The sequence below is a fragment of the Xiphophorus maculatus genome, chromosome 14 (assembly GCF_002775205.1).
Source record: "Xiphophorus maculatus strain JP 163 A chromosome 14, X_maculatus-5.0-male, whole genome shotgun sequence".
Taxonomy (NCBI): Eukaryota; Metazoa; Chordata; class Actinopteri; order Cyprinodontiformes; family Poeciliidae; genus Xiphophorus; species Xiphophorus maculatus.
The window spans coordinates 10,536,506-10,648,187 of NC_036456.1; the positions used below are offsets into that span (position 1 = coordinate 10,536,506).

At 37.7% G+C, this 111,682-nt stretch overlaps 11 protein-coding genes and 3 long non-coding RNA genes across 16 annotated transcripts; 7 read left to right on the forward strand and 7 right to left on the reverse strand.

The window, feature by feature from the left end:
• Nucleotides 1–909: 909 nt before the first annotated feature.
• On the reverse strand, nt 910–18,736 carry LOC102236856 (matrix metalloproteinase-14). The gene is made up of 10 exons (XM_014471825.2): nt 18,246–18,736; nt 6,675–6,823; nt 6,314–6,436; nt 5,834–6,141; nt 5,588–5,749; nt 4,866–5,005; nt 4,587–4,725; nt 4,348–4,498; nt 3,374–3,489; nt 910–3,222 (listed from the first exon to the last, which is right to left on the reverse strand). The coding sequence occupies exons 1-10, from the start codon at nt 18,321–18,323 to the stop codon at nt 2,915–2,917; spliced, it is 1,674 nt and encodes a 557-aa protein (XP_014327311.1). The 5' UTR covers nt 18,324–18,736; the 3' UTR covers nt 910–2,914.
• Nucleotides 18,737–20,724: 1,988 nt separating this feature from the next.
• Nucleotides 20,725–29,467, forward strand: lrp10 (LDL receptor related protein 10). The gene is made up of 10 exons (XM_005807249.3): nt 20,725–20,775; nt 21,730–21,915; nt 22,034–22,066; nt 22,481–22,625; nt 23,682–23,875; nt 23,958–24,508; nt 25,171–25,607; nt 25,981–26,175; nt 27,295–27,424; nt 27,624–29,467. The coding sequence occupies exons 2-10, from the start codon at nt 21,867–21,869 to the stop codon at nt 28,275–28,277; spliced, it is 2,388 nt and encodes a 795-aa protein (XP_005807306.2). The 5' UTR covers nt 20,725–20,775; nt 21,730–21,866; the 3' UTR covers nt 28,278–29,467.
• Nucleotides 29,468–29,650: 183 nt separating this feature from the next.
• LOC111611062 (leishmanolysin-like peptidase) lies at nt 29,651–35,799 on the forward strand. The gene is made up of 15 exons (XM_023346682.1): nt 29,651–29,686; nt 30,661–31,000; nt 31,063–31,156; nt 31,295–31,346; nt 31,439–31,588; nt 31,960–32,085; nt 32,191–32,272; nt 32,926–33,068; nt 33,136–33,319; nt 33,390–33,459; nt 33,537–33,633; nt 33,819–33,926; nt 34,324–34,455; nt 35,294–35,400; nt 35,488–35,799. The coding sequence occupies exons 1-15, from the start codon at nt 29,651–29,653 to the stop codon at nt 35,678–35,680; spliced, it is 1,914 nt and encodes a 637-aa protein (XP_023202450.1). The 3' UTR covers nt 35,681–35,799.
• A 91-nt stretch (nt 35,800–35,890) lies between these two features.
• LOC102227874 (uncharacterized protein DDB_G0292642-like) lies at nt 35,891–39,553 on the reverse strand. The gene is made up of 5 exons (XM_005807215.2): nt 39,465–39,553; nt 38,363–38,466; nt 38,065–38,159; nt 36,966–37,136; nt 35,891–36,879 (listed from the first exon to the last, which is right to left on the reverse strand). The coding sequence occupies exons 2-5, from the start codon at nt 38,457–38,459 to the stop codon at nt 36,427–36,429; spliced, it is 816 nt and encodes a 271-aa protein (XP_005807272.1). The 5' UTR covers nt 38,460–38,466; nt 39,465–39,553; the 3' UTR covers nt 35,891–36,426.
• A 79-nt stretch (nt 39,554–39,632) lies between these two features.
• Nucleotides 39,633–44,929, forward strand: LOC111610804 (ubiquitin carboxyl-terminal hydrolase 47-like). The gene is made up of 12 exons (XM_023345729.1): nt 39,633–39,715; nt 40,626–40,757; nt 40,839–40,935; nt 41,301–41,419; nt 41,501–41,571; nt 42,246–42,371; nt 42,466–42,561; nt 42,647–42,775; nt 42,855–42,983; nt 43,062–43,102; nt 43,207–43,241; nt 43,944–44,929. Exons 2-12 carry the CDS (start codon nt 40,661–40,663, stop codon nt 44,738–44,740), a joined length of 1,737 nt encoding a protein of 578 aa, XP_023201497.1. The 5' UTR covers nt 39,633–39,715; nt 40,626–40,660; the 3' UTR covers nt 44,741–44,929.
• A 10,009-nt stretch (nt 44,930–54,938) lies between these two features.
• LOC102227705 lies at nt 54,939–57,839 on the reverse strand. The gene is made up of 3 exons (XR_312786.2): nt 57,718–57,839; nt 56,745–56,992; nt 54,939–55,658 (listed from the first exon to the last, which is right to left on the reverse strand). It is a non-coding gene; the product is annotated as an uncharacterized LOC102227705 (long non-coding RNA).
• An 8,632-nt stretch (nt 57,840–66,471) lies between these two features.
• LOC111610899 lies at nt 66,472–69,092 on the forward strand. Its single transcript, XR_002753807.1, has 3 exons — nt 66,472–66,585; nt 66,791–67,029; nt 67,766–69,092. It is a non-coding gene; the product is annotated as an uncharacterized LOC111610899 (long non-coding RNA).
• A 2,763-nt stretch (nt 69,093–71,855) lies between these two features.
• Nucleotides 71,856–73,931, forward strand: LOC111611024. Of its 2 annotated transcripts, none has more exons than XR_002753863.1 (3): nt 71,856–72,383; nt 72,693–72,861; nt 73,208–73,931. It is a non-coding gene; the product is annotated as an uncharacterized LOC111611024 (long non-coding RNA). The 2 variants fall into 2 exon arrangements; XR_002753862.1 differs by having other exon boundaries at nt 71,859–72,387.
• Nucleotides 73,932–74,865: 934 nt separating this feature from the next.
• Nucleotides 74,866–80,119, reverse strand: LOC111610814 (ubiquitin carboxyl-terminal hydrolase 47-like). Its single transcript, XM_023345765.1, has 11 exons — nt 79,985–80,119; nt 79,795–79,897; nt 78,316–78,425; nt 78,034–78,104; nt 77,804–77,929; nt 77,535–77,630; nt 76,543–76,674; nt 76,035–76,163; nt 75,876–75,910; nt 75,759–75,796; nt 74,866–75,685 (listed from the first exon to the last, which is right to left on the reverse strand). Exons 1-11 carry the CDS (start codon nt 79,992–79,994, stop codon nt 75,441–75,443), a joined length of 1,095 nt encoding a protein of 364 aa, XP_023201533.1. The 5' UTR covers nt 79,995–80,119; the 3' UTR covers nt 74,866–75,440.
• A 2,653-nt stretch (nt 80,120–82,772) lies between these two features.
• Nucleotides 82,773–85,071, reverse strand: LOC111611023 (uncharacterized protein DDB_G0292642-like). The gene is made up of 4 exons (XM_023346602.1): nt 84,905–85,071; nt 84,671–84,771; nt 83,739–83,894; nt 82,773–83,640 (listed from the first exon to the last, which is right to left on the reverse strand). Exons 1-4 carry the CDS (start codon nt 84,978–84,980, stop codon nt 83,098–83,100), a joined length of 876 nt encoding a protein of 291 aa, XP_023202370.1. The 5' UTR covers nt 84,981–85,071; the 3' UTR covers nt 82,773–83,097.
• Nucleotides 85,072–89,588: 4,517 nt separating this feature from the next.
• LOC102236343 (putative E3 ubiquitin-protein ligase ARI6) lies at nt 89,589–91,882 on the reverse strand. The gene is made up of 4 exons (XM_005807248.2): nt 91,487–91,882; nt 91,228–91,331; nt 90,336–90,509; nt 89,589–90,262 (listed from the first exon to the last, which is right to left on the reverse strand). The coding sequence occupies exons 1-4, from the start codon at nt 91,575–91,577 to the stop codon at nt 89,807–89,809; spliced, it is 825 nt and encodes a 274-aa protein (XP_005807305.1). The 5' UTR covers nt 91,578–91,882; the 3' UTR covers nt 89,589–89,806.
• Nucleotides 91,883–92,760: 878 nt separating this feature from the next.
• Nucleotides 92,761–95,087, reverse strand: LOC102227447 (probable E3 ubiquitin-protein ligase ARI5). Its single transcript, XM_005807214.2, has 4 exons — nt 94,886–95,087; nt 94,584–94,684; nt 93,437–93,610; nt 92,761–93,335 (listed from the first exon to the last, which is right to left on the reverse strand). The coding sequence occupies exons 1-4, from the start codon at nt 94,974–94,976 to the stop codon at nt 92,880–92,882; spliced, it is 822 nt and encodes a 273-aa protein (XP_005807271.1). The 5' UTR covers nt 94,977–95,087; the 3' UTR covers nt 92,761–92,879.
• Nucleotides 95,088–98,691: 3,604 nt separating this feature from the next.
• Nucleotides 98,692–107,019, forward strand: LOC111611016 (probable ubiquitin carboxyl-terminal hydrolase creB). 2 transcript variants are annotated; one of them, XM_023346570.1, is made up of 13 exons: nt 98,692–98,784; nt 98,904–98,971; nt 100,891–100,990; nt 101,089–101,201; nt 101,411–101,481; nt 101,581–101,706; nt 103,365–103,460; nt 103,573–103,704; nt 103,803–103,934; nt 104,055–104,095; nt 104,856–104,893; nt 104,991–106,655; nt 106,740–107,019. In XM_023346570.1, coding segments are annotated over exons 2-13 (2,544 nt in total). In that variant the 5' UTR covers nt 98,692–98,784; nt 98,904–98,943; the 3' UTR covers nt 106,742–107,019. The 2 variants fall into 2 exon arrangements, with proteins under 2 accessions (XP_023202338.1, XP_023202337.1); XM_023346569.1 differs by having other exon boundaries at nt 104,991–107,019.
• Nucleotides 107,020–107,264: 245 nt separating this feature from the next.
• LOC111611017 (transcriptional regulator ATRX homolog) lies at nt 107,265–110,063 on the forward strand. Its single transcript, XM_023346571.1, has 2 exons — nt 107,265–108,964; nt 109,628–110,063. The coding sequence occupies exons 1-2, from the start codon at nt 108,213–108,215 to the stop codon at nt 109,923–109,925; spliced, it is 1,050 nt and encodes a 349-aa protein (XP_023202339.1). The 5' UTR covers nt 107,265–108,212; the 3' UTR covers nt 109,926–110,063.
• The last annotated feature ends 1,619 nt before the right edge of the window (nt 110,064–111,682 follow it).

The following is a 111,682-nucleotide window of genomic DNA, read 5'->3' on the forward strand; positions in this document are numbered from 1 at the left end:
ACAAAATAAACATGTACCATGGTTATTCTTTTAAACCATGTAGGAATAAATGATAAACTTTCTGGGAAGATTTTTCTAGGGTATTTACAGCTCTGGAAAATGTTCAGTTTCTCTGATTTTACTCTTTATAGGTTTATGTTTGAGTAAAATGATCATTGCTCCTTTATTCTGTGAACTACTGACAACATGTCTCCGAAATTCCAACCAATGATTTAGTATTTATTAGCAGAAAATGAGAAATGGTCGAAATAACAAAAAAGATGCAGTGCTTTCAGACCTCAAATGATGCAAAGAAAACAAGGTAATGTTCATTTATAAACAACAATACTAATGTTTTAACTCAGGAAGTGTTCAGAGATCAATGTTGGGAAGGAAACAAGGTTTCAGTGGGGTTCAGTGCAGTGGGCTCTTCATTGTTAAGTGGATAAAGTCACATTGAAAGTGAAATCTGCTGGTTTTCTGGAAATCTGCTCTTTTATTTCTCAGTCCTTTCATTGGCTTCATTTCCTTGGAATTAAAAAAAAGGAAGCTGGATAAAAATAAAATTGACCTTTTCTATGCAGCTTCCCGTTCTTTAAGCTGTTCATTATTTCTCTGACCGCAGCAGTCTGAAGCAGATAAATGATCCGGGCGCAGCGTGAAACGTCCCCCAGCTGGGAAAGAAGCTCAGAAAAACAGCAGATGTTGATCTCACACCGAGGAGGGAAGCGAATCAGGGATGATGTCATTCCCCAAACTTTGCTTTTTATTTGTTTTGTGCTTTTAAAAAGTAGCTTATTTTTATCTAACAAAAAAAAAACACAGACAAACCAGGGATGATGTCATTCTCCAAAGTTTGTTTATTTTGATCAGTTTTGTGCTATAAAAAGTAGTTTATTTTTGTCTAACAAAAAAGCAAAAACAGACAAATGAAAAATCTCATCCCGTTTTATTTAAAAGATCATCACAAATATCATTACCATAATCATTGTCATTGATCACTGATCACCATCGGCGTGGAAGTTCGTAACCAGGATGTTGGATCGTCTCTGAAATCTGCCTGAACTCACATTTCTCTGATCTGATTGGAAGCTGGGCTTCGTTTCCCTCATTGTCATGGTAACGCCTCTGTCCAGCAGGACTCCTAATGACAACACATAAAACCAAAACAAAAACCGGACTTTCCCAACACAACAACAACAACAACAACAATAATCATATTTATAATGACAATTTAAAATGAACAAAATAAAAAATAAAAATTGCACTGTATTGTGGAAACCATTATTAGCTCATGTTTAAGAATAAAGCACTGGATTTTCAAGTTAAAGCATCACATTTGAAAATCTATTTTCCATCCGACTGCTTGCACTGAGTTTGTTTTAATGCACATTTTAATGCCTGAAGTTTGAAATAAATGTCACAATTTACAGAAGTAAAGAAGGATTCCTGAACTGTTTTATTTTTATTTTTTTAAGGCATTTTGTTTTCTGGATTAGTTTCATTTTCTCCAGCATCTCATATGAAGTCTGACCGACTGATTACCAAAGTTCAAGTCTGCATAAGTTAATACCAATAAGTGATAAGCTGCTACACACAACTCCATCAAACCCATCAATCTTTACAAATAATATTTATCACAATGATAATAATAAATGAGCATTTTTATTCAGTAAAAAGAGAACAGAGTAATAAAAAAAAACACATCAGTACCAAAAAGCTAAAAAAAAAAAAAATTTAGTACCTTCTTTTTTTTCTAGTAAAGCTTCTTCTTTAAAACATTAATTGTTGGAAAACTTACACTTAAATTTTGCATCAGATACTTACAGTTGAAGCCAGATATTTATAACAGCCTTGAAAACGTTTAATTTTTATTGCCTGAAATAAAAACGTTCCTGTCTTAAGTCAGTTGAAATAAGCACTAATATTTATACTAAGTAGATAATAGAATAAAAAGAGATCTTGGTCGTCCACTCAGTGATGAAGAAGAAATATCTTTAGACGTCGGCCAGGAATTTAAACTTTGATGAAAGTTTTTGACTTCAAGTCTTAGCGCTAAGCTAGCTTCAAAGTGGCTTTAAGGAAAGTAAAGTCAGTGTTTTGAAATGTGATCAACCCGATTCTGCTGGACCGGGTCAGTCAAGAGGAATGGGACAAAGTTCCTGCAAACTATTGTGAGAAACTTGAGCAAGTCATTCATTTCGAATAACAATCCTACCAAATCCTAAGAAAATGCATTTAATCTTCTGAAATGTAACAAGTTAACAACAAAAAGCCATAAAGAAACAAAAAATTTCCCACTTTTGGTTTATATAGAGTATGTAAATATCTGGTTTCAGCTGTATTTCTGAATCTAATTGTATGAAGAATACTTGCTAACTAGCGTATTTTTTGTGCTAACTGTCTCATTTTAAGTCGTTTAGTATTAACTTTAAAGCAACAGTGTGAAGATAAAATGTTTTGTTGCAGAACCTAAAGGAAAACAATGTCAAGACGTTTAATCTCTGAGGAAAGTTGAACAGAAACAAAAGTAAATTGAAAGTTAGAAGAATCAGGCAGCAGTTCAGCTGGAGTCGTCGAGATAAAAATGAAGGAATGGGTCTTTGATCGTTTCACTTATTCATGCAGGTCTGAATTTTTCAACACAAACAGAACATGTAAATAGTTAAAATACAAATATACTTTTTCCTGATTTCAGTTTCATGGGCGTTTTTTTTTCTCCGTTTTTTTTTTTTTTTTTTGTGGCACTTACAAACCTCCCAACATGCCGTCTCCCTTCGATGCCCCCCGTCGGTCATTCTTTCCCCACAGTTGCATCGCTCTCCTCCTCGATCTTCGCTGCGCTCTCGGTTCCTTCAGACTCCTCCCGTTCTTTCGCTCTGTCCCTCTTTGTGCAGTCTGTCTGTCTGTCAGGCCCCCCGCCGCGCCGCGCCGCCTACACCTTGTCCAGCAGCGATCTCTTACAGTAGAGGAGGCGTCGGGGCGTGCCGTACTTCCTGAAGAACAAAAGCGCTCCCAGCGTGAGCAGCACCAGCACCAGCAGGAGGAGGGGGATGACCACGCCCGCCACCCAGGAGCCGCCCTCCGTCTCCTCGATGATGATCACCGTCCGGCCCTTCTTGGGCTCCTCGCTGTCGCAGCCCATCCAGTCGCGCAGCACCGACTTGGGGTAGCCGGACTCCACCTTCATGTGCTGGTTGTTGAACTTCCAGTACTTGTTGGCCTTGTAGAAGTAAGTGTAAGCTGAAGGAACAGATGATGCAGAAGAGGACAAATCTTAGTTTCCATACATTACTCAGTTGTGAAAAGAAGGAAATTGGTCAAATGAATTACAGTATCTTCACATTTGAAGGATATTTAGCTTATGCATTGACAGTAAAATGTCTGCACTCACATCCATCTTCACTCATGAATGTAGCTTTAATGTTATCTGGGGCTCCGCTCCACTTGCTGATGGGCTTTGGATAGTCGCTGTGCACTTTGTGAGTCTGTTCGTTGAACCGGTAGTACCTACATGTGATGGAAACAACATGCGATCAGTGTAAACAGAAACAGCCGCGACGATGTAAAGACATAACACATTGAAGAAACAACAGTTGTTTTTTTAAGGTTATATGAGTTTTAAAGGATTAATGGGACATCTAGTGGCAAAAATGTATATTGCAATCAACTAAATATCATCCCGAAGGTTAACTTTGTGTCTGGTGAGCTATTTTGGTCTGGATTTAGCCATGTGTTTTTGATCTTTATCATGCTAAATGACCAACACATTTTAATGGAGAGCCAGGTGATTTCTTTTTTAAATTTCTTTTAGAAAATATCTTTGTGTTTCAAAAGGTTTGTGATGAGTTTTGCCCTGATTGGGTCTTTGGGAAGGAAACAGACCCACAGCTTTTTGAATCCACCATGAAAAGCTCAAAAAGCCAAGTTTTTATTACATTAGGAATTAGTCATTTATGTTTGTGATGGTAGTAAATCTGATGGCTAGTATGAATACTTGCTAACTCCAACATGCCTTTCATTGCTGCGGTTTTCTAATAACCATTTTATTACTAAATCTGACCTGAAATATGGAATACCAATTCAATGCTCCTACCTAAAGAAAGGTCAAAATTATTTAGCTACAGTTAATTTTAAAGGGATTGTTAGGTGTGTCAATAATGTGTAGAGGGATTTTGTTGAAAAATTACATTTCAGGCTTTTGTCAGCGATTAAGCAGCTGTAAAAAAAAAGATCAATTCATCAACAACTTTATTAGGGAGGGCGATACATCTGTACCAATGTACAAAAAATATGTTGGAAAAGTGGAAATGAGGGATCCTGAGTTTAGTGAAACTTCATCTTAAGTTCAGCAGAAGCAAAACTCACTGAGTTCCCTTGAAGAAGTACGTCTGTCCTGTTGGTGTGTAGAAGAGAGCGGCGTCGATCTTGTCTTTGGGGAGACCGGTGCCCAGGTCTTTAATGCTCTTCGGATAACCCCTCTCCAAGCTGGACTCGCTGTAAACCCAGTATCTCTCACCTGGACACAAATATAATGACAACACAATTAATTAACCTACAATGAAAGCAGTAGAGGTAAACTTGTTCCGATCCCAGGAGGAACGTACCCTTGAAGAAGACAAACTTCCCATCACTCCTCTCGTACGCGGCGTTGATGTTTGAAGGAAGGCCCTTCCAGAACTGACCGGCTGGCCTGGGATAGCCAGGTAAGACCTTGTCATTACGCAGACGCCAAAACCACTTGTCCTGCAAACAAAGACACGAAGGTTCATTTCTCCCCTCTTCTAACCTCAAACATGATGCTACAGTTGTTTCAATGCCGATTAAAGTCTAAAAATACAACAGAGTAAATGAGCTGATGCAGGCAATGACTTCACTTCCTGTACCTTGAAGACAAACTTTTCCCCTCTGAGAATGGCGATGGTGTCAAAGTGTCCCTCGCATATGTCGGGGCCTTCGTCGGGTTTGTCAGGCTTGGACGGCTTTGTGGGACGAGGAGGAGGAGGGGGAACTCCAGATTTGGAGCCTGAAGGGAGATTTAGAAAGAAATGAGAAATAGTTAGTTTGACGGCAAGATATTTATACACAAAGCTGGTTTTATGTGAAACATGGCCGACAGGAAGAACTTAAGGAATGAAGTGAAGTAAGAAAGGAGACATGGAAGGAGTAAAGGAAGGAAAAATAAGGAAACAGAAAGAAAGGACAGTGACAGAAGGTTGGATCAATTTAAGGAGAGAATCACACTAGGAATGAAGGAAGAAATGTCAAGGAGGACACAGGGAACAAAGGACACAAGATAGGACCCAAGCAGATTGTTTACAGATTGTTAATAACACGAGGGAAGATGAAAACAAGGAAAGCAGAAGTTCAATAAATAACGAACAAATTAGAAAATGAGGAAGAATGGAAGTTAGAAAATTGTCTTTGTGATACAGTCTGCAAATACAAATATTTTCCATTCTCCCCTCCACCCCCCTTTTTCTCCAGACCAGGAAAATACTGAAATCAAACTCCAGACTGAACCCGGAAAGTGTTTTATTTCAATGCTTAATTTTTATATCCTCATCATCAACTCATCAGCAGATCATCCTGGAAGTAAACCACCAACCATAAATAGCCTGGATGCCGCGGCGGTCATCGTCCGGCAGCTGGAAGTTTTCTGTTTCGAACCACTGGTAGAAGGGGGCCATGATGGCTGAAGGCTCGTCGGAGTGCTCCAGACCCAGAGCGTGGCCCAGTTCATGGACCGCCACCAGGAAAACATCATTTCCTGCAGAAAGACAGAGAGACAAAAGGTGAGAAATGCATGGGTAGATTTAGCTTTTACAGCAGCAGATCATCGTTTTCCTCTTACCTCCCTGATCCACGGTGCCGGTGGTCCACGGTTCGGCCAGGTCAAAGTGCGTGTCCCCCCCGATGCCGTTACCAGGGAAGTAAGCGTGTGCCAGGAAGCCGCCCTCTCCGTCGAACGGGGTGCTGTCGCCGTGAAAGCCGTCGGCGAAGGACAGCATGATGTCGGCGTACTTGTCGACCTTCCCTCTGATCTGGCTGAAGGGAATCTCCCTGAAGGTGAGCGGGATGGCGCTCTCCCAAACCTTAAAGGCCTTTCGGATGGCGTCATACGTGGCTCTCTCGCCCACTTTGGGGGTGTAGTTCTCTATGCTGCCGGGGAGAACGGAGGAAAGACCGTTTGAGAACAAACCAGGCACAACTAACAGATCACAGACCTGAAAATGTTTAACTTGGTATTTTGTTGGGGCAAAAGCTGTTAAATCGTCTTCATTTGCACCAAAGGCAGTTAATAAAGGAGAAGGAAATGAGTGGGAATCCTGACCTGAAGGTGACCTCAGACTTGTCCCACTTCAGACCTTGCCTCGCGTATCTCTTCCTCCTCAGGTTGGTTTTCAGCTCTGGACCGAACTTGTCCGGGACGCCACACCGCGGCCGACTCATTGCTCTGGAAGCAGCGTAAATAAATGTTATATCTAGGTTTAAAAACAGGAGTAATATCTCTTTAACTATAAAGAAGAATAAAAACCTCTATAGTTAAATTTCTTGCTATTTGGAATGCAGAAAATAACTATTTATCATTTTTAGAAGAAAAGCAAAAAGCCCTAAAGTATAAAGAACTTAAAAAAAAAACAAACAAACTCAACATGTCTCTGAATGACTAAATGATCAGAGTCAGAACTCACTCTAGTGTGTTGGTGTCTATGGTTCCAGTGACGGTCAGTCCGTAAAACTTCTGCATGGCTGAGATCGCCGTCTCAATCGACTGCGGTGAGCGGATGGCCTGGGCTCTGACGTCACCCGGCGGCAGGTAGCCATACTTCTGCAGCCACGCCTAAGAAAGTGAGACATCAACAAAGAAGAGCAAAAGAAAGAGAAAGACTGATTAGACAAAATCTTGTGCACCTCCTCAGATTACAAATGTAAACTTATTTTATTGATCTCAGTGGGGAAATTCACTTGTTATGGCAGCGTACACCAAAGCAGGAACTGCAAGTGAATGACACACATGGGCAGAAAATAAATTGCCTTTCCTGTTTTCGTTGGCTGAACATAAATACCTCAACTTGTGCTTGAGTCCCTTGTTAAATCATGAATTAAATGTTTTTATTTTATTTTTTTAATTAAATCTTACTAGCCACACCCAGAATTAAGAAACCATCCATCCATCCGAAGCAGCTGCCTGTCTCCAGTGATCACTGGCAGGGTGAAAGGTCACCAGTCCGTCACAGAGACACACCGGACATGACTCAAGAAAGCACTTAAATAAAATCTGTCTGACAAAACGAAGGAGACAAAAAAGCCTCAAAAGGCAACACATTATATTTGACCTATAAATAATCAAGACAAGACATCGGTCTGTCTATCGGCGGTTATTATGTCATTTCTACAGCTTTGTGACGCAAAGCAGACAGATATACAGATGGAAACTTATCATACGTTAATATGAGCGACCAGCCTAACAGGAAAAACTCAATGCGCGTCCAGAAGGTTGAAAAAGCACCAAGAACAACATCTGAAGCGCTGCAGGCCCCACCAGCCTCAGTTACAGTCAGTGTTCATGTTTCACCAATAAGAAAGAGAGACGGAGCCAAAATGGCACACATGGGAGATTTCTGAGGCCAAAACCCCTGCTGACCAAAACAAACATAAAGGACATGTGGATCTTTTTGAAAAGTTTGTTTCTTCTCACGTCTCAAGTAAAAGTGACAGAGTTTCATGATAGTGAACGTGAAACAGAGCAGAAGTAGTGTGATGGTCTGTACTCTGTTTGCTGCTTCAGGATCTGAATGACTTTCTGCAACTAATGAAAGAACAAATTCTGCTTTTTGTCGGAGAATCCTGAAGGATAATATACTATAATCGGTTTGTGACCTTAAACTCAGTTTCTGTTTGGTTATGGAGAAGATTATCCAAAGCAAACCAACGAGTCTGCTTTAGAAAAGTCCCAGACAAAGAGCAACTTTTAATAGTGACCTAGTCAAAGTCTGGACTTAAATCTGATTGAGATGGTGTGGCATGACATTGAAAGGGCTGTTCACACTTAAATGAGGCTGAGGTTTACGATCTGAAACATTTCAGTGCGACATTAATGAAGAAAAATGGGAGAAAAAACTTAAGTTTGCACATTTATTTAAAGGCAACTCTTTATTCAATCTATGAAATTTTTATGTAGGTGTGAAAATGTTTCACAGATCACCTCTAGTAGGGATTTATACAATTAAATATGAAAACATCTTAAAGTGATAATAACACAGTACCTTTTACTGAAATGACATATTTAGGATCCAACTTAACATGACCTCTTTTACAAAATGTTGATATTCCCAACTTGAAGAAGTCTTTGCCTGTTTCATCTTAACATTGGGTATTTAACATGATAAATGGCTAATGTTGCCATACATATAGCGACGGCGTGATTGAATATTATGAGTCATGATTTTTAACTTTAAACAACTTCAAAACACAGATAATGGCAGAGAAAGCAGGAATGCCCCAGTCCTTTAAACATAGCAGAATCTGCAGAGTTTTAATTATTTCAAACTGTAAAAGCAAAACGTACGCTGGCGTGTGTCACTATAAATGTTCACATAAAACAAACACAATATAACATTTGGAAACTGAAGTCAAAAAGTGCTCCAAATAAGTTGATAACATCGATACAAACACAACACCAAGCAATAGTGTTTTTGAAATGCTTTGTTTGACTTTTTTTTGTGTCATATTTTGATTAATCGTCTTTTAAATGAAAACTCCTGAAACTCACAGAGCAATTATGTGATTTTGCTGAAAACAGAAAGGCTGGGCCTCATAAGGGAGAAGTGTGGGCCTTTGTCTGATCTCCCTCGGTTCTCAGAGTTTGTCTGGACCTGCTTCTCTCGGCTCAGACGAACAAAGTGTTTGTGTCTCTGTGTTGAAATAACTGGTTAACCAACGGCAGCATATTAACTATGCTAAATTCACAGTCTTTCTCCTTTCTTGTGATTCATTGCCCCGTTTACAAACTCTTTAAAGCGAAACCAGGTCCTAAAATGTCCCTGTGATGGAGGCTGAACTCGTTGAGGGAAACTTTATTGTGGGTTAGAACGAGACAGAAGAACTAGAGTCAAATTAGACACACACTCTGTAAACACTGATGTCATTTTAGTCGCGATGACCCAGAAATCTGTCTAGACAATCGTTGCCAAAGACAACTGGCCGCTCCGTCGATGGAAAAAGTAACATTTCAGCAACATTTGAGTTCTTCAAAGCTTGACCTGCAGCTCTACCAGCTACCATCTTGTCTGCTGTCCTCTGTCGACGTGTCAGCCAAAACCACAACTATGTGTGTTAGCACATTAAATGGTTAGCCCTCTCTTTCCATCGTTTACAGCTGGTGGTCTACCAACACACTGTCAAAGAAGAAGAGAGTTTAAGATTCAAAGACATGTAATTATCAAACTTCTGGATCAGTCAAGACACAGTTAGCTTAGCATGAGGGCAGGTCATGGGCAGCTAGGCTAATTCCCTTCCTTTTATCAAATGTTAAAGTCTCAGAGTGATATATTATATCCAACTTTCTCCTAAAAGTAAAACAAAGGGTTTAATGAGGGTTTTTTGAGAAAAAAGATTTCAGTAGGACATATTTAGCTAGGCTAAAGATGCTAACGACAATACAAGCTCTTTCAACATCCACAAGCTACAAACAGCAGACTTAGAAACTTACACTTTATTATCATCGCACAAAGACACGGCAGTGAATTTGACAACAAAATGTAGCTGCTTTGCTAACAGTTTAGCCATTCAGAAAAATACTGAAAAACTACAAGTGGCTACATACACACACGTTACTGGTGCAGGGAAAGAAAATGTCTGTCTGTGTGTCGATAGAAGATCTATATTCTAATATCTATGTAAGTATAGATATATACATATAGATGTAGAACTACCTTTTGCTCTAGTTACAGCTGCAAGTCTGTTGGGATAACTATCGGTTTTGAACGTCTAGAGAGAGAAATGCTTTGCTCGTTCTTTTTTGAAAAATATTACAATCTCAGTCAGATTGGATGGAGAATGTCTGTAAGGCATAAGTTTTAAAGTCTTGCCACAGATTATCAATACTTTGATTTTGACTAGGCCACTCTTCCAATATAGGCAGATTTTTCCGAGGAGTTAACGCACATTTGCGTCTCTCTACCACAAATTATCTAGTGCTATTCCAACGGATTCCTTCTTTAGCATCCTCTAAACCTCAGCTATCTCTCTTTTTCCACCATATGTGCTGCTTTTCTCTTCGGGCCCAGAAAACAAGGAAGGCGAAGCAGAAGGATGGAAATGTAGAAACCGACTCGGACTACCAGGCCATAGAGTACACAACCTGTGCACACACAGCCACTGTTAGTCATGTGGTGAACCAGAGAACAAGGTTCATTTATGACAGGCTGCAGAGGGGCACCTAATCCCCCTTCTCTCCATCTCTCCTCACTCAGTCTAACAAGTTCTCCGGGATTTCACAGGATTATTTAAGCACCTAGTAAATTTATTTCATCCACTGATTCGCACAAGTTTACTTTCTCTGTCTCCAGGCTGACTGCACCTAGTGTGCCCTGTGGCTCCAGTCTGATGACGTGTCTGCTTCTATAAAAACACCCTTCCCACAAACCATCAAGACCTCCACTTCTCTCCACTGCTCCCAAACTGCTCTGCACACCGCCGCCACCTCCGGCTGGCCTTCCAGGTATCCCAGCATGCCCCCTTTCCCCTGCTCTGGAACTCCCAGCAGCCTCCATCAAAGCTCCTATTTATCCAAGCTTCTACATGGCTGCCATTGTTGGCCAGATAGCTTACTACACAACCATGTGTGGTCAAAGGGCTGGCTGCTAGTTTGGTAAACACAACGCCGGGTCTTACTCTGACGTGTGGTCTAGATATATATAATGCACCAGCAGCGAAAGAAGACCAATCTGATGAGCTAGAAGTCAAACAGCTATGTTATGTATAGATCCTGTAGCGCCGCCATAATTCTAGGAAGAATAATTCAGAATCATCCTTTTCTTGTCGCTGAGCCAGAAAATCTGAATCACGGCTGCAACAATGCACAAAAAAATTAATCGTACAAAATAGACAATAGGAAAGAATTAATGGAAAGGTAGAGAATGTAATTTGGATTAAAATGTTAAGGAATGTGTGCATATTGTCTTGTAAGACAGAACATAAAAAACAAGCTGTAAGGTGTAAGAAAGTAAAATCTGGTGCCTTTTACAGGTTGTTTTTAATAAAAAGTCTATTTTTGATTTGTTTCATGCAAAACATGTTATGTTTGCTTCCTTACGCTTTTGCGAGATGAGTAATTCTTGGGTGTGGACCGACAACAGCAAAACTGTTAGTCTATTTTAGAAAGTGGTGTCCAGTACCAGTCCATCATGTTGGTGTCCCGTCTGTTTTATATGTTTATTTGGTGTAGCAGAACTAAATCAATCCAGTGGTTTATTACCAGGCAAGTTGAAGAACTTGTTGATGTGGTAAGGAGGTAGTTCAGTTGTGTGAACCAGCTGGATTGGAGCAGAATCATTTCTAAAACCTTCGAGAACTCGATTCAGAAACCCAACACTTAGGGTGTAGGTCAAACAATATACTTATATTTACACAAAAATCTGTCTCAGTTATAAATTCAATACAGGTGCTTTATTATTTAAATCACCGTTTTTTTTTTCTTTCATTTGCCTAAATATATCACAAGCAACCATAAACAGGTATTGGCCGGTTTCCACTATCGCTCCAAGGTTTTATAAAGTTCAGGTTTCAGAGCAAATGATGATGCAGAAAGAGAAGTCGCTCCTCCTTGCTGCCTCTCCCACCTGTCCATGCACACTGCCCAACAGTTGGTTAATGAAAGGTTTTTAGCTTGTTTCCCACAAAAGGTAGAATTTGTTTGGTTGAAAATATTTCTGGACTCAGATATAACGATCAGTCATTGCTTGGAAACTAAAGGAGAGCAAAGCATCACTCTAACCAAGGTAATATAGTTTTTAATCTACAGTTGGCAACCTAAGAAAGTTACTAAGCAGGGAAATATTAATTTGTTATTCTTCCAGAACTACTGCATATAAAATATGTCAAAGATTTCATTCAATAGCCACTTAAAGATTAATACTAAATTTAGGAGTTTGGTATCAGGGTTTGTTACAAAGTTAGTGAAAGCTTGCAGGAAACTATTGATTGTCACCACATGCTGATCAATCTAAAAGTAGATTGTTTTATAAAACTAGATTGTTTTATAAACAACCAGAGCTGTCAGCTCTGGAATCTAAGAATTGGACTTTTTCTGTGTGATTGATCTGAATTAAATATTTCTGTACATAAATTAGATGTTTTGTTAACTTTTGTTTTGTATAGTACCTTTACACATTTGTTGTGAGTATTTTAAAAATGTATCACACTTAAATAAAATGTGTTTGAATGGTTTTGCTTTAGTCTAAGTAACAAATGATACCATGGAAAGCATTATTAAAAACATAACAATCAATGTAAACAGAGAACAACTGTTGCTTTTCTGTTCTATATAATCATGTTACAGACTTTATATTATTTATATATCATTGTAATTCTGTTACTCAAAGTAATAAATCAATGGAAATCTGACACCGACTAGTGTTTCATTATTTTGGTTGTGATGCTACGTTTAGACGCTAACAGGCTAACTTCACTGCAAGTTCTCTATTGATCTATTATTAATTTATTCAGAGTACTTCAGCAACATTTTATGACAGAAAAAAATCAGAAGAGTTTTTGTCACAAAAGTAACAACAACAAATTTGCCCCCTGTGAAGCATTTTATCAGTGCAACAAACCAACGTCGGCACAAACAAGCTGGATGTTTCCAACAGGTCTACAATTAAAAAAATAAAAAAGTAAAAAATAACATCAACCCTGAACCACCAAATTGGTATTGTGACCATGATGTCGTGCATGACGAATGTTATTCCCCTGTTGGCTGTCAGCCATCACAGGACCTGTAGGCGGGTGCTATGCTGTTCTACGAAATTACTCGCATTCTTATGAGAACGGTTTGTTTTCCTGAATCAAAATAAAACGGAGTCGACCACAAGTTCCTGCAGGCTCTACGGACGTGATGAATCAAAAAAAATCCCAAGCACTTTTATAGGTATTGCTGAAAAAGGCGACACGTGGGAGGTCGCCGTTTGTGCAACAGGAACCATAAGAATACGACTGGAGATGAGATAGAGATTAGGTAAAGGCTTTTAAGGTTGCTTTTTTTTTTTTTTTTAATGTCGTTGAGAAAACATGCACAGATGAGGAGAAGCTGATCCAAAAAACAGATTAAAAGTGGAAAGAAGCAGAAGTAAAAGTATTTTAAGGAAGAGAGTGGACAGAGACAGAGGAGTCGGGATTAGTGTTTAAACTGAGTCAGTTGTTCCTCTCTCTCCATGCCAGTGGAAAAAAACCACAGAATTCAGCTCATGAGTGCCCGACTTTTATATTACCCTCGTTTCTTGGCACCGTTCGGCTAGTTAGCACTCACATCAACACTATCCAACATGGTTTCCAGTTTAAATATGTATATATATATCCTGTTCAAGTTGGTCAAACAGTTCAGTCCGTTTGATGACTCGTTCCACATAATGTGCAACTGGAAATATTAAAAATACCACAAGAAGTCAGTTTAATGAGCTGCATCCAGAAAACGGTTTCTGACCTTTACATGAAGAGATTTACCCTTTAATTCACTTTATGGAATACTTTTTTAAAAGAAATACAATTACTGATCTTTAATTTACTCTTTTATTTTTATATATAAAGCTATGATTAATGGAGTTTGCATGTTCTCCCTGTGCATGCCTGGGTTCTCTCTGGGTACTCTGGTTTCCACCAACAAAGACTGTAATTGTTACTCTCAGGTTTGTGTGCATGTTTATGTGTCTCTGTGTTGCCATGTGATGGAAAACCAATAATCAATATTACATCTATCAACAGTTATCACCGTTTGGAAACTTTCACTTAAACTACATTTAGAGTTTGTTGCAAGTCTCGTCTTTCTTTTGAGGCACAGAAAAGATTTCTGTCTGCAACTATTACGTCTTTATTCGATTATGATGATGTAGCTTTTCATAATGTCAAAGGTTTGGGATTCATCACAAGCCTAAAATGTCAATATTTTGTGTTCTAGCATTGGATGGTCTGCTTTGTTGGTGCCAATAATTGGCACATCCTCCTTTCTAAAGCGATCCTTCACGTCTTACATCTAATATCCAACATTCTTCAGTTTCACCATAAAAAAACTCTTCCTACTGACAAATATTCAAGAATATTCCAAAATCAGCAGCATTTAAAGTAGATTCAAAGTGATTCAATTTAAACAAATAGTCTTAGATTTGACCGCTAATTAATTAATTGCTCTGTTAACAAATTTCTGTACTTTTAAAGTTTTGCTTATAGTTTTAAACCATTTAACGATGTGTAACTTTACTCTTGTTTGTTGTGTTTCAATGTCGTTTTGAGCGGTTCTTTTTTTGATCGTGATTCCCTTGTAAATTTGATTTTACATTTCTCTCGGTCTTTCCTGGTTAAATCAAATTTTAAAAAAGACATACTAGGGAGAAATAAAAACAAGATGTCAGCTGTTAGGAGTTTCCCCTCAGTGTGATTCACCTCTACGGTGCTTTATGGCATTTCATCATCACAGAATAACTACAAATAACTAATATTGCATTATTACTGATACTGACAGCTAGAATGTTGCATATGTGTAATAAGCTTTTCGCTAATAAATTGCTGCCAATATGTATTTAAACACATGGAAGTGAGTATTTACAGTACATATTAGTATTGGTTTCATAAAACCTCATTTGAAATGATCAATGTTTGATTTCTAGGCTGTTTTTTTATGTTGTCGTATGAAAAATGCCAAAAATAGCACTTTCTATGATACCTCAGTGATTTCTTTTGGTCAGTAAAATCTTAATAAAGGACCAGAAAGAAGAAGTGAAAATATGACATAAATGTGTTCAGTTGACTTGATTGTTATTTAGCAAAGGGAAACCCTTCCTAACAAAAACCTTCCAATCTGCTTCTACAAGCTGTGATTTAAAGTCATTTTCTATAATTTACTCATGGTCTACTGCAAGTAAACACTGTTATATTTCTGCAATAAACAATATTTAACAGTATACGTTTGCTCAGAGTTATTTTAATTGGGTCAGGAGCAAACACACAATGAGTTCAGGACCACAATCTGTGGAAAGAGGAGGCAATATAAAGACTTTGGAAATTGATATATTGCTATTTAAATGTCTATGATTATTGAGAAATACATTTAAAAGCCGTGTTAACAAACGTTTATCGTTAAACCAGAGCACTCACTTTTTGACATGTTATTTATCTCTCTGTCCTTGTCAAACAGTGTGTTATTCTAGAAACCAAAGCAACTGATGGATCATTTTTATTTTCCAATTAGGACTCACTTACACTTAATTTGCTTTGCTTTCAGTTTTGCGCATTAAATTTTATCTGTGTGCATTTAGGCCAGATTCTGCGTCAGCACATCTGGACAACTGACGCAAACCTAACCAGCTGAAAACCTGAACCAGCTTTTGATCAAAAATCATCCAGGAATGAACTTCTAGAAATTTCTTTCATGTATCCTGTAACACCATGCTGGACCTTTTTTCACCCCCGCTAGCAGCTCAAAGATAGACGTCTCTTCCTTGAAGTGCATCGGTTTCCAATTAGACCAGCTCCAGATGATTATTTTCACAAAGTGACAGCAGCTGCCTGTCAAATCAGCAGGCATCAGGCCCTGAGCAAAGCTTTCCTTTCATGCTACATCACCAGTTGTGATAAAAGCAATCCAGTCCAGATGTGGTTTAAACAAATCTCTGATCCCAAGCTGGGGTCGTAACACGTGTCTCCAAATGCTAATAAGAAATCTCAAAACCTCTTTTTTTTTTAGCCAGAAAGTAAAGTTCCTGCCGTATAAGACGTGTTGTTTTCACGACTGACCACTTCCTTTGCTCACCAGCTCCAACTAAGCATTTTATTTAAGTCGAGAAAGCTTACAAAGGCAAAAGGGGTGAATGAAAACAGATGCTGGAGAAGCCTTTTTTTATTTTCTAAGAATCTTAAAAGTCTGCTCTCTCTCTCTCTCTTGGTGGGGCTCCTCCTTTCACTCGGCATGGATTAAGTGTGTCTGCTCGTCATAATGGAGTCAGAGAGGGAACGTCTGATGTTGAGAAACACGGATAAATCACGCATCTTTTCTGCCACTTCAGCTTTTTTCCCCCTTAAGTCTAAATTAAGAAATGTGTTCTTTCAAAAAACAGTTAAAAAAAAAAAAGAAGAGAGAGAGCATCACTTCCCCTCAGCTGAACATTTATTTTAGCTGAATTGTTATGTCGTTGTCGTTTGGTCCAACCCAAACAGGAACGCATCTAACTTTTGATTACAGGTTTTGTGCAATGATGTAATCCTAAAGCCATAATTATTCAAGCTTGTCTTCGTTCTGCATCAACGCTGAGCGAAGCAGCATCTGCAAACAACAAACTCCGTTTTTATCTGATACGTGCTTGAAAAAGAAAAAAAAAAAAAAACACATTCCCTGAAGCGTTATCGTTCCTCAGAGGAGCTGTGTTGGTGCAGGGCAGGCTCCAGGTGCCATCCTGCAGCCCTGAGCCCCGCTGTGTTTACAGATATTCATCAGTGTGTCAGTGTGCGTGCTGCAGGCCTTGTAAACCGGCTGACTTATCCACCTCGTCTGGCTTGACTCACACGCCAGCCGCTTGCGGTCAGTGACTAAAGTCTCTGTTGGCTTTTTCATGCATCCTGTGTCCAGTGGGAACTGCAAAACATCCTCTTGTAAACACGTCCAGTAACGCTGATTGTTTAATTTTTTTTTTTGGGGGGGAGGGGGGAGAGGAATTGGGGGATATCCAGCAAATTAAGTGTTTGGTTTGTGAGATAAATTGTTGTGACATGTTATTTCTACTTTGTGCTGAATGCTGCATATTTTAGCAGAAACAGCTGCCAAACAGTCCTCCACTGATGCTGACCCACTTTCACGTTTCCCCATCCATCCATCCATCCATCCATCCATCCATCCATCCATCCGTTTTGTGTTTAAAGCCTGTAGGCTGCATATTTACATTGAACTTTTGTATTTATGCATTAAAAAGGTAACACTTTCATGATGGTTATGACTGCTGTCATGAAGTGTCATTTGATAAATACTGACACTTTTTTTCCTTCCCTCCAGGGGGTTTTTTGTGGGCTCTAACGTCCCTTATATGAAAGTAGGCTGACAAGAAAGGGGGGAAGACATGCGGCAAATATCGCCAGGTCCAGGAATCGAACCCGCGATGGCCGCGTCGAGGACTCAAGGCCTCCAAATGTGGGTCGCGCTATCCCCTACGCCACCACAGCACGCCCAATACTGACACTTTTAATGCAAAGTTGTACTAAAAGTTGCATAAAAAGTCCATTAAAATGGCCAACTTTGCATTATTTTGTAAATAATGACACTTTCACTGCAAAGTTGACTTTTTAATTGAACGCCAATGCATGTTTTAGTACAACTTTGCATTAAAAGTGTCAGTATTTATCAAATGACACTTCATGACAGCAGTCATAACCATTCATGAAGACTCCTTCATGTCTTATGCACACCCCTTCAAATACAGTGTTAACAAAAAAAAAACCCAACTAATTGAAAAATCTGGATGTTTGAGTGGAAAAATACATATAATCACAACAACGTTAACATATTTTTGACTTTATTTCTACTTGTTGACGTTATGAACCTGGAATGGCAAAACAGAGACCCTGACGTTCGGGATGCCCATGGTCAGTCATTTGCAACATTGCACAAAAGATTGCAGATTAAAGATGTATTAAAGTAAATGTAATGTATTAAAGAGGAACCAAACTGTAGCCTATAGAGTCTCAATCCTGAATCCATATATTTTGACTGTTATCTTGTTGCGTTGTTGTGAATTCAGAGCAACTTCCAGGCCTCCAGTTTATACAGTCTGGCAGATGAAACCCATTACACCCCTCTCCTCACACACACACACACACACACACACACACACACGCACACACACACTTTTTCCCCCAGAACAAAGCAGCTCAGCAGAGACTTCCTAAGAGACATTCAAAACCATGAAACTCACTGAGTGCAAGATCCCAAAGTAAAACTCAGTACCTGTAAATATAACAATTCACAGTTTAAAGAGAATATATCACATCTTTCCCGCTTCGCTTACCTCAGCTTTCAGTACATTTGCGTTGACAGAGTGCAAGCAGAAGAGACAGCAGGCCAGGCTGAGCAGCTGCGGCAGCATTCTGAAGTCTGCAAACTACCTCCCAGAGATTCAAAGTTCTGGAAAGTGACGCCGAACTCCCCTCAAAACACAGCGACGGTAGTTGAAAAAGAAGATAAAATTAGGGGCGGAATAAAAGGACCGATGTTGCTTCAAAACGTGGCAGGAAACTTTTGTCGACTCCGGATGGACACTTGAAGCAACACCGCACAGCTTCCCTGCGCCAAAAGCCGCTCCGCTGGAGTCAAAAGCAGGAAAAAACGACCCACGGAGCGCGCTAAAAGCGTAAAGTAAGATGCTGGAAGTGCCGTGTGAACTGAAGCTTCGCAGTTTGGCCTCAGTTCTGCTCTCTACGGCTGCCCGCAGCATGTGTGGACGTCGTCCGTCCACAGAGAGAAGACGGACAGATGAGTTTTCCCTGAAGGTCCTCCTCCAGATGTGCGCACAACGTTTGCGCATTGCACGTTTTTATGGAATATTTCTGTTTTTCTTCATAACAACACCCAGCAATGAAATGCTGAGTACAACATGGCTTTTTTTAAAATATACATACGTGAGCAAATGTATTCATTATTAATAGCCCGAGTGACGTGTTTTCACTCTTATACTTTAATCAGTGGTGTTTAATTAGGTCAGCTGTGAAAAGACAAAATACTTTTGCTTTTATTTAGCAGTTTTAAAAAAAAATCAATTTTCTCATTGATTTATTAGCAATGATGAAGTAGTACAGGAAATAATGTAACATAATGTACATTATTTGCACATCATGTTTAAATAATGTTTTAATTTCACACTTTCTCAAAGTCATTATGTGTCTTTATCCATCAATAAATATTTATTTAGTTTATTAGACCTGGAAGAGCCGGTTGTGCTCAGCCTTTAACTGCTTGCCTGATGTCTTCACATGTTGCTTTATTATTTCCTCATGATATCATTTATTTTGTGAAGAGCACCTCACAGTTTGAATGCTGTTTTAAAACTTGCCAACTTCTCCCACATTTCCACTAAATAAGCTATTCGTCATTCTGGTTTCACACTTCAAATTTAGTTTGATCACATCACAGCACACATCTGCAAAGATTGAGGTGTTTTTTTTTTCTTTCAGTGCGTTTGCAGACTGTAATCTGGCTTTTTATGCTGATTTTGGAGTAATGGCCTCTTCCTCTCTGAGTGGTGTTTCAGCTCATATATGTACAGAACTTGTTTCACTTTGGATATTGAAGCTTTCTCACCCGCTTCAGACTGTAACGTTGCAAGGTCTCGGACTGATAGACACATTTTGCACCAAAACACTGGGGATTCTTGCTTCCTGAACAGCACAGTGGTTTGATTTCTTCTTGTTTTTTATGCTTGTGTGGACTTGTTTGAACAGGTAAACATGGCACATTCAGGCACCTTCAGGTATGAGGTTATCATTTCAAAGGATGAAGGAGATTCGTGGAGGTCCACAGATCTCTTTCTGACATCTTGATAGATTTCATTTATCAACCAGAATACAGTGCTTAACATTTTCTGCATGTTTTATTCAGTATAAATATCTACATAAAGTTGTATATAATATTTTGATGAGTAATAACGGTGTGAGATGGATGTGACCAATCAGGACGTCCCTCTATAATACATGAACAGTGACATCATGAGGGTATCAAAACATGGGAAAACTAACCAAGGTTTTGTTTCTCTTTGACGGTTTTATGTTACTGTTAGCTTAAAGCTAAAAAGAAGAAGATGAAACAACAACAACAAATTCCAATTTCTGTTTTGACCACAAAACAGCTTGTATTTCAATTTAATATCCTGCATTTCAAAAAGAAAAACCAAATAACTCCTGATTTTGTTTGTTTTGTTGTCACTACTGGTTTCTGATGGGAAAGAACGATTACCAAAACATGCCCAAACATTACTCACACATATACCTTTTCAACTGTTCTCTACACAGAATCTACCTGAAGATTTCTATTTCTGTGACACATAATAGAATAAGCCAAAAGGTCGTTAAAAAGCATAACAAAGAGTGAATATTTCTTTTAGCTGTAAGAAAACTAAAGTAAAGATGGATGTACTTCGAAAACCATATGAATTAATAGGGAAGTAAAATACTACTACAATACTTTGCTCATTGAAGTAGTATTTGTATTAAATTGTTTACAATTATTTCTATGAATGAAAAATGACAAGGCGTTTATCCGAGCTGACACTGACACCTGGTGGTGAAAATTCAACATTTCACCGTTCACATCCAATTTAACCAGTCAGTACCGTCCCATTAAATTAACGGATGAACTATAAGTGGTTGCAAATATGTAAAAATGAAGAACTAGCATTTAACTCTCATGAAAATGAGCCACATGCTTATTTTTTATGAATGAAAAGAGAGCCAGCTTGTGTGCGTCACAAGCCCCGCCCACCCTGTCGCGAGCCGCATCACACGGAAGTAGCTCAGAACTTGACAACAAGAGAGGCCCGCAGCACGGTAACGCTTTCGTTCTTTGTTTTTGATGCTTTTACTTCGTCCCTGCCGCTTGTAACCTACATTTTGTGGTTTCTGCGGGTACCAGAACGTTTCGTGTCGCGTTTTAAAGACCTGTCTTGTTGTTTTGTGTTTCATTAACGCGACAGAAAGGGCTGTAAAAATAAAAGCAGAGGATGTAAGCAGCTAGAAGCTAGCTCGCTGTTAATCCTTGAATCCGAAACTGTTTTGTTAATCTGGCCTCACGGGACAGAGTCTTATCAAATAACTCACAAATGTCTGTGGGAAATGACTCAAACGAGACTGAAATTAGTTATATTTTAGAATTAGCCATGTTGAATGTTTGTTACGGGAGGATTTGTTCACGGAAATTGTAGCGTTTGTCTTTTTTTTTTTTTTTTTTTTACCGACGTTGTTGAGTGGATTATGGGAAGGAAGTCTCTGTTTCTGGCGTGATAACCAGACAAAAATAACCTGTTCGTGTCGTGGGCGTGAAGAAAATATCGTCCTATTTTCATTTATTGCCTAAAGCTGTTAAATCACCCATCAAGAACAGCATTAGCTGAAGATTTGACATCTATTTATATTTATTTATGTATTATTAAAAGCGGGATGTTTACTATGTAAGAAACGCTGCTTATAAGATGTACTTCTGAAAAACTAATCTAGATGTATTACTATAACTAAATAATCAGCCGTTTTGAATTTTTATGAAGCAAAAAAAAAAAAGTCTTTTCCCCATAAAACCCAGTTCTGGAAAACAACATTTCAGTTTTCATTGGAAGAAACTTTGTGTCATGGCCCAGCAGGTGATATAGATAATCCTTATAATAATCCAAATATTCAGGGAGACCATTGGTGAATTTGTTATGATGAAAATGGTAGATTATTAAGGATATGGTGGGTTAGTTGACATTGTTGCAATATTTAACAAACTTTGTTTTTTCCTCTTTGCAGGTGAAGTCTTCCTGAACAGTGTGACCCCCACCCTCTAAAATGGAACTTCTCTGACATTTTTTTTTACACTTACTTTTAAACCTTCCAAGTTTTCACAGTTTTAATTAATTTTAAACACAGAGAGCAGATCTGCAGCGATGACAGTCAGTAACACGTTATCTGCGCTCGTTATAATTTCCATAACAGGTGAGTGACGTTATAAAAGTTATTTATATGCTTCTTCAAACTTCCTCATTTGATGCTCTGGTGTGTGTTTCCCATGTGTTTGTTTGACTGGTTCTGTTTTTGCTTCTTCCCCTCTCAGCATGCAGCCATTTTGAGCCTGCTTCCTGCTTTAGTAAGTACATGAACTACCTACAAGAAATTCATGGTTTTGGCTAAACTTTTAAAAATGTTTTTAGTGATTTTTTGTTGTTGATTGAACTAAATCTGTATTTTTAACGTAAGCGAGAACTTCAATTAAGCATAAAATGTTTTCTATTATTTTAATGGTATGAGAAAGCCATGTTTGTAAAGCTTCATAGCTGAGCAAGTAAAAAAATGAGTTAAAAATGGAAAAACATGGCAGTGATTCTTAGTAAATCCTGCCCCATTTCGCTCCTCCTATATACAGAATATTAGTGTGTTTTCATGGGTTACTATCCTTAACATAAATATAACTGTAAATCTCACTTACATTTCATTCTGGTAATGTTGCTGTCTGAAAATTGATGAGTGCATTAATTTAATATTCTGTTTTCCTGTTTGGCAGCCCAGTGCGGGCGCGGCTCTCAGGTCATCGACAGTAAGGTGGGAGAGATCCGGAGTTCTGCGTACCACAGCTGGTCCTACCACTTTGGAGTCATCTATGACTGCTGGATCATCAAGGGCTTGGAGGATGAGCCCATCGTTCTCAGGTACTGATGCTGACCAGGCTCAGTTTTCTTTCCGTTAATAAAAAACTTCAGCAGAGCTCAAAATTTCTACCTTATATACGGCTGCTTTATTAAGGCAAAAACAAAACGAAAATCATTGTTATTGATATTGGGATTATTTTAAAAAATGTTTTCTCATGACACAAGAAAATAAGAGTATATTTGTTAAAGAAAAGCAAGACACAGTCTTATAGGTTGCTTTTTTTTGTTGATTGTAATTTTTTTAATTTTGAATTTTAATTGAAATGTAGATTTGACGAACTGGACATCCCCGGTTTATTTTGGATGGAGGACAAGCCAGTATGAATATCTGAGTTTACTTGAAAAGTAAATAAGTAAATTAGATTATCGTTGACGTGTTTAAATATTTCAGTAAACTAATTCTAAACGTGAAGTGAAGAGTGATGCATTTCAAGTCTCTGTTTCTCTTTAATTTGATGATTATTTTACAGCGAATGCAAACCTCAAATTCAGATTCCCAGAACATTTGAACGTTACATAAGATCAATAAAAATTATTAATTTAATTAAAGCAGCGGCTATCTGTGTTTCTTGTGCAACTTTTTCCCACACCGCCTTTTCCTTCCACTAGACTTTCTTAGAATATACTCGGAAGCAGCACCTGAACAGCCAGGTCTTGTGGAGCTTCTCAATAATCATGCAGGCCACAACATGACATTTCTGTATCAAAAATATGGTTTTTGTTGGTCTTATGTATTATTAAAAATTTCAGAGAAACTGAACTAAGGATTCTCATTGGGTGTAAGACTCAAAATAATCAAAAACCAACTCTTTAAATATATCATCCTCTGTGTGATGAATATATTTAACGTTCACATTTTAAATTTCACCTGTAGGACTCGTTGAAATGTTTCTAATCTGTTTCAGTCACGTTTGTGAGCACCCCAAATAAAACCATATTTCCTGTTGCGTTTTGTTTATAAAATGTTTCTGTCCTGCCGGTTCAACGAGTTGAGCCGACAGATCAAGCTTTGTGTTTGGGTTTTTGCTAATTTGCTGTTTCCACATTCTCCCTCAGCTTTACTCAGTTCTCTGCTCAGTGTGAGAAAGAACGGCTGTCCATCAGATCCTCGTCCGGAGGAGAGCCGCATGTCCTCTGTGGCGACAAGCTGCCGCAGCCGATGGAGTTCCCGGGAGGAAATATTACCCTGATGCACCAGTTTTATCCCCACTCCTACCCCGTGTCGTCATTTATGCTAAACTTCGCCAGAGGTATGAAAGCGGGGCATTTAGGTTTTTTTTTTCTTGCTGAAATCTGTTGTTTTGTCTGAAATTCCTGTTTGCTTCTGTCCAGATTCGGGTTACTGTCCGTTGGAGACGTCGTTCCGATGTCCCGGCGGCCGCTGCCTGCCTCTCTCCTGGCGCTGCAACGGGCAGGTGGAGTGTCTCGATGACGACCTCCATTCAGATGAGGAGGACTGCGACGATTACGTCGACTACGCAGAGCCAAGACCTTTGACCTACACTGACAGGAACAAGGACCGGGACGCCGAGAAAAGCAGGACCGTCGACAAAAGCTGGGGGAAGTCGACGGAGCAGTACATCTTCCCCGACGACTGGTCGCTGCAGAGGGATCCGGGCCGGGCCAGTCCGGAGCAGCCCACCCAGAAGGAGCTTGTCGTCACTCCCACCCCCATTGAGTGGCCCTGTGGGGGGCTGCTTCAGACCTTTTATGGCACCTTTTCCTCTCCGTCGTCTGAGGGCGGCAGGATGTTGTGCATCTGGACACTGGACCCGCAGGACTCGCGGCCGCTCAGGCTGGACCTGCAGCAGATTGTGCTGGGCCCCTGGGACAGACTCACCGTCTACAACCGAGAGGGGGGCAAAGGAGACATCATCAAAAACGTGAGTTTACGTCACGGAAAAACTGCAACCAGATATTTCTAGTAACCCACACTATGTTTCTTTTTAATATCTTTGTTTATTCGTTAGGTTTCTTTGCTAGGGACTAGAGCTGTCGCAATAAATCAATGAATCAATTAATTGCAGAATAACTTAAAACAAAGCCAATCATTTCCATCTGCATATTTTAGTGTTTTTCTCCTTTCTCTCTCTATTTCTACCAAACATTAGATGATAAAAGTCGTCAGTCCGGTGCTTTGGTCTCAACTTTTATAAAGGACAATCTTGTTTACAGAGACTTCATAATTCATTTTATTTGTTGTTTTTGTTGTTTTAATTTATTTGGGATATTTAAAATGTCTTCCAGTGTTAAATGCTCATTATACTTTAAAGTTTATTGGTCTTTCAGAAAGTGTTAAATTATCATTATATGACTTGAAAATGGTCTCAATCTAACGTTCAGCAAAATTTGTTATTGTGAGCCTAATAGGGACAGACACACAATAACAGGCAAACTGAATAAATCAGCAGTCCCATGCCTGTATCATGGTGCGCATGGAGTTAGTTAATTTGCAGCAGAAGTAGTAATAACGTAAAATAATAAAACATATTGGCAACATATGCAAAAATCCTACATATTTTGATGTGTTTCTGCATTCGAACAGATCACCAGTGCGTTTAATTACAAATCTCTCAAAGTGGAGTCCCACACCGGCCTCATGTCGCTGGTGTTCGAGAAGGCGGCCAGCTCCGTGGGGACCGGCTTCAAAGCCACGTTCCACGTGGGCAGCTACTGCCCGCCGTGGGAGAGCCGGTGTGGCGGCGCGGCGGGCGGCTGCTTCACCAAGGAGCAGCGCTGCGACGGGAAATGGGACTGCCCCGAGACCGGCAAGGACGAACAGGGCTGCAGGGGCTGCAGCGAGAACCAGTTCGCCTGCGGCCTGGCGGGGCAGAGAGCGCTGCCGCCCAGCCGCTACCCGGGAACGCCGGTGTGCTACCCGGTGACAGAGAGGTGCAACTACCAGCTGTACTGCACCGACGGCAGCGACGAGAAAGACTGCAGCGTCTGTCAACCCGGGACCTTTCATTGTGACAGCAACAGGTCAGAGTTCACACTGGACACAGTGATCTTTATAAACACATCTGACATGTTATGACAAGGTCATTTATAGTATCGTTTATCATTTATCGCTATAAATTCATTATAAAAATTTGGATTTATTGTCTCTTTAAATCCCAATTAATGATGCTTAAAATCCCTTAAAGCTGTACTTTTTGTCAAGATTTTCTCTTCACTCTTTGAATTAAAGTTTTAAACTGGCTGTTCACATCAGTCATATAATTACAGCCTCTAACGTAGTGTGTTGAAATCGTTCGCTCAGCATCTCTTCATCGTTTCCTGTTGAGTCTTGCAGCGAACAAGTCGGTGGATGAATTTTTCTTCGATAACACTCGGCCCTTTGTTCCCCCTGCAGGTGTGTGTTTGAGAGCTGGCGCTGCGACGGCCAGGTGGACTGTAAGGACGGCACGGACGAGCTCAACTGCACCGTCATGCTGCCCCGGAAGGTCATCACCGCGGCAACGGTGGGCAGCCTCATCTGCGGACTTCTGCTGGTCATCGCCATGGGCTGCACGTGCAAACTGTACTCGCTCCGGACCAGAGAGTACAGGTAACCCCTGTGATCCACTTTCATCCCAAAATTGGTTCAGCTTTCGGAATTTGATTTTTTTGTTTCAAGTGTGGAAATTTTTTTTTAAAAGTTTCCAGATTTCTTTCTTATTCCATAAATGTTTTGTCATTTCTTTGTGTTCTTCTTATCATTTTTCATTCCTTCTTTGTGTCTGTTCTGCCTCCGTTCTGTTTATGTTTCGTGCCCTTCCTTCCTTTCTTCTATCCTGACTGTTTTACCTCCTTCCTTCTTGGTATTCTTCCTTTGTTTTCTTACTTCCTTCTATTGTTTTTCCCATTTCGATTTATGCTTATTTTTCTTTCATTATTTCTTTCCTTGCTTTTTTATTGGAAGAATTTCTAAACTCTTGAAGACTCCAGTTAGCATGTTTACAGGCCTTAATCCTGAATTCAAATAGAGTTTTATATTATATTATTGTAGAATTATACTAAGATTTCTAAAAATGCCAATGATGACTAATGAAGAGTTCCAGAAAAAATGTCAGAAAAGAATAACTCACTCATTCAGCACAACTTGTATGCAGTCGCTACACAAGACTCCACTGCTGAAGAAAAGCCCATTTTTAAGTTTTCTGACTAACATTTAAACAAATTCTGATGACTGAAAAATCTGGAAAAACACAGAAACATTTAATTAAAATATGACAGTCTTGTTTGATTGATTTTGTTAGTTTGAATCAGACATTTAGGATGTTTCTTACTAGACCTGAAACTGCAGTTCCTGAACTACTTTATGATTGGGTTGCTAGTTTGAATCAGCAGATGTAGATTTAGTTTCCCATTAGACCTGCAGATTAATCCTCACAGTTGGTTCACTCTGCAGTCAATCACCTGAGGAAAACAAGAGAAGTTTGTCATGTTCTGGCTCGTCTCGGACCCATGAGTCACGATGAGTGTGCTCATAAAAATGTGCAGCACTTTTTACCAAATCATTAGGGCTTATGAAACCCTCTAGATTACAAAACAAGGTTAACTCACACTAAGATTTTGTGATTTCTTGAATTTCAATTTCCTGTAAAACACAGATAAATTAAAGATGTGTGCTGACATTTCCTGACATTGTGCGAATGCCTCTTAAAACGTCTGTGTTTTGTGGCAGCATGTTTGCTCCAATAAGCCGCTTGGAAGCAGAGATGATCCAGCAGCAGGCTCCTCCGTCCTACGGCCAGCTGATTGCCCAGGGCATCATCCCCCCGGTGGAGGACTTCCCCACAGAGAGCCCTAATGAGGTCAGAGGGCAAGACATGACATCAGCTTTACATCTGATAAAGACTCTCAAATCAAATTTAGCTGGTATTTAATTTTATGGTGTGCTAAAACACACATCGTAGTGAAAACGCAGGTGGTGCTTGCTGAATAGAGGAAATGCGGTCAGGCGATGATGTCATTTTTGACCACTGTTCTTGTCTCCGTTTGCTCCTCCTTCAGACCTCGTCTCTGTCTTTGAGGGGAATCCTGCAGCTCCTCCGTCAGGACGCCTCCAACTCGCCGCGCCGCAGGCGCCGGCCGCGCTTCGTCCGCCGCGTCGTTCGCCGCATGAGGAGGTGGGGCCTCATCCCCAGGACTCCCAGCAGACAGAACCAGACCTCCGGCTCCAACCAGCAGGAGGCGAACTCTGCTGCCCCCGGCCAGGAAGCGAGCCAGTCCGCCCTGGCGCGGTCGTCGCTGGCCGTAGAGGCCGTCAACCAACCGGTGCCTCAGAAACTCGGCCTGCTGGCTCAGACTGAGCAGCAGCAGCAGCTTCGGGAGGAAGAGGCGTCTGCTCCTCTACTTCCTCTCCCCTCTCCGCCCGTCTTCTCCACCCCTCCCCCGCCGTACGCCCCTCCGGCTCCCCCGCAGACCCCTCCGGTCACCGTCCCTCCCAGCAGCCCCTCCCTGGCCTCCATCTTCCAAACAATAGGCCTCAGTATTTCCCTCTTCAGAGCCTCACCCCCTTCCTCCTCCTCCACCAACTCCATGCCTCTTTCGGCCTCCCCTTCCTTCTCCTCTTCCTCCTCCTCCTCTTCCTCAGACGACGAGGTGTTGCTCATCCCGCTGTCCGAGGACAACACCTCAGAGGACGACGTTCCCATGCTCACCTAAAATGACTTCCTCGCGCCTCGTCTTTTTCTCCTCTTAACTACAACCCAGTCTTTCCACTTCTGTTTGACTCTGAGCACAGGAGCGCCCCCTAGCGAGACTCTTCCTCCCTGTGCACGTCCGGTGCCTTTTTAAATTGTTCCGACTTGTTGACACTTTAAATCCAATATCAGACCTCCCTTAAAAATGAAAAATGAAAACGACGGCCATAGCTTGCGTACGTGGAGACGAGTCAGTTTTGGATGCGCACTCAGTTAAATAAAGCTTGGCTGCAAAGAGAAGGGAGACTTTTGCACAGAAGGATTTCCCCGTATCCAGCTACTGAGGCAGGCTACTGTCAGACTGAATGATGGCGTCTGTGTGACTGCAGCTGCGTGAATGAGGTTGCATTTTAGTCTTGCGATAGGCGGTGTGACTGCGTGATCTTCTGCCACTTGCATCCAGTCTGTTAGCTGAGAAATATTAGTAGAAAACAGTCGTTTCCCCTCCGTCTAAGTGCCTTTTAAGGAGTTTCCTGTAGACAGCTGAAGTACATCAAGACGTCCTGGATTTTCACACCGCACACAGAAACACACGCAGGCTCGTATTTGCTTCACGTGGATGCACGTTATCGACACTTTAGCGGCTTTATTATAACTTAGAGAAGAAGAAAAAAAAAATTGCATGTGTACTACTCTGCAAGCTGGCAATAACTTTTCAAAACGTTGTTTCAGTGCAAACCCGTCGACGTGAACCCTTCCCACGTGGATGAATGTAACCAACAAAAAGTAAACGTTTTCAGCGACAATCTCTTCGGTGCCTGACGTAGTGGCAGGTGTGTGTAAGTGTGCGTGACGAAGAGGGCCCCAAATCCTCTACATGACCTCAGCGTCTTACGGGACTCGATTGCTTTCTGACACAGGAGACTTGTGGCGTGCCATCCATGTTCTTATCGTACATTTTAAGGTGTTTTAATTTCAGAAAGCTCTAGATCTTAGTTTTTTTTTTTTTTCCTGCCCTCCTCCTTTAAGTTGTCATTGTGTTTTAATCTTAATTTTGTTGAATGTATTAGGGTCGATGTGGGGTAGCCAGAAGTTTTCAAATTTGCTATGTATTGAGGTAAATAAAAGAGAAAGTGGTTTTATGATTTAATAAGGTCAACTTCACTGTATATAAGTAAAAATGTGGCTGAGATTAAACAATTTGCACTTTTATGTGTCGTGTAATGTTTGTTTTTTTTAAGCGGGGGGTTTTGTTCTCATGCTGCATTGTGCTTTGTATTCGGGAATCCTGCGAAAACAAACGCATACTGATGAGTTAACTCTGTCTGCAAACGTTGGAAGGAAGACAGAAGCTTTTCAGGACAGATGGAGTCGCATCTGTTTTCCAGCTGAGTAATGGAAACATCTGGAGCTGCAGATGTAAGAATCCAGGTAAGTGATCTCTGTCTGTCTCCTTTAAAGCATGTGGGTGCTAACAGGTCGATTGTATTTGAACCTAAAGATTTAAGGCTGCCTTCATTTAGCTGATGAAACAGGAAGTGTAATCCGCTTGCAGCAACTTCTGAGCTGATGTGAAGGAAAGCTTTCGTAAAAATGTTTCAGTTTTTGAAGTTGGACCTGTTTTAACTCCAGTATTGTGCACAAAGGCTCTTGCAAGTAAAATATTCTAATTTGTTCACAGGAAAATAAGTTGATAGCCCGGATGATTTGCCACATTTTTAATATGGATTTCAAAGTCTAGTTTACGTTTCATTTTTGCAGAACTAAATATTGCAGGTTCTATTGTATTTTTTAGTTTTATATATTTTTTTAAGGTTTACTTGCAGCGTGCCATCATGATACGATGCACTATGTTCTCTCAGATCTTTACGAATTATCATGTTTTTTTGTAGCTGTAACACATTTTCTTCCAGTATTTCCCTGTATTTTACTGCATCTGTTTTCCCAGCTTTATCATCCATGTGAAGAAAAACATTCCCACAGGATTCTGCTGCCGCTGTTGTGTTTTACTGTTCAGTGTGGTGTTCATTAATTTCCATCATCATTCATACACTGAACACTTCAAAGTGCTTTACAGAAAGAAATATAGATTAAACACGTTAAAAACTTAAACATCACCAAAAGGGGGAGCATAACAATTTAATTAAAGCAAATAAAATGCTAAGAAATCATAAAAATGATAAATCAATCTTTGACTAAATGTAAAATTAATTCAAGAAACAAAGTTCAGAAGGTAAATGTAAATATGTAACATTCAGATTGTAGTGAACTGAATTTTATTTATACATTTTTATTGATTGGATGTTTAGTTTGTCACTGTTGACAGGTATTCAGCTGCATCCTGATCAAAGCTAAAAATCAAAGTCAAGCTAGCATCTTTAGCCTCATCTTTTTCTCCATCTCAGAGGATCTGGGCATGGACGCTGCTGCTGGTAGCCGTGTCGGACGCTGCAGCCAAACAGAGCCGTGTTTCTGATGAAGCTCAGGTCAGCGTGACTAGAGCTGCATCCATGGAGCCAAGAACCCAGCCAAGCTCTGGACACCAAACCAGACATTCGAGACCTGAAGTCAAGCAGAGGACGTTTCTGGAAAACATAACCCATCCACCTCCCTCCAGCATTTTGCAGCCGATCAGGATAAAAACCTGGAGGGCCAGAGAAAGCTGCAAACTGTCTGAACCTGAGAGCGAGAGGCTGGAGGAGGCTCTGGAAGAGGCTGTGAGGGTGGTGTCGTCTTTACTGTCAGGTAAAAACACAACAAACACACTAACGCATACATGAAGGAAACTAACTCAGTCTATCTGATAGTGAACAGAACTGTGGGAACCTTGATGCTGAGCAGAAACGTCAACAAATACTGCAAGTTTGTCTGGAGGAATTCAAGCCTGCTGAACTACAACAGGTTAGTGTGTTTATATGCAAAGTCACTGGGATTTAAAATTCACTAAGAAATGCTCCAAAGATGCACAAATCCAGGGGACAAATATCATTACTCCACCTTTTTGTATTGAATTTACCAATGACGGGTTTCTGATTCCAGGTGTGGAAGAGCAAACAAAAACTACAGAACTGAAACGTGTCTGGACGTCACAGTAAGCAGCCAGTCCAGTAACTCTGCCGTTTCCCTTCAGATGTTGTCAAACTAAATATCCAGGGCGTTTCCACCTTCCCCCTGCGTGAACAGATCCCAGAAGACCATCTGTCTGGATGCTACGTTTACCCAGAGGCCGACTCTCCTCGCCAGATCGTCATCAGACCAGAAGGAGCCGGACTTCCCGACACCGACTTCCTGATTTACATCCATGTACAGGCCACTGACAAATGTAGAGCAGAGGTAAACATCCAAGTTGGTCAAAGTTTGAGTTTGATTCTGTCTCAGAAATGTTCTTCTTTGTATGTTTTTGTTGTCTCTTCAAAAGAAGTTGACACCACTGTAAATCAGAACATTTATATTTTCCAACGCTGCAGAATAGATCAGATTACAGATTACAGTATCTCAACTGCAAAGGATAGCTTGGATGTAATATCTGGCAGGATTTTATATTTCCAGCTACACCCAGTCAAACTCTTATTATCAATAATATACTTATTTAACCAGATAAATAGACTATAAATACCCTCACCTGGTCTATATTTGTAGTGTGTGACCTGCTGAAGCTCTCTAGTCAAACGTTTGGTAAATTCAGTGTTTTCCTGCTCACTCAGCCTGGCGTCCTCGCCTACGCCGTCCACTGCCAGACGGACGCTGGGGGACGTCCTGTGGCCGGCGTGGTGGTCCTCTGCAGCGACAGGCTGAGCGGCGCTTCCTACAGCCACCAGGCTACAGTTCAGGTTTAAACACAATTATGTATAATTTCAGTTAATCTCCAGAAACGACGTGTCTGAGTCGGTAAAGCAGAGATCAGGTAACTGTGGTTGTGGTTTTCTGCTTCCCAGACTCTGATCCATGAGATGTTTCATACACTCGGCTTCTCCAAAGATCTCTTCAGCTCCTGGCAAGACTGTTCATCAGATCAAGGTTTTTAGAAAACATCTGTTTCTCTCCTTGTGTCTTTTATTTTCTTGGAGGCTTGAAAAGCACAATTTATTTTAAAGGGGCAGTATTATTTAAAGTTCACTCTTTTTAGCTTTACATCAAGTTATAAAGTTATTTTTCATCAAAAAACATGTTGGCTAGATTCTTTAACGCATGTTTGAGAAATCCTTTAATCTCCATGGCAACCATTCAGTTGTGTAAAACGCCTTCGAGGTGCAAGCGTCTCAGCTCCTTCAGACTAGCCAGCAGCAATTAGCAAACCTGGTGAAACTGCACACAAGCTGAGCTCATTATGCAAACAGTGCAATGCTGGTAAAAATGTAGCAAAAATATTAATAGCGGAGCAATGAGGTGATGGCTTCCTATAGGTGGCGTTTACGAGTGGAGGAGTTTCTTAAAGCGACAGAGGCCCAATTTCAAGGTGTTAAATTACAAAGTCACGTTTCTTTTAAGTCATACTTGATACACAAAGTATACAACATTTTTATAACAGCTGACGTTAACACAGTCACTTGATTGAGCAATAAAATGATTCTATGTGGCTGGAAAACTCATAATACTGCCTCTTTAAAACTAGCTGCTTCAATTTAATTTTAGATAAAATTAAATCCACTTCTGTTTCTTTTCTCATGTAGGAGCTTCATGTTCTCCTCGAAATAAAGTGATTCACTCAGACGGATCAGGACAGACGAGGATTTACACTCCAGCCATCGTCTCAGCCCTGCAGAGACACCTGATGTCCTCTGACCCCGAGCTGGGCGGGCCGCTGGAGAACCTGGTGCTGAGAAGGTCAAAGGTCGACAACTCATTTTAACACCTGCCTGACTTTAACCTTTGTTCCTCAGGACGAATCCGCGGGCAAAGTTTCCTCCCACTGGGAGTCCCGGGTCCTGCAGGGATCCATCATGGCGGCGGCGCTGGGAGACCCGACCACAGTCCGGATCGACCCAGTCACGTTAGCGGCGCTGCGGGACACGGGCTGGTACTCTGTGAACTTGAGCCGGGCTCAGAGTCTGGTCTGGGGAGACGGTAAGAATCGACATCCAGCATGAACAGACTAACCCTGCAGGCGGATTCAGGTTGAATTTTATTTTATCAGGTCAAGGAGCCAAATTTGGTTCTCTGTCCATCTGCAAGGACAATTCCTCAACCTTCTTCTGCTCCGGAAGGTAACGCTGTAGCTTAGCATCTGTTCTTAGCAGGAACATCAGTTCTCATCATGTATGTTTTTCCTGATTGCTCTTAGTGGAGTTGGATGTCACTTCCTTCACCTCCACAAAGGGAAATGTCAGACGGATCCGTACCTGGAAGGTTGTCGGGTCTATAAGCCGCTGGAGAATGGAGTAAGTTGTCATCTTTAGCAAAAAGGAAATCATTTTTTTATCTCCCTTCTGTTTACTTTTATTATATTTTCCTTTTTCCTTATGTCCACATATGTGTTTTTAAGTTGCTGAACTGTCACGGTGGGTCCTGTTACATCTGTTAAAGTTTTTTTGTTTTTGTTTTGTATCATTTTCCTCTTCTTCAGAGTGAATGCTGGAAGAAAGAAAACACAAGATGGTCTCCCGCAGAAAACTGGAGCGGAGAGATTTTTGGCTTTGACAGCCGCTGCTTCTTCTCCAGCCTCATCAGACGGGTGTGTGAGGGTTTCTGCTAAAAGATATTAAAGCCTTACAGGATGATGATGTCAGAGGAAGATCAAAATGCAATTCCCAGAAGGTTTTAGGTTTAAGCTTAATTAGATATTTTTATTATATCCTCTATTAGATCTTCATTCAAGCTATAGTCTATGAGATGGAAGATATGTAAAAAGAAGAGTGAAACTAAAATATAAAACAGACATGAGATCTGTATTCACACCCACAACAAATCTAATGGCATTTTGTTAATTGAAAAGTATCAGCTTGTCGTCAGTTTATGTTTTTGTGCATATAAAGGAATAAATCTGGTAGTATTTTAAATATTGTTCCAAATACACTGACTGTATTTTTTGTTTGACATCATTTCCTCTTCCTGTCTTTCATCTGTGCCAGGGAGGCGACGTTTGGACCAGCAGCTCTGCTGAGGGTCGCTGCTACAGACACAGATGTTCTGGACCCAACAGGTACCAGATCCAGGTGTCTGGCTCTGAATGGGTGGACTGCCCAGCAGGGGGCGCCGTTCAGGTAAGATGCCATGTTACCTGAACACGAGGGCTTCCGTAGATATTTCTAAAAAAGATTCTTTTGGAAAATAAATGAATCAACAATAAAACAAACATCATCTCTTCAAATAAAGACAGTTTTGTTTGTCTCTACAGAGTTAAACTTATACATTAGCATTTTATGAAATTTTATTTGCAATTTAAAATTTGTGCAAGCATTGTACATGTGCGATCAAATAGTTTAACACTGACAGGTGTGTTTTACAAACGTAGGTGCATCAATTTTTCCTCTTTTTTGTTTGAAATATAACATTTAATGTTTTTTTTGTTTTTAACATTTGTGAACAGAGTAGCCAGATTTATGTTAATGTTATTAGCTGAAATGTCTTATCAGTCCAAAACCAGCCTGCTGAAAGACAGACAGATGTGCTTAGAAAACATTGTCTTATTTTACCAATAAAATCTAAAAAAAAACAAAACAAAGAACAAAACATGCAAATGCCATTTTTGTTCTGAGATAAACTCACATGCAGTAAAATTCTGCTTTACCTCGGATGATAACAATGTTTTTGTCGAAGCCTGAAGATGAGAGGTTTTATTTTCAGTAAAAAGCTTTAAGACTCAGTTCGGGTCTTGGTGGTTCTGTTAGATGCTTTGCCTCACTGCAGAGCTTTGCTCTGTACCGGCATCAACTGGGGGTGAGTGATATTCATATAAATGCCATACATGTGCAAATAAAACTTTCATAATGTATTAAATGTTTTTATTAGTCTTTAGTTCATTATGGAAACATAAGAAATGTGTGAGACTTTTAACTATAACTCCACATATAAACATAAACAGGATTATGTTCCTCTCAGGTTAAAGGATACAGAGGCGAAGTGTTTTGTCCTGACAGACGGTTGTGTCTCTACCCTGATGTTTCTCCTCCTATAGACAGAAACTCATCCTCTGGTTTCACCACATGGTGAGTATGACTTCAACCAGAGACTGGTCTGCTCTGCAGCATGATGCTGCATCCACTAAATGAATATTTCTGGTTTCTGTTCAACAGCGACCCTGATGGGAAAATCGTTTCACCCCAGGATGTGACCTGGTCTCCTCTCAGGTCAACTTCACAGGCCATGTGGTTCTGCTCCAGTGCTGCTGTGTGCGTGTTGGTCGCTCTGCTGGTTTCATACTGGAAACGTAGGACCTGTATGTTCAGGAGCAGCTCTGTGGCTCCAGAGGACCACAGCCACCTGTAGAAAACCGACTTAAAAAAACAAAACAGAACCGTGACGCTGAAATCTGAGATGGTTTATAAAAATGACAGGATGATTTTAATAGGTTGTTTATTTCTCATTTCAGTGGCAGTTAGTGATAGTTCAATGAAAACACTGTGAACCTGACAGGGCAGCGATAAATGATAATATTTAAACAACATCTTGAGGAAAGAAAAGACTTATGTATATCTCTTTTTTTTTTTTTACAAAATAGCAATAACTCACAGATGAAGATGGAATCACTGTTGGTATCATCTGTCTTGATATATGTGTCTATCTTGGTTGTTCCTCTACAAAATGCTACTTTTTTCATAAGGTGCTAAATAAAAGAATCACAGAAGCATGACTGCAACATTCTCAGCAAAAAACTATTAATATGTATGTGAATTTGAGCCTTGAATGTTAGAAATGTGATTAAAAACAAAATCAACACAATGTATAACTAAATATATTTTACATGTAGCCAGAAAGAATTAGAAAGAATGTTAGTATCCTATCAAATAAGAAATCTCCCTTTAATGCTCAAAAAGTTTTCAACAATTCACTATGTAAACTTTCAAATGTGACTTACGTACTGTAAACGTTTTATAACTAAAGTTTTAAAGCTGGAATATTCACGAATGACGCAAACATTTTCTGTACATGAAATAATTCTTAAGATATCCTAAACTTCAGAACTCCTCCTCTATGTTTCTGGTGAAACTGTCCACCAGACAAACCGTCCTCCATCACTTCTTCCACACGGGGATGTGGCTCTGCCTCGGCGCCACGCCGCCGGGACAGATCCTGTACGGTGAGCTGCTCTGGCAGCACTCGCTCTTCGGTTTCAGGCAAACGAAGCAGAACGTCAAGCGACAGCGAGGACACGTCACGTTTTTACAGTACATCCGGTTGTGCTCCACCTTCATGCCGCAGACGGGACAGGCCCGGACCGAGGGGCAGCTGGTGACGCCCTCCACTTCGGGCAGGCTGATGTCCTTGCAGGTCTGCAGGAGCTGCAGGTCCCTGTTGATGCAGCCGTCGTTGCTGCAGCGATCCGACCGAGGCCCCGAGCCTTTCCACTCCTTCTGACACTGCCAGCAGAACTGGTAGGTCTTCTTCTGGTCAGCGGTGCAAATGACACACTGGACACACAGGTTGGACAGATCCTTCCTCTCCACGGTGGTTTTACATTTTGGACACTGATGCAAGGAGAAAGGTTCAGCCGCCAAGTTCCAGTGTTTTATTTAGTTTAAAAAAAAAATATGTGGATCATTTGACGACTCACCGACTGAACCTCGCAGTACTCTGAGACGGACAGGGAGGCCATCTTCTGCTCGAAATACTCCATTTCATCAACGCTCAGGTCAGCCAGTCTGCGCACCTCCTGGTACGACCACAGCTTGTTGCACAGCTGGGTTCCCTCCACCACCGCAGGACATCTGAATTTATGGTTACCCTTAAAGAAATAAAACACGGTTAATTCGGAACAAAAGGACAAAACTTTTATTAAAAACCAGACGCAGTAATATCCCTGATCGGAGGTGAAACACAGGTTTGGGGCTGACAATAATTTTGTTGCTTCTCAATCTTTATTTAACTGAACTCTGACTGTGACTGATTGACTTACAGCATCATTTTAGGTATTAAATATTACAAACTTGACCTGCAGGTGTGGGTGGAAATAAAACACATGAACTAAAAGCAACAAATTTAAAGACTAAAATGTTTTACTTGAAAAATGTATAGAAGAGGGAGTTAAGAGAAACTATCAAATATTTTTTAGTCTTTAGATGTTGAGTATCTGTAAACTGTGTATCTACTGCAGCTACTCAATAGTTTCTACATTCTCACAATGTTTTCAGACGTCTTTTAAACTTGTTCTTACTACAACAGCTGATGTAACTTTTCTCATTTATGTGAACTAAACTTTCGGTTCCAGATACCTGCAGGTCAACGCTTCTGTTTAAAATGAGAGGTTTCAGCAAAACAAAGTCAGATTTATGATGCTTATAACTGCTTTATATAACAGTGTACTATCAATTCAACCCATAAACCTAAATGTACTTTTCATTTTTATTTTTTGCTAATGCTTGTCCCTACAGGAGATGTTATAATTTGAGAACTGGACATCAAATCAAATTTTTAACCCAATAATCTGATTAAGATATTCAGAATTATATGACAGATATGGGGAGTGTATTTGTTTTTCAAACTTTCTAGCATATAACATGTGACTGTCTTGATCAAATCTTTCATTTGGCTTCTTTTGGTGGCCCAGTGCTCTTGAAGCCTGTAATCTAGTATCTTTGCCTTATGCGTTGGTTTGTTTCTGGTCAGACAGTCTAGATAGTTTTTAAAGTTTGCATGAAGAGTCTTTAACGTACCTCGTCCAGCTGGATGCGACACCACTGGGTCAGGGAATCAGGAGTGACCGCATGGCCGCAGGACATTTCAGCTCTGAGAGAATTAAAATCAGAAGCTGTGGAGATTAAAAAAAGTTGTACATCAGATATACAGTGGCTAATTTAAATAGAAAATGAGGCTAATTCAAATAACAGCAATGGAAAACAGGTAACTCTGTTGGGTTTGGGGCCGTGAGCTGCTGCTCAGTTTGCCTTGAGCTTGTTTTGGGAGCCATCTTGTTTTATTGCCGGGTCACAGAAAAAGAAAGACATTTCTTACACACTGGATCCAAGTCATCTCCCCTGTTCACGAACTTCAGAGTTTTGTCAAGTGGGTCGTATTTCTTCTCCGGTGAGTCCTGCTCCTGAATGCTCATGTTGATCCTAAGAGAAAAAAAAATCACACATAATTCATCCTGTTGCACATAATCAATAGAAAACAGACGGACTTAGAGCTCCAGAGAGATTTGTTACTTTAACAGTTGATTTGCACAAAATGAATTACTTCAAGGTTTTAAGACACCCCAGTAGTCATAATGTTATGACTGATTTGGTGTGAGATGGACAAGAGATACAAAGTCCCATAAACCCTCAGATGGAAAATTGGGAAACATCCATTTAAGGAGTCATCTTAGCAGCACTTCTCATGTTTAAAATGTGTTTATCTTTGTATTTAAGCCTCTGGATGTGTTTATAAAATGCAACACTTGTGTTTTCAATATCCATATGATAAAAGCGAAGGTCAGCAATGCCTGTGTTTTAACACGCACAAGACTTTATGTGTTTAAGACATGTTTAAAATGAACCAATGACTTTCAGAACACACACACAAAGCTGATATGATTTTAAACAGCTGGGAAAAGTGGCTTTGATAGTGAAACTGTGATCATTTACCATTAGAAATAAAAATAAAACTGTTTTTGGTATTTGTTTTAATTCTGAGTATATTCTAAAGGGGACAGTTTGACTCAAATAAACCGCACAAAATGCAAAAATAAAAGAGTCTTTTACGCTGGTTAGTTTTTACTAAACTTCCTGAGCTGATCAACTGTAAACAATAAAACAAACAATAAAGATGATTCACTCAGGGAAATACCTGCTCCTCCACACTGACAATGAATTATACAGAGCTTCCTAAACAGGCACTTAATCTGGGTTAATTTGGTGAAAAAAAAGTCTAACAGAAGTAAGTGGTTAAAGATTTGAAGAAATGAGAAAACACCCTTAAAAAGACTAAAATAAAGCTCTTATTTGTAGGCAGCTGCTAATAAGACACATATTTACATAGATTTGTTCAGTGATGCGCAGTTATAATGTAGGTTTATACGATGCTGTCCATACATTTAACATATTAACTAGAATGCGTTGGGTGTTTTCCTTACCTTGTGCCAGTTTGTAGTCCTAACAACTTCCACCTTTAACTCTGAAACCCGGAAGTAGATCAGCGACCCTGAAACGCGCAGCTCTGGAGGAGTATTTTACCCAGATATTCAGGTTTTCTGTGAAGTTTTTAAAAGTCTGTCCAGCAGCAGATGGTTCTGTTAGTTTCGGCTTACTTCTCCTCTTTCTTCCTGTTCGGACTGATAGCGAAAGTGAAAGACAGCAGCGGTACAACATTCAGTCTGCCCGCTCGGTGAGTATCCTCGGTTTTGTTACCTCCCTTCACTTTACGCACCGTTACAGTTTTATCACAGCTGTTATCGCAGCACTAAGGTGTAGTTTGCTGCATTCGCTTTGTGATAAAAGTGTTTTTATCGTTTTTCTGGTTTATATTTGTGCATAAAGTTAACTTGTTGAAATCACGGAGGAGAAGCTGCGTGGGTTTCAACAACACCCCCCAAACACAGCAGCTGCTTTCACTGACCCCCAGTCTGTGCTCACATTCATAACGGGTTAATTTATACTAAAAATATATCAAATATTTCACCGTCGTTGTAATATGAGGGTATAAATCGTGTTTTATGACGCTGTTGTTATCATTTAGGCGGGATAATTCATACGGTTCTTATCCTACTGGTCGACTGATCGTTATTTTTCAAAGGCCGATTTTTAAAAATCAGTTTATAAAAAACAATGATCTGAAAGTTAAAATTAGCATTTTTTTTTAGCACAGTCTTGTTTTTCATAACCTTCATTGTTTCCAAATATTTAAAAAAACAACTTCATGCACTTTTAAAAAAGTTAATTATAAAGTAAAACTTTTGGGCAGAGGTTGCTAGAGTGACACTGCTTTAATATATTTTTACTCAAGTAAAAATAAAAGGCCAAGTGATAAAAGACCATCATTCCTGTAATTTTCCTGTTACTCGCTACATTCTTAGTCTGATGAAGCTCAAATTGAAATGTTTGTCCATTTTCATTATTTTTGGACCTGGTAACCAGCTATGCAGTATGGAGTTGTAGCATCACGTTGCATGTTATTTTCCTTCAAGGGGAAAACCATGAGATTCTGTGCCATATCGTTTATTGGTTTTCTAAATGATTTTTCTTGATCTCTGAAACTGTTTTATACTAAAATCTGCTTTGCCTTTTTGTCTTGACAGGATGAATCACTGTATGTAAAAAATAAAACATTAAAATGCCACGATGTCCAAACCTCGATTCAAAATATGGAAGCATAAATCATTACACGGTAATGAAATTCAGAGAGAAACTCGAAAACTTGTCCATCTCAGGTGGGTGAGGCTCAGTAAACCATTCAGATTCAGTTTGTTTATAATATTGTGAAAGTGGTTTTGTTTCTGCTGCGTTTGTAGATCACCAGGGCCTGAGCAGTCCGGGGCTGACCTGCTATCTGAACAGCGTCCTGCAGGTCCTCTTCATGACCGAAGAGTTTAGGGAAGCAGTGAAAAGGTTTGGGACCTCAGTCTTATATTTTAAAAGAAATTAAATCAAAATCCTTCACAGGTTCTTATACTGATGATAATTATGTATTTAGTGTTAACATCAGGCCTTGTGTTCTTCAGATCCACACTGTTTAAAGGAAGCAGATTATGGCTGTTTTTATGATAAATGTCACTTATCATCACAGGGATGGGTTAGAAAAAATGAATGTATGAACCATATGATGTTTACAAAGTCATAAGCAAAAAGGTTAGGACTATTACATGGATGACAAGTGAAGAATAAACATGTCGATTCAAAGTGAGAATAGTTGAAACTTGCAGATTGTAACTTTAAGTGATAATATTCTTTCTTTGCTTCTCTCCTAATTGAAGAGATTGGAGTAAAAGTCCAACAGCAACCATTGATTTCCACCTGGGGGAGCTTTTCTATACTTTAGAGGGAGGCATGGCCAAAACACACAACATCACAAAAACATTGGGCATCAAAGACGGTAAGTTTGGACCAGCGGTGAACTCTCTGACGTCCTGAGAAACACTGAAACTTTTCTTTTCTCGCTCATTTGTGCTGTTAGTTTTTGAGCAACGTGACGCTGCTGAGTACTTTGAGAAGATCCTCTGTCGTACCAATCCAGACGCCGCTGAGGTAGAAAATATATAAATTTATATTTATTATCAAAAATGCAAGATGGTATTTACTTCATATATTAACAGTATTATATTGCAGAGGAATAATATAGACTGAAAACTAAATCGATTTGTCACAAATATCACATATAAATTTCTGAAATATTTTGATAATTCCTTGATTAAATATTAAATTAAATATTTCTTTTCAGTTTTGTGTTAAAATAAATTCAGAAATATACACAAAGTTTCTGTGTCTTGCTGTATTAAAGAAACGTGTTGACTTTTTTTTTTAAAGCAACATCCCTCTTTAAATGTTGTAAATATTATTTACTTTTTTGTGATTTAAAAATATGAAAGCATGATCATTTATTTACAACAAACAATGAAAAGGCTGCAGTTGCCATGTTGCATGGATACTCTCGCCTTTAGGCTGATACTTAATAGGATCCCATTTTGATTTTATTTTATTAATCATCCTATTATTTTTACTGAATCTGTTTTAACTGTAAATTATTTTTATGGACTTTGTGAGATTTTGCTTTCATCTTCTTATTTTTCTTATTAACATAAAAAGTGGCAGATTTTTAGCATTCGATAGTTTTGTATCTTGAAGTAGAATCCATTTTTACTGTTTTTTGTTTAATTTTTAAAGTGTCACTAAAACAACAGTAACTTCTTTCTCCTGTTTAGATATTCAAAGGTGAGCTGAATCATAAAACCACCTGTTTAAACTGCAAGAAGACAAACAATTCGAAAAACTTCTTCTGGGTCCTACCGCTGTCAATGGGAGACTCAACGTCTAGAAGCTACAGCGTGGTACTATTTTATTTTTTATTACAGTTCATGTTTAACTCACATTATTCTGGAGCAACAATAATCTGCAGGATTAACCAGTCTTCTCTGTTTCCAGCTGAAAGGTTGGAGGAGTTTCTTTAAGGCACAAAGAGTCTGTAAGGACAACCAGATGTTCTGCAGTCACTGCAACCAAAAGCACGACGCCGACGCTGTGAGTCAGGTTTTGTTTTTCAATGTTTTCATCGCAAACGGCAGCTGCCTCCTCTACATGCAGCTGTTTTGATCGTACAACCCAGGAGTACGAGATGACGCACTGTCCAGATGTTCTGACGCTGCTGCTGAAGAGGTTCTCCTTCGACTACCAGCAGAACCGTTACGTCAAGCTGAACTGCAGAGTTGATGTGGCCCAGACTTTAGAAATCAAGGTGTTTACCAATATATTCCCACATATGAGATCAGTTTTAGCTTCTTTTTATTTTAACTTGATGTGTTTCTACTCTTCAGAACTGCAGGTACGACCTCTACGCTGTGGTTCATCACTTCGGTGATCTGATGGGAGGCCATTACACTGCAGACATCAAGTCCTTTGAAACTGGAAACTGGTACTGCTTCAATGACAACACCGTTAAATGTGTAAGTCTGTTTTTTTGTTCATAAATAGTTGAATTTTTCACAACGTGAAGGTTAAATAACTTGTTTAAAATCTTGCAGATCAATGAAGTGTATGTTAAATCTGGACAAAACCAAATAAGGTAAAATAACTTTAACACAACAATGATGTGATATTTTCTGTGAAAATCTGTCCTTGTTCTGATTTCTGTTTTTGTTTTTCTTTTACTTCGATCCATTGAAACAGATCATCGACAGCTTATCTCCTGATGTACAAAATGAGTAAGTTTGCAATTATTTCACCCCCAATACTCCTTAAGGTTATAGATTTTCCTTTTATGACTCTTGAAAATGTGAAGTCATTGCACTGCAGCAATGATGAATACCATTTTATCATCATGTTCTAGATCTGGTGGTCAGAATTGGATGATTGCTTTTATATTTATTAAAGGTCTCAATAAAATTCCTGCTATGAGGAACTTCCTTTTAAAATCAAAACTAAAAAAAGTTTTATAAACCCAAGTGGGCATAACCTGTTTGTCCCGGAGTCGGGATTATTGGGCATGATTTGAATCTCTTTTATATTAAATCTCAATAGTATTGATGATATTGAAAACATGCTGTTTGAAAAATCAATGGGAGGACTCCCCCTTCTGGCCACTCTAAAGAATGCAGGCTCTTATGGCATAAACTTAATCTAAACTCGCTGGTATGAGAACAACTAGGCTGCTGCACATATGTAGATGGATAACGGAGCATTTTGAGGTGTTTCACTTCTCTTTGTCTCTATTGTTTATATAGACCATATGCAGAAACTACAGCATATGATAAGATTGTGTTACCTAAACAAAAGAATCTTTTCATTTCTTATCAAACGCTACTTCCATTTTTGTTTTAATCCTACCAAAAGCTCGTTTTTTTGTTGGAATAAGACGGCCTCTGCTGTTTATTTTTATTAACATCTGTATCTGTTTCTGTTCACAGTGAGTGGACGGCCCGAGGAGACTGATGGGAGCGCTATGGGAGATTGTTTTCTTCTGTCACCTGAAATGGGAGACAGATGTAATGAGGCAAAACCAAGAGACGATCTTGTTTTTGAAGATCTCCTGAAAACTGAAAGCCATATAGAAGACATGTGGCATTTGAACGGTGATATGACCAGAGATGTTGAGTTCAAGAAGAAACATTCAAACTCTTCCAGAGGAAGGAATGAACAATTGAACCAAAGAGCAACACAAAGGAAACCAGAGGGATTCATGTGGCTACCAGCAGACACTGAAGCAAAGGATTCAAATGTGCAAATGTGTTATAATAACACAGATAAATTCTCAGACCGGATGTTTCAAAGCTCCAGCTCTCCTATTAGAGATAAAGGAGTAAATGAGTCCAGGGACAAACTGGGTAACTATAAGACAAACAAAGATCTTTATTATCACAGCCCTACAAAAGGAAGAGTCGAGTCTGGAGGAACCACAGATGTGTTTTGTTACGGGGAGGATCCAGCTGTGGCGTCAACACAAAGAAATGGCCTGACATTTACTAGAAAGACTTGTAGCAATGGTGTTAACGCGTCAGATTTATCACATATAGGGGCCTCACAGTCTCTCAGAACAGAAACTGGATCCAGTGGTTTGCAACATTTTAGGACAACATCAAAAAGCTATCAGGGAAAAGAGAGAACTGGTACGACAGACGGCAGCTTGAGACCTAAGATCCTGGAAAGGGAAAAACGTTACAGCCCAGGCAAGAGGAATCAAACAATAAAACAACACTGGAAATGAAAGAACACATGTTTATTTTAAAGTAAGGTTTGAAACATTTCATTTAGTGTTGTCAGTTTCTGAGGGCAGTTTGTCTCTTAGATTTACTGTTTGAATTATTAACTATTTTCTCTGAAGTTGATATTCACTCAGGAGGTGATTGAGCTATTAAAACAGAAATCGGCATTAAACTATTAATTATTTGTTCTAGTTAATGTCTTGTATTTCACTGATGTTTCTTTGCCACATTATGAGTGTCAAAAGGACACATTTCTTTCTCTGTTTTCTTGTTACTTACGTCTGAACCACATGTCTTATCGGCCGTAGCTTTTCTATACTCTGCATAGAACATGCTTTCCCTCGGATCCCACACTTTAAACACTCCTACCTGCTACAACTTGCACACTGAGAAGAAGAAAGTAAAGTAAATGAACGTGTAGGTCTTGAACCACACCTTGTCAATGCAGACGACACGTTCTGTCACATAAACACCAACGGTTACGGGACAAATGTCCCGCACATCTTCACTTTCAATTGAGATCACTTCTTAGGTTTCAAGACAAGTTCCCAGGTAAAAACATCACAAGTCCTTCAGGTGTTGATTTGCGAATGAAGACCCAATTTAAAGTTATGCTTGTTGTAGGATTAGAGGAGAGAACTAAAGGTGTTTAGATAAAGTTTTTCTGGTTGTATGTAGATAAATTGTCTTTTCTAATCAAGAGACATGAAAACACCTTATATTTCAATGAACCGCTAACTCATGATAAAACCAAACGTGATTTTTCTCACTTCTCTTTGGTCAATGCCCTATAAAATAAATCGTTGAATAAACTTGAGGTTAAGACATCAGGACTATGAAATGCTACAGACCTGTAGCGTTTCTTTAATGTTTATGGATTAGAGCTAACTGAAAAACAGGAAGACATGCTACTAGACAATAATGAGAATATAAAACATCTCTTAAATTAATACTGCAAATATCTACCATACACTATTTTGATATGTTAATAAAAATCACTACCTGCTGCTAATCGGGTATCTTTTAAAGTTATTCAGTTTAAAAATGTCAGTATTTTTAACATAGAAAAAAACATGCTGTATTTTCTTCATAGCACATTGTTACAACCCGTCTGTGGGCAACCAGATTGCAACATGAAAGATCCAACCTCATCAGACCTCAAGCAGCCACAAGAGACAATCTTTTATATTGTATGCAATGATTTATTGTAAAACAAATGTAAAATGACAGAAACTGAATATGAAAAGAAACAGCAGTTCAACCCTGCAAAGCTCCATATAACAGAACAAGCAGAAATCATGTTGCGATGAGAGGAGGAGGGACGAAGAGTTGCCTTGGCTTCCTTCACATGAGACGCTGTCCACAGGTCACCAATCCATCTTCTACAGTCATTGACATCCTTGAATCAACAGCGGATGCCTGCACAGTCAAATTTACATATTAGCCTCACCTTTGCCCTCCCCTAATAATGTGTGTTATGACACCAGTCATAACACACGTTCAGTTTTAACCAACTCCTTGCACTATTTGCTTTGTACGGAGGGTCTGTGCTCTCGGCTGTTGATAAACGATTGCTTCCTGGAGACGTGGGCTGTGTTGAGGTTTTAAATTTTACCCAACTGCTAAAAACTGACAGCGACGTATGGAATGAGCCAGTTCAATGCTATGAAGCTTACCTGAAACAGCGTGCGCTGTGAACAGCCATCCTCCATTGAGGAGAGAGAAGTACTGAGCTGAATGAGGCGGCTGTTAATGTTACTTCAATATCTGGAAGTGTGGCCAACATGGACTCAACGGCTTTGCTCACTTCCTCTGCTGCCTTTGCTAAAACTACCAACAGGCTACAATCTAAAATGGTGCAGAAAATCAGTGTTATTCTTCACAACATCTCCTTCTGTTGGCCTGATTGAAATTCTACCAGGGGAATCAAAGTAAATGGGAGAAATTAAAGACTCTCTGTGAAGTGAGGTTTTAACCTGAACAGTACAAGAAGGCGATGGGCCAGGCTAGTTCAGTTTTGTTTTACTGCTAAACTATTTTCTTGTCTTCTGCTTAGATTGCAGTTTATCAGTCAGAGTACTTGTAATACTTGTAGTATCTGTTAATACTTCTCAGTTTAAGCTGGTAAACACTCGTTGTTAAAACTAATTAATTCTCTCAGATTTTCCATGAGTTTGAGTCTGATTATAGAGCAGGGCCAAGAACCTGTTAATTAAGTCTGATTGGTCCTGAGATGGTCAGAGAGCAGTAACCGGAGTCTTCGCATAACGACGACCTTTAGAGTTTGAGATGTGACAGCATGACTTTCACTGTTTAACATTTCGTACCTGCTACAACGTGCATTCTGACTTAAGAAAGGAAATAAACACATAGGTCCTGAATAACAACCTGTCAATGCAGGAGACAAGTTCAGACATGGCCACACATATTTCCATTTAAAAATGCACTAACAGGAGAAATGTATTGCACGCCTCGGGTTTCAGGTGTGTGTTTGTGTTATTTGAAAGTACTGATGAGGAGGGGCTGTGTGTGCCAGTCACTCGCATCCATCTCCACCTATTTGTCTATTCATAAAGCTACTTTTAATAAGTTTAAGTCTGTCATTGTCCCCCTTTACTTTGAATCTTATTCAAAATGTTTAGACTTCATTCTTTAAAACTGTCATGCTTTGAAATAAGAAATAATCTCAACTATTCTTATAAATCTGCAGGCTGGAAACTTCCTCTTTTTTTCAGGAAACCAGCTCTTCCTGTTTCATGTCTCTCTCTGTCTGACTATGATTTCTTATGGTTAGATAGAAAAAAAGAAGTAGAATTAAAGCAAAGTTTGCAGAAACAACACACACGCAACCAGATTGATTTTATTGAAGTTTGAGTCTACTGTTGGGTCTAGATGTCACTTGTGTGATTAATTTTAAAGGTAACTTTATTTATTGTTACTGTTAAACTAAAATCTCCAGCATGGGGAAGTGGGATGATCTCAGGTTTCCTTGACAAGTCTTAAAAATGTTGTGGAAATTGTAAACTCATAGCTTCTAATATAAAAAATATATGTATGTTACATTAATAAAAAAGTGATTCACGATACAAAAAACAACTAATCTGTTAGGTTAACTCTCTCTAAATTGTCCTTAGGTCTGAATGTGTGTATAATTGTTTTTCTGCTGTGTCTTTGTTACCCTGCGATGGACTGATGATCTCCAGCAATTGATAAGCCAATAATGTCTGGAGATTATGTATTTATTTACATTAAGATGCCATTCTTATTGCTTTCTTCCCGTATAAAAAATTTAAAGTGGCTATAAGATCCTGAATGTTCACGAATGCGAGTTTAAACAATGAAACTAAGGCACAGGTTTGGAGGGAACAGTAAAACAACTTGTGGACAGTATTTTATTTGGGTACCAAGTTATTTTTATTATATAAAACTAGTGAATTATAATCCAGAAATTAGTCAATCTGTGCAACAAAGTTATATGCATCCAATTTACAACCCTGTGGAGGTGGCTTGTGTCAGCTTCTTGCTAAAATGCAGCCTCAGTACAGACAACAATGATAGAGCAACTTGCAGATATGTCTCAAACAGAGTGAGTTCTTATCAAACTTATCATTTTAACCATGAGAAATATGTAGGTTCATTTGTTCACAGATATTCTCCAAAGCATCCAGGAAACACATTACAGTGAGCAAAAGAAGAGAAGCATCTCTGGGATTAAACGGGAAATGTTTGTAGGGAAAACTGAGAAAGTACCGCCCCTTCTGAATATAAACCCAGCCACACCGGCAGAGAAGGAACACACACATATCACCAGATAAATCACACTGTCTGCAGCTACTTCTGTTCAATTTCACTAAACTGCAGACGAGAAACATAAAAATGGCTGTTGGGGTTGTTGTTATAAATCATGAAGAGGAGATGTTTGTCGACTTGTGTGACACCGAGGAGCAGATGGGAAGTATGACTTTGAAGGAGCTCAAGGAGAAGATAGAAGACAAGATTCAACAAAAATATCCTGGTAAGCTAATTTACTTTTTGTTGTGTTTTGTTGTGTTAATGAGTAAATGTAGAATCAAGTTAGTCCAGTGCTAATTGAGTTGCAGAAGAAAACTGACTTCTCTTTATTGATTTTTGTCTAATACATTAGTACGTCGTTCAGACTGGCTTGGAAAAAAAATTATATCAAAAAATACTCTGGAGATTCCTGATGTTAAACATATGACCTTTGTCAAAATACACCAAGGTCATCCCATTACTCCTATACTGTAGGTTCCAGTGTAGCAGTATTAGTAACACATGAAGTTACCTTTAAAATTAATCATACAAATCATCTACTGTTGGTTATTCTAGAACCGACAGTAGAATAAAACTTCAATAATGTTGTGCTTATATGATTTGTCTTAGGCAAACTTTGCTTTACTCCGTTTCTTTCGTATTTAATCATAAGAAGTCATAGCCAGACAGAGAGAGTGCTGCAAAGCCGTGAAAGAGGAATCACAGGCTTCCTTGAAAAAAGTGGGGTGTGCACAGCAACGCTCTCAAATAAAAAAAGTCCTCTTTAATGAAAATGGGATACAAAGAGATAAAGATTGTAAAAAATAGTTGATTATTCAAATTTAGCTTACTAAGACAAAAACCTCAATACTTTTACCACACTTTGTGTCCTTGCTCTATTTATTTTTTCTGTTTACGCGCACTGAGTCATATTTAAGATGTGCTGAGTGCAGGGGCACCGCCAGGAATCTTGGGCCCCATGACAAAAAATTAGATTGGGCCCCCCCAGCCAGCTGCTGTTACAATATTTTTTGTAATTTTTTAGTCTAACTGACCCATAAAAAGCGTCGCAATTTTAAAGGCTTGCAACTGCTTTGCTTTCCTTAGTTCAATACTGATAACTAGCACAATATTTAGTGCTCATGAATTTTACATCCAACAGTCCACATACAGTGTGCAAGAAGGTTGCTTACGTTTTTTCTATTAGTTTTAGCTTACTGAAATGTCTCTTCCCATGAGCAACAGTCAAAAGCAACGTGCAAAATACACATAAAGTAATTTAAAAAATGCTATGTAGTTGCATTTTATTCAAGCTGCAGTATATAACTTTAATAGAAAATATGTTTTCTCCATATTTGTTAAAGCTGTCACCATGTTGTGACAGTTTGTTATGAGACAGATAATCTGTGAAAAGATCAATCTCCTCCCTGAGCTGCTATTATTGGCTAAAGTGATGTAACATTCTGACCAAAACAACCAATCAGAACCAGGAGGAGGGTCTTAGTGCTGTCAATCAACCTCATTCACTCACTGCTAAATGTGCTAATGGTGTTAACTGTATCTCTATTCCAACTGAGTTTGTGTCTTACACTGCATCATTGGGCATTAAATATTTTTATGTACAACTAATGATCTCCTTACTTTTTAAGGTTGAATGAATAAATGAATAGAAACAAGGTTTGGTCTCAGCTGGAATAAAGACCTCTGGGTTGCACAGACAAAAAAACAACATTTCCATGTTAAAATCAGATGTGATTGAAGTTCTCTCCACCCGATGTCACTTTAACAACAAATGCTCTAAAACTTTCAGAAGATATACCCGAACTGTTTCCATCCTGTGGAGTTTATTTATTTTTTGCTTAGGTAAGAGAGTTTACTCTCTTACTTAAGACAGTAAAATGTTAGTTTTCCTAACAGTAAGTTAGTTTTCTTGTTAGGACTTGTTAGGAAAACTTGTTAGGAAAATCTAACAAGTTTGATTTTTGACTATTTAAGCTATAATGTATTCTGACTTGTTTTACTGCTCATGTAACATTTACTCTTTGTTATTCTTTGTAGATCATGGAGTAGGTATTCACGAACTACACTTTAAAGAAAAATTGCTGGAAGACGACTCCGCTCTGCTGTCTGACCTTGGAATACAGCACATGTCTACCGTTACTGTATTAATTTGGCTTTCACAGACCCAAATGGGCAGACTACCTTTCTGTCCGATACGTTTATTTGAGGAAAAAGATGATGACAAAAAACGCAACAGTTTAGAATTAAAAATCGATTTTGAGCAACAGTTTGAAATTTCCAACCAACAACCAGGCAACTAAAGAAGCGTCCATCATATCATCTGGACCTCATATTTTCACCAACAGATCTAAAGAAGCCACATCATTTCAATATCATCCACTCTGGACAGCTGCAAATAATTTTTTTCCCTACATTGTGAAACCCTTCATGAACACTGAACGCAAAATGATTATTATATATGTTTAAGCATGTTGCCATATAACTATTTGCCTATTATGTCTACAGAAAGTTACCCAGCTTTCCATGTATTTTTTAAATGTATGGAGCTGCAGCTAATGTTTTTGCTCCCTTTCGTGCTTGGACAGTGTAGATTTTCAGTTGTTTTAACCTTTAGATCTTGACCTTTCGAACGCAAGGACACTTTTTTTTCAGCTCGCTTCCAGGTGGCTTCAGTGGGTCTGCCATTTCAATTAAAAAAAAGCATCTTTCTTAAAATGGTACCTTGTTTTTCAAGACAGAAAATATGCTTGTGACCTACCAAGCTGTTGAAGGTTAATCAGCTTATTTTCTTTTAAGAATTCAGAGTTCAGAGGTCATCACAAGGTTCAATAATAAATATTCATCGCGTTGAAACCCTTGAAACTGTTTTTATTCAGCAAAAAGATTGCAGACTTGGGATAACTTGACCGTGAACCACAACATTTAGCAGACAGTTTGTAATTAAGTGTTGAAAAAACTCGAAATCATCCTATTATTTCCATTCCTTAGACTCTAGCTTAGCAGTGAAGGAGTGGAGATTAAAGTAGTAAGGCCTGCATGCTATTTACATTTACTTCAGCAGCAACAAGATAAACAACTATGTCACATTTAAAAGAAACCAGTGTCCTATTTAAAGCATAATTTGTAGAACCAAATTGGTCCTTGAGTAGGCTTTTAGAAATCAGCCGTTAAAATTAATAATACATAGAAACATCTAGAACTAGCATTAGAATAAAACTTGAGTTCATGCTTAAACGTTTTGTCTTATGCAAGCCTTACTTTGTTCCTTTTTCTTTTTGCATCTGGTCATAAGACGTTACGTTCATGAGGTAATCGAACAGAAGAAAACAGCCAGATGTTGCAAGAATGTGCAGGTACAAACATGAAAGAGGAACTACAGGGAGTCAGAAAGAAGACATGAGTTAATTCTCCAAACAGCAGGTATATAAAGATTGTTAAGCCTTCTTTATTTCCACGTATGAAGTAATTTAAGGATAAAGTATAAACACTCTGAGTAGTTGAGTAAGGCCCCATGTAAAAGATATGTATTAACATTTTCTCTTGCAAAAATCAACAACTATGAATTTGATTACAAATATCTAGAACAATAGATGATTCCTGTTTTCTTTCCAGAAGAACACCAGCATTAAATCAAACCATGATTATGATAAATCTAATGCTACAATCGTCATAAGTTTATAAATGAGTATTAAATATGAGAAGCTAATGATTAGTCAAAGAAAGAGGTTGTAGTTAAATGAGTTGTGATTTTGGCAATGATCTTAAACAACATAAAATGTGTACCAATGTAACAGAATGATAAAATAATCGCATGCCGTTGAGACATCAAGTGTTGGAACAGACTGGATCAGAACCGAGGTGAGAAAACGAACTTTAGGGAACCTCCTGAGCAAGAACCGACTGCAGGACACAGAGGAAGACGTCTGCCTCTTGCCCAAGGCTTCAAGACCTTTTCCAGAAGATCTGATCAGCCTGGGGTGTGCGAGCCACTTCCCTTTCCCAAAGCCTCCACCTGGAATCCTTCAGTTTCGGTATAAACATAGCCGTAAATCCCGGGGGGCGGGAAGGGGGTTCAGCCCCCCCCCCAATCTTGGAAAAGTCTACAATTGTCCCCCAAAGAAATCGTGAAAGAAACCCTTATATTTAAACAATATCAATATAAAAAAATGCAATAGAAACAAAGAACTTAGTAAATCTGCCATTCATCTAAGAAAAAAGAAAAAGAATTAATGTTTAGGTCCCCGCCCACTATTGTTAGAACAATGGTTCAGTCCAAAGTGTAGGAGGAGCAACAGCAGAACCGCTGAAGTGAGGAGCTACCTGTTGCTGTGGCTCTGCAGCACAAACACAAAACCCTCCAGTAAGTAAATACTTAAAGTAAAAGACATGTAAACATTTTATTTACTTTCACTGCTCAATAGGAAGAAACACATTGACAATAAAAATCAGTCCACAGTTTGTTATTTAATTACTTTGACTGAATCATGATAAACTGCCACCTTATGCCTGGGAAATCTAAACTAGCTAAACTGGCTACATTGCTTTCATAGACTGAGCTCCTTTTTCTGTCGAAGGTAGCCAGTATTTCGATTATATTTAGCTCTCTAACTCTTCTTAATGAGAAGAGTTTGAAACTGGAGGAAGCGGCTGAGCGTTAGCACTAGCCGACAGCTCTGTATGGGAGCCGAGAGCAGAGGGGCTGTTGCAGCTGGAAATTAAACAAAAATAAAGTATGCCTTTATTTCTGACCACCATGGAGCCTTACCATTTAAAACCACAAAATAAAATCTGAATATTTTCCAGAAAACTCTGGTGCTGACCCTTAAATTTAAATTATGATACTTCCCAGATATTCAGTTTCTACATATTTACAGGTTCTCAGCCATCCAAAGACAAGAACTCCCCTTTACCCCCCCAAAATAATAATAATAAAAAATGTTTAAAGCATCTTAAGTTGTCATTTAAATAACACATGACGTATATTGAGAACCACTGCAATAAATCAATATTTATGAGGAATTTTATTAAGTGGAGTTACTTATTAAAACTTATTTAGAGCCTTAAGTTTTTGTAAAGGTGTAGCAGAGATTAGCTCTGTGACGCTGAACCAAACTCATATCTAAACATTTGAATCTTAGTTTGACGTCTCAACAGGTTGTTTACTGAGAAAAACACTTTTGTTATTCATTACCTACTAGTCATTTTTGATGGTGCAGCTTGAACACACACGCAAAAAAATTTAAACCACATTTTACTGTAACTTTGCCGATCTCCCCCAAAAGTGCTCTTAAAAAATTTCCCTGTTTATGTTCCCCCCCAATAATGAGATGGGATTTACGCCCTTGTGTATAAGGAAAAGACAAGTTAGGTTAAAATTATTTATTTGTGTTACTTTCTTACTTCTGCTGCTGAATTAAGCTGTATCGGACCCTTGCAAAAGCAATGCTAATTAAAAAGCATATAACATTTTTGAAGACTTGTGGACATTCAATTATTGTCTCACTGTAATCAGTACAGTCTTAGTGCAAGGTTGCTTTAGCCTAAGGCTATTTAAACAGCACAGGTTACTATAACACACCTGTGTGTTTAATGAGTGTGATTTGTGAAACTTGGCTAACTGCATGGCTGCTCAGCAGGGAGCTGGAGGAGTCAGACTCCATTAGGACCCATTCTAGTTTCCCCAATAACAAGCTAAATAGATTCTCTATGAATTTTGAGGTGGCTTCACAAGTAATTATACTGATAGGATTTAATTTACTTGGCATTTACTGAGGGTAACACATTCTAGTTAAAAAATGATATAAATAAAATAGACTAAAAGAACTGAAAGTTGTTCATTTACCATTGTTTTTTCCTGCCTTCATCTCCTTCGTCCATTTAAAAACTTTGTATTAATACTTTAAGTCAGTGTTTCAGGCTTTCATAAAGTTAACGGTGACATTGCATGGCATTTGATACTAATGTAATCTGTTTAGTTTCCTTGTGACTTGATCAGACACCAGCAGGGGCTTGAAGAATACTAGACATTTGATTTTTAGATGCACAATAAATAAGTATTTAAAAGACAAAAAAGTATATAGCTTTATTGCATTCATCATCTGCCTTCCTAGTATTTACTTTAAAAATAACAAGGAAATATTGAAACCTTTTAAAACAATAAAAAAACATGTCATTCTAGGTTCTGAACATCACTTCACTCATGAGATTTAAGCAACACAGTTTTGATTTTACCCAGTAGTGTGTTATATTACTCTCTAATTAATGCATGCTAAGACAATGATAAAATAAAGGCGACTTGAATTAAGCTTTGGTGAGTATTCATAGTTGGAAGGTTTTATAAAACAAAACAAAACAAAACAGTGTAATTGCAAAATCTATTTTTCTAACAATTTGAAGTTAGAAACAATGTTGATGTTTTAGTGATTTTTATTTTACTTGTACAGATGGCTCGCATCATTATACATTTTCCCTCCAAATGCCTGTTTTCTGCTCTGATCACACTGTAGCATCCAGTCAATGTCGAGCAGACTGGAACTGGTGGTAATATGAACACCGAACTCGTCGTCACTTTTACATGCATACTTTGTCTTACAGTACGTGGCGTAGCATCGATGTGCGCATTACCACAAGGTAGGACAGATTTACAGGTAGCACAGATAAACAGAACACCTGTTTAGTGCTTAATGCAGCAAATAGAACGGCTGCTCACACCGTCTTTTATCCAACTCCTTTTTTTTTTGCTTTGACTCTGCTCTTAATCTCAAACTTCAAATATAACAACATTTGTAGTATTGACAAATTTTCTGTTCAGAAATATCTTACATGTCTAAATGAGGATGGGGAGGGATGTGGTTCCAGTTCATACAGGCGTTTTGATGCGTGGAAAGATTCACCTTGGAACCATAAAAATGTATTTGGAGATTCAAACATCAGGCATCAAGCATTCTTTACTTCTTCGGGTTTCACCCTCCTTATCACCCAGTCCTCTGTCATGCAGAGGAGGCAGCCCTCCACCACGTAGTGGTAAAGCCATCTGTATGCAGGACATGTGCTGGATCCCATATTCAAACAGTGGTTTCATGTTGCCTTTCAGCTCTCTGCCTTCAAAGATCAATAGTTGCTGGTTTTCTGCACACACGACAAACAAACACACTTAGAATCATAGTTAATATCATACAATCACAGCAAAATAAACATTTTTAAACAACAGAACTATTATACACAAAATGCAAAATTATTAGCCAAGTACATAATTCATTTGACCACATTATCATCAATAGGAATATTTTGTAACTCCAAGGAGGATAAACTTTTAATGGATTTAAGCACAGTAAGAGATGCGTATCTATATAATGAGGGCGGGTGTAGCATAAAGAGGTCAATGCTCAAGGTGCGTGTAATTATTAGGCAGATTCTTTTTTTTGGTAAAATTCATAAAAAAGAGAGACTTAACTGACTCTTAAAGACACACATGTATATAAATATATATATAAATTTACAAAGTCAGCCTTCTATCATTTCTTTAATCCTGGAAATGATGAGTCCTCCAGTAATTTCCAGGATTAGAGGACTAATGTCTTAGCAGGATTTAGAGAAACTCAACTATGCGTTTATCTTTAGTCGCACTGATTACTGCAATAGTAATAATAAAAAAATCAAACAGCCACAGCTGATCCAGAATGCTGCTGCTCGCGTTCTGACTAAAACCAGGAAGATGGAGCACATAACACCAGTTTTAAAGTCCCTCCACTGGCTCCCTGTGGCTCAGAGAACAAACTTTAAAATACATTTGTTAGTTCATAAATCACTGACCGGCTCAGCACCACAATATATTAAAGATCTGCTGCTGTTGTATCAACCTTCCAGACCTCTCAGGTCTTCTAGTTCTGGTTCTGCTCTGCAGCTCCAGAACCAGAACGAAACGTGGAGAAGCTGCATTCAGCTTTTGTGACCCACTAATCTGAAACAAACTTCCAGATTAGTGGAAGTAAGAAAACAGTTTGTACTGTAGCACTATATTACCCATGTTAAATAAACTTCCAGAAAACTGCAGAACACCTGAAACACTGAGTTTGTTTTGCATTTTATTCATATGTGTGTTTTTGGATTAAATGTCTCCTCCCCGTCTTTTAACATATACTGTTTTACTTAGTATAGAGATAAGCATTGTAAATGGTTGTTGGGCTTATTTGTCCGAATACTCAGTGAGTTTACCTGGGATTCCACAGACCTTCGATATCCTTGTCTTCAGATGACCCACGGTTACTCTCTGCATCTCCAGCTCTGTGTTGCCGAGGTCCATCGTCCGAGAAATCCCCATTTCATCCTTGACCACAATCCGGTAGACCATTCTCTGATGCTTTCAATGCTTTCAAGCAGATGTCAGACAGAAAGTAAATACTGTCCTCGTTGTTGGTGTTTGTTCTTTTTCTTTTAAATAATCCTTTATACCTTTCAGCAACCTGAATAAATAAACATTTATGTCAGTTCTGCACATAAAATTCTTGATTAAAAATAAAACGTTAAAAACATTTACTTCAAAATTTAGCAGAGATCACAAACGAAGGTGGAAAAATATGTACTTATTAATAAATGTGTGGGAATTTATCGACTAGATAGTAAACATCGCTGACCAGCTGAACTGGTTTCACTGGTTACATGGCAGCTTCTTTAGAACCCAGTTTGTACTGTAGCACTATATTATCCATGCTAAATAAAGCTGGGGTAAAGCAACAAGAAAGTCACAAAAAAATAAAAACAAAACATGAAAAACAACCAAACAAAAAGGTATTTCTAATATTTTGTGCAATATGACAACCAGGATTTTAATACTATCACTTAGTCGGTTACAGAGCGATTTCAGAAAGCAAAAATGTTTACAATAGCAAAACTATGTTGTAGGGTATAATACTCAGTTTATCTTGTTAAAATTAGATCTAATTGTTTTGATCATCTGCATTAATTTAGTTTGGTTTGTGGTGTGCAAGGAATGTACAGTAGTTGGGTCCTTTGTCTGGAAGAGAGGTGCCTTGGCGCCATAATCAAAAGAGTCCACTAGGGGGACTAGTGCGCTCTTCTCTACACTCAACACAAGAGTAAGTGAAAGCGCACTGATTTCATCTTGTGATCATTTCTTCTCTTACATTTGTCCTTTTATAAGGGCTATCAAATACATACAGTAACTTACCTCAGCTGTTACATTCAACACCTTTAAGTGTCCGCTGGGACGTTTTCAGTTTCTTTGATAATCCCTAAACTTTGTTGTTCCGCTGAGTTTAAAATGTCGGAATAGTTTCTATTTCCTGGTTATACTTGATGCTGCATTCACGAGGTGTCGGAAAAGCTGATTTCACAAGATGAAGTGCGTTCCAAACATTCCTGTTAAAAGCTTCCCGGAAATTAGCAATGCAATGTTTTTCCCGTTATAGTAATACATATCTGCAATTATTAAACACTACTAGTGTTAAAAAGAATGGTCTCATTGGTAAACAATGCGTCACTTAGGGTAGGGAAGTGGAAGAGCCACACGTTCCTGTTGAACGATAAACAGAAGTGAAGAGATGGCTGTTGGAGTTGTTGTTGTCAGTTCTAATAAAAATGACAGACTTGATGAAGGAGAGGAGTTGTTGGTTGATCTGTGCGACACCGAGGAGCAGCTGGGGAAGATGACTGTGAGGGAACTGAGGGAGAAGATTAACAACAAGCTGTTACTGGAGTTTCCACCCAAACCAGGTAACGCCAACCTGACAACAGCCATGTTGAGCTACTAAAGAGTGCAGAGACAGTTTACAGTGATTCAGTTATTCTGATTCCTGAACATAAACATATCCACGTCATTACTTAAGAAAAGGAGTCTTCAATTGAAAAATAAATTATTCCTTAATGGATTTTGCACATATCTAATTAATTACATAATTAATTACATACATAATTAAACATCAAATTCAATTCAGTTTTTTATTGTGCCAATTCGCAGCTAATGTTGCCTCAAGGATCCTTACAAAACAAAACAAAACAAAACAGGTTCTATTCAATTCTATACGTACAAAAAGTACACAATTAACAAAATTCAGTGTGATCCATTGTGTCATTTATTCCTTCAGTTGCAATGAAAATGCTGTATATATCAAAAATAACTTAGAAAAAACGTCGTCATCAGAGCTCACTCCTTGACACTGCAGCTCCAAATACGGCGCCTTGTGAGAGAGCAAGAGTTTAGGAACCCCTGAATGGTTGCAACCGGAGATTAAAGGATTTTTCAAACTTTCTCATCAATAACAAGCTTGGAGCAAAACTCCAGGCTTGTTATTGATGAGAAAGTAATGTTATAATGAATTATAAAATGATGTAAAGCTAAAAAAACTTATTTTGCACAATATTCCCCTTTTAATGACTGTCCAAAAAGCTAGAGTGCCTAATTAAAATAAAGATCTAAAGGTGTTAGATCTGTGGCACAAAATCTTGTGCCACATTTTTTAACAGCTTTTTCCACTCAACACAACAAAGTATTACTGCAGAAGAAGACATTTTACCTGTTTCGCCATTTGATTTTTGTGCACAGAAAATGATTGATTTAAAAGTATAATATGAAATCAAAGGTGATAAAATTAGCTCTATAGCTTGATGTTTAATTATTAAACCACTTTCAGTGACAAAGTTTAGTTTAGGGGAAATACTTAAAAAATTGTAGGATATAATGAAAAACTCCAGTTTAATTATGAGAATCAGGGAACAAGAACAGACACACAGGTTCATGTTTTTCTTCTCTAGATTATTTCATCACCTTCCTGTTTTTATACTTAATGCTATTATATTTAACACAGTTTACTCTTTATCCTTCTCTTCAGGTTATTATGCTGGATCGGTCGATGAAGTGCACTTTAAGGAACAAAAGCTGGAGGAAGACTCCTTTCTGTCCGACCATGGAATACAGCACATGTCCATGGTTGAAGTAAAAATTTCTAGTTCTATACTAGAGAGTCATTATTTTGGAGATTTGATCTGTCACGGAGGTTTTAAAAAAAATTTGACTAAGGACAAAAAAGATAAGAGACGCAGAAGCAAAGATATTTTTTTCAATATGGAACAGCCATTGAATTTTTCTGGGGAACAAGAAAGGCGCGGCTCTTCTAAAGGTTGCTGTTTGTCTTAAACCTGCTTTTGCGCTACAGCACTAACAAGAATCCAGATCAGTTGATGCTTCAATGATTTCTAAAGGAAATCAGCAGAATACTTAAAATAATGCCAAGAAAGCAAATGTGATTTGCTTTCAAGAGAACCACAATCACATAATATAGTACAAAATAACTTAATACATCAGATTTTACTCAACACTCCTGAATACCACAGCCTGTTTAACCACCAAATAATTATCCCCCAAGCACTAGAAATAAATTATCAAAGGAAAACAGAACCGCTGTCTCATGGATATGTCTTAGAGGAATATGGGAAAATATTTCATTCTATAAAAAAGTTCTAGTAGGACAGATGTTGTACACCAGAGATGTCTAAAAGTTACTTTAGCCCAGGAATTGAGGAGCCCTAATATAGAACAAGGTTATAATATTTATTTTGTTACAGTTTAATTTTATTTTGTTCATTTTTTGTTTGTCTTATTCAGTTGGTTTTAGTTACTTTCTAGAGTGTGTTTTCTGGTTTTTATTAGTAAAATATTGTTAAATATGTATTCAATTGTCTTTGAACAAGTGACTCTCCCAACTCTTGCTGTCATCATTTTGTGGACAAGCGTAAGTGTCGCCAGGATGAAAATGAAATGCAGTAATTTGGGGGAAGCTGGCGTGAACTGCTTGTTTGTGTGTGTGAGGAATCAATTTCACATCAGTTTGAATGACTAATAAATAGATTCACAAACATAAAAAGGAATGAAATGTTTGTATTGTTTCCTTAATCTCAATTTTTGTTATTTTGAAAGTTTTAGTTAACTATAATAACCTTAATGTATGTCAAACTATAATAACTGCACTTTTAACAATATAAAATGATGCACAATGTCCTATGAACATATATTTGTTTCACACCTTTCTGACAATTATGACGCTGTTTTTGTCTGCATGTAGATTTTCCTTGATTACTGAAAACTGTTTTTACAAGTGAAACATTTTAATCTGTTTATGCTGAAAGTAGATCAAGTTACTTAGTGAAATCCAATGTAAAGAATTTTATAAAGTGCAAATTTAGTGGTGGGATGTTTATAGTGTGTTGCTCTTCTTCATGAGTTGGGATCAAGTTTTAAGGCTTCATTATAATAAGAACTTTTGGTTAATTTCATGCTTCCAAGTTAGTAGGAACAGGTTAGAGACGTTTCCCATCCTGTTCAACATGACTCTTTATAAATAAAAAGATAAAAAGAACAAAATTGGATGAGCAGGTTTGGTCTGAAACAACTTGACTGACCTGCACAGAGTCCTGGCTTCAACCTGACAGAGCACTGTGGTCGATTTATTACAGCTGAGGCTGTGAGCAAGACATTCACGTCCAACATCAGAGTCTGATCTCATAAATGTTCTTCTGCAAGACGGGGAAAAGGAATTATAGAAAGCTTTCCCAGAAGAGATAAAATGGTGACAGCTGCAAAGGATGGACTGACATCATATTAACATCTATAGATTAACAATTAGATCCCACTCAAGTTTATATGTGTGTGAAGACAACGAGCTTACATTTTTGCCAATGTAGTGTTGTTTTATGTAAACATTGAAATAAAACAACAACTGTGTAAAATATACATGTTTTAAATTAAAAACTTTGCTTCTTACTGATTTATTTACCTTTCAGGTCAAGGTTTAATATTTCTCTGAGTTTAGTCTAGTCAGTCAGTTTAGTCAGATTACTATTTCTAAGCTGTAATGCTTAGAAATAGTAATCTGTGCTCTACACACTCAACTCTTTGACTTTAATAAATGTTTAATGTCTTTTCTAAACTATAAAGTTGCCTGTTCTTGTGATTGTATGTTAGTCTGCATAAGTATGTATTTTATATTTTTCTATGGTGATGCATTACTTATATTGTATAACATATCTATAAAACCAGATTGCTGCAGAGTTAATTATATTTAATGTAAGAGTGCTGCTTTGGTTCACTGATCAAAAGTCACATCAAGGCCTGTCACAATAACAAATTTTGCTGATTTTTGCAATTTTTGCAATGTCTCTAAAATTATTGTGATAAATGATAATATTATTTGAAAACCATTTTAAACTGATGTAATGGAAGTGACATAATAATACAAGTGATATCCTGCCAAAAATAAATACACTTTATTTCCAAAAGAAAACTAGACACTGGAACTGAAAATCAAAACAACCAAAAACAAAAAATAAAACGGATTCTCAGTCTCTGTTAACAAAAAATGCACTTGAATGAAAACTAAACAACATAAAACCAAAGTGGAAATAAGAACTGCATTCAACCAAAAGAGTGCAGATTATGAAGTCTATATACTATATTGACCTTCAATAATCATTAGATTTACACAGAGAAGATGGGCACATCGACTACCTGATGCAATAGTTCACTCCTCCTTTACACCAAGGAGACGGACGGTCAGTAAGAGAACCAGAGTTGAGTCTTTTTTTCATCTACTGTCATCAATAGAAAGAGAAAATGGCAGGAAAAATGGCTCATAAATTAAAATGAGGGTGATAATATTTATTTATCATACGATTAATTGATTTATTGTTTATCGTGACAGGCTCAGTCACACCCATAAATCACACAAAGTGTGATGGGTTGTAGAAATAAGATGGATTCAATCAATTTATAAAAATTATTTTGCTTCCAAAATGATCTCCAGGTATTCAGTGTTACTTTCTCATAGTTCCTTCAGAAGGCATCTGGCTGGGCGTAACCCAAACAGCAAGAGAAACTATTCAGACATTTTACCTCAATCAACCAACGGAAAGGTTAGTGTCAAAAATACTGACAGTCTTTACAAATTAATGTAGGTGTTGAATAAAACAGCTGAAGGTAAGTTCATGTTTCTCCTTCTCTTTTAGACAAATCAAGAGTGATTAATATTTTAATCATTCTTGATGTTTTATTTTGTGTGATTTTTGTGTTGTTTTCCTCTTTAAGAATCTTTCATGTAACCAGTCAAACCAGTTCAGGTAGTCAGGGAAGTTTAACGTCTGTTAAAGAAAAGTTTAGCATTTATAAGAAAGTAAATGTTCTTCTACTTCTGTTTTTGACCTCTGCTGTTTCCTGGAGAAAACAAGTTATTTTTAAATATCAATTTAATGTGTGTAAATGTGATACAATTATGTTTTCTCTTTCAGGTTGCAGAAAGGTGTGAATGATTATGAAAACAAAACAAAAACAAAACACCAATATAGAGGAGAGAATTTGCTGCCTGTCTGACTTCAGCTGCTGCTAAAGATCTGCAACATCAGAGAATGGGGAAAATCTACAAAGTTGTTGTTCGTGGGTTCAGAGGGAAGACGTTTAACATTGACCTCTGCAACACAGAGGAGCAGATGCAGAGATTCACCGTGGGTCAGCTGAAGGAAAAGATTGTTGAAAAGTTCCCTGATATAGCAGGTAAACTCACTGAGAGCTTTTACATTAAACTCCCCAATAGCCATTTATCTTACTTATCCCTCTGGTATTCTGAAGTAAATAATACACATTAAAACTGAGGAAGAGACATTTCACCCAAAAAATAGCAAGAGAGTAAAGTTCAGGTCAGAGGAAGACATTTAAAATATTCTTCAGTTTTTTTCTTTAGATTGTTGAACGTCCTGGATTGTGTAGATAAGGTGAAGTAATTAAACTGAAAATAAAAAGAAATAAGCAAATTAATGGATGAAAATCTAATTTCCATTGTTCTATCTACACTGTTTCATTGATCTTAAGTTTAAATTAAAACACTGTTAGATTTACTGCTTCTTTATAGATGGTGGACAATCAGTAAATGTAAATAACTTCCTGTCTGCTGCAGAGTTCCTGTTATTGGTTGCTATAGCAACAATTATTACAGAAATGCACTTCAGAGTTTTCTGATGGTTTCAGGAATAGAGATTTGATTTAACTTAAAAAAAAACACACAAAAATGTTGCATAATAAAACTACAGACGGAGTTTCTTTCAAAATAAACATTAGTCACAAATGAAGAAACAATAAATTTATAAAGACAACAACATCACAGCTCTGATACTAGAATAGTTCTGCTGTTTCAGAAAAGGATTGTTTGGTTTGTTTCTGAGATATTAACTATGATTCTGGGTCTGCTTGTTTACAGGAAACGAGATCCTACGTTTGATCTTTTTAGGTAAGCAGCTGGAAGGAGACTCATCACTGCTGTCTGAATATGGAGTCCAAGACATGTCTGTCATACAACTGGTTCTTAGAGTACCTGGTGGAGAAGGCCCTCCATCCCCCAACCCTCATACAGACGATGGGCTCGGTGATAAGGAGGGTGAAACTCGAAGAAGTAAAGAATGTCTAAATATACCGATGTCTAAAACTCAAAATAATTTTTCTGTGGGTCCAAAATAAATCATTCACACATTGAAATATTTTCCACCTTTAACTGGACATCCGTCTTCATCCTCATTGAAACTCTTTTAAACATCTTAAATATTTCTCACCTTCTGTCACATAAAGTGTTTACTGTATTTCAGCAACATTTTATATGACAAGCAGAAGTATTTGTTGTTTTTTCTCTTCAGGCAGTCCAGCAGCAACAACACTTGTTTTCACGGTAATAACAATCTTGTATTTTGTATTAAATAGCCAAATTTTAAAACTGCTCTTTATCCACGAAATAATATAAATATGAAGGAGATTTTCTGAAATTCGGCACAAACTGCAAGATTATTTGTCAATCTGCAGTAAATGAAGGACAAGATGATGGAAAACATTTTAATTCAAGAAGTAAAAGGAAAAAAATGCATAAATTAATGTTTACCCTATTTAGGCTCAATAACTATTATGCAATAATTACAAATTCTGTGTTTAAGTAAGTTGAATAATTGTCTGATTTATGTATTTGTGTGTAAAGTCACGCCATTATTCCTGAAATCAACTTTTACACAAAATGTTAAAGTAAAGCAGCAACTTGTGGTGGGAAAATGAGGATAAACTGAAAATTAAAAGTGCTGGATCGACTGACGTTTTTTTTCTTTTAAGAAGATTACTTAAGTTAGTAAATCAAACAGTTTTTTTATTTTTTATTTGAGTTGATCTTTATTAGTTAGTCCTGGTTGCTGCTGCTTCCTGCCTGTCAGAGAGCAATAGACCCCCTGCTGAGCTGAGAAGCTTTGAGTGGAAATAAGTTCATGTAGGTTTCAGTTTTAAGGGCTTTAAGTTGATCTTGAATTTAAAACCATTTATTACAGATCAGTTCACTAACAGAAGCCGTTCTGTGCAGCAACAGTCTGGCCTGGACCCACCTGTTTAAAGTTGCTATTGAACCATAATAAATGAAACATTTACCAAAATATTTGGTGTGAATGATTTCAGTGATCAAAATGTAAAGTTTGTTCATTTGTTGACTGTATAGTCTTTTCTTTATAACGTTGTAATTTTGTTTTTTTATTACATAAAGCAGACTGCACAGTGGAGCAGTTGGTAGCTTGTTGCCTTGCAGCAAGAAGGTCCTGGGTTCAAATCCCGGCTTTGGTTTCTCCCTGTGCATGCATGAGTTCTCTCTGGTTACTCCCAAACTGTCAGTTGCAATAAAATAAACATTTTGCTTGCCTTTTATTTGTGTTCAGGTTGTCAGTTTATAAATGAAAAACTTGTATGAATGCCAGCTATCAACATGGTGGAAAAAGATCTGCTGTGTTTAAAGCTATTGGAAAAGATTGGAGTCATAAGCCAGAGGTGAAAATATTAACTTCAGTTGACATAATTAACCTGGTTAAGATATCGAAGTTAAACAGAAATAATCACAGAGTAAGAAAATAACTTGACTATTTATCTACAAATTTAACTAGTAATCTTTGCTCTACACACTCAACACTTTGACTCTAATAAATGTTTAGGGTCTTTTCTAAACTATAAAGTTGCCTATTCTTGAGAATGTATATTGATATATTATATACATATAATTATATTAATAAGTATATTTTTTTCATTGCTTATGTTATTTAACATATTTATAAAACTAATTTGCTACAGATTTTATTTTATTTAAGAGTGTTGTTCTGCTTCACTGCTCAAAAGTCACATCCATAATTCACACAAAGCATTATGGGTTGTAGAAATAAGGTGGATTCAACTCCTCCCTCCTGAACCACCAGATATTGCAGGTTATGCTGTATTATGTTATGAAGGAAACATTTAGAGACATCTCTCTGTGCTGTTAGACTAAAGTGATGAAATTGTTTCTTTTATTATTGACGATGAAAGTGGGATTCTGCTCTAACAATGAAATGAGAAAAGCAGCAAAATATCCTGGGACTAACAAGTCAGAGTGATGGCAAAACAACAAATCTCAAACTATTGTGAAATTATCAGTGCAAAGTTCATAATCCAACAGGTTGACACACCTTAAAGTGACAGAGTCCTTAAAATAAAGTTTCAAAGACAAGATCAGTTATATTTTCTAGACGCCACAGGAAATAAAAACATCAGTAGTCTTTGTAAATCTGAACCCAATTCAAATATGATCCTATTTCTAGTGATGAGGAAACCTCCCAGTAATTTTACACAGTAACAAAAATAAATGTACCTTCTGCCATCAAAAATTAACTATTAAACAAAGGTTGCACTGCTTCCTTTTGCAATAATAAGTTTCCATTGTTTTTTCTTCTACTGGCTACAAATTCTACATTTAACTGAGATCCTGCTGTAAAACTTTATATATATATAGCTCTGTATATTATCTTCCTTTATCATTTTGACAGCTAGGTTTTGAAAGAAAATAAACCATCCCAAGTATTTCCTACACATCATGAACGCAGCATCTACCTGGGCATAACCAAAACAGAAAGAGAAATTATTTAGTTTGTTTCACTCAACGGCAAAGTAAGGTTAGAAAACATCAAAGAAGCTGTAAATATCCTGGGAACATCCTTAATGTAACAGTTCAGGGTGGGTTAATATATTTCATTTTCTTGTTTTAGTTTTTGTCTTTTATTAACCAATCTTTCATGTAACCAGTCACACCAGTTCAGCTGGTCAGGGATGTTAAGCATCTAGAAAAGTTTGACATCCTATAAAAAATATTTATTTCACCTCTTGTGTTTCATCTCTGCTATAATGTATAAAAGTGAAACAACTCTGTTCTCTTATTCAGGTTGCTGAAAGGTGTAAAGGATCGTAAGATAAAACTCTAATGTCAAAGACAGAGATTTTTCTATCTGATTGAAGCTGCTGGAGATCTGCAAACATCTGAGATGATCTACCAGGTTGTGGTTGGAGGAATAGATGGAGTTAAGATCACGATTGACCTCTGTGACAATGAGAAGGAGATGCAGAGAATCACGGTTGCAGAGCTGAAGGACAAGATATTGGAAAAATTCCTTGGAATCACTGGTAAACTCATTTACTTCATCTATCTCCATATTAAATGAAAAATATTAAGACCTGTTAAAAAATGAGGAACAGACATTTACCAAAATATACATTTAAGGATAAAATTCAAAGCAGATTCAGTAGAATGCTGACTGTGGTGTTCAGGTTTAGGACAAGAACAAAGTTGAAGTCAGAAAAACAAAATGATATAATTATATAATTCTTCCAGTTTTTTCTTTAAGTTTGTTTATCTGCCTCCATTGTGTGTCAATAAATAGCAAGAATCAAATCTGGTGAAGTAGCTAAACTGTAAAACTGAAAATATGATCAAATCCAACAACAGAGTAATTTTAATTATTCTAACTAGTAACTTCACTGTTTCAGTGACATTAATTTAATTTTAGAGACTGTTGGATGTAATTATGCTTCATTATTCCTGTCTGCTGCAGAGTTTCTGTTTTTGACTGATATAGATTATAGAAATGTATTTTAAGGCTGTCTGGTAGTTTTTCTTTATTTTTTAAAGTATTGACTTGACTTAAAAAAACACGCAAAAATGTTGCATAACTAAGCTCCAGAAGGAGCTTCTTTCAATATAAACAGAAATCACAAACAAATAATTTAAATAAAGCTACAAGGACAGCAGCACCAGAGACCTCTGATACTCCTGTTCAGACTAGAATATCTGCTGTTTATAAATATATCGTTGGTGTGTTTGTACGTAATTAATTATGATTCTGGATTTGTGTATTTGCAGAGTGTCCAGAATTGATGTTTGGGAATATGACATTGAATGACGACAGAAAGAAGCTGGTTGATTATGGAATCGTGCACAAGTCCAAGATAAACATGGTTTTAAACACAGTTGAAGCAGGAGAGCCTGAACTGGACTTTACTGCCGATGGGATGGGAGATAAAAAGGGCGAAACTCGGAAAAGTAAAGAGAGTTCGCTTAATCTTTAAAACTCAAAATACATTTTTGGGTCCAAAGTGCTTCGTTCCACACATTGAAATATTTCAAGCATTAACTAGAATCACCTCCCTCCTCATTCTCATTTAAACTCTTTTAAGTAACCAAAATATTTCTCACTTCCTGCCACATTGTCTGTGTTCAGTATTTTATCTAAAGATCAGCAGAAATATTCTTTGTTTCTGATTATTTTCAGTGAGTCAAACAGAGAAAACATTTGTGGAGCAACTTTAACAAGCTTGTGTTTTGTATTAATAAACTAAATGTGGGATTTTAAAACTAATCTTTCTTCTTTATACAGTTAAAACAATGAAGATTTTCTGAAACACAGTGTGAGAAAATGTGTAGTAAACCTCAAGAGGAAACTCAAAATGTTTCAAATTCTGACCAAATTCTAGATTAAGAGCAGAATCAAAGCGTTGAGATTAGAATGAGCTACAGGATATTATTTTAACTCCTGAGTATCATAAAGCTGAGATACAATAACATCAATACTTGCTGGCTCATAAAAATAAGGCTTATTTTCTCAAAAGATAACTAACTTTTTAAGACCAAATCCATAATCTGCAGAAATGATGGAAAAAGATGATGTAAAACATTTTAATTCTTAAAATAACAAAGCAGTGAGGCTGCTGTCATTTCCCCATTTCAATTTAATTGGGGGATATTTGATTAGATACTTGATTACATAATAATCATTATGTAATAATCAGAATTTCTCATGACATTGAAATATGTAATGTTTCAGTTGTTGATTTTTGTGTTTTTATGCACTTTGAAATGCCTTGTTGCTGAAATGCAGGATACAAATAAAATTTGATGTGATTTGATAAATTCTCTCCGTTGAATTGTGAATGAATCTAATTTTTAATCTGACTTTCATGTGTAAACAGGCTGCAGATGTCTCACTGTTCCTTCCACTTTTACAGCAATATGTTAGAATAAACCAGCAGCCTGTGGTTTGATGAAGGAAATAATATGAAAACAGAAAGTTTTGGATTATTGGAGGTTTTAGGAAAGATTGAAGCAATAATACAAATCAGTAAATCAAACCTTGTTTTGGAATAAAGGCGTCATTATTAGTTTGTGCAATAAACCTGCTGCTGAAATGACATACTGATTATTGAGTGGAAATAAGTTAATGTAGGTTTTAGTTTTGAAGTGCTTTAAATTGGTCAACATGAATTTAAAAACACAGTTTACAGATCAGTTCACTAACTGAAGCCGCTGTTTGTTCTGGATGTTTTGTGTACATTTGTTTTGGTCAACATGAAGCATTTTCTCTGAACTAACAGATCCTGACTGATAATCATGATTTATATTGATTTGTTCGAATGGGTCTGATTATTCTGCCACTTTTTGTTCATATTGAAGCGGTTTATCCAGACATGTTTTGAGTCTCTTGTTTGTTTTCTTTATATTTTTACTAAAAAAATTATTACAAAGGTGAAATAATAAAATAAGTGCAACAACAAGTTCATGATCTTACCAGCAGTTCAGCATTTTAACATTTAGAGGCAGAAAGCTGAGTAGCAGTTTGGTGGTTCTGATTGTTGCTTTGATTTTCTCATGGCAGCAAATCAAAATGTTCTGTAGAAACTATGAGACGTTTAGTTTCTGCAGAGGCTCAGAATCAGATCCTGTAGAGAGAGTAGGGGAACTCCTGTACCTGCAGAATCTCATTCATATTCATTTTATTAGCTATTAGCTATCATGATGATACACAGCTCTACATTATGATGTCACCAGGTGATGCTGATCACTTAATAGATGCTTAGAGCAGATAAATGTGTTGATGTGGCAAAACTTTCTCCAGCTGAACAGAAACAAAACTGAAGTTATTATTTTTGGACCTAAAGAGGAACGATCTAGAGTTATAGATCTAGAGTTATAGATCTAGAGTCAATGCACAGTTTCAGTTATTACAACTAAAAACTAGAGTCCAGGCCTGAAACCTGGGAGTAGTGATGGACTCTGACCTGTACCTCCAGAGCCACATAAAGAAAGTTACAAAGTCGGCCTTCTATCACCTGAAGAACATTTCCAGGATTAAAGGACTAATATCTCAGCCAGCTCTAGAGAAACTCATCCATGCGTTCATCTTCAGTCGCATTGATTATTGCAACGCAAGGGCGTAGGTTTGGTCTAAGTTTTGGTGGGACCTTACAACTTACTCACCAACTCACCAGCATTTAAAATGAATGCTACCACTGCGTAGTATATTGAAATATTAACCTCCTGAGACCCGGGCTTTTGTTTGATGTGCATTTTTTATGTCTCCTTACTATTTGGGATTAGTATGACCTAATTTTAGTTGAAATTAAATTTTAGCTTTCTATGTGCTCTTGAACTATGTCAAAACCAATGTCCTCAGACGAGGACATTGGGTCTATCTGTGTGACGATAAGACCATTCAATCAATGTTATTATTTACATCTGTGTTTACAAAAATGTAATGTCCTCATATGAGGATGCAGGGTCTCAGGACTAATCAATGTAGATTTTCGTTTATTTATTTTGTTTTTGTTAAAAAATACATATGTTTTTTTTTTTTATTTATATGGCAAAAATTGGTCGGGACTATTTTATATCCCTTGAATATTGGTCGTGACATGTCACGACCGTCCATACCCAAACCTACGCCCATGCTGCAACGCTAGTGTCTTCACAGATCTGATTTAAAAAATCAATCTGAAGCTCATCCATAATGCTGCTGCTCGCGTTCTGACTAAAACCAGGAAGATAGAGCACATAACACCAGTTTTAAAGTCCCTACACTGGCTCCCTACAGCTCAAAGAATAGACTTTAAAATACTGTTGTTAGTTTACAAATCACCGAACGGCTCAGCACCACAATACATTAAAGATCTTTTGTTGTATCAACCTTCCAGACCTCTCAGGTTCTGGTTCTGGTTCTGCTCTGCATCCCCAGAACCAGCACCAAACATGGAGAAGCTGCATTCAGCTTCTATGGACCACAAATCTGGAACAAACTTCCAGAAAACTGTTAAACAGCTGAAACACTGAGTTGCTTTAAATCTAGACTATAACCCCAAATGTTTAGAGCTTCTTTTGTGCCATAATTAATGAAACACTAACCAACATTTTGACGTGTAACAACATGACTTGGCAAAATGTAAAATGTTCTGGTTTTCTCAATTGTTGACTGTGTGCTGTCTTCTATGACTTTGTATTGTTGTGTTTCTATGATGCATAGCACTTTGAGCTGCCTTGTTGTTGAAATGTGCTATGCAAATAATTCATGCTATTCTAGTGAGTGAAATACATCAGAAACAAAACTAACAATTACATTTATAATCTCCAAGTAGATCCTGAACAATATAATAAGTCATAGAGATGCTGAGCTTTGAGTCATGGTTCATTAATTAATCTCCTTTTTCTTGGATTCACTCACTCACATAATCTGTACTACTGGATTAAACAGGAAAACGAGACACTGCTGACATGAAGACTTTCAGACATAAAGAACAACAGCGCCCCTCAGTGGTCAGAAAAACGAAGGGCTACGGAGGTTAAGGACCTTTTTTGGATCATTGTTGTTGAATGAGACCGATGGGGAATTACAGAAAACAAGTCCAGTTATTATCTTGCTGTGAGATTATTTCTGTTTCACTTCAATATCTTAACAAAGTTAAATATGTTAGCTGATGTTAATATTTTCAGCTTAAGTTAGTATTTTAACTCTGGCTGCTCTGGATTGATGACAAAACAACAAGTCTCAAACTATCATGTGAAACTATTGGTGCAAATTTCATGATCCAACAGGTTGACACACCTTGAAGTGAGAGAGTAAAATGAAGTTTCAAAGACATGATCAATCATGTTTTCTAGACGCCACAGGAGATAAAAACATCAGTAGAAATGAACGATGAGTCTTTGTGAATCTGAAATCACATTAACCAGTTCAAATATCATTCTAATGACCTTTGATCACAAAGGTTTGTGTTTGTTTGCCCAGAGGTGAGAAAACCTACCAATTATTCTACACAATTAACCAGTAACAAAATAAATGCACCTTGTGCCATCAAACTATTAAAGAAAACAAAGGTTGCATTGATTCCTTTTGCCAGAATAAGTTTATCTATGTGTCTTCTGTTGAGTACAGTAGAAGAATAATGTCTTATACATTATGTTAATTATCTTCTTTTATAAGTTTGAAAGCAAGATTTGAAAGAAATTAAACCTTCCAACCAATCCACATTTAACCTTATATATTGATATTTTCAACACGTCTTGAATGCAGCATCTGCCTGGGTGTAACCAAAACAGAAAGAGAAAGTCTTCAGACATTTTACTTCACTGGAATAGCAAAGTGAGCTTAAAGAGCGTCAATTAAACATGTCCTGGAAACACCTTTAAACTGTACTTACTGTAACAGCTGAGGGTAGGTTAGTAGATTTCCTTTCCTTTCTTGTTTCAGTTTTTGTGCCATTTGTCTTTTGTTTAAGACTCTTTAATGTAATCATGATTATATAATAAAAACAGTTAGTCAGAAAGGTTTAACATAATTTAAAACATGTATTAATAAAGTATATATCCTTCACCCTCTGTTTTTGATCTCTGCTATTGTATGAAGACGATGTTATAAACTCTTATTTTTATTTTTTTGCAATTATGTTTTCTCATTCAGGTTGCTGAAAAGTGTAAAGGATTATAAGACAAAACTATGAGTTTTTTTTTTCTTTGACTTCAGCAGCTGCTGGAGATCTGAAAACATCTGGAAATGATCTACCAGGTTGTGGTCAGTGGGATAGATGGAGAGAAAACCACGATTGACCTCTGCAACACAGAGCAGGAGATGAAGAAAATAACCGTGGATCAGCTGAAAGAAAAGATATTTGAGAAGTTTTCTTGGTTCTCAGGTAAACTCACTGAGATAAAACAGCCCAACAATCATTTACTTCACCTTTCTCTGTTTTATGTAAAACAGAATTGTTAAAACATCAGGAAGAACCATTTTAATAAAATAAAATGCAAAAGGAAATCGTTTTGAATTCTCTCCTGTGAAGTTTGTTTTGATTTACTGTGAGGAGTTTAAGTCAGAAGAATAAATTTATAACATTCTTCCAATATTTTCTTTAAGTGTTTTGACAAAATGTTACAAAGCCTCACAAACATCTTCTCCTTGTCAGACTAGAAAAGTTCTGCAGCTTAAAAAAAATGTCTTTGTATTTATTGAATTATGATTCTGGATCTGCATATTTGCAGAACGTGCAAAAAAGGACCTACGATTGATCTTTGCGAGCAAAAGACTGGATGACGACACAAAGAGGCTGTTTGACTATGGAATCACACACAAGTCCTACATACAGATGGTTTTAAGCTTAGATGGTGGAGGAGAACCTGAACCGGGTTTTACTGACGATGAGCTGGGTGACAAGGAGGGTGAAACTCGGAGAAGTAAAGAATGTCTGATGCCTGATGTCTAAAACTCAAACCAAAACGCTTCGTTTCACACATTAAATGGAATCACATCGCTCCTCATTCTCAATTAAACCTTTTAAAATAAGTTTAAATAAATAAAATATTCTGCCAGATTCTGAATGTACATTATCACAACTCTCTGTATGATCAGCAGAGATATTGCCTGTTTCTTGTTATTTTCAGTGAGTCAAACAGAGAGAAAAAGCTTCAACAAACTTGTGTTTTGAATTAATAAATAAAATGTGGGATTTAAAAACTGCTCTTTGCAGTTTAAACAATGAAAACAAGGAAATACAGCAGATAATGTAAGACAATTTGCTGCAAACCTCAAGAGGAACATTGTGAAAACCACAGATGTGTCAAATTCTGACCAAATTCTAGATTAAGAGCAGAATCAAAGTGTTGGGATTAAAATGATCTACAGGATATTCTCTCAGCTCCAGTTCTTGTGTTGGAATGAGTCTGATTATTCTGCCACTTTGTGTTGACATTAAAGTGCTTTATCCAGGCAGGTTTTGAGTCTCTTTCTCTTTTACTTTTTAAGTTTTGATTTACTTTTTGCAGTGAAAATTATTACACAGATAAAAACATTAAATAAGTGCAAAAACAAAACATTTTAACGATTAGAGGTTAAAAGATGAGGAGACGTTTGTTGGTTCTGTTTTTGATGCCATGTTTTCTGATGGCAGCAACTCAACATGTTCTAGAAACTATTATAAGTTTCTGACCAGAGTCTGGTTCCTGCAGCGGCTCTGCACATCTCAGTCAAACTGTAGCATCATTTCTAGCGAGTGAAATGCATCAGAAACAAATCTAACAATTAAGTTTATTATCTCAGAGTAGATTGTGAAAAATAGAAGAAATCATGTGGTGAATATTGAGGCATGGTTCATTAATTCATCTTGTTCTTGGATTCACTGACATATTCTGTATTACTGGCGTAAATGGAAAAACGAGTCACTGCAGTCATGAAGGGTTTTAGACATAAAGAACAACAGCGCCTCCTGGTGGTCAATAAAACTGAGGGTTTCCGGTCAGCAAATTAAAGACAATTATTGTTGAATTAGACCAACGGGAATGACATAAAGTGAGTCAAGTTATCATCTTCTTTGTGTGATTATTTTAGTTTAACTTCAATAGTTGAATATATATCAGCTGAAGTTTTTTTTTTGTCAGTTCTGGTTTATGACTCCAGTTCTTTCACATCTACAGGTTTAATAACTTCAAACCCAGCAGACCTTATTCTGTGGTGTTGTTAGCATGTATTTATGTAAGTTTTAATTTATACCAAACTGAAAACCTGAACACAAATAAATGATAAACTAACACACTGAAGAACTGGTGATTTAAACAACTAACATTTAAGGATTATATTGTACATGGGCCGATATGTTCTTAGACAACAAACACTGTTATAATGCATTAATAAAACATCACAGACATTAAAATAAGTTGGTTTTATATAATTACAATCTAGAACATCAAACAGTTCTGACAGGTTTTTTACAGACGCTGCAGGCGAAGTGCTGTTTCTATTCATCGTTTAAACTATTAAGCAAAACAACCTCAGCTGTTTGATGCAAACATCACCTTATAAACTCCATGATAATCCAATAATACACCCCAACCATGGATCAGACTTGCATTACAAACATTTCCTGTCCATTCTGAAAATTCATCTTTCAACTGCTATTACCTTACTACTATGAACAGCGCCACCAAGTGGATGGATGCAGACAGAGTGACAGGCTTTTAGTGAAAGAAAATAAACTGATCTACATTAAACCAAAGAGGGAATCTGACAGGTGAATTAAGTTCAACAACAACTAAACATGTAAACATCAACAAAGAAACACACAGATAAAATTCAATCTAAGATGGCCGACTTGCTCTTTTGTGTAGAGTATGGGTGAAATTTGACACCTCTGTGATAGAGAAAGGTCGATGCAGATGGTATTTTTTAAAGTTTTGGGGGGTCAGAGGAATGGCTGTTGAGTTAATTTTACTGCACGATTTTTTAAAACCATGAAAATATCCTATTCTTCAGCCGGGTAAAGACGTTTACAACACCATTGCAAATTACTGTACATGTGGAGGCTTCGCAAAAGCCAGTTGAACTTGGAAGAGAAATAGCCACATAATTATTCTGATACCAACAGGTCCTCTCAGGCCTCCGGTCCAATTCAACAATCAGATTGAGGTTTGCAGCCAGGTCTCTCTGTTCTTCTTCTCCATTTTGTCCTTCATCTTGTAAAGCAATACCTGAAATTTATATTAGAAAGTATTGACAAAATGGACCCAGTATAAATTATTAAAAAGTCTGATTTCTTCTTACTTTGCTTTCTGTAAAAGAGAAGGTGGGCACTCCGAGATCTGGTACAAAAACAATGTGAAGTTAGTTTATGATAAACAGTGAAAATAAACAGAAGAACAAAACTGGACAGGCTCTTACTTCTCAAACTTTCTCTGGAGCATCTGGTTACCAAGCTGTTATAAACGAAACAACGACATATCAAGCTAGCATTGTGTTATTATGACAAAGTGAAATATTAACTGTAAAAAAAAATCTTTGAAATCTTTAAAAGCACTGTTATGGGATCATCGTTCTCACCAGTGTCACAGAGGAGTCATTGAACTCATACCAGCTGTCTTCCTCCTCAGGTTTGATTGTTGCTGTGTAATGCCCACCTCTCAGAGTCCCAAAGTGATCCACCATCGCATACATTTCATATGTCTGGTTCTGATCAACAAAACACACACATGAAATGAAATGAAACTTTATTTCGGACATGATAGTAGTATAAAATCATGCACAAGAACAAGGAATGCAAAAGACATATTTTTGTACCACAGTAATCTTAACATGCTTGAAAAAGAGAAAGACGAAGTATGAAACTTGTGAACTCCTACCCACTAAACTCATACAATATTTTCAGATGGACCCTCATTAATAAATCCAATTAAAAAAAAAAAAAACCCAGGTTAATTCATTTTCCATTTTATCTGGATTTTATGCCTAAATATTTACACCCATACCCACACACTCATATGCGTTAGCCTCAACTGAATCTGGAAACCGAAAAGAAAATGGGCAACAATCACAATAATCTGAAATATACCTCAGGTAAGTTGATGGTGTAACAAACATCCACAGGACGGCTGTCTTTACTGTATGACATGTGGCTGTAGTTGTATTCGAACCTCTTCAGCAGCAAAATCAAAATCTCTGGATGATGCTGTAGTTTATATTTCTACATGAAACACAACATTAATAAGATTAAAAGCAGATATTTACAGTAAATGTATAAAAAAATGCACAACATTTTTCACAAACTTCTGAACAAACTAAATCTTTTCTGTTTTTAGATTAGTTAGGACCACCAAATTATTCATTTACTGTGATTTTTTTTCCCCACGTTTGCAAAGTGGAAAGGTCCTGTGTGGAGGTGCACTTTGCAAAGTACTGAACCTGAAGTGAAAATACTGAAGCAACATCTAAAGACATCAACCAGGAAGTTAAAGCATGGGCACAGATTGGTCATCCAACTAAACAACGACCAAAATTATACTGCTAAATTACTTAGAGAAGGAACTAAGGACAACAAAACCGTGTTTTGGAGAGGCCATCATAAACCCCTGAACAAGGCTGCCTACAAACGTGAAGCAGTTAGAAAAGTTCTGTCAGAGAAAAATGGACCAAAACTTTAGCTTCGTTGTTGTGAGAGTTTATGGAGCAATGATATTTGACCCAGGTCATGAAGTTTTAAAGGCAATACTACCAACTACCAATACAATATATAATATGTAAACTTCAGAACTTGAAGAAAATTATAGAAATCTCTAAAAAGTATCTCTCATTATTAGCGCGTTTAGCTAATGCAAATACTTTTGTTAATCCTTATTGACCTAAAACAACAACAGGGAAGGTTGAGTCTGATTAGGTAAGAAAAAGATGGAACATTGTCCTTTTATAATGCATATTTAAATATGCGGTGTACAGATGGATGCATTGTTAAAATATTTCACAATGTTGTTAAATTCCATAAATGAACCAAGCATGTTTGCTGCTTGTAAATGCCATCTTATGCAAAACAAGTTTCCCTTTACTTACAACAGTAGTGTCTCTATTGTCTTCACAATGGTCGCAGTACAGCTGGTCCTCACCATAAAACTCTGCATCCTTTAAAAACTCCTGAATCCCATCGTTCTGAAACACACTTTCTGTTACTGCAGAGACCTTCACCAGGTACTTTCCAGCATTCTGCCAACACAGTTTCTACTAAGTAATAATCAGAAATCATTGACTATTCCAGGTGACTTTTATGAACATAATTTTGTCTGGCTCATAAAATGGTTTCCATTATGCAGGTTGTCTCTTACCACACTGAAGTTTCCATTTTTAGAATCCATCAGTGGGAGAGAAAGAAAGAAAAATGGCACATCGTCTTCAGTGTTTGAGTGACATTCACGACAAATAGTCCTGTGAATCAACTTTCCTCTGAATATCTGAAAATACAATTTGATTTAAAATCTAACAGCTTTTATTTTTCATTCACACTCCGTAGTTCCCTCTCCATCCTGATCCCAAAGTGATTTTATGAATAATTTACCTTTGATGCTTCATCACTGACCAGAGATAAAATCTTCTCCAGGTAGTGACCAGCATCCTGCTGTTCATACACTGGAGGAATGAAGGAAGAATGATACATAAAATGATGTATTTTTATATTTACATTTAATGCTTAAGCTCATATTTCATGTTCATCCATGTTTCTTCTAAAGCTTGTCAAGATTTATGTTGAAGCTAATGCATTCACACATCCCCATTATGAAGGAAATTGTCCTTTATTCAGAAACAAGCTAACAGTTGATAAATGTATCTGATTACGTACCTTCAATTCTCAGTGTCTTTGTAACTTCTGTGGTTTCTGATGTTTTTTCTTTTAAACTCTCAAACAAAGCATGGAGTCGAACATTGAAGTCGTTTTCATGGTGTTTTGAACTGTTTATAGGATATTGTCAGAGATACAGAATATATATTGAAAAAAACAACAAAAAAACAACAAATATTTCCCCTACACAAAACATGCTATATGATTTATTCCAGTGGTCCCCAACCCCCGGGCCGGTCCGCGAACCAGTTGGTACCGAGCCGCACAAGAAATAATTAAATATTTCCGTTTTATGTATTATTTGAGTCTGGAGAATGTTTTATTTTGACAATCCTTTAAGCGGATTCTCTCAGTTACGTCTTGCGAGCCAACATTGAGCCCACAAGCAGCAAAACGAGTCAGAAACTGATCAGATTCTTTGGAAAGTTTCTTTGCAAAGGGGAAAAGGCCCAGAGTCAGGAGGATGGATTTATCAGTCCAAGCTCTGCATGATATGGTGACCGGATGTTAATGAGGCAATGAAGCCTTTTAACTTATTCGCTACTTAGAGACCATGAATACCCTGTGCATCATTTGGGTGTTATTGTCTCTCTTCACTCCCAGACTGGAGCGTTTCGTTGCAGAGAAACAAGCTCAGGGCTCCCATTAGTCTTTATCGTGAGTTGAAATTTTCACTAAAGTAAAAGGTTCGTTTTTGTGGCGCATCTGTATCTTATTTTGAAGGGATATGTCAATATTACCATAGAGACCAGAGTGGTCGAGACGAGACGAGAGGAATAAAGGCTCGTGAGTTTTAAGTCTGGTTCACACGAAACGATTTAAGGATTATCGGCCGATTTTCCAAACCTCTGTGACCACAGAACTGATCAAAGTCCAACAGGTTCGATCGGTTCGTGAGTCCAGCCACACAGCAGGAGCAACACACCACGCAAGAACCGATTCCACTCACCAACATACCATACGTGAATTTAGAATAACGAACATGTCCGACGATGTAGAAGCAGTAGTGATAGTTTGTAGACTCAATTTAAGCGATAAAAAACGTAACAAAAAGAAAAAACGTTGGATAAAAGACGGCGGGAGCAGCCGCTCTATGCACTAAACCGGACTCTCGTTTGCGCCATGTCAACTGTTTGGGATCCCCCCCCGTCCCTCCCGTGCTTACGTCACCGCGCTTTCTGATTGACTACCTGTGACATTCAACAGGTAGCGTTCTGGCTCCCAGTCAGGGAAAACCCCACAGGCTGCTATAAAAGGGCCCACACCACACAGACAGGACAATTGTGTGGTTATCACAAGCAACAATCTTAGAACTAGGAACCTTCTAAGATTGTCATTAGGGGAAAATTGGGGCAAATTTTTTTAAATTGTGTCATGTGACCTCCTCCCCGCCCTTCTCCCGAGGCCGCAGTAAAATTACCAAGCTTTGACCGATCCGCGGTGATAAAAAGGTTGGGGACCACTGATTTATTCACTAACCTTTCTACAGCCTCTCTGAACTTTCTGGTCATGAACAGAACCTGCAGAATGCTGTTCAGGTAACATGTTGCTCCTTGGTTTCTCAACCCATAATACTTAATGTCTGTGGGACGTTTTGTTACAGAACATCTTACAATATTAACAGAAGTTCAATTATGTAATTATTGGAAACTCAGGATTTAGCCTTTACCTCGGTTCATACTGAATCACTGACGACTGAAGAGATACGGCTTTCCTTCACAGTACCGTCGGAGAAACGATTTCTGCTGCCGAGCCACCGCGGAAATAAACAGACAGTTGAAGACACTCCCATGACCGCAGAGAGAGGGAGTCAGAAAACAGCTTTCTCTTTCACTTAGCAACTAGATCATTTCATTCATCTGATAAACAACACTGCATAAAGTCATGAAAGCTCAAAAGTTAGAATCCAGTGCACATCAATTCTCTTAAATCCGTCCTGACAGCTGCAAGTTTTGGGAAGGTTGGAATTTCAGAGGGACTAGTGACCAGATGACCATAAAAATGTTTAAAATCTGTTGTTAATGGGATAAACATCAGCTGTATTTCTTTTTTTCTACAATATTATTTCAAGAAGAGTCTGTCAAGAATCTTCATAAATATAGCTGCAAAAATACAAATGCACTTTAAAACTGTAATGACAGAGACAATAGAGATTTCAAATGCCAAAGAGATTTACAACCCCTGTTCTCTCTAACAGCGAGGGCAACAGAAAGAAAAAGAACGAGATACAAATGTTTTACTTATGCTTGCTTTTCCATAACAGGAGGAAAGGTCAACATGTAAGCTTAGGGGAATTCAGGTGTCACTAAAGTAAACAATGTTGGTTTCAGGTTTTCAACAAACAAACAAAATGAAACAAAAACCGAGTGAGGAGCTGGAAAGTACCTAAAGTACTTGACTCATGACGTTTAGTTTCTGTTAGTCTCCTACTGAAGAGCCCATCAGTAATGTGGCAGCAGCTTTGTACGAAATAGTCACCTGGATGCATTTAAGGTGAACTGATAAAGTTCAAAGTCAGCGTCAGAACGAGGAAGAATTATTTTAAGCGAACTTGAACATGGCTACTTGATGCCAGACTGACTGGAAAGAGCATTTCAGAAACTACTGAGGTTTTCACACACATTTCCTCTCTGTCTAGAGAGAATGAGTTCAAATGAGAGAGCAGCAGCTGTGGATAAAAATACATCAATGATGTCAGAAGAAAGTGCACAGACTGGTTTTAGAGGAAACAAGGAAACAGTAGCTCACATAACATTTGTGCACAACATCATCTCAGAATAATAGATGTTGAACAGGTGGGTTAGAGCAGCAGAAAACCACATGGAGGTTTTGCTACAATCAGGAGGTTTTTAATACATTTCACAGTTTTATTTCTCCAAAATTAAACACTGACAGATGTGAAGAATGTTACCTGGTTCCTCAAGTCTCTATTTCTGCTCTGACCTTCACATCAGAAGAGCCAAAATTTGACATAATTAAAATTAAAAGCATGGAGGCATCATGTCTTCCTCAGTGGTTCAAACTAAATGTTGGGTGATGATTATGTTTCCTTTCATATCTTTAGCTTTTGCCAGTAGAAAGAAGAAAAGCAGGTTTAGGGGAGACTGTGGACTCAGAGCTTATTAATCTGATTAGTTTAATTAAATTAGACCCAAAACCAAATTTCTGTGATGTAAATAAAATATATTCTCACTCCACCTTGTGTAAATCTTTTTCTCTGCTCAGTGATGTGGCTGTTTCTGGAACCTGTTTGTCTGGTTTGGTGTAACTTATATTAAACAAACGTCTGAAGGACAATTATTTATGAACATATTGATTGTCACAATTTATCAAACTGATTTCCAAGTGTTTTTTTATAGCGACATTCTGGTCTTTGAAATTGTTGGATCTGGTGACGTTTTTTCTCGACTACCATAAATTTGCTATCAGGTTTAGGTCAGTTATGTAACCAATCCAGAACAATGATACAACGGTATCACTGGTAACAGTAATACCATAATATCACTTAGTGATACTACGGTAATCAAAACCAGCAGGTTTTATTTTGACAATGGGGAGAAGTGCCATGTCCTGCTGGGAAATCAAATAATCAGCATCTCCATAACGTTTATCAGTCCTCTAACATTTCCTGGTAGAAGACTGAACTGAATTTGAACTTGGTAAAACACAGAGGACAAACACCAGCAGGTCATTATCACTGACTGTGAAAACGCCACAATCCACGTCAAGAAACTTGTCCACGTCCTCACTCCGGTACCTTGATTTCCAAATGAAATGCAAAATTTGCTTCATATGAAAACAAGACTTTAGGCTACTGAATAATATTCCAGTCATCTTTCCCCTTCATCCATGTAAGACATGTCTGGAGTTTTCTTTGGTTCAAAGGTCACAAGGAACGCAACAGTTGTGGCCCAAGTCCTGGATACATCTTGTGTTCTTTAACCGCCGTCTAATTATTCAAACTGAATAATTGTAAATGATTTGGATAAAGTTTCACTCTTTAAATAGCCAAAACAATAGAAACATTTTTATTTGTTCAACAATTCCTGATTTTCAGTTTGCGCTATTGTAAAAATGCAATAAAATGACAAAGATTGGTTAATGAATAATAAAAGACCAATATAATATGATAGGATTACTTAATGCAAATACAATAATAGAGGCATCAAACAGCACAAAAAGCTACATATTTGTGTGGACATCCTTTAATGCAGTGGTTCCTAAAGATTTTCTTCTGGTCCCCCTATAAATTACAATAGAATCCCCCCAAAAAGAAAAAAGAATCTACTGGGCACACACATCGTTCAACCAGACATAAACCTGTACACACATTTTGTTTTCAAACTCCACTGAAGTTTATTTCACACTTCAGGCTGTAACAAAACTACAAACCATCTTTACAGTGAATCACTTTTGTGTAACTGTTTTTTTTTTTTTTTTCATTCATCCAGTCTGCTTCCTGCGCCCCCCCTGCAATGGCACTGCGGTCCCCTTAGGGGGCGCGCCCCACACTTTGGGAACCACTGCTTTAATGGGTATTTCATCTGTTGTAGTTTCATAATAATACATTTTACAACATGACAAGATTTATTTGGAACCTACTTTGTAGTAAGCAGAGTACAAAGATTGTTCAAATTGTTGCAAAAGTTGGATTTTAAAGATTATACATGAATAGCAAGAACAAGCAGGTAAATAAAAAACAGTGGTAGCTCATGTATCACATCATGATGTGATGTATCATCATGAATACATCACATCATTGACATAGAATAGAATAGACATCTATTCGTATTCCACATAGGAATCGGTTTCCATTCCTATAGAACGGAAGCGGTCTAGACGTCTATGGAGGTGGAATAGACCTCCAATCCTATGTGGATTAGTACGTCCATTCCACGTAGGAATAGACGTCTGTCTGGGGGCAATACCACAAATATCAAAGTCATCTGTTATACATTCATTAGCATTCTTTAGGCAGCCAAAGCAAAACGTCATCTTACATCGGGGACATGAAACGTTTTTGCATCCTTTCCCAGTGTGCTGCAGCAGTGAGCCGCAGGTGGGACAGGCGCGGACCGACGGACACCCTTTGATTCCTCCTGATACCTTAATTTGGACTTCTGGACATTCTCTCAGCGTCTTCAGGGCAGAATTGTGGCAGTCGTCGTTTTCGCAGCGGTCGGATCGAGGCTGTTGACCTTTCCACTCCCTCAGACACTGCCAGCAGAACCCAAAGCTGCGTCCGGTCTTTGCTGAACACACTTGGCAGCAGACATAGAGGTTTGAGCTGCTCCCTCTGGTCACAGGAGTCATGCAGCCCGGACACTGTCATGTGTGTTTGGGGATGAGAGAGGGAACAGAGGGATTTGAGTCAGACTCAAGCCTGTGTGCAGTTATCATTACGTCATTTATAAGATACTTACAAACTTTTCGTTAAGATTTCTGGCGGCAGCATTCTGGGCCATGGTCGTCGCAAAGTTCTTCATTTCTTCAGGGGTCAGCAAGGCCATTTTGCAAACCTCCTGATAAGGCCACTCAGCATTACAGCCAGACTGACCGCACACAAACCTGGATTTTCCCTTTATTTAAATAATCACAGAAATAATCAGGATTAAAAAGATAAAAAGACACTACATGTTAAATAATATGTAGGTTCCTCACTTCCTTTTAACCAGTTGTCAATATTATGTTAAAAATGTTGTCACACAGAAAATACAGCGATGTATTAAGATGCTCTTTAACTCTAAATTTCACAGTTGAGAATTTGTTTTTGAAAAGTCAACTTTAAAAAATTTACAGTGAATCTGTCGAAGGTAAATAAACTAAAAGCAGCAGAAACAACAAACTAAACATTTAGTTTAGTTTAGTTCAATTAAAAAGAGTGAGACACAGAATAAAATATTCTACATTTTACTTTTGAAAGCAAAATGATGCATTGAAATTAGAGACACATTCCTAAACATGTGAGTGTATTGTGAATTAAAAGATTTGCGCAGGTTTTGTTTTGATGATTCTCTGTTTCTGTACATTGAAGTCGAGTATCTACATCTCTAATAAAGAAACAAAATGTTTTGAGAGAGAGGATAGATACATTTTCTTCAATAAGATATTCATATTTATGAAAAATTAGATTTAAAAAGCATTTAATTAGCAGTAAAACTAGAACCAAAAAAAGAAGAAAAAAACCAGTACTGTGTCAGCACCTTTCTGTTGCGGAAAATACATGTAGAAAATAAACATCACCAGGAAAACGATCACCTCATTACTTTTCATCAAAATCAGAATAAGACTAGTTGTCTTTCTCTTTTTTTCTATTTCCTATTTCGAATAAGATTATATTTGAATCATATCCCACCTGTTTGAGCAATTCCTCGCACCACTTTGTGAGGGACATCGGGGTCACCACATGTCCGCAGGACATCCGGGCTCTTGGGGAATCAAAACCTTCACACAGAACTGCAGAAACATCCAATGAGATCCTCCACTATGTTCAAATACAAACTGTTCATGCTTTAAACAAGATTATAAATTCAGTGAAAAATAATACAAGCACAATTAAAGCGCTGATGAACTGAAACGAGCCACTCACAGTCAAACTGATCCTCTTCGTCCACAAATCGGATTGTAGAGTCGCTCAGGTTGTAGCGCTTAGTTTGATCGTTCATCTTGAAAAATCTCTTGATTTCTGCTGCGACGCTGAAAACAGTCAACTTATGTTATAGTTGGTCTAATTCGAGGAAACTCTTTCGATTTCGAGCCTGGTTACTCTTTACGGGTCATGTGACTTTCGCTTTGCAGCTGATCACTGAAGATACGCCTCCATGGAAAGACGAGCAGGTGGATGGATGATATTTAACCTCCTGTTATGTTCGTTTCTGCGGTACAGCAATAATGTTCGTGGGTCAATTTGATCCGTGGAGTGTTTAATCATGCAATAGGGTCAGAAACCCAAAACATTCCCCCAAAACATTTTTGTATCTGATTATTAACTCCAATACTAACCATTTCAATCAATATTTGTGCAATGATGTTTTTTTTATTTCTGAGAAATTAAGGATCAACGACGACAACCTGCTCATTTACTCAATTGGACATAAAAAATTGAATTTACACTGAAAAAAGCCTAGACACACAAAAAAACTATAATTTCCTTGAAATTGATCTCTTTTTTTCTTCAATGGGTGATCTTTATATTTGAACTTGAGACACACATACTGTTCAGGGTCAAATTGACCCGCTGATTAAAATCAAGACGAGTCATGCAGACAGTATTTATGTTTTCCTCCACTTCTGCTGAGTGTCACTCAGTGTGGGTGGAGTTTGTCCACGGGAACAGAAAAGATTCCCGTCAAAAGTTGTGTGAACACCTGCTTTCTCACAGTTTCCTAGTGAAGTAAAGAAAACAGTGAGTTGCACTTCAACTTGACTTCCGGGTCAAATTGACCCGAACAGTATCTATGTAAAAAGTAGAGAGGGGGGGTGCAAATGTGTAAAATAAATACATTTTCCATTTATATGTAGAGTGCACCTATTAAGAAAAATAGAAAAAGTTTCATGCAAAAAAACAAAAACAAAACAAATACTTCCAGCTATTTTTTTTATTTTTAAATTTTATTTTTTAAACTTTAAAACAGGTCAATTTGAACCGGTACATAACAGGAGGGCTAATGAACGACAGTGAGAAGAATAAATATAGTTTTTAATGTTCCCGCCTTAACTTCATAAAAACTAACTGGTGAATAATTTACAGTTTACTAAGAAGAATGGATAATCAGGTTACCATCAGTATAGAATAAAATATCCTTTATTGTCCTATAATGGAGAATTTTCTGTACAAAGTGACAGGCAAACACAGAAACTAAATTCACAGATCGAAATATTTGGTACTTGATTTATTTTTAGCATAAAACATGCAGACAAATTAAACGTGAAAATAGCAATTATTCAAATTAAGCAATTTACAGTTATTTTCATATCCTCTCACCTTTTTCTATTTTGCATGTGTCACAGTATTTATGTTTTCAAAGAAACTGAATTGATTAAAGGCTTTTCTACACGTGGGGGAAAAAATCACAAAACCTCAGCAATTATTCATTTAAGGGACTAATAGATTTATATTGGGTCAAATATCACTATGTTAAATAAAAAAACAGTTTTTTTTAACAAGAGAACAATTATTCAGCGAAAAACATGTCCATACATCACCAGGAACAATAATCAATATTGGCAAATAATTATAAATGAATAAAAACCTGCTGCGGGAATGCTGAGATCATATTTTGAGACTTTTGAGTTTTTTAATTTTTTTATTACTAATGTCTTTGGGGTGGAAACCAACAACAAAACACGAGAATGACTGGACGATTTCATTTTTGTTTTCACTTTACATGTCAGATCGTTTTTTTTTTTTGTTTTTTTTTTTTTTTTACATTTTTCACAATTATAAGCTTCGTGACTCCACTAATATATTATAGTGACGTTATAAAGAACGTCCTCGTGTTGTTCCAGCAAACAGGAGGACATTTAGAGGCAGGTGTCCAGCGTAGAGTTGAGTGGATCAGAGTGGAGCAGGGTCGTGGACGATCAGCTCCAGTCCTCCGTCGCAGCGCATCACCGCGTGGATCTCAGACTTGTGCTTGATCCCGCATTCAGCCAGCGTTTGGGTCTCCTGCAGGGTTTTTCCTTTGTAGATCAGAGACATCATCGCCACTGCTGTAACTGCTGCAACCGCTGTAACTACTCTCGCTGCTGAAAGTATCAAATGAAACAAATCATCTCAAAGACCGACCTTTGCGCAAAACAAAACCGAAAACACAGAAAGACGACGTTCAAAACAAACAAGAGTGGATTTTGTTTCTTAAGTAATAGAAACAAATATTTCTAAAATGAAACCTAAAAGAAATAAAATCCTCTATGTAGGATTTAATCACAGCACTTATTACACAGTTCTTGTGATCCCATCAGACAAAACGCACATTAATATCTTGAATTGTTTAAAACGGTTTAGAACAAATAGGATCTAAAGTCTCACATAAATGATAATTGTGGATTTTAAAACTGAAAATCGGCTTTTTAAACTACATTTCATCTTTCCATCTGTTCTATGTCTCAATGCATTTGAAGTGAGAATTTCTCAGCAGGTGTATTTACCTATGTCAACGCGTAGCTCCTGTATTTTGTCTACCAGAAACTTCACAAGAATGTGGTTGAGCTCCTCTTCTTGTTTACACACGTTGATCGGTTTTTTAAAGTTCTGTTCAAAACAGACGATGACCTGGCAAACCATGGCTGCTTCTTTTGACGACTTTAAACTCTGCTCCGGAATTAAAGCTGTAATGTGAAGAAACTGAGCAGCAGGAACTTTTATAGTATTCTGCTTTCATTTTGTTTAAGGCGTGGCTTAAAAATGAACAATAATAAAGAAGTAGATCTGAACAGGGCATGATTAAAAATTATATGGTAATTTATAATTCTTTGGTTGGGTGGATAAGCTTATAATTTTTTCTGATGATGATGATGATGTAATCAGTGATTACAAAATGTTGCATGTTATGGATATGAACTGTGCATATCTTTGATCTGTTTAACAACAACAACAACAACAACAACAACAACAACAACAACAACAATAATAATAATAATAATAATAACATACATCTCATGATGTCAAATAAAATCCTAAATAAATAGACAAGGTGACAAAAGTCATGTCAAGGGTCAAATATGTAACTGAATTAATCTGAACCTGAATTTACACAACAATATAAATAATGTTTATCACTTGAAAGTATGAAAGTATCATCAGCCAGAGTGTGTTGATATACTGGATGTGTTGTCAAAAACTTAGGAACAGACTCTTGAAAATTATAGGCCTGTAGGACAACATTTCTTTCTATCAGAGAAGATAATATAAAATATTAGGTTAATTCTTTAAAACGTTATCTAATTCAGGCTTGGGATTTGGGGAGAAAAACAGCAGCTAAGGAGAAAATAAGATTCCTTCAGATAATCCTGTCAACATTTCAGGAAATAAGAGCTGGAATAATAAAATTCAAATGAATTTCATCTTTCCTAATAAACAGGGTTTTCCCTAAACATTCCCCAGTTTATAATACATTGTTAAAGGTCTTTGTCACGATCACTTGGTGGCGGTAAATGACCTGAAAGAACTTCCAGGTACTTTCCAGACTCACCAACACCCAACCTGTCAGACTGCCGGTCTGGTTTATTATATTACAGATAAAAGGATCTGTGACGTAACTTTCATTTTCACTCTGAAACATTTCCAACATGCATTAAGATACAAGATGGACCTTTTGATTGGAGCCTCCAAGTCATCAGACACAATCATTAATGGTTTAGTCCAAGTAAATAATTCTGTACTTTTCTGTTTATTAAATCAGTTTGATGAATGCAGATTAATGAATATTCCTGATCTGTCAGCACACAAAAAAGATTGATCCTAAAACAATAAACAGTTTTAGTTTATCTAACACCAACTTTCACGTGATGTAAATAATGTTGAGACCAAAAACATCTCGTCTCTTCTTGGAATTACAGAGTTTATAGTAATTTAGGGTTGTGAGTCAGAGCGCCACCCAGTGGGCTAACAGTATGTAGCAGTCAATCATCACCCATGGAGGGCAAACATTTTATGGGGTTGTATGGAAAAGACTCAAATACAGACTTAATATCTGAATATTGTATTAAAGCTAAAAGAGATGCTGAGTTCAGGTAAACCAGAAATTTTTTTTAAAACAAAACCCAAATTAAGAATATGAAAATAAAAACAAAAGAAACATGAAATAAGACAGACTTTGCACAATTGTCTTCAAGAACATATATTGAGACTATAAAGAGAATCCCACTGCAGATATGACAGAAATTAAGTGATTGAATTGTGTCTTAGAGGGATCCATTTAAATTATTGGGTACTGATAAAATTTAATTCTTCCTGGTGGGAAATACATTTTTTCACTTATTGAATTTATAAAGAAAGCTTTTGGACTCCCTCCTTAATTGGTATAAATAAAGTCTGCTGCTAAGAAGGATGTTGTTTTAGCTGCCAAATTTCACTGTTTTACATTGATGTGTATTTGCAATTGACTTTAAAACAACAAAAAGCCTATTAAATTTGAGTCTCAAATATAACAGATTTTAATTTTCCAAAACATTTTAACACAACGATTTTAGAAAAGCAAATTCAACATTAAGTAGCTAAAAAATATAATCTCCATTTAAGATGGACGCCATATTTGAGACAGTCAAACATGTTTAGTAAAAAATTATGTTTTATTGGGTGGTCAAAGAAGAAATTATTGTCAGCGTAAAATATAACATGAGAATGAAAATGTTGCAGATATCATTTGATGCTTAATAGAATAAAGAAGTTTCACAGTTGATGAACATCAACAATAGGAACTGCAACATTTTTGACAATAGTTCATCCAAGTTTCAGTAAGAAGAACAGGAAGCATCTGTTTCTGCAGTTTTACTTCCTGTGCCACACAGGTATGGATGTCTGTCTGGGAGCCACACCGTCACTGCAGGGGATGTAGTAGGAGCTGGTCTTCAGACACTCAGTAGTCAGCTTCAGACACACGAAGCAGAACTCCACCTGGCAGCGAGGACAGATGATGTTCTTACAGCCCGTCTTGTCGTGCTCCACTGTTTGTCCACAGGTGGGACAGGCCCGGATGGAGGGACAGTCCTCGACATCCCGGACCTCAGGGAAGGATGTGGTGTTGCAGGTCCTGAGCAGCTCCAGGTCTTGGTTTTTGCAGTCATCATTGCCACAGCGATCAGAACGTGGAGCCGGACCTTTCCACGGCTTCAAGCACTGCCAGCAGAACTGGACCTGTTTCTTCTGGTCTGCAGAGCAAACTAAGCACTGAACGCAGAGGTTAGTCAGTTCCTCTCTCTCAATGTAGCTCTTACACCCAGGGCACTGCAAGAGGAAGACATAATGGTTTAAGTAGAGCTGGTAAAGTCAAGACTGACCTGAAGTTAGAGACACTTACTTCTCTAAACTCCTGGTACTCTGCAGCAGCCAGGCGAGCGATGGTCTCTTCAAAGTATTCCATCTCTTCAACGCTCAGGTCTGCCAGGCGCCGCACCTCTCGATACGGCCACACGACACCACAAGTCTCCTGGGTCTCTTCATCTATAGCAGGACACCTGAACTTGTACTGACCCTAAAACAATCAAATGCAACATGTAACCATAAAGACGCAGAACAACTTGGTTTGGTGTCTGAACAAATGGGTTAAACCCTGGGTGGGTGGGTTTATGTCATTGTCCAATTTTACACACATCATAGGTACTTTTTTTAAAATACTGAGCTAATGTCTGTTTTTAGGAAAGCAGGTCAAAAAGCCTCCAGTCTACTGAGGACTCTGATGTTTTGGTCAACACCTGAACCTGTTTGCAGCCATTGACACCTGGTGCCTTTTTTACAAGAAGACAAAGAAATGAAAATGTACTACAAAATTAAAAACATGACACCTTCAAGAAAGGCTGACAACTACAGTATGTCTTCCCGTCTTAAACTCAAATATACACCAATACATGAGGACTGTTCACCTAAATGCATCACGGCTGCATGAAGGATCCAACCCAGATGGACACAGATGGAGAACAAGCCGACACCAAATGAAATGAAATTCATTCTATAATTATCCTTTTATTTCCTTGCAACTATAGAGCCTTTAAAAACAACAATGTTGTTAATGAATCCCACTGCTTGGACTAAATTTGATTTCAAATGTTCTCCTCTTATGTACAATGTCTTTAGTTGTGCATTGGAACTGTTTAAATTTCAAAATAAAAGCATGTTAGAAGGTATAACAATGAAAGGAAATGACCAAAGAAATAAAATGTTGCATATAAAATGTGTGTGATGTAATTCAGTACCTGATCCAGCAGGCTGCGACACCAGCCAGTCAGAGATTGTGGAGTGACAGCGTGACCGCAGGACATTTCAGCTCGAAGACCCTGGTCTTCATCATCATCGCTGACTAATAGGACAGACAGTTGGACAGTGTAATGGTGGACATTATACTGAAAAAAGTACAAGTAAAATTTGACTACCCCTGCTTTACAAATCATTGAGAAGCAAATACATAAATATAACAAATGCTGTTAAAACAGCAGCATAGTTTTCAGTCCTTACATGGAGGGTCCAGGTCATCAGGTCTGTCCACAAAGCTCAGCGTGGTGTCGTGGGGGTCATATCCTTTCTCGTCCTCATCGGAGCTGCTCATTTCAGACCTACTTTGTTCTTCCAATTTGTCTGCTAAACGTGTTTCCCCTCAACCAGAAAATAATCTGAGGCGGCAGGCTGTCACGACACTCGTAAAGCAGCTTTTACTTTCAGTTTCTTCTTCTACACATTTAAAAGTACAGAATGTACATTCAATCAAGCTCCCTGGTCGAATCCTTTCAGTTTTACTCTCATATTAATGTAATGTAACTTAGAGAAAAGGGAATAAAATTAAAACACAATGTTTCAGAGGTTTTTGGTGAAGCAGTCCTAGAGGAAAACAAAACACACCCTGGTTACAAGGTCAATGCCAGCAATTACAGTTACATCCTGCAGATGTCACTAATAGCAAAACTATTTAAATCATTTTTGCTTCCATTGTATTTAATGCAGAAGTAATCAATTTATAATCAATTTACTCTCAGTAGCTTTCAAAAATCAGATCAGCTTGTCTCAACTTATGAAATTAATTCAATCTGAAATATGAAGGCTCTTTTTCTCATTAACAACTGGAAGAAAATGTTTATTTGCTGTTCATTGAAGGATTCATCCATCATCATGGGATAATCTTTTTATTAAAGAACAAACTTTATTAACTTTATTATTGAGTGACTAATGTCTTCTCATCAATCCACTGTGATTCGCACCACGGTGTTGATTTAGTGCCAGAATTAAAAAACACTTAGAAAAGCAATTGTTACCTGAAGAGTTAAACCAGTTCAAACTGTGTGATGTCCGTCAGTCTGAAGTGAGAAAGATCATTCACAAATCAAAACACATCAGGATTGTCTTAGAAAGGACTCGCTGGTGTTCGGTGCTTATATCATCCCAGTAAAGGTCAAACCAGGTCAACTGGATCCAGTCCACCACTGGAGTCAAAATGAAACAGAAGGTGAGAATCTTCTCTCATATGTGGAGATTAAAATGTTTGCCAGTCAGAGGAATTGTTGCTTTAAATAACAGAGTTCAGCACATCATCATCATTTAATACTGTAGATGTGTAAATGATAAACAAACACATTAAACTACTTGAGACTATTTATGGTGAGCACTAATAAAACAATGAAACTTATCTGTAATTATAAGAACCTTTCATCATTATGAATAATAACTTCTGGGCCCTGCCTGCTTAAAAGTTAGTTTTACACCCAACTTCACTCATCACAGACCAGGCATGAACAAAATCTGTTTAATAGGAACTTTATTTGTTTTACAAAGTCAGGTTGCCTACATATTTGGAAAGCAACTTATAAGGTTAAAAACAAACAAAAAACAACTTAACTTTGTCAAGAAATAACTACTTTTAGTTTCTGTGCCACACAGGTATGGATGTCTGTCTGGGAGCCACACCAGCACTGCAGGGGCTGAAGTAGTCGCTGGTCTCCAGACACTCAGGAGTCAGCTCCAGACACACGAAGCAGAACTCCACCTGGCAGCGAGGACAGATGATGTTCTTGCAGCCCGTCTTGTCGTGCTCCACCTTATGTCCACAGGTGGGACAGGCCCGGATGGAGGGACAGCCCACAACCCCGACCACCTCGAGGAAGGATGTGGTCTTGCAGGTCCTGAGCAGCTCCAGGTCATGGTTGATGCAGCCGTTATTGTCACAGCGGTCAGAGCGTGGAGCCGGACCTTTCCAGGGCATCAAGCACTGCCAGCAGAACTGGACCTGTTCGTTCTTATCTGCTGTGCACACCAAGCACTGAACGCAGAGGTTAGTCAGGTCCTCTCTCTCAATGTAGGAGCTGCAGCCAGGACACTGCAGGGCAGAAAAGGATAGAAAACAAAACAACAGGAAAGAGGTTACCGCATTGCAGAACATTGTTTCATGAATTCATCTTGAGCTCGCATGATGCTTACTGTTTTAAAGTCGCAGTACTCTGTCGCAGCCAGACGGGCCATGTTCTCTTCAAAATGCTGCATTTCTGCAGCGGTCAGGACGGCCAGGCGACGCACCTCTTGATACGACCACAGAGCGTCACACTTATGCAGGGTGCCGTCCTTTAGAGCTGGACACTTAAATTTATACTGGCCCTGAAATTTTGCAATATTTAGACAACGATATCATTAACTTGGATTATGTTCTTGCTATCAAGCATCACTTACATACACGTCACAGAGCACAACATCCTGAAAGATGAATTTGATGAGTGAAGAGTTCAGAGTCCCACTGAGCAGCTCTCTGATTTTAAATACGATGCAAGTTTATAAATTTGATTTGTGTTGTACTTAGTGGTATTTGATGAATTTAACTGGAAATCTACTTAAATCTACACCTCAGATTAAAATATATTTTAGCGCTGGTTGTCAAGAACTTGCAAAGCATTCCTGTCCTCATCTACAAAACGATGTGAGCGGGCATCTCTTTGGTCCATTCAGTTTGGGTCTCTGGCTAGTTAACTGCAAAACATGTTACAGTAAGAAACATGTTAAAATTAAAAAGTTTATTATTATTATTATGGATTATGGCTAAATTGGATTTTAAATGTAGGTACTTCAGCACCAGCCTCTAATTCACAGCAAGTTCTGCTGCTGTTTGCTGTTAGTTTTTACTGTTTAAAATCTTCATTGGTCTTCAACCATGAACTGAATTTGATAATTAATATGAAGGATGAGAAGAGAATTGGATTGAAGTAAATTAAGAAACAGCACTGCATTAAGAAATGCTGGATCATTTTAGTGGACATTGTAGTTGCTATGAATGTTTCTTAGCTTTATAACATTAAATATGAGCGTTACTCTGTCTTGTATTGGTTACATTGTAATCAACGGTGGATCATATTAACTGATTATTGTTGAAAAACAAGAAAATGTCTAATTAAAGTCATTATTTTGACAGTAAGCCATAATGTCAAATGGCCCAGTTTATGGCCCACAACATAAAACATAAAACTGGGCTGAATGTGTCGTCTTGGACTTTATGCTGGATCTTTGCACACAATCTCCACTTCAACAGTACATGTGCTAATGAGAAAACAAAAGTAAACTTTAACCTGTTGGAAAGTACCTGATCCAGCAGGCTGCGACACCATCCAGTCAGGGACTGCGGGGTGACAGCGTGACCGCAGGACATTTCCGCACAGAGACCCTGATCTCCCTCGTCCGGGGCTAGAAGAGAACAGACTCAAATAATAAAAATAATAATAAAAATCATCTTGTTTTTTAGCTGTCACATGATGTCCTCATGTTCCCTTTGACTTGCATGGAAGTGTTTTTAATGTCTCTAAAACAAAACGTTCCTTGCATTTATTTGGAAATAAACAACGTCACTTCAACACAACAACACAACAACAGTTCTCAGGTTCTTACGCATCGGATCCAGAGCATCAGGTCTGTTCACGAACTTCAGCGTCGTGTCTCTTCGGTCGTATCTTTTCTCTTCGTGGCCCTGCGTGGTCATTTTGTTCCTGCTCTGTCCCTCGACCAGAACCAACTTCTGTCCGTCTGCAGCCAAAAGATGTGGTCTAATGGAGCAGCTGCTGCTGCGTCACTCTCAGAGCCAATAGCTGTTGTTACTTTCAGTTTCTCCCATTTCGTTTTTTTTTTCTTAGTGCATTTTATTTGGCATTGATTATGAAGACGAACCAGTGATGATGAAGAAAAACACACAATAAAGTTAAAACCTCTTCTTGGCGGAATTAGTTTTACATTCACTTGTCATTTTTAACATTGTTGAGTTTAATTTACGTTTTGCACTGATTTTAGTTAAACCCTTCAGAGAGCTTAATTGCTGTATCTGCTGCTTTTTTTCTCTACCATAGTCGAAAGCAGCACGAATAATAAATACAATTACTATACAATTTTTTTCACAGTTTGAAAAGCAACCATGTAAAGAGTTTGCAAATAACAACACAGACGCGTCACATGATCAAAAAACAAAGTGATTTCCTGCAATTAATCGTTCCTATAAAATCTTCGACATCCTGCAGATAACGCAATCAGTATATGAGTATAAAATTTCCTGTAGCTTCTTTTTTCCCACTGCTCAGATGCACGTATTTCATTTATTCAGTTGTTATTATCATCTAAAGCAATACAAATATATAGGAGGTAAAACAGCGCAGCACTGTGTTGAATGTGCTTCTCAAAATACACCATCTAAAAAACAACTTGTTGAAATTAGCAGGTCATGTGAGATAAGATAATTAAAACTGAAAGAATAAGAACAGCAAGAGCCCTGCGTTGTGTAAAACAGAAAATAGAAAGTAAAGACTGGTCTGACGTCAGATCCTGTTGCTGTTTGCCAGCATTTCTGTCAGCTGTTGGGACAGAGCGCCAGACAGGAGCGCAGCGCAGATTGCGGGAAGATGGGGAAAATCTACCAGGTCGTGGTTCATGGGCTGAGAGGAGAGAAGCTGATGATTGACCTTTGCAACACCGAGGAGCAGATGCAGAAAATGACGGTGCGACAGCTGAAGGAAAAGATCGCGGAGAAACTTCCTCAGACCGCAGGTAACTAAGAGAGGCTCAAAAGGCAACTTGACTCGGTGATGGCAGAATTAATTTAGGAGGCGGTAAACTGTTCAATATATCTGGTGTATTTTCTTTACGTCTATCTGTCTGCCAGCAGGTCGTTAGCTACTTCTTTTTAACTTTATCAGCTTTCGGTTATGTGGCCATGGAAACAGATTAATGCTCGTTTTTGTAAAATAAAGTAGGTTGTTAAGGGAGAATACGTTTAGCCAATTCAGACCTGACCCTTAAACAACAAACATGTTTTCCGAGACCAAACGTTGCTTGCAAATCAAAATTGAAAGTAAATTTCATGGTGACTCGTGGTGCATGGTTTCCCTTACTGGCTTATCAGTGCTGTACTGGTAGAGCTCACTATTAACTCTACCATTAATACTGGATTGTTTCAGATAAATAAATAAATAAATATATAAATAAATAAATAATCCAACTGATGTGTTTAAAGTGCATCTGCATTATGCGTAATTTACTAAACCTATTTTCTATAGTCAAAAGTCCAAAACTATCTGGCAGGTGTTTTTTTAGGTAATGTTGGAGACGTAAAGTAAAATATGCTGAGTCACTGATAATGTCACCATCTGGACTCTGTTGGTCCTCAGGAATCAATACAAAGAAAAAATGGTAGAAGTAACATTTTACATCAGCAACTTGATACTTTTGAGAATGAAGATCCAGATTAATTATGGTAAAATATTAAACTTTTAGCGTCCAGATACGTGTAAACACCTGCTACGACAACAATACGAAGGTTTAAAAAACTTGCTATCTGATCTTTTTTATGACCTTTAAAATTAGCTTTTGATTTGAGTTTGGAAATAATTTTGTCTCCTCTGCATATTTTTTACTTTCACTTCTTACCACTGTTCAAACAAACAACTCTCCAAAAAATGTAGGGATTCATCTTGATTACAGAATATGTGTAATATTTGTAAAAAATCTATTTTATAACTTTCTTGTGTGTGTTTTTACAGGAGAGGAGAACCTGCGGCTGATCTTTACGGACAAGCACCTGGAAGGAGACACTACGCTGCTGTCTGAGTACGGGATCCAGCACATGTCCGTCGTCCAGCTGGTGCTGAAGGTTCCTGGAGGACAGATGGCGTAACTGGGACCATTTGGATCTTCTTCTTTTGCTGCCATTGCTGCTGCCGCCAACTGCAGGGAATCTTGTTCACTCCTGACTCTTGTTTACAAATATGAAAGCTACAATCATTGTCCAAAAAAAAAAAAAAAAACTGATAATGTTTTTGTATATTCACTTGTAATAATCTTCGGGTGTTCAAATGTTTTCAACTGTTGCATTAAATAAACATTTTTTGTAATTTGAATTCGCTTTCTTGTGCTGTTAATAGGATTCTACACCAAACATAAGCGTAGCTCAGGAAGTATTTATTTCAAGAAAACAGACTTGAGCAAGAGGATCAAAATGTAGTTTTCAGTTTTATGCTACAATATTCTGACGTTCACTGTTGAACCCAAATCCTATCAGGTGCTATCGTGCTCTGCTGCCTCTTACTGGTGGAGATGATGTATTGCACTACTTAAAACAGCCTTAAATAATGTTTCAAAAGCAAAGTTCGTAAGGGCTTTGTAGACATCTTGCTGTAAAACTTCAGATCAATTAGAAATTTAAGACTAAACAAAATGTCAGAGCAATGTAATATTACTAGATAAAGCTACATAATTTTTAAAGTTTAATCAGTCATACTTTTATAAAATTTATGTCAGATCATGATTTCTTGTCAAGTTGTCATATCAGACATTTTGAATAATGTCAACTTTGTATTAAAAGTGTCATGATTTACAGAATGACACTTTATGACAACAGTCATACATATTCATGAAGACTTACTCATGTTTATGACAGGTGTAATATTTATGACGGTGTCATGACAGTCTGATTCACAACCCGTCAATAAAGTGTTACCTTAGATCAAATCACTGTGATATCCTCATGTTCTAAACCAGGGGTGTCAAACTCCAGTCCTCAAGGGCCGGTGTCCTGCAGTTTTTAGATGTGCCACAGGTACAAAACGCTGGAATGAAATGACTTAATTGCCTCCTCCTTGTGTAGATCAGTTCTCCAGAGCCTTGCTAATGACCTAATTATTCCATTCAGGTGTGGTGCAGCAGAGGCACATCTAAAAGTTGCAGGACAGCGGCCCTCGAGGACTGGAGTTTGACACCCCTGTCTAAACTTTCATGCATTCATGCGTCGCACATCCTCCATAAAAGTACAGGAAGTGACAACAGTTTAAATATCATGTCCGTCATTTAAGAATCATCTCTAGCGGACTCTGAATAAACTTGTGTCTTTAAGGGAGTTTAAGTATACAGACAGACAGTATCTTACTCAAAGGGGCAAGATGTGGTGTTATAAACGAAATATCGTTATATTCCACTCGATATTTTGTCTTAAGCTAAAATAAAACTTGCTGTCATTTCCACGTCTTTCCGTAAAAGTTTATTTAGGCTGAATCACAATCGGTGTATAAGAGTTTTAACATAAAATCAAAAAGTTTCGATTATTTCTCTTCTTCTTTCTTTGATGATATTTGTAATGCAACATGTCCGACTGTCCCTGAATGCAACACCGTTTCGGGCGTAATGAGAAGAGAAACAGAAAGTATTCAGAGCTTTAATTACACATTAACGTGTAAGAAATGTTCCACAGCGTCTAAAAGAAGTTGGGGCTTTTGCATCCAGTGGATGTCAACAAAAGTATAAATCTCACGGTAAGTTCGTTGTTTTCTTTTTGCGTTTGAGTTTTTGCTATTTTGCTCCTCTGCATATTTTTTACTTTTTGTAAAAATTAGAAATTAGAAATACATTTGACTCCTCGACTTTGTTTCAGCCTCCACTGCCGATAGGAGGATCACCAGCGGGAAGAAAAAATGAGTTTCTGGTGGAGTAAACCTGCAGGTAAAACCTGTATAATATCCTCAGTAATTATGACAAGAGAATAGTAGCCTATAAGTGTCATAATCAAACAAGAGTAGCGTTACTTCACAAATACATTACTCAAGTAAAAGTAAAATTTCCCAAATAAAATTTAGCAAGTGTGCAAGGAGATTTTAAGTATTAAGTGTTTGAAGATAGGATCCAGTTTATTGGCTTGCAATGATGTAATTAAGCATAAATCACAGAACACTTTCCCACAAAATCAACACATCAACAAATTCATTCAGTACAAACTACATCAAATGGTGAGATTTTCTGTATAAATTACCTACCGAAAATTCAGATGCACAGGGATGGATAGAACCACCAGAAATTGTACTTAGGCAATAAAACTGTTGCTTCTGAAAAAGAAAAAAAACATTATGCAATAAAACATTTTCTCTAACAAAAATTCACCATATGCAACTTATTACCATTCACCTCTTATCATATAGTATTTGGCATTGTGTAGCTCATGACCCTTTAACCTGATTTTGTCACATTACAACTACTGGGTATTTTGTTGGGAGATGCGACAGACCAGCACAATGCAGTGAGCAAATGTTAGGTGGAAGATAAGTAATTCAAATAAAACCCTGAATGTGTGCCATGCATTTGGAATCGTGAGTAAACCAACTCTTTGCTGCAGTTACACAAGTATCGTTGCAGTATTCCTACCAGTCTAGTCAGATTTTTCCATTCCTCTTTGCAAAACAGCCTTTTCTCAGTCAGATTGAATAGAGATGCTTAATGCTTGTTTTGACTCTGGCTGGTATTTTGGATTGTTTCCCTGTTGGAAGGTGGTGGCAACAATTGTATGGCAACCTCGCTTTTGTCAGTCTGCCTCAGGGCAGCTGTGGCTACAGTTTGCCTCACCACCATCAGCTTATGAATGTGTGAAAGACTGAATGTAGTGTGAAGCGCCTTGGAGTCCCCGGACTCTGTAAAGTGATATATTATATATAATACATACTATATGTGGTGCATTGTTTAAACTGGCAACCCACCAGTTAGAAATGACATCAGACTTATAGACTTAGACATATTTTATTGTCGTTGTACAAAAACACAACAGTGAAATTGGAAATTAAATGTCATCGCTTGACCACCACAGCACACACACACACACACACACACTAATGGAGCGCTTTTCAAGACACTGAAAGATGGTTTATATGAAATCAGTCATTACCATTTTTGCACACATGGTGTGTGTGGCGTCTAGTAGCCACAGAGATGAGGCTGCCATGCCGCTGCTGCCAGAGAAGGTGGGTGAAGTGGATGGGGGCTCAAACCGGTGACCCACCTTATAAATCCTGCTGCCATTGCCACCATCACCAGAAGATGTGGCATCGACTCCTGAGTCAATGCCGCCCCAGTCTGGTTCTCACCTATCATCTGGATTTATACTGAGATTAAATTGATAGGAAACTATTTATAAGCTGGGTGACTTCTCAAGGCAGATGGTGGCACTGGATTTTATTTCTGTGTTTAAGAGTAAATATGTATGCAGAATATTATTTTTAGATTTGTAATTGTAAAATAATAATATTAATAATAACAGTAACAATAATAATAATCAAACCGCGCTTCATTTTAACCACCATGTCAAAACTGCTCTTTTGTAAAGCTGAACTTGAGCTCTTTCTTAAGTAAAGACAGGTGAACAGATCATCGGTGTCGTTATTTCTGGATGACAAGCAGTCAGTCTTTTTCATCATTTTAATATGAACAACAGAATTGACCTCATTTCGTTATCAAAGAGTTGTTTCAATGAAAAATAATGACTTGCTACATTATTGATGTTTTATTTACATTTTATGCAACAGAAGGTCTTTGACTAATTTCTGACAGTCGGTTCTGGCATTTCATTTACATTTTCAATCTAAATCCTCCTGAAGTTAAGTACCGCGGCTTGGTCAACCATGGAGCAACATGCTACCTGAACAGTGTGCTGCAGGTTCTGTTCATGACCGAAGAATTCAGAGAAGCTGTGACCAGGTTTGTTGTATAGATTTGTGTATTTACAATATGTCACGGGGAAATTTTGAAGGACTCTTGTGTATTTGACATTAATTTGTATTTTTTGTACTTACCAGTCCCAGTGTGGCTGACATTGATCATCTTCTAAAAGATTTATTTGAAGAATTACAGAAAGGGACCTTATCAGCAGATCCATATAATATATTGAGAGCACTAGAAGTCAGCAATGGTACAGTATGAGATTGATCATGATAAGCCCGTCTTACATTTCATTGTAAAATAATCTGTATAATAACTGTAGTTGTAACTATTGTAATTATGCTGTCTTCAACTTATCATCACAATTAATGATTATGAATTAAAAATAGAGCATTGTTTTATAAGTTGTGGCTTTTTTATTACACTCAAAAACATTTTGAATGTCTTGACGTCTCCCAGTGTGTGAACAGCAAGATGCAGCAGAATACTTTGAGAGGATCTTAAGGAAGACCAGTGGAAATGCAGCAAAGGTACATTTACCAGTTCCAAATACTGTTTATAAGGCATATATGTTCATTTATATGCATGTTTATAAATGCATGCATATGTGGTTTGTTTGTGTGTTTAAGATCTTTCATGGACAGCTGAGTCACAGGACCACGTGTTTAAAATGTCAGACAGTGACTGACAGTGAAGGTCCGTTCTGGCATCTTCCTCTTGAACTGGAAGATTCACCTGGTGGAAACTACAGCGTGGTGAGAATCTGACAAGTTCATGTTTTACTGTTGCAAAGGGTTAAAGTTCAACGAAACTGACACTTTTTTTCACAATAGAACAACATAAAATAGAGGATGTTTAATTTTGAAAGATAAATTAGGAAATAGGTGTAATTTAGTCATATTTAAACTCTGGATATGGCTTTGAAATCCATGCTGGTCAGACAAAAGTAAAGGAACTGACCACTGATGGTTAGCAAAAGGATTTAAGTGCATTGCAGCACATTGTTTCCTTATCAAAAAGTTTATTATAGATCAGGGCGTTACTTTTAAACTTCCTTATTGCCTGAGAAACTGAACAAAGAACAGCAGTAAATCCATCACTTTACCATCCAAATGCTGGAAATCCATGGAGATGGTTTTAATGGTTTTTAAGAGTGAGCTGTCATTTTCCTTATTTAACTTACAAATATAAGTTGAAATTAAACTTTCTTAATCCAGCCTGGCAAAACTGGTCTCTTATGAAACGTTTTAATATTTTGAGACTTTATACGACAGACCTATAAAAGCAGTACATATGTCATAAATAGAAAATGCTTTTCACAGGTTTGCATGCAGATTGTTTCTTTTGAAATGCTTGTTGTACTGGAACAAGTTTAATGAACAGGTGCTCCCTGGTCTGCTTTTGAGAGAAAGTTGCTGAATTTGAGGGTCTAAGAAATTAAACAAAAAGGAAAAAGAACTTTAGAAATATTTTGTGTTGAATGCAAGAGGTTGATGTGTCTCTCAGTATCTGTGGTTTTGGGTAGCTTACTTTTTGTTCATGATCCTATTTGTTCACTAATGCTCTGTAACAAACTTCTGTATCAAGTACTAAACCTAAACAAAGACACTATATGTCTTGGCTGGAGGTTTGACCATCCCTAACAGCCTTCTATCACCTGAAGAACATTTCCGGGATTAAAGGACTAATGTCTCAACAAGACCTAGATAAACTTATCCATGCGTTCATCTTTAGTCGTATTGATTATTGCAACAGCGTCTTCACATGTCTGCCTAACAAATCAATCAAACAGCTGCAGCTGATCCAGAATGCTGCTGCTGATGTTCTGACTAAAACCAGGAAGATAGAGCACATAACACCAGTTTTAAAGTCCCTACACTGGCTCCCTGTAGCTCAAAGAATAGACTTTAAAATACTGTTGTTAGTTTATAAATCACTGAACGGCTTAGCACCACAATACATTAAAGATCTGCTGTTGTTGTATCAACCTTCCAGACCTCTCAGGTATTCCGGTTCTGGTTCTGCTCTGCATCCCCAGAACCAGAACCAAATGAGGAGAAGCAGCTTTCAGCTTCTATGCACCACAAATTTGGAACAAACTTCCAGAAAACTGTAAAACAACTGAAACACTGACTTCTTTTAAATCTCAACTAAAAAGCCACCTGTTTAGAATTGTATTTGAAACTTAATCAATTACTAATTTAATGATGGCGCTTGACTAAAAGTCAAGTTTTGATTGTTGATTCTATGTTGCATGACTTTGTGTTTTTGTGTTTGATATGATGTAAAGCTTACCATATGTGATAAATGCTTGTCTCACTTGGTAAAATCAGTTAAAAGTTTTTTTTAAACTGTTAAGTGTTTCTTGTTGAGAGTTTTGTTCTAGACATAAATCCAGTTTCATGTCTTTTAGGAAAACGGCATCAATCAGTTTTTCACACAGACAATATTCAATGGAGATAACCAGATATACTGTGATGAGTGTGATGCTAAAGTTGACGCTACCAGAGTGAGTGAATATCAGAAATGATCATCTTATGCAATAATTGGTGAAGTAATTAGAACACAGCAATATTGTAGGAATATTTTTAATAACTATGTATATCTGTTTTGTCCTTCAGGAATATGTAATAACTCATCATCCAGATGTTTTGCTTCTGATGCTGAAGAGGTTTGACTTCAGCTATCAGTGGATGTCTTACATCAAAATCCACTGTATTGCTGATGTTCCTCACACCATCAGGATACCAGAGGTAAAAATATCCAATATGTTTTATTTAGAGCTGGTCATAATGATGAATAATTGTTTTGTTTTTCTTTAATTTGACTAATATTCTTGCATGTTGATCAGAGTCAGATATATGAGCTTTATGCAGTCGTGGAGCATTCTGGTGATTTAAGAGGAGGACATTACAGGGCAGTGATCAAGTCCAAGGATGAAGGAGACGATTGGTTCGTCTTTGATGACAGATCAATCATGAAGGTAAAATCAATTAAAGCTTTTTTTTTATTATCAAAGAACTTTGTTCAACATTCAAGTTGTAAAAATGCATTAAAGCAAAAATTAAAGTCATATGCATCCTTTGCTTTTTCCTTCTATCAGCTTGGCATAAATCCTTTCCCTGACAATGTGAACATTGTACAGTAAGTGTTGAAGAGAGATGACTGTTGTTTTTATTATACTGCACAAAGGATCCCATCACAGATTTTCACTTTTTCATTTTCTTGGCATTGCAAAACCTTTACATGAAGTGAATTAAAGGATCACCTGAGATCAAACTGGACTTCAACACATTTTAACTCAGGCTTCTTTCACCAACAAAACATCAAAATGTTCACAGATATTTCTGAAAAATCTCAAATACACTCAGTTATTTAAATATGTTGTTTCTTTGACACATTTCAGATTTTCTTCATTTCTTGTTTAGAGATGAAATAAGACATTGGGAAGGACTAGAGATAAAGATCACTCTGTTGACCAAAGATAAACATAAATTGCTATAATTTTCATTCTAAAGCCACCAGGCAGCTGCGACGTTATCTTAGCACAGCATACTTAATGTTTGAGGTTAAAGCAGCACCTCAAAAAGCTGAGCAATGATGCGCTAATCATGTGTATGGTGTCCTAATTTGTTCCTTACCTGAAATTGCCTCCTTATTTACTGTGGTTTTGATGTCTTGCTGCTCGGATTGTTTTAAAACACAGTAAAACAATTTAATGCAAAAGAAAACAAAATACTACTAAACTACACTGTGCTGCAAACACTGAGTTATGTTTGTTTATGATGAAATTGTCTAAACTTTTAGCGGGATTATTACTAGGGTTGGGGGTGGATGGTTGCAACTTGTTGTTTTAGTTAATTGGTTGAATAAAATAGTTTTTTTCATTCATTTCTTCTTCTAGGTCCAGAGATGCCTATCTTCTATTTTACAGAAAGAAAGGTGAGAATCAACACATTGAATGAAATTGTTCCACTTTTTAAAAAGTGTATTGTATTAATTAAAAGAATGTCTCATTTTTAAATGTTTTGTGTTATAGTTGCAGATATTCCCATCAGTGATCCGTGCTCAGTCAGAGATTACAACCCAAACATCATTCAGGACCAAAGTCCAAAGGAGGAGAATCTGCAGCCTTGTGATGAAACAGAAACACTTAAAGAGAATATTTCTGATAAGAAGAGAAAATTTGATCACATATCCACTGAAACAACATCTGAGATCATGAATCCTGAAAAGAGAGCAATATATGAGTCAGAAGAGATTGATCCAGATAAAGACAGATTACCTGAAGAACAAACAGGCAGAGAGAAAGAGACTGAAGGGTTGAGTCACAATGAGACACAATATCCTCAAGACATAACAATGGAGGATGAAGAGGAGCAGAAGGAAAACAGAAATCAGATCACTGCTGAAGATCAAATTCAGGGTCTAGTTGGAGAACCAGAACCAATGAATGTTGGAAATATGCAGACAGACATGAATTATGATGTAGAAAGTTCTGGACCTGCAGCATTAGAGAGACAGGAAAACCTCTGGGAACATCAGGGATCTGCAGAGGACAGAACAGAGGAGGTGAAGAGGAAACAAGAGACAGAAAACAGCAACAAACTGATCAGAACATCAGAGGAAGCAGGTGCTGATGAAAACAACAAACTGTTGCCAACCGGAAATATGAGATATAATCATAATGAAGCAGAAAGAGCTGCAGAAAATGAACAGATTGGTGAGGAGGCCAGTCATTCAACAGAAAACCTTTCTCCACAGGATCCTGACAGTAAAGTATTCAGCCAGATAGCACAATGTTTACCGAATCCAGATGAGTCAAATATTGATGATAATCACCAAAGGAGAAATGAACTGACAGACGATGCTTCTAAAACACAAACACAAGAACCAGAGGATGTTGATGAAACTCGTGTTCATAAAGAGAGGACAAAGGTAGATGAAGGTGGAGAAAGCAAACAAAAGGATGAACAGAGTCAGATAACAGGAAAGAGAAATAGAAATAGATCAGATCAAGGAAAGAAAGAAAATCAAGATAACACTGACAGGACAGGAAAGGATCAAGTGGCAGCGTATTCTGACAGACCTCAGCTTTACCATGATGAAAGTAAAGAAGTCATAAAGAAGAAACACACTAAACAAAAGGTCCATACTAGTCATGATACACAAAACGAACTTGATTTGAAGAAAAACGGAAAAAATAAAAATTATAAGATGGCAGCAACATTGACAGGAAACCAGGAGGCTGATAGAGACGAAGAAACAAGACAAGAAAACTTTCAGAGTTACAGAAATAAAGGGTCAAAGGGCACTGAAGCCAGGAAACAAGGTTCAAACCAGGCTGCATTTGAATGCAAAACCATAGAAGTAGATATCAGGGAGTTTTCTCCTGGTGGTAAAGGTAAAACTAAATTAATGGTAAAAACAATTACTGAGGAAATCAAAGTTGTTAACAGCAGCAGTAACAGAAAAACAACAAGCCATGAAGGAAATGTTGACTGTGACTTGGAGGATGGTGTATTGCTTTCTGCAAAAGAAGAGACGACAGTCCTCTCTGAACCTCTTTTACGTGAACAACAAAATCCCACATCGAAGGAAATCACCAGAGGAGCAAAACAAGATGAATTCAGGCTGAAGATTTCCCCTCAGACTGATCTGGAAGCACAACAACAAAGGCATGAAATGAAGAGGAAACGTTCATGTAGGTGCAGCTGTGTCATTCTGTAAGCACAAAGGAAAGAAGCAACAAAAACAAGTGATACTTCTTTGTTTTTTTTATTTCTAGGAAATGAAAAATGCAGATCAGGAATCAAATGAAAAGACATCAAAGGTGTTTTAGTAGCAGTCATTGTTTGCTGCTCCTTAAGTTTTTCCTGAAGGCCTTTATAAGTCTGGATACAAGGAATTACAAAGAGATACGGTGAAAGGTTGTTGTTGTTTTTACCAAATAGCATTTTTTCTTACATAACTTGAAAATAATATCAGCTAAATTTAATATTTTTCATAAATTCTTTTTTTGTTTGTTTGTTTTATCTGTCAATGTTTTGACCTTTTTCATTTTAACTTTTATTTCTAGTGTTGTGTTCTGCAATAAATTGTGTAAAACATAAACAGAACAGATTAGTTTCTTTTCTTATTAAATGTCCATGTTGTTTTCTACAAAACAGCTTCATCAAATCAATAGAAAACACAACCGGTACAGACTATTGTTTTGATTAGCCCTGACATTTGAACAGTTGTAGATAAATATTTAACATGTGATGCAACACCTGCAATAATTATTTAAAAATTGATACAGAATATTTTATCTTAATTTTAATTTTTTTCCAGTGTTGGACAAAGTACTCAGCTATAGTACTTGAGTAAGAGTATTGATACTTATGGTTAAATATTACGCAACTACAAGTAAAAGTTGCTCACTCAAAAGTTTACTCAAGTTAAAGTACTGAATAACTTACTTTTGAAAATACTTGAGTAGTGAAATTTACACATATTTTTAAAAAAATACTCAAGTATTCAAAGGTACAAATTATATTTTTAATATATCTACGTTGCTGCATTGTTTTTGCTGAAACCTCCTGATGATGTTGAACCACTCTGCTACAAAAAGTCTGCAAAAAACGTTAGCTATTTTATTTATTTATTTTTTTAAATTAATACATACTCGTCCCCATATAAAACCAGCAGCAGTGAACTACAAAGTTCAGTCAAGAGGAATGACAACCTTCCTGGAAATGTTGTGGTGTCGAAAGACCAAAAAACTTTTACAAAATAAAAGCTGAGTTCTACTTAATTTCCATTTAATTTAGACCAAAATGTCACTTTTCGTGCCTTTTCATATCGAGAAAATTTGTCAAACTGTTTACAGAGTGAAACACCGTCTGTTGTATCAACGTTTTAACACGATTTCAACAAGCTGGTCTATCACTATTTATTCGTTTTAAAATGATTTTTAAAATGCTAATTTTCCGAAGGCGCGTGAATGTAACATGGTCACAGCGTAACACCGAACTAGAAGAGAAAGAGAAAGTGTTCAGAAAAACAAAGTACTCCGAAGATTGAGCGACTAAAAGAAGTTGGGGGTTTTGCTTCCGGTGGAGGTCAAAGTGTGAATATTAAGGTACGTTCAGTGTTACATTATATTCACTGTTCAGAGGAGGTGAAGAGGAAACAAGAGACAGAAAAGAGCAACAAACTGAACAGAACATCAGAGGAAGCAGGTGCTGATGAAAACAACAAACTGTTGCCAACTGGAAATATGAGTTATAATCATAATGAAGCAGAAAGAGCTGCAGAAAATGAACAGATTGATGAGGAGGCCAGTCATTCAACAGAAAACCTTTCTCCACAGGATCCTGACAGTAAAGTATTCAGCAAAATATCACAAAGTTTACCGAATCCAGATGAGTCAAATATTGATGATAATCACCAAAGGAGAAATGAACTGACAGACGATGCTTCTAAAACACAAACACAAGAACCAGAGGATGTTGATGAAACTCATGTTCATAAAGAGAGACCAGAGGTAGATGAAGGTGGAGAAAGCAAACAAAAGGATGAACTGAGTGAGATAAGAAAGAGAAATAGATCAGATCAAGAAAAGAAAGAGAATCAAAATAACACTGACAGGACAGGAGAGGATCAAGTGGCAGCGTATTCTGACAGACCTCAGCTTTACTATGACGAGGAAAGGACAGTAGATATGCAGAAGAAACACACTAAACAAAAAGTCCATACTAGTCATGATACACAAAACAAACTTGATTTGAAGAAAACCAGAAAAAATAAAAATTATAAGATGGCAGCAACATTGACAGGAAACCAGGAGGCTGATAGAGACGAAGAAACAAGACAAGAAAACTTTCAGAGTTACAGAAATAAAGGGTCAAAGGGCACTGAAGCCAGGATACAAGGTTCAAACCAGGCTGCATTTGAGCGCAAAACCATAGAAGTGGATATCAGGGAGTTTTCTCCTGGTGGTAAAGGTAAAACTAAATTAATGGTAAAAACATCCATCCATCTTCTTCCGCCTATCCGAGGTCGGGTCGCGGGGGTAGCAGCTTCAGAAGGGAGGCCCAGACTTCCCTCTCCCCAGCCACTTCTTCTAGCTCCTCCGGGGGAATCCCGAGGCGTTCCCAGGCCAGCCGAGAGACATAGTCCCTCCAGCGTGTCCTGGGTCTTCCCCGGGGCCTCCTCCCGGTGGGACGTGCCCGGAACACCTCACCAGGGAGGCGTCCAGGAGGCATCCTGACCAGATGCCCGAGCCACCTCAACTGGCTCCTCTCGATGTGAAGGAGCAGCGGCTCTACTCTGAGTCCCTCCTGGATGACTGAGCTTCTCACCCTATCTCTAAGGGAGAGCCCAGCCACCCTACGGAGAAAACCCATTTCGGCCGCTTGTATCCGCGATCTCGTTCTTTCGGTCATGACCCAAAGCTCATGACCATAGATGAGGGTGGGAACGTAGATCGACCGGTAAATCGAGAGCTTCGCTTTTTGGCTCAGCTCTCTCTTCACCACGACGGACCGGTACAGCGCCCGCTTGACAGCAGACGCTGCGCCAATCCGCCTGTCGACCTCCCGCTCCCTTCTTCCCTCATTCGTGAACAAGATCCCGAGATACTTGAACTCCTCCACCTGGGGCAGGACACCCCCCTTGACCCGGAGTAAAAACAATTACTGAGGAAATCAAAGTTGTTAACAGCAGCAGTAACAGAAAAACAATAAGCAATGAAGGAAATGTTGACTGTGACTTGGAGGATGGTGATTTTTTTTCTGCAAAAGAAGAGACGACATTCCTCTCTGGACCTCTTTTACGTGAACAACAAAATCCCACATCGGAGGAAATCACCAGAGGAGCAAAACAAGACGAATACAGGCTGAACATTTCCCCTGCGACTGAACTTTATGCACAACATCCAAAGCATATGAAGAAGAAAAGTTCAGATGAGTTCGCCTGTATGCTCATGTGAGCACAAATAATGGAAGCAATGAAGAAGAGTGCCATGTCTGCTTCTGTCTCCAGAGAAATCTCGAAAATCTCAAATTTAATTCAATTAATAACCAATTTAATTAATGCCAAAGGGAAATTAAATGTTGTTAATTCATATTCTTCAAAGAGTTATTGTAGATAATGATGACTGTTGGCAGGAAAGATCTCTTGTAGCAGTCTGTATTACAGTGAATTTGAAGAAGCCTCTGACTGAACAGTCTCTGTTTTCTCAAGACAGTTTCATGATGAGGATGGTTCTGGGTTGTCTAGGTCTCAAATTTAGCTTACAAAGTCACCAAGGTCATTTTATTAGCAGTCAATGTTTGGTTGAGAATGCTGCTCCATAATCAGTTCTGCAAACCTTTATAGGACTGAATACATGGAATGACAAAGAAATGTAATAAAAGGTCATATTTTTACAAAATATGTCAGTTCAGCAAAAAGATTTAAGTTAGTTAGAAATAAAATCAGCTAAGTTATATTTCTTCTGAACATAACGCTGAGGAAACATAACCTCAACGTTATGTTTCCTATTCAATGCAATAGGAAACATAACGATACGCACTCACTTTTGATTGATTCTCACAGTTGAACAGTTGTGAACATCACATTTAACATGATGCATGTCAAATATTACATTGAGAACACATTGAGGCTAACACCTGCGACGATTTAAAAACTGATACAGGACATTTTGGGTTTTTTTGTCTAGATGTCAGATGTTCTAGTCTGGTGTCGGCTATAAACAGCCGCAGCGTCACATTCTTGGAAACGTTTTGTTTCTTTTTCTTTTTGGGGATTTGAAGAAATCACAAAACTGCTGTGTAATTTCCTGTCATTGCATACAGTGTTTTATCGACCAGCGTTTAGAGAGCATACAGATTGTTTTTCTTTTGTATCAAGAAGACTTGTGTGCTAAATGTTATGTAAACTGCAATAGGAGCTTGTTTGGTTCTTCAAAAGTCATGAATTATCTCTCTAAATGTGTTTTGTACTTTTCTGGTGTTTGGATTGTTTCAGATTTTTAAAATCTAATATTAAGATTTGTTTTGGTTCTGATTTCATTTACAAGCTTTAACAATAATGAAAATGAAACTATTTTTTATGTAGGTCACAGTTGGACAGCATGTGAGAGTGACCAAGAAAAATAACATGTTTTTCAAGAACTGTCAAGGTTTTTCCAGTAAATCCTCCTGCTGCAGCTATAAGTTCATAATGTTATGAATGATTCATAAATCACTAAATGTCATTGATTCTTCAGCTAGTTTTAGTGACTGACCATCAAACTCATCTGAGCTTAATTGGACTTACTGATAATCTGTTCATGCCAGCAAACAAGACGAACTGCAAACTTAAAAGCATCAATTTCTTTTGTGGATTTTAATGTGGTCAGGAAACATCAACTTGTAACAATTACAAAATAAAACCTCCAATTATTAGATTATTTGTAAATCTGCCAGAATAACTACTTTATATTAGAAGAGATCAAACTATGAAAGCTTAAACCTCCAACTTAAAATTCAGAGATTTATTTTCTTTATCTTTGTTTAAACCTAGAAACAAATCAATAAAGTACTGATGATCAAATATATTTTTATTATGTCTGTGATTACAATTTTAATGTGTGAGCTGTGGGATATTTTAGTTTTACTTTCTCATCCATGTCAGATTAAATCCTTCAGTGTTTCACAGATAAACTTCTGAACAAGATGCACCTGACGTCATTTAAGCTCACAG

What these genes read in the sequence shown, in the direction of transcription:
- LOC111611062 (XM_023346682.1), top strand. Translation starts at nt 29,651, where the DNA reads ATGGAAACATCTGGAGCTGCAGATGTAAGAATCCAG. An exon ending in GGTGTCGTCTTTACTGTCAG is followed by an intron (nt 31,001 to 31,062) that starts GTAAAAACACAA and finishes TCTATCTGATAG; the next exon opens with TGAACAGAACTGTGGGAACC. An exon ending in ATAAGCCGCTGGAGAATGGA is followed by an intron (nt 33,634 to 33,818) that starts GTAAGTTGTCAT and finishes CCTCTTCTTCAG; the next exon opens with AGTGAATGCTGGAAGAAAGA.
- LOC111611016 (XM_023346569.1), top strand. Translation starts at nt 98,944, where the DNA reads ATGAGTTTCTGGTGGAGTAAACCTGCAG. An exon ending in CTGGTGGAAACTACAGCGTG is followed by an intron (nt 101,707 to 103,364) that starts GTGAGAATCTGA and finishes CATGTCTTTTAG; the next exon opens with GAAAACGGCATCAATCAGTT. An exon ending in ATGACAGATCAATCATGAAG is followed by an intron (nt 103,935 to 104,054) that starts GTAAAATCAATT and finishes TCCTTCTATCAG; the next exon opens with CTTGGCATAAATCCTTTCCC.
- lrp10 (XM_005807249.3), top strand. Translation starts at nt 21,867, where the DNA reads ATGACAGTCAGTAACACGTTATCTGCGCTCGTTATAATTTCCATAACA. An exon ending in TATGCTAAACTTCGCCAGAG is followed by an intron (nt 23,876 to 23,957) that starts GTATGAAAGCGG and finishes GCTTCTGTCCAG; the next exon opens with ATTCGGGTTACTGTCCGTTG. An exon ending in AAGGAGACATCATCAAAAAC is followed by an intron (nt 24,509 to 25,170) that starts GTGAGTTTACGT and finishes GCATTCGAACAG; the next exon opens with ATCACCAGTGCGTTTAATTA.
- LOC111611017 (XM_023346571.1), top strand. Translation starts at nt 108,213, where the DNA reads ATGAGTTATAATCATAATGAAGCAGAAAGAGCTGCAGAAAATGAACAG. An exon ending in ACTAAATTAATGGTAAAAAC is followed by an intron (nt 108,965 to 109,627) that starts ATCCATCCATCT and finishes CGGAGTAAAAAC; the next exon opens with AATTACTGAGGAAATCAAAG.
- LOC111610804 (XM_023345729.1), top strand. Translation starts at nt 40,661, where the DNA reads ATGCCACGATGTCCAAACCTCGATTCAAAATATGGAAGCATAAATCAT. An exon ending in AACATTGGGCATCAAAGACG is followed by an intron (nt 41,420 to 41,500) that starts GTAAGTTTGGAC and finishes TTGTGCTGTTAG; the next exon opens with TTTTTGAGCAACGTGACGCT. An exon ending in CCCAGACTTTAGAAATCAAG is followed by an intron (nt 42,776 to 42,854) that starts GTGTTTACCAAT and finishes TCTACTCTTCAG; the next exon opens with AACTGCAGGTACGACCTCTA.
- LOC102236856 (XM_014471825.2), bottom strand. Translation starts at nt 18,323, where the DNA reads ATGCTGCCGCAGCTGCTCAGCCTGGCCTGCTGTCTCTTCTGCTTGCAC. An exon ending in AAGTCTGAGGTCACCTTCAG is followed by an intron (nt 6,142 to 6,313) that starts GTCAGGATTCCC and finishes TCTCCCCGGCAG; the next exon opens with CATAGAGAACTACACCCCCA. An exon ending in TACTTCTTCAAGGGAACTCA is followed by an intron (nt 3,490 to 4,347) that starts GTGAGTTTTGCT and finishes CATCACATGTAG; the next exon opens with GTACTACCGGTTCAACGAAC.
- LOC102227447 (XM_005807214.2), bottom strand. Translation starts at nt 94,976, where the DNA reads ATGACCACGCAGGGCCACGAAGAGAAAAGATACGACCGAAGAGACACG. An exon ending in GTCGCAGCCTGCTGGATCAG is followed by an intron (nt 93,611 to 94,583) that starts GTACTTTCCAAC and finishes GCAAAATTTCAG; the next exon opens with GGCCAGTATAAATTTAAGTG. An exon ending in AGTACTGCGACTTTAAAACA is followed by an intron (nt 93,336 to 93,436) that starts GTAAGCATCATG and finishes TCTGCCCTGCAG; the next exon opens with TGTCCTGGCTGCAGCTCCTA.
- LOC102227874 (XM_005807215.2), bottom strand. Translation starts at nt 38,459, where the DNA reads ATGAGCATTCAGGAGCAGGACTCACCGGAGAAGAAATACGACCCACTT. An exon ending in GTCGCATCCAGCTGGACGAG is followed by an intron (nt 37,137 to 38,064) that starts GTACGTTAAAGA and finishes TATTTCTTTAAG; the next exon opens with GGTAACCATAAATTCAGATG. An exon ending in AGTACTGCGAGGTTCAGTCG is followed by an intron (nt 36,880 to 36,965) that starts GTGAGTCGTCAA and finishes TCCTTGCATCAG; the next exon opens with TGTCCAAAATGTAAAACCAC.
- LOC102236343 (XM_005807248.2), bottom strand. Translation starts at nt 91,577, where the DNA reads ATGAGCAGCTCCGATGAGGACGAGAAAGGATATGACCCCCACGACACC. An exon ending in TGATGACCTGGACCCTCCAT is followed by an intron (nt 91,332 to 91,486) that starts GTAAGGACTGAA and finishes CTGTCCTATTAG; the next exon opens with TCAGCGATGATGATGAAGAC. An exon ending in GTCGCAGCCTGCTGGATCAG is followed by an intron (nt 90,510 to 91,227) that starts GTACTGAATTAC and finishes TGATTGTTTTAG; the next exon opens with GGTCAGTACAAGTTCAGGTG.
- LOC111611023 (XM_023346602.1), bottom strand. Translation starts at nt 84,980, where the DNA reads ATGAACGATCAAACTAAGCGCTACAACCTGAGCGACTCTACAATCCGA. An exon ending in CGAAGAGGATCAGTTTGACT is followed by an intron (nt 84,772 to 84,904) that starts GTGAGTGGCTCG and finishes ATGTTTCTGCAG; the next exon opens with TTCTGTGTGAAGGTTTTGAT. An exon ending in GAAATCTTAACGAAAAGTTT is followed by an intron (nt 83,641 to 83,738) that starts GTAAGTATCTTA and finishes CACACATGACAG; the next exon opens with TGTCCGGGCTGCATGACTCC.
- LOC111610814 (XM_023345765.1), bottom strand. An exon ending in AAAGACACTGAGAATTGAAG is followed by an intron (nt 78,105 to 78,315) that starts GTACGTAATCAG and finishes TCATTCCTCCAG; the next exon opens with TGTATGAACAGCAGGATGCT. An exon ending in AAAATGGAAACTTCAGTGTG is followed by an intron (nt 77,631 to 77,803) that starts GTAAGAGACAAC and finishes AGTGTGTTTCAG; the next exon opens with AACGATGGGATTCAGGAGTT.